Raw genomic sequence first — 144,179 nt, forward strand, 5'->3', positions numbered from 1 at the left:
TTACCAGATACTCAGACATCCCTTAGCCCAGTCAAGGTGACACACACAATTAAAAATCACAGATGATTAAAAAAATAACAGATGGGAAGAGTTAGAGTATAGGCATGCTAATAAAAGTTTAAGTAATAATGATTTTATCCAGTGTTTATCTTTTCAGGCTAAAAGTTGTATTTTAGAATACAAAATGGGAAGGGCAGTTAACTTTTGTTTGTGAATTTCCATCTCCCTACCATGGTAAAAATAATTTTAGCAAAACAACTTTAATGTTAATATTATAATAGACATGTAAGCACAACATTGCAGAATACAAAGATAATTTTTTTCTGCTTTCTTTTTTTAAGTGGGGCTTGGGAATTTTCATTTCACAGTCTCCTTGTTATCCAAGGCATTTTTAGAGGCCAGTCTTTCTAGTCATATTTGATAATGAGGAAGATGAACTAATTGACTTCCTCAAAGTCACATAACAACTTCATGGCATAGCTGAGACTAGACTCCTGGGATTCAGATTCTCAGGCCATCAGTCTCTCTACAACAAAACAGTGATGCTTAAATACTTTAGATGCATGTCACAAAAAAGGGGATTATTAGAATGAAAACACTGATTAGGACAAGATAATTTAATGGCATTTTATTTCCGATAAACCCTCCTCTCTTCAGTTTTAACTATTTGAAAAAATTGTGGGCATGTCAGAGGCATGTAAACTAGAGTAACTCCATCTTGAATAGCAGCTGGGTAAAATGAGGCTGAAACCTATTGGGCTGTATTCCCAGATGGTTAAGGCACTGTAAGCCACAGGATGACATAGGAGGTCAGCACAAAATACAGATCATAAAAACCTTGCTGATAAAACAGGTTGCAGAAAAGAAGCCGGACAAAACTCACCAAAACCAAGATGGCCACTGAGAGTGACCACTGGTCATCCTCACTGCTAAACTCCCACGAGGGCCATGCCAGTTTACAAATGCCATGGCAACGTCAGAAATTACCCTATATGGCCTAAAAGGGGGATGCGTATCAAGAAATAACCATAAAAATGGGCAACCAGCAGCCCTCTGGGCTGCTCTGTCTGTGGAATAGCCATTCTTCTATTCCTTTACTTTCCTAATAAACTTGCTTTCACTTTATTCTATGGGCTTGCCTTGAATTCTTTCTTGTGTGAGATCCAAGAACCCTCTCTTGGGGTCTAGATTCAGACCTCTTTCCTGTAACATCGTTCTGGTGACCAGTGAAGGGACTATAGTGAGGAAACCCCCGACCCAAAAGCTAACTTTGGGTAAGTGGTGGGGTCCTGTAATACTCAGTCATAGATTTCCACCTTAAAAACCAGGTTCACATGTGAGTAAGCAAGGAACTTTTACAACTTTAAAGTGTGACCTACCCAAAAGATCTTGCCTCTTAAGTATGAACTGCCAAGTTATTCTCTCCTCCTCCCAAAAGAAAAATCATTGTTAAATAGACTGACACACAACAACATGTAGAAATTAGAATACTTTATTATAAATATTTCCAGAATATAAACTGATTTTGTATCAAGATTATTTGAAACTTTAGAAACTTTATGTAACCTAAGATTATAATGTATTTCATTTTCCACTTTCCAGCCTAGAAAATACACTGCAAGTTAGATCTAATACAGGAGAAAAAAATTGCTTCATAGAGAAAAACCAATGAACATAAAATACGCAACTCAAAACTGCAACAAACCCAATCAAGAAACAGATTGTGCAAAGTCCATGAATCCTCCAATTTAAAATAAATAACTTCCCAAGAGAAAATAATTCTACCATCAAAGCAATTTGATGAATAAAAGCAGAGTCACTTTCATTAAAGGAAATTACACTATATGTCAAAAAAATGTAATAATGCTTTTAGAAAATGAGGAAAAGTAATTTCTGTGTTGGAGAGCAAGCATGCTAAACACTTTCTGTTCACTTGGCCTTTGTTAGAAGTTAACCTATTCACATAAGAAAAGTGGTATGAACATGGACATCATAAAACCAAGCTCTCACCTATTTTTTCAACTTAACTTTGGAAGAACCAACTTTGAAAGCTTCAAAATCCAAGAATAGACTGGTCCCAAAGCATTTCCTCCTCTGTCCTTTCTTGGCCTTGTTCCTTTTTCTTTTTTGTATGCTTACGTTCCTCTTTCTTAGAGACTACATCTCGGCTTTTTTTCTCCTTTCGATTCTTAAGCTTTTCTGTACTGACATGTACGGTTTCTATTTCCACCTCTGTCTTCTTTCTTTGGATGCTCTTGTGTTTGTCTAAATCAATTTCCTCACAACCTTTTTTTGTCTTATGCTTGGACCGCTCCTCCTCTGACTTTTCTCTGCCTTCCTCTGGGCGCCTTTTCCTCTTCTGATATATCTGTTTGTGACTGGCTTGATGAGTACTGATACTGTTATCTGAGGAGAAGTGCTTGTAAACTCTAGATTCTACACCATGTGAGCCACAAATATATTCTTGCTGATTAAAGTTCAGGGGTACTGGTTTTTCTGAGAAACAGTCCCTGGTGAACTGACAGTAGCTCAGAGAGTCTAGTCTCAATCTGCTGTCATAGGCTGGTAACCACTGAGGCAACGGATTTTCCACTGTTTGTGAAATATTGCATGATCTTGGGTAGGTCTGGATGGTTTCAGATGGGAGTCTCTGGTCAAACATTCTATATTTGGGTCTGGAATTAACCTCTTCTTTGTACCCACAGGTTTCCAAATAGTCCCCTCTCATCTTTCTGAAACAAGTCTTTGGCTCTAAGCCTCTGGCTTTCTGTACTTTAATATAATCTTCAAGTTCATCTTGAAAAGAGTCATATGTCTTCTTTGAATGCTTCATTAGGTTGACAAAATGGGATTTTCTGCAAAGAAGGGAGAAAATTCTTACCAGATTATCTTGTCCAGAGCATTTCCTTTGCTCTTTTTTTTTTTTTTTTTTTTTTTTTTCCGAGATGGAGTCTCGCTCTGTTGCCCAGACTGTAGTGCAGTGGGGGTGCTCTTGGGTCACTGCAACCTCCGCCTCCTGGGTTCAAGCGATTCTCCTGCCTCAGACTCCCGAGTAGCTGGGATTACAGGCGCATGCCACCACGTCCAGCTAATTTTTGTATTTTTAGTAGACACAGGGTTTCACCATGTTGACCAGGCTGGTCTCAAAGTGCTGGCCTCAAGCAATCCACCCACCTCGGCCTCCCAAACTGCTAGGATTACAGGCATGAGCCACTGCACCCAGCCTCCTTTGCTCTTGGTAAGAGCTTTGAAAAACAAAGCAGCTCAAACAAATTACAACTTATTTCAGCATAAAAGTTGAGTATCTTGACATTATATGCCAAAGGGTAGCATCAGGATGGTCAGATACCTCCCAGGTCATGTACCAGTAACTTTAACCTTCTCAGAAGTGAGAGGAAAAGGGCAGAAGGGAACTGATACACATGTTGCTGTCATAGGGACAAAATGTGAGACAAGCAGGGATGTGTGGATAGGAACCACACAACCACAGTGGGTGTCTTGGTATTAATGTTCAAATAATTTCTGAAGTTCTCATGAATTGGTTTCCTATATATTAGGTTTCTAAGACAAGTAAAAGAACCACAGATATAGAATTTGATTTTTAAAATCTTCAGTTTACTCAAGATAAAATAAACATACTCACCTGACGAGAGTACTGTAAGACTTAACAATAAAAGGATGTTTATAAAATGGATTGGGAATGCTGAAAATTGGAAATTCAGTTATACAATGAAAACTACTTTTAGGTATCAGGTATGAGGGAAGATGAAGGAACAGAGTTCTGTATCTTCTGTGTAGGCTTGGATTTCATTCCACTACTTCTGATTGGTGAAAAAAGCATTCTAGAATGTCTTCTGGTTTGTTCTCTGTTAAAGTACTGGTGAGAGGCATAAGGGAAGAAACAGGGTGAAAACTGAAAGGGGATAGGGCTGATGTGGAGAAAAGTTTCAGAAGAAACTTACAGTAGATACACCGTTTTTGTTTGCTTGATTCTTTTTTTGGGGGAGGGGCAGGACTGTTCCTGATTCTTTCCTTTCCTCACCTCAAATCCTGAATAAATACAAATACAGCAGAAAATGTACTTACTATGAAATTATAATGCCATATATATATATGTGTGTGTGTGTGTGTATATATATATTTGTGTGTGTGTGTGTGTGTGTGACGGAGTCTTGCCCTATCGCCCTGGCTGGAGTTCAATGGCACAATCTCGTCTCACTGCAACCTCCACCTCTGGGGTTCGAGTGATTCTCTTGCCTCAGCCTCCTGAGTAGCTGGGACTACAGGTGCGCACCACCACGCCTGGCTAATTTTTGTATTTTTAGTAGAGATGGGGTTTCACCATGTTGGCCAGGCTGGTCTCCAACTCCTGACCTCAGGTGATCTGCCGGCCTCGGCCTCCCAAAGTGCTGGGATTACAGGTGGGAGCCACTGTGTCCCACCTGCCCTTTATATTTTTGGTGATACAGTTTATCTCAAAAAATTAGGAGGGCATATATCCCATGTAGAACTGAATATTTCTTCAGCTCTCAGAAACAAGGCTTGTTTCTGCTAAAGGGAAGAAATGTTCAATTCTACATGGGATATACCCCCTCCTAATTTTTTGAGGCTAATGATCAGCCAGTTTTTCAAATTTGGAAATTTGAGGTTTAAAAGAAAATCTAAATGAAGCCTAGTTTGTCAAGTTAGAAAACATAGTTCCTGTTCAACTTAAATAGTATAAAAATTCTGACTAGAAAACTAATAAAAAATAATGTAACAAATACTTGCTTAAATATGGGCAAACAATTTTAACCTATACTTCAGAAAAGAATATATGCAAATAGCCAATAAGCACAAGAACAGATGTTTAAAAGCACTGGTCAGCAAGTAAATATGAATTAAAACCACAATGAGATACCACTATGCACTTAGTAGAATGACTAAAATGAAAAAGACTGACAGTACCAGTGCTGATAAGGATCTGGAACTCTCATACATTGTTGATAGGAATGTAAAATGGTACAACCACTTGAAAAACAGTTTGGCAATTTCTTAAGAAGTTAAACATACATTTACCATATGAATGCAGTTATTCTATTTCTAGGTATTTACTTAAAGGAAAAGGAGATACAGTCATGCACTGCATAACAATGTTTTGGTCAACAATGGACTAAATGAATATATGATGGTGGTCCCATAAAATTATAGTGGAGCTGAAAAATTCACAATAATGTGAATAATGCACAATGCATTATTCATGTGTCTGTAGTGACGCTGGTATAAACAAATCTACTATACTGCCATATAAAAGTATAGCATATACTATGTACAGTACGTAAGATTTGGTAACTATATTACTAGTTTATGATTTATTTACTATACTATATTTTAAATTGTTATTTTAGAGTATATTCTTTCTCCTTATTGAAAAAAAGTTAACTGTAAAACAGCTTCAAGTAGGTCCTTCAGAGGGTATTCCAGAAGATGGCACCATAGGAGATGACAGCTCCATGCATGTTACTGCCCCTGAAGACCCTCCAGTGGCACAAGATGTGGAGGTAGAAGACAGTGATGATGATCCTGACCCCTGTGTAGGCTTAGGCCAATGTGTGTGTTTGTGTCTCAGCTTTTCATAAAAAAGTTTACCAAGTGAAAAAAAAAATATATAGGGCCAGGTGTGGTGGTCCATGCTTGTAATCCCAGAACTTTGGGAGGCCAAGTGGGTGGATCACTTGAAGTCAGGAGTTCGAGACCAGCCTGGTCAATATTGTGAAACCCCGACTCTACTAAAAATACAAAAATTACCTGGGCATGGTGGCACATGCCTGTAATCCCAGCTCCTGGGGAGGCTGAGGCTGGAGAATCGCCTGAATCTAGGAGGCAGAGGTTGCAGTGAGCTGAGATCGTACCTCTGCCCTCCAGCTTGGGCAACAGAGTGAGACTCCATCTCAAAAAAATAAAAAAATTAAAAATTTAAGAATAGGAAAAGGCTAGGATAAAGATATAAAGAAATAAAATATTTTTGTGCAGCTGGACAATGTGTTTTAACCTAAGTGTGATTACAAAAAAGTCAAAAAGTTAAAAAAAATTAAAAGTTTATAAAGTGAAAAACTTACAGTAAGCTAGGGTTAATTTATTACTAAAACAAGAAAAATATTTAAAAAATAAATTTCGTGGGCTGGGTGTGGTGGCTCACACCTGTAATCCCAGCACTTTGGGAGGCTGAAGTAGGCAGATCACCTCAGGTTAGGAGTTTGAGACCAGCCTGGCCAACATGGTGAAACCCCATCTCTAGTAATAATACAAAAATTAGCTGGGTGTGGTGTGGGCACCTGTAATCCCAGCAACTTGGGAGGCTGAGGCAGGAGAATTGCTTGAACCTGGGAGGCAGAGGGTGCAGTGAGCCGAGATAGCGCCACTGCACTGTAGCCTGGATGACAGAGCGAGACTTTGTCTCTAAATAAATAAATAAATAAATAATTTAGTGTAGCCTAAGTGTACAGTATTTATAGTCTACAGCAGTGTATAGTAGTATCTTACGCCTTCCCATTAACTCACCACTCACTGACTCAGAACAACTTGCAGTCCTGCAAGCTCCTCCATTCATGGTAAATGCCCCATATCGGTGTACTATTTTTTTTAATCTTTCATATCATATTTTTACTGTTTCTTTTTGTTTAAATAGGTTTAGATACACAAACACTTACTGTTGTGCTACAACTGCCTACAGTACTCAGTATAGTAACATGCTGTACAGATTTGTAGCCTAGGAGCAACAGGCTATATCATATAGCCTAGGTGTGTAGTAAGTTATACCATCACTCTATGATGTTTGCACAATGAGAAAATCATGACACATTTCTCAGAATGTATCCTGGTCGTTAAGCGACACATGACTGTGTGCCTATACAAAGACCTGCACATGAATGTTCATATAGTTTTATTTGTGATAGCCCCTGAAAGAAAAGAAACTCAAATGTCAATCAACAGGGGAATGGATTAAATCAAACAGTGGTATAACGATACATGAAATACTATCAGTCATAAAAAGGAATAAACTATATTGATACACATGACGTGAGTGAATCTCAAAATAATGAAAATAATTATAATTCTTTTTTACTATTCAAAACAGTGACACACTAGGCATAGTGGCTCATGCCTGTAATCCCAGCACTTGGGGAGGCTGAAGTGGCAGAATTGCTTGAGTCCAGAAGTTCAAGACCAACCTGGCCAACACAGGGAGAACCCATTTCTAAAAATAAATAAATAAATAAATAAATAAATAAATAAATAAATAAAAAGTAATAGAGGGCTGACAAAAGAGTACATACGATATGATTCCATTTATATAAAACTCTAGAAAATGGAAACTCTAACAGTGGTTGCTTGGGGAGAGGTGGGAGGAAAAGATTCTAAAGGGGCGTTTTTTGGGGGATGATGGCTATGTCCATTATCTTGATTGTGGTGATCATTTCATGGCTATATACATGTGCCAAAACCTACCAAATTGTATACCTTAAATACATACAGTTTACTGTATGCTAACTATGCCTCAATAATGCTGTTTTTAAAAAGTCACTAATGGCCAGGCGCAGTGGCTCAGGCCTGTAATCCCAGCACTTTGGGAGGCTGACGCAGGCAGATCACCTGAGGTCAGGAGTTCGAGACCAGCCTGGCCAACATGGTGAAACCCCCATCTCTACTAAAAATACAAAAAATTAGCTGGGTGTGGTGGCACATGACTGTAGTCCCAACTACTCAGGAGCCTGAGGCAAGAGAATTGCTTGAACCCGGGAGGTGGAGGTTGCAGTGAGCCGAGATCGTGCCATTGTACTCCAGCCTGGGTGACAGAGAGAGACTCTCTCACAAAAAAAGAAAAGTCACTAATGAGATTTAAAAGATGTTGATAATTGTTGAAACTGGATGATGGATACATGAGGGTTCATTATACAATTTTCTCTATTTTTGAGTATATTTGAAAATTTTTGGTAATAAAAAGATTTTACTTTACATCTACTAGGAGGGCTATAGTCAAAAAAAGATAATAGAAAGTGTTAGCAAGAATGTGGAAAAATTGGAAACTTCATTCATTGTTTGTAGAAATGTAAAATGGTGCACCTACTTTGGAAAATAACTTAGCAGCAGTTTCATCAATTCCACTTAGCAATTCCACCCATATACAGCCAAAAGAATGAAAAACTACGTCTATGCAAGAAGTTGTACACAAATGTTCACAACAGCACTATTCATCACAACTAAAAAGTAGAAATAACCCAATGCCCATCAACCGATAAATGGATAAACAAAATGCGGTATATTCATATAACATTATTCAGCAGTAAAAAGGAATGAAGTACTGATATATGGTACAACACGAATGAAGCTTGAAGACATTATGCTATGTGAAAGAAGCCAGTTCCAAAGGACCACAGATGGCACAGAGATGAACAAAGAGGTGAATGGAACCTTACTTACCCTTACCAGGCTGAGAATTTGGTGGAGAAATCTGATCATATTCACTCAGTTTTTCAGCATGAACTTTCAAAGAGTGAGACTATACAATAACTGGTAAGCTAAAAACCATGATTCAGAAACTAAAAATCAATTTTTGTCCAATTCTCCACTCTCATTCATCTGAAACCAAACACAATCTTGTTACAAAGATTAAATAATTCAAAGTTTATAATTACATCAACATAGACCAATCATCTGAAAATTCACAAAATTTATCTTCATTTTATTAATTTGCTTCTTATAAATCTGAAAATAAAGCCTAACTTTTAAAAATGTTTAAACATACTTTATTTTTATAACAATATTTTTATATAGTTTTATTTTTAATTGACAAGTAATAATTGTATATATTTATGAAATACAATATGATAATTCAGTACCTATATATAATGTGGAATCATCAAATTTGGTGAATTAGCATAGCCATTACTTCAAATGTTTATCATTTCTTTGCAATGTGAACACCTAATCTCTTACAGCTACTTTAAAAAATATTAAAATAATAAATACATTTTGAATATACATGAACTATAGTCACCTTCTTGTGCAACAGAACACCAGAACTTATTCTTCTATCTTTTTTTTTTTTTTTTTTTTTTTTTTTTTTTTGAGACGGAGTCTTGCTCTGTCGCTCAGGCTGGAGTGCAGTGGCCGGATCTCAGCTCACTGCAAGCTCCGCCTCCCGGGTTTACGCCATTCTCCTGCCTCAGCCTCCCGAGTAGCTGGGACTACAGGCGCCCGCCATCTTACCCGGCTAGTTTTTTTTGTATTTTTTAGTAGAGACGGGGTTTCACCGTGTTAGCCAGGATGGTCTCGATCTCCTGACCTCGTGATCCGCCCGTCTCGGCCTCCCAAAGTGCTGGGATTACAGGCTTGAGCCACCGCGCCCGGCCTTATTCTCCTATCTAACTGTAACTTTGTACCCCTTGACAAATATCTTTCGTTTCTCTGTCCCCTCCCTCACCCTACCACCCAGCCTCTGGTAACCACCATTCTACTCTCTACTTCCCTAAGTTTTTAGATTCCACGTACAAGTGAGATCATACGGTATTTGTCTCTCTGTGCTTGTAAAGCCCTAATTTTTTGAGCATTTTTTTATACCCTGGAAAAATAAATAACATTTGTTTATTTAAGAAGAAATTACTCCAAATTTATTCTACCCTAGGTATATACCCCAAAGAACTATAAATTGAAAAATAGCACTTAAGAGTTTTAATATATTTGGTCTGAACTAAAAGTTTACGAATAGAGTTTCGCTTACTTTCAAATCAAAGTATGAGCTTCCGTAGATAATCCTATGATTAGAATTATTTCTAACATAAAGTTTTATGTTTCTGTTTGTGACAGAGACTACCAGTTGTCTCCCAATATATTTTTTACTTCTTCCTTAGTAACAAACCTTAGGAAATGTGTCTAGCTAAAAGACTACATGTTCTGGCCATTGTTAAAGCAACATGTAGTCATGTGAATAAATTCTGCTCAATAAGAAGAAAGCTGAAGTGCTGTGTAGGATTCTAGGAGGGATCCTCCCTTCTGCTGCTGAAATGAGGATGCCATGGTTAGAAATGAAACAGTCATCAAAGAACGTGAGGAAGTAAGTCAGGACCTTAGAATAAAAAGACAGAAAATGTCTAGGTCCTCTCTGATGATCATGGAACTATCCTAACAGCCTTGTACTGCCTAACTCCACACTTTTAAATGAGGCAAGGAGTAAACTGTTATGGGTTCAAGCCATAACAGAAAATAATCTCTGAATATATTTAAAGCCAACCATGTAAGAGTAACTAAAATGTAAATGTAGGGAAAAGGACACTAACATTTTCAGAACACAATTATGAATGATGTGTATTTTCTGTATTTTTCTACATTGAATATTACTTTATAATCCTTTAAAAGTTATTTTTAAAATTTCAATGAAACGCAAGTTATCACAGAGCCCTTTGACTATTTCTTAGACCTCTGGGCTCTGAAGACTGAGCCTAAAATATACTAGACTAGAATATAGTAGATTAAGAATTAGGGCAAGACAGAGATTGCCACTTCCATTTTTCAGGTTGAAGAAACATACTTAGAGAGGTCAAAGTGATTTGCTCAGCAATTAATGGTGGAGTCAAGGTTTGAATCCAAGTTCTCCCAATCCAAGGCTAAGACATGACTGTAATTATGGTACTTTAATCTCAACCACCACATATGAAATAAAATGCAGTTTCTGACATGATTATCAATGGGGAAAACTAGATGAGTTCTCTAAAAAAGCACAGCAGGCCTATGTTTCATTTCAGTAAATGTATCTACTACTTTTGGTATCCCAGATACCACAGATTAAAGAGATCTAGGAAAAATAAATAACATTTGTTTATTTAAGAAGAAAGAAAAGAAAGAAAGAAAGAAAGAAAATGAACTTCAGAGTTAGAAATGAGCTCCAGAGTAGCTCATCCAAGTCTCAGAGTGTGAGAAGAGTAGAATGGGAAAAGACTATTGTAATGTGGTATACAAAAGACTATTCTTTCTCCAGGATAGTATTATACAGCAAAGATGATACAAGTGAGTAGCTCTACCATATAAAAGGAAAGAACACTGGACAGGGAATCAGATCTCATTTATTGGCTTAGTCATGCCCATGACTAGCTAAAAACAATCACCACTCCCCTCCAGATCTCAGTTTCTTCTTCTATAAGCTAAGGAAGTACGATCATTAGACATTTTACTTTCCAATGCTAGCATTCTAAAATCCTGTGCCTTGAAAACAAGGCAAAGTCAAGGGTAAGACTGCTGCATATTGTGTTGTAACCTTTGATTACTATAAAGAAAGAATCTGGGGATCTACAATATCTCTTGACATATTAATATTTTCCTGCTCAAGCTTCATAATATCTTCCTTATATTTACCACAAGAACTGATACAGTGGCTTTCTGCATAAGGTAGAAGACAGAATGGAGAGAAGAAAAGAAAATGAGCTTCAGAGTTAGAAGGATCTGACTTTAAATCCTAATTCCCCAAATATAAGTCAGGAAGTTATTTCCCTTCTCTGAGTCAGTCATCAAAAGGACAATACTTTCCTTGTACAGATTAAATAAGATGACATATATGAAGTTTATCCACTACATTTAAAAAGTGACATTAGGACATATTCCTTCTATTTTCAACCTACCTCATAATGCAAAATCCTTTGTTATTTGAACTGTAACACTACTCCACAGACATCTTTTATAAAAGATATCTGTAAAAGTTCAGTCTTTGTTCATTCAGTGTGGTATCTATCAATAAAAGAGAGGTAAGACAGAAGATTATATTAAATCGTTAATGTAATATTTTTAATTTTCAACTACTATATTTCATATACCATCTCAAATCTTAATTTTCTGAGTGCTTGCAAAGCTACAGTAATAAATTTTGGCTCATTAGGATAAAAATTTTAATATGAATATTTTGTAAGACTCTAATATTTAATATGCTAACATATTTTTTAGTCTACAAAATACCATTCTGAAGGAAAAGTTACTGGAGCACCAGTATTGAAAGTCTGGGCTAAAAAATCCAGTCTTGGCATTTTATGTTTTAAAGCTAACAATCTCAAGAAATGCAGTCAATTTTAAGATAGCTAATGATTCCAGATGCATCACCAATGTCATTGAGAATCACATGGGGGAACCACAAACCATCTTTTTTTTTTTTTTTTTTTTTTTTTGAAACAGGGTCTGGCTCTGTCACCCAGGCCAGAGCGTGATTCGCCTATCTCAGCTTCCTGAGTAGCTGGGAGTACAGGTGCATGCCACTGTACCTGGCTAATGTTTTAAATTTTTTGTAGAGATGGGGTTTCACCATGTTGCCCAGGCTGGTCTCCAACTCCTGAGCTCAGGTGATCCAACCCACCTTGGCCTCCCAAAGTTCTGGGATTACGGGCATGAGCCACTGAGCCCGGCCAACAAATTATCTTAACCTGTGGTAGACAACCTTCTTCCACGGCTGGTACAAATACAACCACACAAATTTCACTAAATAGAGCTCAGACAAGCCCTTCAAAGCTACAGTCATATTCACATATTAGCTTCTACAACTTTTGCTAAAAGTGTTTCTCACTTAATAAATACTCTACGCCAAATTACTACATTTACACTTGGGGTCTATACTTCAATCTAAAGTTCCTAACAGCTAACATTTATTTTATAGAAGTTTACCAGTTTATACATAGGTTGCCAATCATATAACATCAAAATTGTACTTTCTACCTGGTAGTTTAAATGGATGAGTTAGAATCATATGTAATGTCATGGAGAAATGCCCATGATGTATTAACAGGAAAAACAATGTATAGAACTCTATCAATCAATTGTTCAATCATAAAATCCAATTTTAGTATAAACAACCCAACATATACAACCCCAACTTAAATATATACAAATGTATTTACTATAAGGAAAGAATAATGCAATTGGCCTCCAATCCATTCACTTCCTTTCCTGGAGAAGAGGGAAAAAGAGAAGGATGGTCGGCAACCGGACCTCAAGTAAAAAGCCTAATGGTATTTGCTTGGAGGAAGAGATCTTACCACTAAAATGCTCTTAGCAAGATGTCCCTGGCTAAAGATTACCTGTAGTAAATAAACCCAGACTCTATGAGGCATCTCTCTCTGAAAAATGCCACATAAGGTACACAACTCTCTAGGGTATAACATGGAGATGAGTCACAATTTAAACACCCCACTGTGTGAGGTGATCTTGTGAATCTTACTTAGAAACCTTACCTATTTATTCTGGGCCAGAGATACAAGTCCAAAGTGGGAAAACATGGTGTACTGGTCTGTTCTTACAATCAAAGACTGGGTAATTTATAAAGGAAAGAGGTTTAATTGACTCACAGTTTTGCATGGCTGGGGAGGCCTTAGGAAACTTACAGTCATGGTGGAAGGTGAAAGGGAAGCAAGCCACTTTCCTTTCAAGGTGGTAGGAAGGAGAAGTGCTGAGTGAAGCGAGAAAAGCCCCTTATAAAACCATCAGATCTCGGGAGAACTCACTATCATGATAACAACATGGGGGAAACTGCCTCCAATTCAATTACTTCCACCTGGTCTCTTCTTGACATGTGGGGATTATGGAGATTACAATTCAGTATGAGATTTGGGTGGGGACACAAAGCCTAACCATATCACATGGTCTGAGGAGCCATCTTTCATGTATTAGACACTGTGCTTCGGCTGAGTCTTCTGACTGCCTGTATCCTTGAAATAATTAGTAAACCTGATGAGTCTGATTTGACAGTCTGATCTTGTGTGTTAACTCAGTATCCACAGAAAAAAATCTGAAAAGATATATGCTAAATTTAATGCGGTTTGGGAAATGCGAAATTGGGTCAGAAAATGAGTAGGGGCAAACATTTAACATATTGCTCTTTGTACATATCTATATTAATTTGTGCAAAAAACATATATGACTCTCTACTTTTAAAAACTCCATAAATATTTAAGTTATACTGGGTGTCTTCAAACTAATCTTAATATTAGTGCCAATGTATGGATTAAAAAGATTTGCTTAAAAATATTATGTGCTCAAGATAATTATAAATCAGAAACATTTTAGAAAGGACTTGAAGAGTATTAAAAATGTATCTCAGGCTGGGTGTCATGGCTCATGCCTGTAATCCCAGCACTTTGGGAGGCAGAGGCGGGCAGATCACTTGAGCCCGGGAGTTTGAGACCAGACTGGCCAACATGGCAAAACCCTGTCTCTACTAAAAATACAAAAAATTAGCTGGGCATGTTGGCACATGCCTGTAATCCCAGCTTTTTGGGAGGCTGAAGTATGAGAATCTCTTGAACCCAGGAGGTGGAAGTTGCAATGAGCCAAGATTGCGCCACTGCGTTCCAGCCTGGGCGACAAAGTGAGACTGCCTCAAAAAAAAAAAAAAAAAAAAAAAAAAAAAAATCTATTACATATAATATCTAAATTATTTCTTAGTTGTTTTAAAATAAAGGACTTACTTACATTTGACTCTAAGGTCAGCAAGGTAAACAGGTTAATACAAAGGTTTTCAGAACTTCCTTTGATTCAGAATTAATGTACAAAAACTGACATGGTGATGTGATGGTGACTTTTCCATTAAAAATCTTGGTTTGGCGTAGTGCTTTGTACCTGTAGTACCAACACTTTGGGAGGCTGAGTTGGGGGGATTGCTTGAGGCAAGGAGTTTGAGACCAGCCTAGGCAACACATTGAGACCTCCAGCTCTACAAAAATAAATCTTTAATAAGAACAGGTAAATACTGTCTTTCGGTGATGACCATTTCAGTATACATGGAAAGTTTACTGAGTAGTTATTTAGAAGCTCAAGATATCTGAAAATAGAACAATAATTTCCTTCCTGGTTCAACCCTTAATACCAACCAGGCATTTCTAAAAGGCAATGTTGTAAGCTGAGGTAAGAAACTTGGGGTTACCTTTAACTCCTTTGCCAACTATGCTCTCATTTTTTATCTGTTAAATAGCAAAATATTCTGAAGCTCAAAATCTCAGCCATTTTTCTCCTGAGTCATGTCTGTTCTAGCTTTGTAATATTTTCAAAGCTATTCTTTCATTTTTCAATTCCTATAACATTATTTAGTTCAAATTCTCCATGCTTTTGGACTTTACTAAACTTTATCACTATTTATTGAGTTTGTCTTCAAGGTACTCTGGTGAGTACTGTGGGAAAGCACAGGAAAAAAGAGATGAACCTTATCGAATGCCTACTGTACGCCAAATAATAGATTATTATTTCAGTTTTCTACTTCTGCAAGAATTTCTCATAAAGCTCTGGATATTGGGATTTAAAGGAATTAAAATATGTTGCCACATGTGCTATTTGATAAAGGCAGATATTAAACTTTGGTTTATCTCATACCCTTTCCCTTACATACACATAGCTGTTCCACACATTGGGAATAAGTGAAAAGACAATTGTTAATATTAAGGACTTCATAATTTTGTAAAAACTGATAGGCAGAGAACTATGATGCAAGACAAAAATGTGTAAAGTGCTGTAAGACATAAGAAGGTATAATGTGTTCTTGGTGAGGGATTTGTGGAGAAGAATGGATTTTGAATGAACCCTTAAAGAGATGGGTAAAATTTAGAAAAAAAAAAAAAAAGTAAAGAAAGGGTATTCTGGAGGACAGAAGAGCATTAGAAAAGGCACTTCTGCTTTAGCTGAAACAAGATATGCATAAAGGTAGTGAAAGACAGTGCTAAAGGTGGAATGACGCTAAATCATAATATGCCTTATTTGGACATTTGGATTTAATTCTACAGTCAATAGGGGAAGAAAAAGAGACTCAACATGGGGATATTGTTAGGAAGCTGTTGCAGGCAAGAGATTATTGGGCTGCACCAAAAGAGTCGCAGAGCTAACAGAAAGGAAGGGAAGAATATGAGAGATATTCTAAAGCTGGAATCAAAGGAATTTGTGATAGCTGGGAAGAGCAGAGAGAAGAAAGAGAGTGGGGGCAGAGACAATTCTAAGTAAGGCCTTGATCCTGGGTAAAGTTATCTTTGACAAAGAAAGTAAGGAAGAGGAAAAAGAGTTGTTACTGTTGTTGTTATCCCCCAGAAGAAGGGAAGTAGGGAGTGAAACGAATAAGCATTAAGCATTCAAAAAGCAGTGAATTTGATTTTGGAACAAACCCAGATTCTATCAAATGTCTAGTATCTTTCACTTCTCTCCTTTCCTGTTGCATTCTTCTATGTGTTTAATTCCTCTATGTGAAGTTGGGTTTAAACAACTTGCAGATGTTTTATGTACCCTGAAATTCCTTACAAATTAAAATGGTTGGGCCCCTGAACTAATTGTGTACGTATCAAACTTCAGTACACGTGATGGGTAACAGGAACCACTAGAGGAAAGAAAGGTCGGTAGTGAACTCTAGGCATTTGTAGAAATCTTTCCTCAGAAAATTCTGACATCACCTCTCTTTCACTTGCATAGTGATTACTATATATTTACTCATTACAAAGGTTGCAGCATTATATAGTTTGAAGAACACAGACGGTGATTGTTGTGGAGTAAAGTGAAATTATCTCTTCCTCTAACCTGGACATTGTTTTCATCCTTACCATTTTATTTTAGCATTAGTTATTTTTTAAATAGTCATCATATTACTGGTTTCTAATGACCTTTACAATTGTTAAAATCTTGGAGGTAGCATCTCTCTCCCCCGATACTGGCTATCGTCTCCCATGTGATAGGGATGCTGACTGAATTATTTTTCTAAATGCAGGAATTAATACTTCATCTTGTTATGGGTTTAGACCATTATTCCTTTTTTTTTTTTTTCCAGACGGAGTCTCACTGTCTCCCAGGCTGGAGTGCAGTGGCGCAATCTTGGCTCACTGCAAGCTCTGCTTCGCAGGATCACGCCATTCTCCTGCCTCAGCCTCCTGAGGAGCTAGGACTACAGGCGCCCGCCACCACGCCCGGCTAATTTTTTGTATTTTTAGTAGAGATGGGGTTTCACTGTGTTAGCCAGGACGGTCTCGATCTCCTGACCTCGTGATCCACCCGCCTTGGTATCTCAAAGTGCTGGGATTATAGGCGTGAGCCACCACGTCCAACCTAGACCACTATTCCTAAATGAGGTTTCTTTCTTTTCCTTTGTTTATTTTCTTTCTCTCCCCACCCCTGCCCCGCTTCTCCTTCTTTCTTTAAAAAGTCAGAGTCCCCCAGGCTGGAGTGCAGAGGCATGAGCATAGCTCACTGCAGCCTTAACTCCGGGGCTCAAGTGATCCTCTCACCTCAGCCACCAGAATAGCTAGGACTATAGGCATGTGCTAGCATGCCCAGCTAATTTTAAATAATATTTTGTAGAAACGGGAATCTCATTATGTTGCCCAGGCTGGTCTTGATCGCCTGGCCTCAAGCGATCCTCCTTCGTTGGTCCGCTGGTCTCCCCAAGTGCTGAGATTACAGTTGTGAGCCACTGCAGCCACCTGAGAATTTTTAAAAATTCAAATGATCTTAATCTTGGTATTTGCTATGGCTCCCACACATACTTTTTATATGCATTCAGTCTATGACTTCATTCACATTACTGGTGAAAACTTTAAGCAGGACAAGGGCAAGATAATACCTATGGCATGCTACAAAGAATCTACTCTCTTCTTGCATCTAGGATGTATCTATTTATTAGCAATCTGTGGGTTTAATTAGAAAGATATTAAGAATTTGATATCATCTGAGTTTATTTCAAAATCAAATTCAGCATCTTTTTGAACACGATGCTTCTCCACTCTACTCCCTACTACTCTCCTTCTTATGGGTCTGATCTATTTGTACCACACTGAAGTCTTATTTTTCCATTTTGTTGATATTTGAAAGATATAGGAAATGCCCTTCTAAAATTGTAACCATCCTTTCTACAGCAATGGTTCTCAATCTCAATTATTTTGACCAAAACAGTCTATAGGCAGATAGGAGTAAACTCTTGTAGTCAGGAGGTCTAGGGATTACAGCTTAAAGAGATCAACCACACACACAGCAGAAGTATTTCAAGTTTCATGGTTTACTTTAACAACTCATGAACTTCTTGAACTCTAGTCTTAAAACTTCCATTTGATATAAAAAGTCATTATTTAATCTCTGAATAAATTATGCCAATTAAACTTCAAGTATCTTCCTGGCACAATCTTGTATCTCAGAAACCTCAGGGAATCTCATTATGCTCACTAAAGAAATATAGTCCTGCAACGTTCTTTTGATTTACCAGTAATCTTTCATAAAAGAAACGAGGCATGGCATGACTTGTTTTCAAGAAATCCATATTGCCTTTTAATGTTTATTTCAAAGTATCACATTCACAAGCCACCTATTAATAATCTGTTCTGTAACACTTTTACAGCATTGCCCTTATGATGTATCAGGTACTGTTCTAAGCACTTACACATAGTAACTTTTTTTTTTTTTTTTGAGACGAAGTTTCCCTCTTGTTGCCTAGGCTGGAGTGCAATGGTGCCATCTTGGCTCACTGCAACCTCCGCCTCCTGGGTTCAAGCGATTCTTCTGCCTCAGCCTCCCAAATAGCTGGGATTACAGGCATGTGCCAGCACGCCCGGATAATTTTTTTTTTTTTGTATTTAAGTAGAGATGGGGCTTCTCCATGTTGGTCAGGCTGCTCTCGAACTCCCGACCTCAGGTGATCCACCCGCCTCAGTCTCCCAAAGTACTGGGATTACAGGCGTGAGCCACCATGCCTGGCCTCACGGCAACTAATTTTATCCTCGTAAGAACTCTATGGGCTCAGTACACTTTCTATATTTTATAGAAGAGGAAACTGAGGCACAGAAAGGTTAAGAAACATATCCACAGTTGCAGTTAGTAAATGACAAGGCAGTCTGGTTCCATAATTTGTTACTGACTGTTGTGGCATGCTGCCTTTCTAACTGATGTAAAACTTTTCAGTCTACATTCTGGAATCCATTTCTCCTTAAAAAGCTGAAACATTTTCTGATCTCCAGGTTTTACATATCTCTCCATTAAAAAAATGAAAACCGGCTGGGCACACTGGCTAATGCCTGCAGTCTCAGCACTTTAGAGGACAACGTTGGGGGGATCACTTGAGTCCAGGAGTTTGAGACCAGCCTGGGCAATGTACCAAGACCCTGTCTCCACAAAAGAAAACAAAACAAAAATAAATAAAATCAAGCCACAGAGTATAGGATATTCTCAACTAACATATCAGACAAGGGACTTACATCTGGAAGATATAAAGACTTTTTATGACTCAATTATAAGACAAACTCAATTTAAAAAGGGCAAAAGGTCTGAACAGATACTTCAGAAAAGAATATATACTAATGACTAAGTAAATATGAATTAAACCACAATGAAGCGTCTGCTTTTAACTTGGACTAACATAACTTCTTCATGCAATAAACTGAAAAGAGCCATGCTGTCTAGTTAAAAATAAAAAATAAAAAAAATAATAATGAGATACCACCACACTCTCACTAGAACAATTAAAATTAAAGGACTAAGAATACCAAGTGTTGCTAAAGATGTTAAATAACTAGAACTTCCATACATTGCTGGCTAAAATGTAAAATGATACAACCGTTTTACAGAGGAGTTTGGTAATTTGTTTTTTTTTTTTTTTTTTTTTTTTTTTTTGAGATGGAGTAGCACTCTTGCTCATGCTAGAGTGCAGTGGCATGATCATAGCTCACTGCAGCCTTGGCCTCCTGTGCTCAAGTGATCCTTCCATCTCAACCTCCTGAGTAGCTGGACTACGGGTTCATGGCATCATGCCTGGATAATTTTTTTTTTTCTTTTTTTTTGTAGAGATGAGGTTTTGCCACGTTGCCCAGGCTGGTCTTTAACTCCTGGGCTCAAGCGATCTGGCCATCTTGGCCTCCCAAGGTGCTGGGTTTACTAGTGTGAGCCACCGTAAAAAATTATCAGCCACCTGGCTTAATTTTTTATAAAGTTAAATACATAGCTACCATATGACCTAGCCATTCTGCTCCTGTGTATCTGACATGAAAACATATCCATGCAGATTTGTATATGAATGTTCACAGCAGCTTTATTTGTAACAGCCAAAACCTGAAACAACTCTAATGTCCATCCACAGCTGAACAGATAAGCAAAATACAATTATTCAGACATAAAAAGGAACAAAACAGCCACACATACAACATGGATGAATCTCAAAACCATCATGCTGAGTGAAAGACAGACATGAAAGAGTATCTACTATATGATTCTATTTATAAAATGTTCTAGAAATGCAAACTAATCTCTAGTAATAGCAGCAGATCAATGGTTGCCCAGGGATAGAGATAGAGGGGGGAATGGATTGTAAAGGGGCATAAGTACTTTCAAAGTTGATGGAAATGTTTGGCATTTTGCTTATGATAGTGGTTTCATGGGAGCATACACCTGTCACAAATTCATTGAATTGTACTTTTTTTTTTTTTGAGACACTGTCTCACTCTGTCCCTCAGGCTGGAGTATAGTGGTGCAATCTTGGCTCACTGCAACCTCCGCCTCCTGGATTCAATTTTTGTGCCTAAGCCTCCCAAGTAGCTGGGATTACAGGCATGAACCACATACCTGACTAATTTTTGTATTTTTAGTAGAGACAGGGTTTCACCATGTTGGCCAGGCTGTCTCAAACTCCTGACTTCAGGTGACCCACCCACCTCGGCTTCCCAAAGTGCCAGGATTGCAGGCGTGAGCCATCGTGCCCGGCCTGAATTGTACACTTTATATATGTGGAGTTTATTATAAGTAAAATATACCTCAATAAAATAACTAAAGGAGTTTACACTTTTTTTGGAATAAGAAATAATTATACATTAAAATGATTTTGAAATGTTGGCTTTGTTTCCAGAAAGATCATCCACCCGACAAAAGGCTACGTCACCTCAGGCACTACTAAGAACTAATGCCTGTCATACTGTTACTTAGCTCCATTGCTCCTTTGAGTCAAATAGATATAGGAACACTGGAGTCAGTTCTGCCACTTATGAAGTTATGTAACCCTGGTCAAGCTTCTCAACCTCTCTGCCTTAGGTTCCTCACCTCTAAAATAGGGATATAACATATACCTCAAAAAGCTGTTGTGGTCCTTATAGAAATTAATACATGCAAAGCACTTAGAAGAGTGCAGGGAACAAGGTAAGTGTGGTATGGATGAAGTATTTGTATTGTTGTTCAGGATTTTGTCTATTTAAGTGACATAGTGAGATGTTCTCCCAATAAATTAATCTAGTAACTACAGAAAGACAAATAAGGTTATCCATAAACAGCGCAGAAGTATCTGAAAGAAGTACCTAATTCTTTATATTTCAAGTTAATTGATGTTTTAGAGGGACTGTGTTTATGGAAGTTGAAGGATGGGCATGATCCTTATTCTAATTGCTCTGATTTTGAACCAACTTTGTTTTTTTGACACATAGTCTCATTCTGTCACCCAGGTTGGAGTGCAGTGGTACAATCTTGACTCACAGCAGCCTCAACCTCCCAGGCTCAATTGATCCTCCTGCCTCAGCCTCCCCAGTAGCTGGGACTACAGGCATCTGCCACCACGCCCCACTTATTTTTTGTATTTTTTTGGCAGACATGAGGTCTTGCTTTATTGCCCAGGTTGGTCTCGAACCTCTGGGCTGAAGGAATCCACCTGCCTCAGCCTCCCAAAGCAGTGGGACTATGGGTGTGAGCCACCATGCCCAGCAAGGTCTTTATTTCAGTAAAAATATGTAAAACCACTGTGAAAGTTAAAGTAACAAAAACTGCACATCAACTACTGTATTAAATATGAAACACATAATATGAATTACTCCTAATTCAAAACTGTCTAAAAAGAGCTTCATATCTTAAATACAAGGAACTGTTCTACTTTTCTTAATTTGATTTACCAATCTGTTTCATTCTACCTACCTTTTAGAAACAGCAAAACCTGAATTTAACTTTTTAAACATCTTTCTCACAAAACGCAACTTGATGCTGAATTATTTATTTATTTAAAGAGACAAGGCCTTGCTATTTTGCCTAGGCTGGTCTCAAACTCCTGGGCTCAAGCGATCCTTCTGCCTCGGCCTCCCAAGTGCTGGGATTACAGGCATGAGCCACTGTGCCCTGCCTAATTTAACTCTTGCACCATATGAAATGTTTTTCAGACATCTCATGTTTGACGAATAAATCAATTGAATTTGAACAAAAAATGTAATAAAAATTTCCATGCCTCACAGCATGACCTGCTGTGATATGGCATTTAATCATAACAGCTTAATAGGTTTGTGGTTTTTTGAGACAGGGTCTCACTGTCTCCCAGGCTAGAGTGTGGTGGTGTGATCTCGGCTCACTGCAGCCTCTGCCTCCCAGGCTCAAGTGATCGTCCCACTTCAGCCTCCCGAGTAGCTGGGACAACAGGCACACACCACCACGCCTGGCTAACTGTATTTTTAGTAGAGCCGGGGTTTCACCATGTTGCCTAGGCTGGTATCAAACTCATAAACTCAAGTGATCTGCCGCCTTGGCCTCCCAAAGTGCTGGGATTACAGGTGTAAGCCACCATGTCTGGCCAGCATAACAGATTTTTAAATGGTTATTAAATATCTTTAATCTTTGAGGAAAAAATTTTATGAGCAAAATTAGGATGTTAATTTGGTTATATTTTAGGTGTCAGTAGCTTACTTCTTCTTCCCCTCTAATAAATACACTGTGGCTCTTACTTTTCAATCTAACTCACTAACATATATGAGGAGACATTTTCTATCTTTCCATTATTTGCACCTTCTTTCTGTCAGCAATGTTATTTTCAGTGTATTTTTTTATTTTTATTTTTTTTTTGAGATGGAGTTTCATTCTTGTTACCCAGGCTGGGGTGCAGTGGCGGGATCTCAGCTCACTGCAACCTCTACCTCCTGGGTTCAAGCAATTCTCTTGCCTCAGCCTCCCGAGTAGCTGGGATTACAGGCGTGCACTACCACGGCTGGCTAATTTTGTATTTTTAGTAGAGACAGGGTTTCACCATGATGGTCAGGCTAGTCTTGAACTCTTGACCTCAAGTGGTCCACCTGCCTTGGCCTCCCAAAGTGCTGGGATTACAGGTGTATTGGGCCCGGCCTCAATGTATTTTATTCAAGTTATCTAAAAGTATCTTATGTTTTATGACAAGGTCTATGAATGCAGTTTTGTTTTTTGATATAATAGTAAATAGTATTTTTTAAAAATCTGTTCCTAATAGCTTTTTGCTAGCATTTAGAAATACTATTGATTATATATATGGAACTTGTATTTTACTCCCCTGCTGAACTCAGTATTCTCATTGCCTTTTCCTAGATTCTATGGGGCTTTCTACATAGATGATCATATAATCTGCAAAGACAGTATTATTTATTGCCTATCTGTAAACCTTTTATTTTTCTTGCCTGAATGTACTGGCTAGGCGCTCTGCTACAATACTGAATAGAAGTGGTGAGAATGGACATCCTTGTTTTATGCCTGCTCTTAGGGAGTTCTGTAATCCAATACTATTCTAATCTTAGTAAAGACTAAGCAGAGCACAGCACTAAATTTTGGGATACTAGGCAACTGATTCTGTTATCTTTGCCAAAACATGTTGTTTGATTCTTTTTTTTTCCCCAGAGGTCAAATCCTATTTAAAGTGTTTTCAGAGAACTTAATTGGGGTAACGATGCAGCCCAATACCTGTCAACATCATGAATACCCTTTGCTATAACGCTAGTTGTTAATCTTGCTTTTTCAGGAGATGAGACTAGTCTGATCTACAGTTTGCCATGTTTTAGCTACTTTACATTAATACAACAATTACAAAAATAACTAAGGGTTTATTATGGCATATTCCCAATGACAAAATACAAATGAAGTAACAAAATCATTAATTGGGAGTACATGTTTAGTATCAAATTTATGTTTTTATTTAAAGTAAGTCTTTGAATGCCAATAATCATAAGTACTCTATAGCTAGCTAGCTCAGGGATCACGCTTTGTGAAATTAGTTTTATTTGGATCCAAGGCAGATATCCTACATCAAAGGCCATCAAACGTGCGCCATTCCTTCTAATGGGTTAATGTGAATAGGTTTGTAAGAGGGAAGCGTATCAATGCTCATGTCCTTGGGAAGCTGAAGTAGGTGGATCATTTGAGTCCAGAGTTCCAGACCAGCCTAGGCAACATGGTGAAACCCCGTCTCTACTAAAAATACAAAAAAACTAGCTGGGCATGCTGGCGCGTGCCTGTAGTCCCACCTACTTAGGAGGCTGAGGTGGGAGAATCACTTGAGCCTGGGGAAGTCAAGGCTGCAGTGAGATGAAATTGTGCCTCTGCACTCCAGCCTGGGCAATTGGAGTGAGATCCTGTCTCAAAAGAAAAACAAAAACAAAAAATGAGATCAACGCTTATGTCCTAACATATATGTGGTGAATACAGTAGGGGCAGTTCTTGGTCGTTTTAACATGCTTAGTCAGTATTTTCACTTACTGACACCTAATAAAGGCAGCAAGTCTGAAACTAACAAATAATCATTACTATTTCTCCAGGCACACTCTCTCATCATTCTTCCCAGCTGCCAACTTCAGATTTACATTAACATAATGTGCTCTGGTGTGCCTGTAACAAACATGTCATGTGCAGAGCACATATTTATGCAAAACAATGTACTACTCCTGGTATCTTAGGAGTCTGACTAATCCATATTTAAAACTGCATTTTCTCCAATTGCTCTTTATTTTTCTCCCTAATTTCATTAATAAAGGTTACTATTGATCCCTTTAAAAGGGCTGGCCTAATTCATCTGTATACCCTTAGTACCAAGTATAATATCTGGCACATAACAGGAGCTTAAAAATGTTTTCTGAATAAACTTAAGGGTTATTAGCTAGATTTTCTTTATGTCATTTAACTTGCATCTCTGCTTAATATCATGGAAACAAAGGAAAATATTTTTAGGCAATTGCTATGTAAATGAGTTAATTACTCAATAAGTAGCCAGAAATGTCCTTCACTCCAAAACCAAGTCAATTTTTTTTTTTTTCTTAAAAACAGGTAGAGCTGGGTACAGTGGCTCATACCTGTAATCCCAGCACTTTGGGAGGCTGAAGTAGGCGGACCACTTGAGGCCAAGAGTCCAAGACCGGCCCAGCCGACATGGTGAAACCCCGTCTCTACTAGCAAACACAAAAATTAGCTGGGCATGGTGGTGCATGCCTGTAATCCCAGCTATTTGGGAGGCTGATGCAAAAGAATCACTAGAACCAGGGAAGGAGAGGTTGCAGTGAGCTGAGATTGTACCACTGCACTCTAGCCTGGATGACAGACTCCGTCTCAAAAAAATAATAATAAAAACAGGTAGATAACCAAGAATTTTTGTTTGTTGCAGTTTTTACTATGATTACTCAGGAATATTATTATTTAGTGAAACTTTTTTTAACTGTCAAAAATATTTGAGAAACTTCACCAAATAAATTACAAAGTGTCCTGGAAAATCTTGACACCACAATAATACAGTCTGTGTATTTCTTTTAGCTATGGAAACATGGTGCTTTGGGTTTTTGTGATTAAATTTTCCATTTCCTATTTGTAACCTTATGCCTTCTATATCTTCCTTACTTGGTGGTGGTGGTGGTTTTTTTTTTTTTTTTTTTTTGAGACAGGGTCTTGCTCTGTCACCCGGGCTTAAGTATAGTGGTGTGATCACAGCTCACTGCAGCCTCAACCTCCTGGGCTCAAGCAGTCCTCCTACCTCAGCCTCCCAAGTAGCTGGGACTACAAGCATGCGCTGCCATGCCTGGCTAATTTTTACCTTTTTTTTTTTTGTAGACAGGGTCTCACTCTTTTGCCCAAGCTGGTTTCAAACTCCTGGGCTCGAGCAATCCTCTGGCCTTGACCTCTCAGTGTTGGGATCACAGTCGTAAACCACCATGCCCAACCTTTGCCAATTTTTAATCCTTACTGATATTCGCTCTTTATTAAGACCATTACAGAGGAGTTCCTTATAAGGGTGCCATAGGTATAGGTGAAAATGGATTAGCAGATGCTCTTCAAATCAGTTTTAGTGGTCCTATCAGAATTTTGAAAGTGAGAGTAGAATTTTAATAACTGGAAACATGACAATTCTTTGATATCTTTGGAGGAATCTGCTAACAAAGTCTTAAAAAAATTATAGCTAAGTGCAAGCAACCTTTTTTTCCATCTTGGCAATTATTTAAAACTCTTATAAATACCTAAAATAAAAAATATATTGAGTCCTAGCCACATTTTAGATAGTGTGACATATCAAATATTTGCCAATTGTTAAGTGGCAGTAACTGAAATTTTAATGAAGGATATTTACCGGAAGTAAAGTGACAATAGGTAATTTTTTAGGTAACAATTATATTGTTTTTTCAAATTCTAGTGAATAGTCTCAACCTTAACAGAGATTACTCTGAATGTCGTCTGAGATTACCTTTTGACTATCAGCCCTTATGGCTCAAAGTTTCATATGCTTTATGAATTACAATTTTAGTACCAGCCATGTCAAGCCATGGAAAGAATACCAACACAGATGTGTTTATTCAGTTCACAATTTTAAAGCTGTAAAAGACTTGAGTTTGGTTGGTGCAGGGTTCTTCAACCTTGACACTACTGGCATTATGAGTAGGATAATCCATTGTTGTGTGTGTGGGAACTGTCTTGTGCATTTTAGGATATTTGTGACATCTCTGGCCTATGCCAAGGAGATGCTGGTAGCACCTGTACTCTTGCTTACCATGTTCCTCATGGGTTTAGAAGATAATCCCAAATGTTGAAATCCCAAAAGACCAAAATCCCAGTCACAGGACAGTTGCATCATGTTAGCCCAGCTTTCATGCACTATTTCTGTATAACTGCCCATAATCTATTCCTGTAATACATTTTCTCATTTGCCATTTTTTTTCCAGTATCTTAAATTGTCAGACTTAAAAAAATAATAATTCAGCATGCTGTGTATTTCATCTTTGCATCATGTCCAATACTGGAAGTGTAAACTGCAGAGACTTTTAGAGAGTTTTAATTTGTCTTATGCATTTTTTTGCAAATGTGACTTCATGACAGTACATTATCAAAACAGACTGTATGTGTAAGCACTGTGCATGTACCTAAAAACGTTGAAACTTCCTCAACAAATTAAGAGATGAGAGATGTCTTTTGCGTATCTGCATTTGTGAAAGATAAAAATTTCTTCAGGTTTCAGCTCTTTGGGCAACTGTGTAAGTGAACAGTGACCCACTATAGGTTTTGATCTATCTCATCAAAAGACTTGTCACAGTATTTCAGATGACCAGTTATTAAGCTAGGTGCACACGACTACCAACCATTGAGACATGCTTTTATACATTTCCCTTTTTGATCTACTTCTTTATGAATACAGCTTATCTGCTCATAACTGTTATACGCATGTGACTGTTAGTATACTTGTTTGCAAAATGTTACCATTGCCTTTTATTGTGTCAAATGACCTATGAAGTGTTCCGTCATGTTTTTGTTTCTTAAATAAATCCCCCTTTAAAAATGTAAACGAACATATTTTAAAGAACTAAAAAAAGTACTTTTCCCAAATGTATAAATTATTTTCAATATTTTGGCCTTCTGTGATTGTGATTTTGGGGACTTAAACTTTAGGGATTTTCATCTTTCAGGATTTCAACATTCAGGATTGTGTCTTTTGGAATTATGATTGGCTCTTCTCCCTCTCTGCTCAGTGATGACAACCTAAAACGTGTCCACATTATCAGAGGTCTTGTGGGAGGGGGGGTACAATCATCCCTAGATGAGAGTCACTGGGCTAGTTCAATTCCCCCACCCACAGATGACAAAACTCAAATCCAGGAAGTAGGACTTACTCAGGGTCATTTAGTTGTAGGAGAAACTAGCACTAGAACCTGTAACTAGTCAGACTCCTATTCCAGTATTCTCATTTTACCACCTTGAAGTGGAACAGAAAGGTTACTGCTAGTATTGTGTGAACTGATATCTTTTAAAGTCTTTTGCACATATTTGAAGTAATTGCAAAATCAAAAACAAAAACACATGCTGAGTCTGGCAAAAAGCTTTTTCCATGAGAAGCTGTTTCCAAATCTTCCTGTGGTCTGGCCATGTGAGCCAAATTGAATTATAGTCTTTAAACTGCTCAGGCTTATTTATTAGTGAGAGGCAGGAAATTTGTTATAAAAGCAAAATAATCCAGGCTGACTGAAGACACTAAATCTAGTCTTCCAAAACTGCCTTCACTAAGAGAACTTAATAGTCTCAACATTTGGTTGCAATGACTAATCCCTATTTTTACTGAACAGAAAAAGTGCTTACAAAAATGTTTTAAGAAATTTGCAGTATTTTACTCCTCTGCTAGTTCTCCAAAGTCAATTGACACAAAGTCAATTGTGAAAATATTATGGGATAACACACAAAATATACCATGAAAAAGGATAAAGAAGAAATCAGTATTTTTATGGGGTTATATTTACAGGTGTCTCTCCTGGAAAAAGGAATCTAAATTATTCTACAATATTCTGGCTCCCATCATCTTTCACTCTGAAGACAAACAGCAACATAAGACAACACAGCAAATACTAAAAAATTTGATACTGAACATGGCTAAATGTTTCACTTATGTCTTCTGCAGTGGGATCAAGCACTATCAACTAAAATAATTCCCAAAACTGCTTTAAGCCTTATCTCATGGTTTGCAACCAGCAGGCTGTAGACATACAGAACTATTATAGTAAGAACTCAAACGTCTCTCAGATTAAGATGGATAAGAAATAGCCTTTTGTGTTAGGGGCAATGTGTTGGAGAACTGCAAAAACTCTCCCCATCCTTGGAGAGTTGACCAAAATTTAACATGGCCTCGAGAAGCCTAAGGCCACATCCATGAGGGCAATCCAGCCCTCTTTTGAGTTCCTGTTGGAAAAGCCAGGCTGCCAAAAAAATTTTACTGTTTGTTCTAACCAACACCTAATAACAACTCCCTGACTTCCCTTTTTAAAAGCATTTACTAAAAAGGGATCACAACTACGAATCCTCCTCCGTTCCTTTGAGATATGTTTGTACCTCTTACAACTCAGGAGTGTCTTCCTTAAGGACCTGGAAGCCAATGCTCTGAAATGTAACCAGGAAGGACTGGGCCTGACTCCCGGTCTCTGTGGGAGGATCATATTTTATCTTAGATAATTCCAAGATAGGAGACAGAGCTGGCCTACTTGCGTTTATGCAATGACTTTGTAATTTTTCACCTCCCTGACTCTACTTGAGCCCTCTCTTCCCACTCCCTACTTCTCCCTTTAAAACTCGCAGTCATCTCGGTGAAAACAGGAATGGAGCTCAGCCTTTCCCCCGTCAGTAGCTGCAGAATAAAATCCTTTTTCAGCGCTTTAATGTCCAGCTTCCTGTATCTCTGACATTAGTAGGTACACATTAAAACTCAGCTGGGCGCGATAGCTCGCACCCATAGTCCCAGCTACTCCGGAGGCTGAGGCAGAAGGATCCCTTGAGCCCAGGAGTTGGAGGCTGCAGCGAGCTATGATCGCGCCACTGCACTCCAGCCTGGGCACAGCGAGATCTCCGTCTCTAAATTAGAGGATTGAAAGCACCCACACATAAAACCCCAGATCACTATCAAGACGGGCCTATAAATCTTAGAAGCTTGTCTTACAGGGCCATATCCTCAAAAACTTAGGAAAACTCTCCAGTGAACCCCCACTAAACCTCATCCCCTCTTCTCTTCCCCCAAGGGCCCCGCTACTTCCTGCTTTCCCCGATTCCTAAATCCACCTCTCCCTAAGTGTCCTACTTTCCAGGATGCTGAACTTCACCAAACGGAAGCTTACCCTCTTCCACGTTTGGGCTTTTTTCTACTTATCCCTGTCCCCTCAATTTTCGAGTTTCCTCATCAACCCCACTTCCCTTTCCCTGACGCTCCGGGTCTAGATTTCCTCCTGGCCGCCCCTAGTTTCCCACTCCGACCTCGGCTTCCTCCGCAAGCCGAGCGCCCCTTCCCTCCGCACTTCACTCGGAAGCCCTGGCGCCCCTTTCCGGGAGCGGCGGCCGGTGGGGGGTGCGCGGGACTCGGGCCGCGCCCTAGTCGGCCATTTCGCACACTCGGGGCGCGCCCGGCGGGCTGGGCGCGCGAGGCCTGTCCTGGAGCGCAGGAGTTGAGGGGCTGAAGACCGGGCCGCCCCCGCCGCCGGGGCGGGAACTCACCTTCTCTGAGGCAGGGGCGGGCGTCTACAACTACTGTCCCCCGCCCCGCCAACGCCGCCAGCCAGGGGATAAGCCGCGGTGGAGGTGGCGGAGAGGCAGGAACAACCGCTGCCGCTGCCGCCGCCTCCGCCGCCGAGCAGGCGGGATGGGAGGAGGAGGCGGAGACCCGGCTTCCTGAGGGGAAGTCGCCGCCACTACCGGCTTATGACTGGACAGCGCAGACGCCATGGCGGCGAGGCGCGCTACTGCGCTTGCGCGGCGAGCCCAGCGCCCGGGAAGCCCATTGAGCCCCGCCTTGCTGTTTGCTTCGCCCACTGCGCCTGGCAGTTCCCGGCGCGGTTCTAACGTCTTGCTCGCGCGACTGGTTTTGATCCTGTCCCTCTGCCCTCCTTTTGGGGGCAAGGAAAAGTTCATGGGGCCGCTCGCCTTGGACGAATGAGTATAAAGCCAACTGAGTAGGGAAAAAAAAAAAGTCTGAAAATTTACAGTTCCACCCTCAAAGTATCTCAAAAGTACATGATCTGTTGCCTTATCGACCCCCAAATATAGGTTCGTGTACCAAATGGGCAGTAAGCCAAACACTGACACATTCAGTGCGTAGGAGCGGGGGAAGGTTTATTCCATTTGTCCAAAGTGAGATAGCGGGAGAAGTCTCTCAGATACTGACATGCCTTTGAACGTAACTGGGGCTTTTATGAGTAAGGTAAGAATACAGAGGGTGGGATCCCCCGTGATCAAAGTGTTTCCTCCCTAGGACTCTAGGTCTCATCTGCCCCATCAGATAATGCCCCATCTGGACCATCAAGGAGGTGTGTGTGACCAAAGAGTCATCGTTCTTTTGTTTGTGATAGGGTCTTGAGCTGTGGCCCAGGCTGGAGTGCAGTGGTACGATCACCGCTCACTGCAGCCTCGACCTCCTGGGCTCAAGTGATCCTCTCACCTCAGCCTCCCAAGTAGCTGGGACTGCAGGCACGCACATACACCTGGGTGATTTTCGTTCATTTTTTATAGAGATTGGGCAGGGGGTGGGCATGTCTCACTATATTGCCCGGGCTGGTCTCGAACTTCTGGGCTCCAGTGATCCACTCACCTCAGCCTCCCAAAGGGCTGGGATTACCGCTGTAAGCCGCCGTGCTAGGTCCATTGTTCTTTAAAAGAAAAACAAGTTCATCAATCTTGCTTGCAGCTCTGGGGTTAGGATATGAAGTTAATCAATTCCTAGTGACTACCCTTTACTGAAATGACTACGTGCAAGCAAGCATGCATGGAGGAAGAAGAGGACAAAGAAAAGGAAAATAAGTAAAACAAAACATTTTATGATCTATACAATAAAGCCTCAGTTATAATCTCTCTTTCCTTTATTATGTCCTAATTACACAGAGTAGATTAAGCACAATCCTTTGTCATGGTACACTGTCATCACTGGTCCATAAATGACCTTTTTCTCTCTCCCTCTTGCTCTTTCAGTATATACATCTACAATATATATTATACACAAAAATATATATGTATGTATATATCTCATCATCTCATCCCGTTTCCCAGAGAAATCACTAACCTGGTTTGTATTCATCATTTCTTTTCTCTATGTATTATCATACATAGGCATGGCTGAAACACATTTAGATTGTTTTTAAACTTTATAAGATTTACACCTTTGTAAGTATGCTGGGTGGGGGGTGGTTGTTCATTTCACTTAATATTTTGAATTTCGTCTAAGCTGTTGAAGACAGCTGTAATTTGTTTATTTCACTGCCAGACAGGACTCCACTGATTTTCCTGTTGATGGGCACATCTCCTGGTATACTGTGGAAGAGTTTTTTTTGGGTATTCTCTACTTTCCTGTCACATTGCCATTGCCTTATTTCACATTCGCATCATCTCTTGCTAGAAACATGCTAACATCTCCCTCTGACTTCACCTACTCCAGTCTACTCTCCATATTGCTGCCAAAGGGTTCTATCTAAAAGTCATTACTGGCTCCCCAGTGTCTGTTGGAAAAGGTCAAACTGAGTGCTATGAGGCTTCTGTGCACCTCCCTGATCTCATTATCTTTCCACTGCCCTTACATCCCCACCCTGCTATTACCTGTGATTCAGCAGCGTTAAACCTATACTGATTCCTGTAAATACCACACTATTGCAAAACTCAACTCGCAGTGCTGTACACACTTCTCCCTCTTTCTGGAATGCCCTCTGCTCCACTTCCTCGTGAATTCCTCTTTCCCTCAGAAATAAATACTATTCTAAATTCAGCATTTTTCATTTCCATGTATTTCTTTATAATTTTACTACACATGTATGTACCCCTAAGTAACATGAAATTTGCATTGCATGGTTTAAAACTTTACATAAGTGTTACTACACATACTGTTTATTCCTCTGCAATTTTTTTATGTGCCCTCTTTTATATTAACTCATGCTGATATGTGAGGTTCTTATTCACTTTCACGGTTCAATAATATTCCATTTTATGAATGCACCTCTACTTATCCTTTCTGCTAGACGTTTTTGATAGACACTGGGTTTGTTTCCTATTTTTGCTCCTCCAGTTGGTACTGCTTTAACGTTCTTGTGCAGTCTCCTTGTGCACCTGGATCAGAGTTTCTCCAGGTTTTATACTTTGGAGATGTTTTTCACAAGGAGGCCTCAGATATACTTCTGACTTCTGCGAACCTCCATTTTTTTCATCTTCAAAATGGCCACAATATCCACCTCAAAGGGTGCCGTGAAACTTGTGGTAACGTAAGCAAAAAACAATGTCACACATTGGAAGAGATGTTGCTATTAGAATAGCTTTCAAATGTATATGAAACACTGGGACATAAAACACAGTAGTCTGGTGCCAGAATGGTAAAGAGAAGTATACTACTTATGTATCTGTAGCTCCTGCAATAGTCGCCCAATTACAGTTGTTGCACATATCATGCTGTTTCTTGGCCTTCATGTCTCTGCACATGCTGCCATGTCCTTGGGTCTGAAGTGATCTCCTTCGGTTCTGAGGTTCTGGTCACCCTCCCTACTTCTCTTGTCTGTCTCTTCTCCAGAGCTTTCCCTGGTTCCTCAGAGCCCTGGATACCCTTCCCCTTAGCCTCCTATCTCTCACCAGCTTTACATGCTTTTCCATAATCTCCTTTAAAGGTCAATGTCTCGAAGACAGGGCTTACATTTTACACATTTTTATTTTATTTTATTTTATTTTATTTTATTTTATTTTATTTTATTTTATTTTATTTTATTTTATTTGAGACAGAGTGTCGCTCTGTTGCCAGGCTGGAGTTCAGTGGCGTGATCTCGGCTCACTGCAACCTCTGACTTCCTGGTTCAAGTAATTCTCTTGCCTCAGCCAAGTAGCTGGGATTACAGGCATGTACCACCATGCCTAGTTAATTTTTGTATTTTTAGTAGAGACAGGGTTTCACCATGTTGGCCAGGATCGTCTTGATCTCCTGACCTTGTGATCCACCTGCCTCGGCCTCCCGAAGTCTTGGGATTACAGACGTCAGCCACTGTGCCTATTTTACTTTATTTTTTGAGAGAGGGTCTTGCTCTGTCACCCAGGTTGGAGTGCAGGGGTATGATTGTGGCCAACTGCAGCCTCCTCCTGGGTTCAAGTCATCCCCCCACCTCAGCCTTTTGAGTAGCTGGGACTACAGGTGTGCCCCATCACACCCAGCTAAGTTTTATATTTTTTGTAGAGACGGGTCTCTTACTATGCGGACCAGGCTGGTCTCAAACTCCTGGACTAAAGTGATCCTCCTGCCTTGGCATCTCAAAGTGGTAGGATTACAGGTGTGAGCCACCATGCCCAGCCTTACTCATCTTTATACCTGGAGCAGTGAGCACAGTGCCTGATACACAGGCTGATAAATGCATGCGGGATGAATGAATCTAGGACTTCTGGGAGGAAAGGATTGCACAACTAAGGATTTCTTGGAGCCAGAGGGAGAAAGAGGGAAGCAAGCATGCTGTTTAAGTAAGAACACATGAACTAGAGAGTATGAAGTTTTGTCAAGGATGTAATTATGCAGGATATCATGGATAATCAAGGAGGGCACCTGCTCCTGTCACCCTGGAGTGTGAGTGGTAGGTGTGCACAAGAATTCTTCCTTGATCAGATCCCTCACACAGCATATGAAATGACTGAATGAATCAGTCGGTGAATGTACTTGAAAGCGGTGAGCTTCTCCCCAACTCTAGGCCTATTTAACATTGCCAGGTATTAAGCTATTATTAATCTAAGCATGGGTTGGCAAACATTTTGTGTAAAAGGTCGAATAGTAAATATTTTCAGCTTTGTGGTCCATATGTTGTCTGTTGCAAATATCCAATTCTGCTGTTGCAGTGTGAAAGCAGTCACAGAAAATATGCCAAAAAAAAAAAAAATGACTGCAGCTGTTTTCTAATACATTTTTATTTATGGTCATTGAAATCCGAATTTCATGTAGTTTTCATGCGTCACAAAATAGCCTTTTTTTTTTTTTTTTTTTTTTTTTTTGAGGTAGGGTCTCACTCTGTCACCCACGCTGAGTGCAGTGGCACAATTTCGGCTCACTGCAGCCTTGACCTCTGGGGCTCAAGTGATCTTTCCACATCGGCCTCCCGAGTAGCTGAGACCACAGTCATATATCAACATGCTTGGATAATTTTGTTTATTTTTTATAGAGATGAGGTCTCACTATGCTGCCCAAGCTGGTCTCAAACTCCTGGGCTCAAGCGATCCTCTTGCCTTGGCCTCCCAAAGTGTTGCTATTACAGGCATGAGCCACAGCACCTGGCCAAAATAGACTTTTGATTTTTTTTTTTTCCAACCATCAAAGAAGGTACAAACCATTCTTAGTTTGGAGGTAAAGGAACCTTGACTCTTGGTCTAATTGAACCTTAGCTCTGGGTACAAAAGAGGTCAAATCCAGGGATAAGGGCTGTCCTTTAACTAGTCTTCAGATGTAAAATCTTGCAGCTCCTTTGATTTGTCACTAGATGGTGATCATTGCAGGCATGTGGTTCAGCCGGTGGGTCTTTCAAGGAGATGACTGGAGCTCTTCCAGGTATGACAGGTTAACAGCTACAGTATTAATACAGACACACAAGCTAACCCAGTGATTCAAGACGTATCACAAACCACATGGATTTGATCGCCATCTACACTCCTTGACACTTATTTATACATATTCCCTGAATTGCAACATATAGGGGAAATGTACTCACTCTCTCAAGGCCTCTGAGGTTATTAGCTTGAAGGCTCAGAACAATAATACAGACTACAGTTAAAGATTTTGGGGCTGCAAAGTGGCATCTGGGAACAGATCCTACCCACAATGCAATTTAACAAGTAGAGCCCCTTCTTACATTAAGAGGATACTTGAAGCCATGCCTAGCCCTTTGATGATACACTGATAACTCTCCCAAAACAGCCCCTACTCCTGGCCTCTTCGTGTCCCTTTCTTCTACCCTTGAGCCATGTGATTAGGGACCCAGCATGACCCTTGCTTCGTAAATCCTGCATCAGTTGCCTCTCACATACTTTAGGGTGAGGGAGTGCTGGGTATCCACAAGAATGTTCTAGGCTTGTGTGTGTGTGTGTGTGTTGGGGAGGCGGGAGTTCAGCTGAAATAGAGACAGACAGAGCGACAGCCTGGACATCCTGTTCCACAGTGGTAATTTTTGTCATCCCCTTGTCTGAAATCTCCCAGGTCAGCCTCATTCCTGGACCAGGAGCTCTTTGGCTTGAGCTGTTTCATTCTTCTTCCTTTCTCACTACCCTTCTTCATTCATATACAAAAAAAGAAGGAGCCTGATGCTTACCAAAATCACTAAAGATGGAAAAAGTTGCCATCTTCCTGGAGTGGAGAAGGGCTCGTCTACAGAAACATGACTGTGAAGGTCTGTGAAGCTCAAGTCTACAATCCTAACCACTATATCACATTGTCACACAGTTAAGTCCACCCTGTCCCCTAGATTGATCTCTTAGGAGATGCAGAATGAATCTACTTTTTCCATATTTCAAGAGGTAAGACATCAACAACAGCTCTTGTGTGCTTCCTGAATCTTTCCTGAATCTTTTTTTTTTCCCCCTGAGGGAGTTTTGCTCTTTTTTCCAGGCTGAAGTGGTGTGATCTGCAACCTCCGCCCCCACCAGGTTCAAGTGATACTCCTGCCTCAGTCTCCCTAGTAGCTGGCATTGTAGGTGCCCACCACCATGCCCAGCTGATTTTTGTGTTTTAGTAGAGACAGGGTTTTGCCATGTTAGCCAGGCTGGCCTGGAACTTCTGACCTTGGATGACCCACCCGCTTTGGCCTCCCGAAATGCTAGGATTATAGGCGTGAGAGCCACCATGCCCGGCCTGCTTCCCGAATCTTTTCTTTTCTGCCCAGTCATCTCCACTAGGGCAATAATGATTCAGCCTCATTGTCTGGAGTGACATCTGAGGTTTGTTGTTTCACAGCCATGGAGATCAAGAATGTGGGCACACAAAGAGTGAGGTTAACAGCAGAAATTCAACAGGGAAATTAAAGAGAATAGCTCTCTGCTACAGAGAGGGGTCCCAGAAAAATGGGTTGCTGATCCACACTGAAATGAAGAGGGTTTTATAGATGAGCTAGTGGGGAGGTGGTGTCTGCTCTACATAGGGTGTGAAAAATGGGTTAGGACCAGGTGTGTCATCTGCACAGGACTTGAATCTCTGACAGCCCCCACCCCAATCTTTTATTATGCAGGTGGGTTCTCTGCCTGAGCTTCTCTATGTGGCCCATTTCTTTTTTACTGTACACATGCTAACAAAAAAGGGAAGGTAGAGCCCCATGTTGGACATGCCTGGCCCCCAGGTAGCCCTTTTCTATTGGCACAGCTGCCGGCATCCCCTGTGCAAGCTTCCAGCTTCCTTATCTATGTTTGCAGTTCGGTCTTCCAGGGTGCTCTTTGTTAGAAAAGAAATTATTTCTAGGGCTGCTTTTTGTTAGAAGGGAAGTTCTACTGAGGACTCTTTTGCCCTCACTATCTGCCTAAATGATTTTTTTTTTTTTTTTTTTTGAGACAAAGTCTTCCTCTGTCACCCAGGCTGGAGTGCAGTGGCATGATCTTGGCTCACTACAACCTCCACCTCCCAGGTTCAAGTGATTCTCATGCCTCAGTTTCCCAAGTAGCTGGGATTACAGCTGTGCACTCCCATGCCTGGTTAATTTTTGTATTTTTACTAGAGACGGGATTTTACCATGTTGGCCAGGCTGGTCTCGAACTCCTGATCTCAAGTGATCCAACCACCTTGGCCTCCCAAAGTGCTGGGGTTACAGGTGTGAGCCACTGTGCCCGGCCTAAATAATTTTTCTATCTCCCGCATCAGTAAGAAATCTTTTCAAAACTCTAGATGTGCTTTTTCTCATGACAAAGACCAGTAGTTCTCAATGGAGGCAAATCTACTACATAGAAAGCATTTTAGGAATGTGGGAAGAACTTTTGTTTGTCACAGTGATTGTGGGATGCTACAGGCATATTCGTGGCAGCACCAAAGTCATCAAAAAAGGGTTGGATCTCAGTGGGGGGAAAAAACAAACCAGGATGGGCTGTAGCAAAGGCAGATGGGCAACTTTTACACAGGATTTATATTGATATGTGGCATACTAGGGCCTTATGCCCTCTTCCCCACCACCAGTCTGGAAACTACCGTCAACATCCTCTGCATCCTTAATCCTGGCCAGAGATGTTAGATCCTCTGAGAAGCAGGGGACAGCCTGGTACAATGAGACTCTCTGCCCACCGTGCACAACCTCAAATATCTGTATGTGCTTTTCTGGTAGGCAAAAAGTCAGTTTATGATTGTCTGAGTCTGGTAATCCATTTTGTAAGTAATCGTAAAGTAGTTTTTGTAAAGTTTTAATATACACTGAATTTTCCAGCAATGCAACTTCTCGTTAACCAAAGGAAGATCATAGTTTATTTTATTTAGAACTCCCCTAAGAGTCATTCAGCATTTCGGAAAATTATGGTCACAGGCAACAATATGGTATTGTGTCCTCAAAATCAATCTGCATTTTTGCTCTGTCTATCATAGTGATTCCACTTACAGGTACAAACATCTAGCCATTTTATCTCATCTTCTAATATAGCTGTACCCAAGCATATGCATAGTGAGCACATTTACATATTTAATTTACAATAAATAGATATTACTACAAATTAACTTTGATTTTCTTTCACCTTTATTAGGTTAAACTAGTCATTTCTTTTTTAGGTATAAGAATGAATAAATTATACTATGTATGAATTTCACTTTAAAGTAAACATAATATTTACTATAATGAGACTAATATAATAAATATTTATTATTTATTATATTTATTTATTTATTTTTGCTGCTGTGATGAAACATGACAAATTTAGTGACTTAAAATAACATAAATTTATTATCTTATAGTTCTGGTGGTCAGAAGCCAGAAATGGACTTTATATAGCCAGAAATGGACTTTACATGACTGAAATTAAGGTCCACAGGGCTGTGTTCCCTCTGGAGGCTCTAGGGTGAGAATCTGTTCCCTTGCCTTTTCCAGTTTCTTGGTTCATGGCTGCTTCTTCCATCTTTAAAGTCAGCAACATAGCCCCTTCAAATATCTCTCTGACTCTGACCCTGTTGGTTGCATCGTTGCTTCTCCTCTGACCCCGGCCCTCCTGCCTTCCTCCTGTAAGGATCCTTGTGATTACATTGGTCCTACCAGGATAATCTAGGGTAATCTTCTCATCTCAAGATCCTTAACTTGATCACATTCACAAAGTTCCTTTTGCCATATAAGGTAACATATTCACAGGTCTAAGCATTAGAATCTGCACATCTTTGGGGCCTGTTATTCTGTCTACCACCCTTTCATAATATAATAGCCATCATTCTGATAAGATTGAGGCCCACAGGTATAATTAGAGCCCTGGGCTTCCTGTCTCCATGTGGTCTTGGGGAGGTAAATTTCTTCTTTGACCATGGCTTGGGCTGAACCTGCTCCAAGAATGCTGAGTCTAGGCAACAAGCTCATCTGAGCCAGGCTGAGCCCCTGGGCCCTGAGGGCAGACTAGTTGTTGCAAGACCTTGAGTTGGTAGGCAATGTGGATACAGGGTATTCACTGGGAGTCAACCTGGATTGAAAAAACCTTTTTTTTTTTTTTTTTTTTTTTGAGATGGAGTCTCGCTCTGTCGCCCAGACTGGAGTGCAGTGGCGCAATCTTGTCTCACTGCAACCTCCGCCTCCTGGGTTCAAGTGATTCTCCTGCCTCAGCCTCCTGAGTAGCTGGGACTACAGGCGTGTGCCACTATGCCCAGCTAATTTTTGTATTTTTAGTAGAGACAGAGTTTCACCGTGTTAGGCAGGATGGTTTTGATCTTTTGATCTCGTGATCTGCCCGCCTTGGCCTCCCAAAGTGCTGGGATTACAGTGAAAAAACCTTTTTAATATTTCCTCTCCTTTCCTCTCCTTTCCTGAAAACACCCTTCCCTTCCCTTCCCTTCCCTTCCCTTCCCTTCCCTGCCCTGCCCTGCCCTGCCCTGCCCTGCCCTTCCCTTCCCTTCCTTTTCCTTTTCCTTTATTTTATTTTATTTTTTTTTTTCCTGAGACAAGGTCTTGCTCTGTTACCCAGGCTGGAGTGCAGTGGTATGATCATAGCTCCCTGCAACCTCTGCCTCATGGGCTCAAGTGGTCCTCCTACCTCAGCCTCCTGAGTAGATGGGACTACAGGCATGCACCCACCACGCCTAGTTTATTTTTTGTATTTTTGGTAGAGATGGGATTTCACCATGTTGCCCAAGCTAGTCTCAACCCCTGGGCTCAAGTGATCCACCGACCTCGGCCTCCCAAAGTGCTGGGATTACAGGTGTGAGCCACTGAGCCCGGCCTTCTTTCCCTTTTTCTAACTCTCTGTTTTGTAGAATTGTTTTTCCCCTTGGAAGCATGCAGTGTTTACTTTTTGAGGCAACTAACTTTACATGTCTTAAGTTCTTTTGCTCTTCAGGGTACATCAGAAGCTGCAGAGACATTCTCTTGCTCTCATGGCTATGTATTCTTACCTAAAAATCAGGATATATAATCAGACAATGAACTTTCAACATGCTTCCAAGAGTTGAAGGTGTTTTCGGAGATTCAGTTGGTTGAAGACATGTTAAAATTTCTGGTACATCTTGATAGTTTAGGGAGGACAATGTGACAGAGTAAATAAAATAAAATAGCTATCACTTAATGAGTACTTTATGAAGTGCTCCGTGCTGTGTTATGTCCTTTATACATATTATCTAACTCTCACAATCCAGTGAGGTAGAAATTATCACCCTTGTTTCACAGGTTCCGTCTCAAGTGGTAGTAGCAGGCTCGGAATTCAAACCCAGATTCATCTGACTCCGAAACCATACACTCAGAAAGATCCAGGAAATGCCCCCGCCCACTGGCCCCCTGGGAAGTAGATGCATCCCAGGAACTAAAAATCTTACATGGAAGTCAAGCCAGAGCTCCAGATCTGCAAGTGTCTTTCTTTGAAACCTCAGTGAGAGCTGCCTGATAGCCAAGAACAGTGGCATTTAGTTCAATGGGGATTTTAGATTCGTCTTTCCAGTGTCCTCACTCCTGAGTAAGAAGAAGGACAGAGCACGTTGGTATTTTCCTGGCAGCAGACACATGTTAAAGGAAATTTGATAGAAAGATAGAGATGGGGGTTGCTATTTTTAAAGCCTGCCTTCTCTGTATCCAGCCTGCCTCCTGCATACCAGCATCACCAGCAGTGCTAAGAACAGCTGTGGGGTAGGGGTGCTGTGGGAGACCTAGGTGACACTGAAGAGGAAAAATGCCCCCTTGGAGCCTAAATAGTACTGTTACGTATATGCCAAGGGCTCAGTTCTCAGTTTAGCTTCTTCTTTTTTTTTTTTTTTTTTTTTTTTTTTTTTTTTTTTTTTGAGATGGAGTCTCACTCTGTCGCCCAGGCTGGGGTGCAATGGCGCAATCTCAGCTCACTGCAACCTCTGCCTCCTGGGTTCAAGCAATTCTCCTGCCTCAGCCTCCCAAGTAGCTGGGATTACAGGCACCTGCTACCACGCCCAGCTAATTTTGTATATTTAGTAGAGACGGGGTTTTACCATGTTGGTCAGGCTGGTCTCGAACTCCTGACCTCAGGTGATCCACCGGCCTCGGCCTCCCAAGGTGGGGATTACAGGCATGAGCAACCGTGCCCAGCCCTCAGTTTAGCTTCTGCTGCTTCCTGCAAACAGCCCACCCTTGGGAGAGAGACTGAAAAGGGTGGGGCAAGGGGCCCATCTCACTTGAGAAAGTGCAAGCCTGACAGCTGAAGGGTCCCAGAGCAGCAAATATCACCTTGTTTCTCTTGGACCACTCCAGTTGTCTGCTTTTGATTGACAGAGGCATCTGGCTGCTAAAAATACCCTCCTGACCAAATGCTCCCTACTCCAACTAAAGCCGAACAGGATTGTTGCAGTTCAGAACTTAGCATATACAGAGCTTCTGCTTGCAATGGAACCTCTCAAAACTTTTCAGGTCCTATCCCAGAACCATATTAAGCCATGGTCATTTTCTCTTCTGTTAGCTTTGCTGAGTGATGAATGAAACCCTTCCCAGTTCACTTGTTCTCGTGCCTGTCCCATTCCCACCTCCAGAAAAAGGAGCAGAGGGGGAGGTGAGGGCCCAGTGGCTGAGAGCGGGCAGGGAAGGGGAGGTGGCTTGTCCATTTATAGTCTTGCTCTTTGGGATGCTGAAGGTGCTGAAATAGCAATGACAAGAGACTTGGCTCAGTGTTAAATATCTGCTGCGCTGGCCTAACAGACTCTGAGATGACAATAGGGAGAATGGAGAATGTGGAGGTCTTCACTGCTGAGGGCAAAGGCAGGGGTCTGAAGGCCACCAAGGAGTTCTGGGCTGCAGATGTCATCTTTGCTGAGCGGGCTTATTCCGCAGTGGTTTTTGACAGGTATGAAATGCGGGGAGTTGCCTTCTCTCCTGTTGGTTTGGCTGGTGCCAAACTCTAAAATACTTTGCTCTCAAAAATCATCAGGGGAAGGGATAAAATTCATGTGCTCTTTTTTGAACAAAATGACACTTCTGAGAGCTAATTTTTCTGGCATAAATTTTTCTGCAAGGGGTCGTTGCCAGTGTGATTTGCTGTGGCTCCTAGAAGGATGGTGAAGGTGAGCAAAGGCTTCAGGGGCACCTTCTCCCAACATTGGGCAACTTGGCTGAGAGGGTGTGCTGGGAGTGGAAAGGTGGGTGTGGTGCTGTGGGAAACAATTTTCGACAGAAAGCTCTATATTTTTAGCTTTCTTTTTATTATAAATATATTACCAGATAAAGTAATTGCTGAGACTTAAAAAATAATAAACTGCTTGTATATTTATAATTATGAATAACGCAGGAATCCACTTATCCTTGAAAAATCAAAGTATCACCCAATCCCAGTCTCCTCTGTCTTTCCTCAGATATTACCTTTGCTATTATTTCAATGTATTTCCTTCTAGAATGTTCCTGTGCTATTACATGTATATATCTGCACTTATCAAAATGGATGGCTGTAGTTTGCTTTTCTTTCTTTCTTTCTTTCTTTCTTTTTTTCTTTCTTTCTTTCTTTCTTTTTTTTTTACAGAATGGTGTCATACTTCAGATGTCGTTTTAGAACTTGCTCTTTTCCTTAAACAACATGTTTTTGATGTCTATCCTTGCAGGAACTATAAATCTATAGATACTTCTTTTAAATTCCAAAGATCTATTTCCTTTATAGAGCTATACATATAGATTCATATGCTATATGAATCACCAATCTTAATTTTAAATATTTCACCCTATAAATATATGACATTTTATTTATCCATTCCCCTATTGAGAGACAATTGGTGGTTTTTAATTTTTCATAAAAAAAATGAAAATCCTCGATTGTGTCTACCTGTACATAGGTGTGATTGTTCTCTAGGCCATAGGACTAGAAGAGGAATTGCTAGGCCATAGGATGTGATGTTTTCAGTTTTACAGGCTCTTCAAACAGGCTCTATTAAATGTACATTCCCTCTTCCTCATGACATTGGCCACACTAGACTACCAAGCTTTTAAATTAGTAATAAATCTTAATTTTAAACAAACTTACATGGTGATCACATTAAAATGTCAATATTTTCTGAGATCAAGGTTGGGGTGACCTGCTTGACATCTATGTGGTTTGAGTCTGGTAACCTAGGCTTTGTGGTTGACTGGCTGCACTGACCACCCTGGGAAAGGGCACTGCTTCTCAGAGATAACTTGATTAGTATTCACATTCTCTTGTCTTCCTGCCCACTAAGACCTTCAGGGAAAAGGGTGTGAACTGGGGCATATGGCTTACCACCACCCGAGGAATATATGGGGCTGAGGTGACTTTTTCAGGGGGAGCTTGTCTTATTTCATTAATTGTGTGTGTGTGTGTATGTGTGTGTGTCAGGGGAGGGGTGAGTACAGTTAGGGAGCCAGCTGGATTCAGAGTGAAAACACAACCCAGAAACACAAGGACGGTCAACACTAATCCTGGTGCTGCCAGTAAGTTACTGCCTGGCCTTGTGAAGAACATCTCCATTTGCTGCCTCCAATTCCCCAAAGTCAATCTAGCCAATCAGTTCCATTTCAAGAAGATTAAAGTTGAATGGTGTTTCATTCCATTTTAAAAGCAAGGCATTGTCATTTTAGAAAATTTAGAAAGGTAAGATATCACACAATGATAACCACTCTTAACATGTCGAGTCTCTATTTTTGGTTTGTTTTAAAACATATTTCATTTGGCTGTAATATACTCATTATACAAGCCATTATGCTTTTTCATTTAATAATTTTGACATCTTCTGTGCTATTATACACTCTTCAGAGACAGTACTTGAGAGCTACATGTTCTTCTATTACCTGCTGATGACTGACCATTTGGATTGTTTCCATGTTTTTGTTATTATAAATAATTTGTCATTCATTTGAAGTAACAACTATAAAAACACTTCATGTACATTGAGGTTTTTTGTACAATAAAATGTAGTACATTTTATTATACTACATAAAATCATATTTTTTTACAGTAGTAATAAAAGTGGGATAAATGGTATAAATGACCTTTAAAATGATTGAAAAAAAAATCTAAAAGAGATAGTTTTTTTCAAAAAATGCTTTACCCAAACTTGTCACTGCACAGATGAGGGAGCTATGCTTTCTTTGGTTATACCAGAGAGAGTCCAAAGAGGCATTAAAGGAAAGTTTTATGCATTTTAGGCTCCAGGTGAGGCTCAGCCACCATAGATGAGAAACTTGATTGCAGAGGTGGAACTCAGTCACCCACAAAAGTCACTGTATAAAACTGGCTTATTCTAATCCATGTTATGGCAAGACAGGCTTTCCTAGTCTTCCACAGAAATGCGGAGAAAGATTATATTTTTAATTGAGCACTGCATTAAATGAAAATTAATTCTTTCAAACTGTGTATTATATATTCTAACATATATATTATATATTATATTGTATATATTCTAACATATATTATACAAAGCATAGCAATAGATCGACACCAAACCAACTTAACTAGAATATTCCAATATGTTACATCTTCTCTATCCTGTCCCATGCCTGCTCCAAAGGTAATTATCCTAGGTTTTGTGTCGTATATTCTACTGCCTTTTAAATAATAGTTTTGGCCGGGTGTGGTGGCTCATGCCTGTAATCCCACACTTTGGGAGACCCAGGCAGGCGGATCACCTGAAGTCAGGAGTTCAAGACTAGGCTCACCAATATGGTGAAACCCTGTCTCTACAAAAATAGAAAAATTAGCTGGGCATGATGGCAGGTGCCTGTAATCCCAGCTACTCAGAAGGCTGAGGCGAGAGAATCGCTTAAACCCAGGAGGCAGAGGTTGCAATGAGCCAAGATCGTGCCACTGCACTCCAGCCTGGGTGACAGAGCAAGACTACGTTTCAAAAAAAAAAAAAAAAAAAAAAAGTTATAGTTTAATCACAGTCACATATTTCTAAACGATATATAATTAGTTATGTTTTGTTTTTGATCTTTCAAACAAAGGTACAATATTATATGTGGTTTTATGTCACTTGCTTCTTTCACTCAAATGTTTATTATTCATCCGTATGGTTTTGTGAAACTAATAAAGTGAATAAACTTTGTGTGTGTCTGTGTACCAAATTTATTTTTCCATTCTCCTGTGAATGGTTGCTATGAACATTTTTGTTCCTATCTCTTGGAAAGCAGATACATGAGGTGTGTATCACAGGAGTGTAATTACTAAGCCAGTAATATATGTGTTCTTTGACTTTAAAATATAATGCCATACTGTGAAATGCTGGTTTGTAAACCTGAATTGTGTCTTTGCTAGAATGGGCTTAGTTTAGCATTAACAGTAACATTCCAGGCCCTTAAATTATGGTCCTTAGTCTGGTTAGGATCTCTTCACCTTTGATGGTTAGAAAAACAGGTACTCTTCTTGAAGGTAAGAGAACAAGAATAAAGCTGGGAAAATTCTTTCAGGCCTAGCTACTATGTAGCACTTGGATTAAGTGCTAGGCATGACTAATCAATCAGGCACATCTTCCTCCTGAATTCCAATTTGGCCTCAGAATCCCTTCCAGCAGGTCCTCCAGGGGGCTACTACCAATCAAGGAGAACTAGCATTTAAAAATGAAGTCTATTTGCCATCCCCTTAGGCATTGTGGTTGGGTGCTAGAAGGGAGTGAAGTACCTTTACCAAGGAGTTGCCTTTTTTTGACACACCATTTTATGGTAGTTGAGATACCGGGGGTGATGCATGAGTGGGTAAAATTGCTCTCTGCCCCTTTAACTCTTCACTTTGAGGTTTTCCAGTTCTCAGGAGGACAGTGAGTGGGAGCTCTGTGGTACCTTAGCCCAAGTGATCCTCCTAGCTTCTACATAGCATGGGGCCAAACTGGGAATTCGCAATGCTGATTTTTTTTATTGTTGTTAAGGAAGAAAATAATAATTCTCCGCAATCTTATCATTTGGGGGAAAAAAAAACCCAGCTATTAACATTCTGGTGTATATCCTCGTTGTTTTCTGATGCAAATATAATGCATGTATAATATTTTCTTGATTCTGGTGAGTTATAGGTGGGGTGGGGGTCCTGGAAGAAACACTACATTATTATTGTTATTATTTTTACTTTTTGAGATGAAATCTTGCTCTGTCACCCAGGCTGGAGTGTAGTGGTGAGATCTCGGCTCAGTGCAAACTCTGCCACCTGGGCTCAAGTGATTCTTCTGCCTCAGCCTTCCGAGTAGCTGGGACTGAAGGTGCACGCCACCACACCCAGCTAATTTTTGTATTTTTAGTAGAGACAGTGTTTCACCATGTTGCTCAGGCTGGTCTCCAACTCCCGGCATCAAGTGATCTGCCGGTTTTGGCTTCCCAAAGTGCTAGGATCACAGGTGTGAGCTACTGCGCCTGGCAGAAACACTACATTAAATGTATGCTTTGATTGTAAGACACAAAATATCCCTAAATTCTGGATATTAAAATATGGGAAAAGAAGTTTATTTCAGAATGGAGGGAAAATGGGACATACATAATATGCTATATTTATCAATTCCAGAATACATATTTTAACTTCTCTGAAATCATAATGTATCCTAAAATCTATGGCTCATTATGGTTTAATTGGTAGATTTTTTAAAATTTCTTAGTAATGAATAAAAATGGTGCATTTAATAATTTCAAGTTCAATGTAATTAAGTTGTATATACTTTTTCTCTCAAAAAAGCTGGATTATTTTGAAACCTGTTTTATTTACTTCATAAGATGTTGTGAACAACTTTCAAAACCATTAATATCCTTCTACACCATTTTAATGGCTGCATAGTATTCTTTTTGTTGACTTGTATATTAATTTAATTAGATGCCATATTTTTTTAAATTTTTATTTTAGATTTTGGGGGTACATGTGCAGGTTTGCTACATGGGCATATTGTGGGATGCTGAGGTTTGGGCTTCTAATAACCTGCTTGCCCAAGTAGTGAACATGGTACCCTATAGATAGCTTTTCAACTCTTGCCCCTCTCTCTTCCTCTCCCTTTTTGGAATCTCCAGTGTTTATTGTTCACATTTTTGTGTCCATATGTACCCAATGTTTATCTCTCACTTCAAAATGAAAACGTGTTATTTGGTTTTCTGTTTCTGTATTAATTTGCTTAGGAGAATGGCTTCCAGTTGCACCCATATTGCTGCAAAGGACATGATTTTGTTCTTTTTTAACGGCTGTGTAGTATTACAGGGTATATATGCACCATGTTTTCTTTATATAATCCAACATTGATAGGCACCTGGGTTGTTTCCATGTCGTTGCTACTGTGGATAGTGCTGTGATAAACATATGAGTGCACGTGTGTTTTTGGTAGAATGATTTATTTTCCTTCAGGTAGATATTCAGTAATGGGATTGCTGGGTCGAACGGTAATTCTAGTTTTAGTTTTTGGGGAACTCTCCAGGCTGCTTTCTACAAGGGCTGAACTAATTCGTAGATACTTTGTTTTGGATGTCAAGGGTCTGCTCTTTTTCCTAGTAGATCTTCCCATATATCTCTGATTATGTATTAAAGACAAATTCCTACAAGTACAAATTTTGAATTCAAAAGACATTTTTAAGGCTTTTGATATAGATTTCCAAATTACCTCACCAAAGGAGAACATACATTTTTCTACTAGCAGCACAGGAGTTGCCTCCTCATCCCAATACTGGCCAACACAGAAAACTATTTCACTTTTTCATGTTTGTCAATTAAATCTGTTAAAACTTATCTTAGTATTGTTTTAACTTGAATTTTTTATTATTAGAGAAGTGAAAGTTTTTTAACATTTATTCTTTCATGAATTGTTGTTTTCTTTTGATGCCCTCAATTTTTTTTTTTTTTTTTTTTTTTTGAGACAGAGTCTCTTTCTGTGGCCCAGGCTGGAGTGCAGTGGCATGATCTCGGCTCACTGCAAGCTCCGCCTCCCGGGTTCACACCATTCTCCTGCCTCAGCCTCCCGAGTAGCTGGGACTACAAGTGCCTGCACCATGCCAGGCTAATTTTTTTTTTATTTTTTAGTAGAGACGGGGTTTCACCGTGTTAGCCAGGATGGTCCGATCTCCTGACCTCATGATCCGCCTGCCTCGGCCTCCCAAAGTACTGGGATTACAGGTGTGAGCCACCGCACCCGGCTGATGCCCTCAATTTTTAAGTATATGCATAACTCATTTGTTTATTACTCCTTTATGTCTAGTTCTCCCCTCTGTTACCTAGCTCGATGCACACAACAGATGCTCAATAAATACTTGTGGAAAGAATCAGGGAGGGAAGGAAAGAGAGAGAAAGAGAGAGGGAAAGAACATGGGTTTCACCATGTTGCCCAGGCTGGTCTCAAACTACTGACCTCAAGAGATTTGCCTGCCTCAGCCTCCGAAAGTGCTGGGATTACAAGCATGAGCCCCTAGGCACCCAGCCTTTAGTTCCTTTTGCTGCTGTAACAAACTACTGTAACTTCAATGGCTGATAACAACACAAGTTTATTATCTTATAGTCCTGGAGGTTAGAAGTCTAAAAACAGGCTGATACTTCTGTTTCTTCGCTATCTCCATCTTCTTGAGGCTGCCCACATTCCTTGGCTCATGGCCCCCTTCCTGAATCTTTAAAGCCAGCACTGTAACATCTTGTTCCCCTCTGACCTCCTGCCTCCTCTGAAGGACCTTGCAATTACATTAGGCCCACCTAGGGAATTCGGGATACTGTCCTTGTCTCAAGGTCTTTAACTTAATCACACATGCAAAGTTCCTCTGCCATGTAATGTAACCTATTTACAGGCTCTGGGGATTAGGACATTGACAATTTTTGGGGGGCTATTATTTAGTCTACCCCAACCAATAAGAATTTTCTAGATTGATCCAATTCATCACAAAATATGCTAAGAAGGAGCAAGGACAGTTAGTGGATTTTTTTTAAGTTCTTTAAATAAAAACTTGAAGAGTCTCTAAATTATTCTGGTTACAAAGTTGAAAGTGTTCAGGAGATTATGTATATATAGTGTGTGTATAGGTAAAAAGATAGTGGGGAACATGAGAAACAGTTGAGTATTTGTAAAGAAATTACTGACAACCAGGCTTTTTTTGAAAATGGAACCAGTTATGAGCTTTCTTAGGTGCAGCAGAGCCGGTGGGGTTTAGTCAGTGTAATTCTGTGTGAGCCTGTGGCAATGGCAGGATTAGCCCTGGCAGACACACAAACACACATGTGGCCTTTAATCTGATAACAGCTGGTGGTTGGTTAGCGGGGGATAAATGATGCTATAAATGGAAATAATTTAATGAAAGGATTAGAGAAATTCCGGAACAATTAGTTCAGAAAATGAGTAAGTGTTAAAGTATTCAAGTGACAGCCTTAAATGTTTGCATTGGATGTTGAGAATAACCACAGTTGATTTAGAATTCTGCTTTTCATTTGGCACTTTCAGCTGCAGAGGCATGACATGTCGACATGTTACAGTCTGTCGTGAGCTGTATTGCTAAATATCGCTCAATAATTCTTAAATCCAGAAGCCTGAGAATGATTGCCTTTTAAAGATGGATTAGATCAAATGGCAGGTTGTCCCCATAATAATGCTATCTTTACCCACTCGCATCCGAGCATGTGTTCTGAACATGAATTGAGGGGTGTGCTTCAGCTAGGTCATGTAAATGTATACAGGTCTTTGTAGGGTATGTGAGCTGTGGCAGAGAAAATCTTGAGAGTTGGTGTTTTAATAAAAAAAAGGGATGTTAAAAATAAATTGGCAATGTCCAGGCTTGATCCAAGAAAACAGTACCTTCTAATTCTTTTTTTTTTTTTTTTTTTTTTAGATAGGGTCTCACTCTATTGCTCAGGCTGGAGTGTCATGGCACAGTCATTGCTCACTGCAGCCTTTACCTGCTGGGCTCAAGCCATCCTCCCACCTCAGCCTCTGGAGTAGCTGGGACTACAGGTGCCCACCACCATGGCTGGCTAATGTTTTATTTTTGTTTTTTGTAGAGACAGTGTTCTCTACTGGATACTATTTTGCCCAGGCTCATCTCAAACTCCTGGGCTCAAGTGATCCTCCTGCCTCAGCCTTCCAAAGTTCTGGGATTACAGGTGTGAGCCACTGCCCCTGGCCCCCACTGACTTCTTATGTCAAGGTATTTAAGAGTCAGTGCAAACATGAATCTCATGATCTCATCCAGTGGCTACCTTTGTCTCCTATATGTATACCCTGACATGGACACATTTGCCTCATATCAGTGCCTCTTTCTGGAAGACCTCTACCTTCTCTGAGTACAAACTCAGCCCATCTCTCGAGGTCAGAACAATGCCTCCTCATCTCGTAGGTGATTGCCTTTCTAGATTGCCTCCCCTACCTCCGTTGAAGTAGTCTCTCTTCCTCGAAACTTGCAGCAAGTTACTATGTTCGTGGAATGTTGTGGGTCCTGCCTTGTTTATACGTGTTTATGTCCCATCCCAGCCTAGGGACTGCTTGAAGGCAAGGTCGGTGTCTCCTTTATCTTTTAAGGCCCTCTATTACCTAGCTCAATGCACATAACAGATGCTCAATAAATACCTGCAGAAAGAGGCAGGGAGGGAAGGAAAAACAGAAGAAAAGAAGAAAAAAAGAAGGAATGAGAAAAAGAATTTAAAATATTGTGAAGTTATCTGGGTACCTGAGGGACGGGATGTTCTTTAAGACACCTACTCGCAGGCTGGGCGAGGTGGCTCATGCCTGTAATCCCAGCATTTTGGGAAGCTGAGGCAGGTGGATGGCTTGAGCTCAGGAGTTTGAGACCAGCCTGGGCAACAAAATGAGCCTCCGTCTCTACAAAAAAAATAAAATCAAGCTGAGCCTGGTGGCCTGCGCCTGTAGTCCCAGCTACTTGGGAGGCTAAGGTGGGAGGGTCGCTTGAGCCCAGGAGTTTGAGGCTGCAGTGAGCCATGATTATACCATTGCATTCCAGCCTGGAGGACAGAGAAAGACCCTGTCTCTTAAAAAAGAAAAAAAAAAAAAAAAAAAAAGACACTTCCCTCTAATTTTTGAGGAGAGACCTTCCGGCAGGCTGGGAGTTTATAAGCAGCCCTGAAAGACAGAACTGTTGAACTGTTGGTCCAGTCCTCTCTTGCTGAGTTTTTAGGGGGTTTGCCCACCATGCAGGCACCTTGTCTTTGCATGTATCTGTCCGTGAGCAACTATTTCCATACAAGGAGCTGAGCAGCAGCTGCCCTTCCAGCCCTCTTCACTCTGACAGATCACAGAGTCCAGCAGGGCTTTAGAGCAGAGTGAGAGGGGACCAGCTGCTGGAGCAGGCACATTCAAGGCTGCAGGCCAAGCAGGTGGGCTTTGTAGCTGCATCCGCCCTCTGTGTGCTGGGAGTAGCATCCGGCGTCAGGGACTCTTAAAAGAATAATATCTCTGTGAGGATAATGATCGTGGCTACTCTAAAGGTTGTTGTGAAGATTTTTTAAAAAAGGAATCACTAAAAACATCTCTTTGAAATGGCAAAGTGCTGTGTAAGTGGGAGTTGATACCTTTTGGTGTGAATACGACTATGAGACTGGGGAGAAACGAGACTTGCTGAAGGTCACCCAGCTAAGCCTGCCTGGGACAAATGCTCTTTCTCGGAATCCAAAAAGTGACTTTAGGACTTCATGTCATTTGGACGCTCTCCTGCACTGGGGCCAGTAAGATGGGGGAGGGATGGGCGTTTCTTTCTTTCTTTCTTTCTTTCTTTTGAGATGGAGTCTCACGTTGTTGCCCAGGCTGGAGTGCAGTGGCGCGATCTTGGTTCACTGCAAGCTCCGCCTCCCAGGTTCTCCTGCCATTCTCCTGCCTCAGCCTCCTTAGTAGCTGGGATTACAGGCGCCCACCACCATACCTGGCTAGTTTTTTGTATTTTTAGTAGAGACAGGGTTTCACTATGTTGGCCAGGCTGGTCTCGGACACCTGACCTCATAATCCGCCCTCCTCAGCCTCCCAAAATGCTAGGATTACAGGCATGAGCCACCGTGCCTGGCCAGGATGGGCATTTCTGTCAGGGGAGTGCCCTTGTCCCCATACGATGTTCTCCTATAGCTGGGCTGTCTTCCTTTCTGGCAGCTGCCTGGAATAAGCTGGCGCTGGGGATGAGAGGAACTCGGTGGGTGATCAACCTGGCCCAGCCCTGTCTGAGTGACAGGCAGGATGGGTGGCTTGGGCTGATGTCCACGGAGCACTTATCCAGTGCCAGGCTCTGCGCTGACCACCTTACACGTGTGATTTCTTTTAACCCTAAAATCACTATGAGAGTGGTGAGATTTCAGAACTTCTTTGTAATTTTCATCTTGCTTGAATTTTTAAAAATAGTATATTTCATTCAAAAGTACTGGTCAGTGGTCTAAAAGATAGCAAGATCTAGGTGTTGCTACTCCCATTTTCACATAAGGAAACAAAAGCTTGGAGAAGTCAGGGGACTTGCTCAAGGTTACACACCCAGTAGATACTGGAGTCAGGAGAAGAACCCAGCTCTGACCAACTCTAGGTTTGACCTTCCATAACACCCAACCCCATGCCAAAGAGGGGAGATGGAAACCAGAGGGAGAGGCTTAAAAAATTTTTGGACTAGATTTGAAATAAAACAAAACATTTCCCTTTCCTGTCTGCTTGACACATCTCGGTGTATCCCACCAGAAGGAGCAGGATTTGGGTTTTCTCTCATCTTGACATTCTTGCTACTCAAAGTTGAAGCATTAGTATTGCCTGGGAGCTTGTTAGAAATGCAGACTCCCAGCCCCCACCCCACATACTAAATCAGAACCTGAATTTTAACAAAATTGCTGGTGATGTGTGTGCACACTGAAGTTCCAGAAGTCCGACTCTGCATCCTCCTTCTCCCCAGCTCCAGTCTTGTGGCTAAGCCCTACCAGCAGCTGCGGGCATAGAGAGAAGGTCAGCTTCATCCCAAAGGAAGCCTACATTTAAGAAAGATAACTCAATGCTTCCCGGGTTTCTCCAGCTTTTAAAAATTGGCTCTAGGCCCTAGCAAAATTACAGAATGGGATATAAAATAGATCTGTGATCCTGAAGGAACTATTTGGTGGTTCATATTTGGAACCCACCCAAGTTCACTATGGGAAAAGAAATCATTGATCACATTTTCTTTTTATGAAAAGTATTTGAAGTTTATTACAGCAAAGAATCTCATGAGATAACATGAATTCTTTGATAGCAAAGAATTTCATGGACTTAACATGAATTGATCCAAAGCCTGATAAAATGATTATATAAGTATAATGTTCTTCCTGTCACCCAATCTTGGGTCTGAAGGCTGCTTTGCAGCACCTTAAGGTTCTGTCTCCTGGTCACGGTGGTTATTAGTGACTTTGAGAACATGAGGGTCATGTCACTGGAATTTATTCTTAGGAACATAACATAGCTACAGTTAATAGCAGATAGATTATTCTCTAATCAGGCCCTAGTAGAAGTGTATTAAGTTAGTTCATGGGAGCTTGGAGGCAAATGCCAGGGGAGACATATTCTTTCTCTTGGAGCCAGGCTAGGAAAACTTGCTGTAATAAACCTCACAAGCAGCATGGACTAAGTAAGGACAGGGTTGTGTGAGGGGTCCATTCCTGATGTCTACAATAAGGTCATTAGTAAGGGGTCTTTGCACAGAATTGAAAATAATCCCAACATTTTGGGAGGCTGAGGTGGTCAGGAGATCCAGACCAGCCTGACCAACATGGTGAAATCCCATCTCTACTAAAAAATACAAAAATTAGCAAGGCATGGTGGCGGGTGCCTGTAATCCCAGTTACTCGGGAGGCTGAGGCAGGAGAATCACTTGAACCCGGGAGGCAGAGATTGCAGTGAGCTGAGATTATGCCATTGCACTCCAGCCTGGGCTACAGAGCGAGACTCTGTCTCAAAACAAAAAACAATAAAAGTCAATCTTTTTTTTGTTTTCACCACGTACCAGCAATTCTAAACAACGTCAAGGATAAAATACTTCTCCTCACTCCAAAATCCGTAAGAGTCTAAGTTCTGAAAAACTGCTGTTGGGTAAACCTCATTTTAGCACATTTTAAAATGGCCTATCTTTTAATAAACATTGTATTCTGCCTGGAAGTTAATTCTGAGGACGTTCGGTTATACAGTCAGCCATGTGGACTCAACTACATGTGTTCATTGTGAAAGTAAATTCTTAAACTTCAGAGTTATTCCAGGTTGTGTTGGCCACAGTCTATGTCTCCAATCCTTGTGATACCGTATATTCCCACATTTTTAAGTAGATTAGAAATAAGCAGTGACTATAAAGATGAAGACTCAAAATTTGTTATTCTAAGTGTTCACCTAGGTGATTTTCATTTGTGTTTGAAATTTAAAACAATAAAACAGAATTGTGAAGAGTAATGTTTTTGTTTGGTAGGCACACATATTAGTGTATACATGAAATATGAATTTGTGAATATATGTATATGAATAAAAAGATGAGGATATTGTACTAGGCTATTCTAAAATGTCAATTTGGGTGTAAAATATGAGAGTAGTTCTGGTGTGGGGTTGCTCTCTGATGGGCGACCTTGGAACAGACAAGCATAAAGTTACGAGTGACAGGTTACAAGGGACAGACAGCATGATTGTGTTTGTGTCTAACTGTTCCCTCCCCAGACCACCTCCTGGCTCTCCTCCCATTCTCTCCTGAGCCTTGGGTTTGTATTCCTGGTACGAGCCTTGATGCCCCACAGGTGGACATCTGCTCCTCCTTCCTCGTTCCTAACCTAAGATATACTCTGAAATTTGCAGATGACTCAGAGATTAGCATAGCAATATAAAAGATGACAGAAGAAAATTCAGAATGACCTTGACGTTTTGGAATGCTACACTGAAAACCATCAGTTAGGAATAAATGTGAAGACTCCACTTCAAGTTTAAAAATTCAGTGTCACAAAGGAGCTTTTAGGCTGATGGATGTATTATTTACTTATTTATTATTTATTTTTATTTTTTATTTTATTTTTTTTCGAGATGGAGTCTCGCTCTGTTGCCCAGGCTGGAGTGCAGTGGTGCAATCTTGGCTCACTGCAAGTTCCGCCTCCCTGGTTCAAGCGAGTCTCCTGCCTCAGCCTTCCGAGTAGCTGGGACTATAGGCACGTGCCACCACACCCAACTAATTTTTGTATTTGTAGTAGGGACTGGATTTTGCGATGTTGGCCAGGCTAGTCTCAAACTCCTGACCTTAGATGATCCACCTGCCTTGGCCTCCCAAGGTGCTGGGATTACAGGTGTAAGCCACTGTGCCCGGCCTGGATATGTTTATTATCTTGATTGTGATGATGGTTTTGTCAGAACCTATCAAAGTGTTCTTTTTTTTTTTTTTTTTTAACACTTATTGTATGTCAATCATACCTCCAGAAAGACGTCTAGAAAATGCAATGCTGTGTAGACAAACAGAGTGGAAACTCTGGCTTGACTGCAGCACCTTTGAGAAAGCTTGGGAGGTTCTACTGACTATATTTGCAATTTGACCCCAATTTTTTTCTTTCTTTTTCTTTCTTTCTTTCTTTTTTTTTTTTTTTTTTTTTGAGGCAGAGTCTTGCTCTGTCACCCAGGCTGGATTGCTGCGGCACAATCTCAACTCACTGCAACCTCTGTCCCTGGGTTCAAGCAATTCTCCTGCTTCAGACTCCTAAGTAGCTGGGATTACAGGCATGTGCCACCATGACTAACTAATTTCTGTATTTTTAGTAGAGGCAGGGTTTTACCATGTTGGTCAGGCTGTTCTCAAACTCCTGACCTCAGGTGATCGGCTCGCCTCGGCTTCCCACAGTGCTGGGATTACAGGTGTGAGCCACTGTACCCGGCTGTTTGACCCTAAATGAATGTGAGGTTTTCACTAAAGAAACTAATGGAAGCACAATGTGGAGATCCAGCAAGTGTGCATGGTACCACATCTGAATAGTATACTCTGCTCTGGGCATCATAATTGTGAGGTGTTGACACCCAAGCTCTCACCTGTGTTTGGCCAGGAGACAAGATGTGGAGCCTTCTTGGAATCCAATTTACTTGGATTTTTCAGCAGTCCAGTTCCTGCTAATGAACTGCCAATGCCTGCCAGAAAATGCAATCCTGACTTGAGGCAGATGTAAGAAATTCATAGCTCTCCATCGGCAGGGGTTTGGAGCGTTCGCTAAGTGGCCAGGGTTCCCTGTGGGCCCCACGTGCTCTATTCTGCTGGGGCACTTATGATAAATGACCTTCTCAGGCAGGGTGCACCCTCTGTGGCCTAGTTATGACGGGCTGCGGAACCTGTGCAGTTCTCAGTATGCTAGTGTGATTCTTCTCCTCTTCGTTCACTAGGAAAGTTTAAGGGAAGGCAAGTTGAAGAGTGAGGAAGCTGTTCCTGTGAGGATAACCTTGAATCTGCTCTAACTTAGAAATAAACACTGACCTTTCATGCCCTCGAGTACTTCATGATTGTTAACAAATTAGTAGCAACGCACCTCCTAGTGGATGGGGATACAACGGTGTGTTGAGCTGGCCAGCCAGAGGCTGAAAACTGCCTGGACTTTAGGAAGCCCAGGATGTAGCATAGAGCAGTAACCTCTGCCGTGCCCTCAGCTGGCTCTGCACCTGTCTATCCCCTTCTAGATGCTATGCTGGGATCAGTGCTAGGGGTCAGGCTCAAGGGTCAGGCCTGGCCTTTGGGCTGGTCCGTGAGCCTGACCCCCTGACACTGGCCAGCACATGTTGCTTGATTTCTCAGCTAAACCCACCCTCTTTTGGCTACAGGGATTTCTGTAGATACATCAGAGGCCACTAGAAAGGTGCGAGAATTCTAGAAACCATGTACAAGGAATTGTTTAAAGATCTGGGAGTATTTAACTTGAAGGAGAGAAATGAATGGGAAGCAAGGCAGTGGTTTTCAAATTCTTGAAGAACTGATCTGACCAGGCTTGTTCCATTGGGCAAGGGCCCAGAAGGCCAAATTAGGGTACAGGAGTAGGTTTTCTGGGGAGGCAAATTCAAGCTTAACACAAGGAGGAAGTTTGCAACAATTAGGACTGGCCAACAATGAACTGACTGTTCTCAGAAATAGTGAACTCCTTTTCACTGTGGGAATTAGAATATTCATGGCCAGGGATGGACACAAAAGATTTCTGTGCTTCAATGTTCTGTGGAAGTTTCTCCCTCCAGGCTCTAGAATTCTGCGGTTTTAAAAGCTCCTGTGTTCTTATACTTTTGAGGTCCCTGTTTAGACTGTGGATTCCTACCTGAGTTTACCCATCCACTTGCTTCCCGGAAGCTCAGCACTTCCCTGCAGATCATTGAACTGGTTTTCATTATTTCTTTGCTTCAGTGGTTGGCATTTCTCTTCCTCACATTGCAGGAGCATGAGGTTGAGGCCCAGAGATTCTGTGCATCATACCAGATTTCCCTCACTCTGGATGTCAGGCTATGTCCTGAAATACATTTCCTATGGAGCCTATGCCCTTTTCTGTTTGAATGATGGGTTTAACATGGGGGACACAGGGCTCTCTAATGGGAACACTAAGAGGCTGGAAGCACTGGGTGAGGATCCTCATCTTCTCACAACTCTCTCCCTCACCCATCGAATGGGCTTGCATTTTCCTCCTCGTCACTTCCACCCTCGCTGTGAGCTGGGAGAGTATGTCAATGACAGTGAAATCAGTAACCCTGTCATTCTTACTGTTGCAAAACACACAGACTGTGACATATATCATAGTGTGTAGATATTCTTTTGCATACAATACTATGACACTCTTGTCCCATCATACTGTAGATCATTATGATTTGTTGTGCTTTGGGGAAGGGGACACTACCTTTCAACAATGAGAAAGACATGTCACCAAAATGCCCCCTCCAACACAGTGCCAATGACCTGTGACTTTGGGCGAGGGGATCATAAGGAATTCAAGTGTCTTCTCCAAAGAGTCTAGGACCCCCCTGTGCTCCCCGTCATAGTATTCACTACACTGCACGTTCAATTGTTTCTCTAGTAATTTGTGGTATTCCCAGTGCCTAACACACTTAGGTCATGAATTTACCCTTCCTGAATTGAAGGGCTTATATGCAGAGGATAAGAGTGTCCTCCACATGGGGGTCACTTAAAAATATTTGGTAGGCCAGGTGTGGGTGCTCACGTCTATAATCCCAGCACTTTGGGAGGCTGAGGTGGCTGGATAACTCATCAGGAGTTCGAGACCAGCCTGAATAATGTGGTGAAACCCTGTCTGTACTAAAAATACAAAAATTAGCCAGGTGTGGTGGCACGTACCTATAATCCCAGCTACTCGGGAGGCTGAGGCAGAAGAATCACTTGAACCTGGGAGGCGGAGGTTGCAGTGAGCCGAGGTTGCAGTGAGCTGAGATCGTGCCACTGCACTCCAGCCTGGGCAACAGAGCAAGACTCCGTCTCAAAAAAAAAAAAAATTAAAAAAAATTGCTAAAGGAATTGTTATAGCTGGGAAGGGCCTTTGGAAGCCCAGACTCCCCATTTTGGAAGATGGAAATCTGAAGTTTAGACAGATAAGGACCAGTCAGCTGAACCCAGTACCAGAATGCCGTGTTCCACTGGCTGCATGGTGCCCTTTCCACTGTGCTCCCAATCATGTGTCTTCTCTCTCCATTTCCAGCCTTGTTAATTTTGTGTGCCACACCTGCTTCAAGAGGCAGGAGAAGCTCCATCGCTGTGGGCAGTGCAAGTTTGCCCATTACTGTGACCGCACCTGCCAGAAAGATGCTTGGTTGAACCACAAGAATGAGTGTTCGGCCATCAAGAGATACGGGAAAGTACCCAATGAGAACATCAGGTAAGAGCTGGGCCCCATGGTGGTGCTTCAGATTTCCAAATGTCAGGCTGGAATGGCCTCTGTAACAGCATTCCCAGATCTAAGGAAGCCAAGCTGAGTGCAAGTCAGGAAAGAGCCTCAAAGACTGGATATGGTCACTTCTGTTCACTCCCTTAAGGTCTAACAGGGAGAACTGGCTGTTGACAGCAGTGATTCCAAACTGCAGCCACAGGCTGAAACTGGCTTGCAGACTCCTGCTGTAGGGCTCCCCAGTGTTTAGTTTATTTATGTATTTTGGATACAGGGTCTTGCTCTGTTGCCCAGGATGGAGTGCAGAGGCCCTGATCACAGCTCACTTGACCTCCTAGGCTCGAGTGATCCTCCCACCTCAGCCTCTCGACTAGCTGGGACCACTGGCATGCACCACCACACCTGGTTAATTTTTGTATTTTTTGTAGAGATGGTGTTTTGTCATGTTGCCTAGGGTAGCCTCGAACTCCTGAGATCAAGCGACCCACCCGTCTCAGCCTCCCAAAGTGCTGGTATTATAGCCGTGAGCCGCCATGCCCAGCCAAGGGACAAATGTTTTTAAATTGATCCACCAATGTTTAAAAATTGGGAAATTTCACATTTTAAAATTAGGATTTTTGACTTCTCTTGGAAAACAAAAACAAACAAAAAAACTGAAGATCTGGCAAAATAGGCTAGAGCTGAGTAGTATCTGCCACCTTTGAAAAAATACAGAGCTTTCTAAGTCACAGCAGCACCACTGCTCCCTGTGGTCATACACGTTACACCAGAGAGCGCATTTGAGTTTGCAACTAACGGCCTTTCCTGGTGGCCATCATCAGAAATCTCAAGGCCAGTAGCTCCAGTGCAAGAGATTCCCAAGTCCTGGAGGCTTGGTGCTGGGCTGCAGGGAGATGCTCAGGAAGCCAGCACTGCAGAGCAAAGAAGATGGAGATGGTGACTGGGAGCATTTTCACTGTGTGCGTAGGATGTGAAGTTAAGGTACAGAACGGAATTGTCATATCATGATGATTTTTAGGACCCTGCAGGATGAAATGGCTCAGTCAACCTCTCCATGCCCTTTAGCTCCATCTACTGAAATAATACATATGCTTCAAGACCTAAAGTAAATGGCACCTCCTGTGACAGTTATTGAGTTGAAATCTATCACGCATTGACCTCTATTCTCTGAGCTTCATAACCCTTTCCTCATTATTTGGAGGCAGCAGATCTTCCATGTGCTGAGTTGTATTTTCCCCAGTGCTGCCCTGGGCTCCCTGTGAAGACACTTCAGTTTCCAGGCACCTGGAGTCCCACGCGGGGCATTTCTCCAGAAATAACTCAGTGACTCAAACGGGAGAAATCGGGAAGATGAAAAAGGTTCTGGAAACAGATGGTTGGTGATGGTTGCACAGCAGTGTGAGTGTGCTTAATGCCACCAAACTGTATACTTTAAAATGGTTCAAATGGTTCAAAAAGAGGTGGGGGACAGAAAGGACCCTGAGGTGATGACACTGTTTAGTGTCTTGACTGTGCAGGTGGATACATGAAGCTACATAGGTGATAACATTGTATATAATGAAACACACATACACATTCATGAATATAAGCAAAATGGAAGAAATCTGAATAACAGAGGTGGGATAATATTCTGGCTGTGATGTTAGTTTTCCAAAATGTTACCATTAGAGAAAACTGGGCAAAATGTACAAGGGATCTCTTTGTATTGTTTTCCAACTGCCTGTAAATCTGCAATTATCTCAATTAAAATTTCAATTAAAAAAAAAAAAAAACAAAATGAGGAGAGGGCCTGTGCTTTGCCCAGCAGGTCTCTCCTCAGGAACAGGATCTGTCCTAGACCACCATCCCCCTCCCCAGGTGCCTGAAAAGTGAGCAGTCAGTGGGTGGCAGGAGCATTAAAGTGTCCCTGGGTTATAAACTTCACCACAGGCCACCTAATAGTTAACAAAGAGGCCTTTGGGGTGAAGTACACCCCTCTGTCTCATACTCAAGTCCCTGTGTCTCTACAGGTCTCCTCCTGTCCCACCTGGCCTCCTGCTCTTCCCCCAGAGCCCCGCTCCAGCCAGGCCAGGTCCTGCATGTGGCATGCCCGTGGCTGCCTCAAGGCCTCTGCTCACACTCTTTCCCCACCTAGATGGCCTTCTCCACTTTCACGCTACCCAGTCATTAAGAATATCAACACCGGCCGGGCTCAAGCCTGTAATCCCAGCACTTTGGGAGGCCGAGACCGGCGGATCACGAGGTCAGGAGATCGAGACCATCCTGGCTAACACGGTGAAACCCCGTCTCTACTAAAAAAATACAAAAAACTAGCTGGGTGAAGTTGCAGGCGCCTGTAGTCCCAGCTACTCGGGAGGCTGAGGCAGGAGAATGGCGTAAACCCGGGAGGCGGAGCTTGCAGTGAGCTGAGATCCGGCCACTGCACTCTAGCCTGGGCGACAGAGCGAGACACCGTCTCAAAAAAAAAAAAAAAAATATCAACATCTTCACATATAATGCAGACACTTATTACCTCACTTTGTCTTCTGAATACCTCTGGAGGTTAGCACAGCAGGGAATATTTTCCCTATTTTACTGGCCACCAGATAGATTCAGAGAGGTCAAGTGACTTGCCCAGGCTCACACAGTACGAAGTGGAAACAGGTCATTAGACTCCTGATGCAGGGCTCATCACAGCAGGCCACAATGTTAAGAGAGACCCAGGCTGCCGCACCTCTCTGTGTCCCTAGACCCCATGGGACCTGGCTCCTGCCCAAACCTCCACCTTTATTTGGTCTCCATTTCTTGCTCCCTGTGCTCCCGCCACCTCTACCTTCCTGCTGTTTCTCCATCAGACCAAGCTCATTCCTTCGTCAGGGCCTTTGTACTCACTGCTCTCTCCCGAAGTCCTCTTTCTCCAGTGTCACAGAGCCAGCTCCTCCACCCCTTCCAATTCCAGCTCAAATGTGCCTCCCCTGTGACACTTCCCTGGAAGACCTTAGCTTCCCCACCCCAGTCACTCTCTATCATGCCACCCTGTATTATTTTTTCTGCATAGCACTTTCTATGTACATTTCTATGTAAATGTGCTTGTTTACTTACCTCTCCCCAACTATATGAAACATCACGATAGAATAAATTCCATCTATCTAGTTTAAAACCATATCTTGGGCCCAACATTGTGCCTGGCATGCATGAGACACCCAGTAAATGTGTGTTGAATGAATGAATGCAGCTGTAGTGCCCCCCCGATGCTGCCCTTCCCACAGGCTGGCAGCGCGCATCATGTGGCGGGTGGAGAGAGAAGGCACCGGGCTCACGGAGGGCTGCCTGGTGTCTGTGGACGACTTGCAGAACCACGTGGAGCACTTTGGGGAGGAGGAGCAGAAGGAGCTGCGGGTGGACGTGGACACGTTCTTGCAGTACTGGCCGCCCCAGAGCCAGCAGTTCAGCATGCAGTACATCTCTCACATCTTCGGAGTGGTAGGCCCCCTGCATCCCTTCCCCACCCTCCCTGTCTGTCTCCTCTTTCCTTCCCTCCTCCTGCTTGGGGAGGGTGGGGCTTCTCAGAAGTGAACTACGAGGCGGAAGCCCTGTCCGCCCTGGGCCCTAATTTCTGTTTCCATAAAGGTCTCATCTAGCCCAGGCAGCCAGAGGCTCTGGAGAAACCACCTTCTGTTTACCACATGTAACAGAAACCCCTACTGCCCTTTCCATTTCAGAGCCCAGGGACAGGCTTCCAAATGACCCAACTAATAAAATCCAGAGATTCTAGAGTATGATTCCTCGTAAAGGAGGGGCCATGGTGACAGCTGGGATCGTCCAAATAAGAAGTTTCCAGAAACTGCCAGGCCAGAGTTGGGAGGGGAGGCCAAGAGGACTGAAAGAGGATAGGAGCTTGAAATGAAGACCCCTCATCCTGGACTCTGTCTTCTGGCCTTGTTTACTATGAGGCCAATCCTGATCTATCTGAATTGACATCCCACATACAAATCTTACTTATTTATCCATCTCTGGATGATAGATTTGGATGGTAATTTATCCTCTTACTTATCTGCACTTTTTATACTTTTTCCTCTCCACATTGAAAATAAAGACCCCCAATCACTATCCCTTCCTGCCCACCAGTCACTTTGGAAACCTTTTTCCAGGTCTGCCAGGCAGGATTGATGTGGAGCCTGGAGCAGTGGGGGCTGTGAGCCAGAGAGAGGGGAGTCAGGGTTTTGGGGTGGGAGCAACCAAGCCAGGTGAGGCCATAACAGTCCCGGAAGTGGGGGCGAGAGCCCAGTGGATGAGTCTCAGGTCCTGGCTGTGGGGATGGATGTGTTCCACCTGGTAGGCCAGGCCCTTTGTGTGGCGAAGGTGAGCAGGCTGAGGAGGGAGGAGGACAAACGGCACACTGACATCTCTCGAGTCTTCACCATATTGGGGGACAAAGGGAGAGAGATTGATTGAGTCTAAGGATTTGGCTCACACAATGGTGGAGGCTTGGTAAGTCCAAAATCTGCAAGGTAGGCCAGCAGGTTGGAGATCAGGGAAGAGTTATAGTTCAAGTGCATTCTGCTGGCAGAACTCCTTGCTCAGGGGAGATGAGTCTTTATTCCCTTGAGGTCTTCAACTGATTAGATGAGGCCCACCCACATTCTAGCGGGCACTCTGCTTTACTCAAACTCCACTAATTTAAATGTGAATCTCATCCAAAAACACCTTCACAGAAGCATATATTATAGTTTTTGACCAAATATCTGGGCACCACTGACCAGCCATGTTGGCACACAAAATTAACCACCACAGCTTCCCATGTATTATTTCACACAGTCTTTACAACACAAGGTAAGGTCCATGCTTTCAGCATTTCTATTTTATAGAACAGAAAACCTAGGTCCAGAGAGGTTACATGACCTCCAAAAGCCACATGATTAGCTTGTGCCCAGGGAAATTCCAGACGCAATCTGTATCTTTAGGAGCCAGAGCTTCTACCTTTTTTTTTTTTTTTTTTTTTTTTTTTTTTTTTTTTTTTTTTTGAGATGAGGGTCTTACTCTGTCACCCAGGCTGGAGTGCCGAGGTGCAATCATGGCTCATTGCAACCTCCATCTCCCAGGCTCAAGTGATCCTCCCGCCTACCAAGTAGCTGGGACCACAGACGCACACCACTATGCCTGGCTAATTTTTGTATTTTTTTGTAGGAGCCGGGTTTCACCATGTTGCCCAGGATGATCTTGCACTCCTGAGCTCAAGTGATCTGCCCATCTCGGCCTTCCAAAGTGCTGGGATTACAGGCGTAAGCTACCACGCCCCGTCTAAGCTTTTACTTTTAACAGTTATGTTCTATAGCCTTGGGGTGAATTGGTGTGTTGCGCAATCTTGGGCATCCCTAATAGGTCTGGGGACTAGGGCTAGAGGTCATATAATTACCAAAGGTTAGAGCTGAAAAGATCCTTGGAGCTCATCTAGTCCAATTTATTCAACCTATAGATGGGAAAACCAGGGCTCAAAGAAGAAAGAAGTTTGCTCCAAGTAGTACAGCTTGTTAGTGGTACTCACAGGCTTAACATCATGAACTTACTAAATGTCTGATGAGAATAAATGAAGAAAGTGACACTTCTCCATATCTATGACAAATATCCATGTGAGAGAATAAATGTCTACTGGGTTTCTGTTATATATAGCATGTATTCATAGATGTACTTACAGATGAAGTGGAAATTTGCATGCAGTTACTAATATATTCTAGGTTATATTTATTCTTATGCATTTTTCATACTGTGAGAGCAGATATTTGGAGTCTGTTTCTGTAAAGAACAATTTATTTTTAAGGAAAGGAAAATCACTTGGATGCCACATCAGTAGTAACCAACTTGATTTGCCTTGAATCTCAGAGATAAGTGTTAAATATGGCACTCACCAGATTTAAAAATTGTGAGCAGGGAATATAACAGTATTCACCAGACACAAAATAATCAAAAGAGATGTTAATTTTTTTTACGAACAGCTACAGGAGTTTAAACTAAGTAGGCAGAGGAAATAGAGGAAGGAAAAGCTCTTTCACACACACACACACACACACGCACGCACGTGTGCAAAGAAGGGTACAGAGAGAAAAACCAAGACAGAGACTGAGGAATACTCATATAAGACCCAGATACAGAAAAAGGAAAACATTTCCATCTTTGACTCTTTTAGAATACAGCCACAAAAAACTTTCAAGGTAGGGTTGCATTTTTGCAGATATGGGACTCTCCCATGGCCCTAATCTTCTGCGTCATTTGGAGTCACGCAGAGAACAGGGTACTAATTGTTCTGTGTCCAGACTCCCTAAGCATCTCCAGGGTGAGACTGGGTCTTCTGTTTTTTAAAATTGCTTTCAACAGCTAGAATAGTGTTCTGTCCATGTCTGTTGACTGACTCTTTCATCTTTTCCTCTGGGTAGATTAACTGCAACGGTTTTACTCTCAGTGATCAGAGAGGTCTGCAGGCTGTGGGCGTTGGCATCTTCCCCAACCTGGGCCTGGTGAACCATGACTGTTGGCCCAACTGCACTGTCATATTTAACAATGGCAAGTGAGTATGTCTTTATCTGGGGGGATGTGTGGTGGGGATGGGGAGACCTATGGTGTTTTGTCCACTTGACTTAAGCCAAAGTCAACCTACTAAACCTCAACTAGCATAGATTTTAAATGTATAGCACATAGAAATCTCATTCCAGAATAATTGTGAATGAGAGAAAGGCATCATGGAGGATATCAAAGAATTCAACCTGGGTCATTTCTGAGTGTGTATGTTTCTTGGGGCTGCCTAGATGTGTCAGATAAACCTTTAACTACTATTTTGAAACTTGAAGCCTAGGATTATCTGTCTAGAGGTCATTTAGTCAAGGTCTCAGCAGGAATCAGGAGGCACACTCAAAGGGGTTTACCCAAATACAATTGAATGAAGGGACAGTTTACAGAAGTGTGGACAGGGTTTAAGATACTAACAAGGGGCAGGGCCTGGTGGCTCATGTCTGTAATCCCAGCACTTTGGGAGGCCGAGTGGGGGTGGATCACTGGAGGTCAGGAGTTCAAGATCAGCCTGGGCAACATAGTGATACTCCCATATCTATAAAAAATAAATAAATACATAAATAAATACATTAGCCGGGCATGGTGGTGTGTGCCTGTAGTCCCAGCTACTCATGAAGATGAGGCAGGAGGATCACTTGACCCCAGGAGGTTGAGGCTGCAGTGAACTATAATCATGCCACTGCACTCCAGCTTGGGTGACAAAGTGAGACCTTGTCTCTAAAACTAAACCAAACCAAACCAAACTAAACTAAACCAAACTAAACCAAACCAAACAAAATAACAACAAAAAGAAACTAACAAGGAATGGTGAGGTGCCCAGGGACTAGCAACACATGAAACCATCACCACCTCTAGGCCTGGAAGGGCAGGTGAAGGAAGCACTGTTTCTGCAGCTAGTGAGAGCTGGACCTGGGCTAGAGGGCCCCCCAACAGCTCAGCTGTGGCTTACAACTGTGTCTAGAGAAACCAGCCAGCTGGCACCATGGCTCGGAAAAGAGGAAGTCAATGGACTAGATAGTCCAACCCCTCATTCCCCCAACCCTCTGCTCTCCTACCATTGGCCAAACCCCAACCTGAAGATGAGGGGTAAATAAGGGCACATGATGGATTTGGGGGTGGGGCACAAATGGAGAAGAATCAGTAGATGGAACGAGCCCCTGGTTGTCCATGGCTCAGGATGGGGAGATATAGGGGAATGAGGCTTGAGCAATATTAATTGCTTTTGCTCTTAGAGATGAGCTCTTATGACAGATACAAGCTGACTTTCAGTCATCAACAATGAGCAAGTTTCCCCCAAAAACTTCCTAGAAGCCAGACAATGGTGTCTGGTTCTCAGCTGAGAATCAGGCCTAAGCTTCAATATGCCAAGTACCCTGATTTCTCCTTTCCTTCCTATTTCTGAAACCAGGCTCTTAAGCAATTGAGAAAGTCACTTAAGATGGGAAAGTTTATTTTGGACTCAGATGATAATCTTTTCTCAGCATTTGTGTTTCCTTCCTGAAGCCTTTTGGGGTCACTGGCCTGGATCTCATGGAATCCTCCCTAGAGGGGCTGTTGACTGAGCTTGACCTGGATGGCAGAGAGGATCAAATTCAGCCATGTATGGGCCTGGGCTTTCTAGACGGCCCTCTTCTAAGGGGTGGTGACCCAAGGCTCCTCTTGTCATTGGGTATAACAACCACAGGAACCTAGGAACTCTTTCTTCTGTGTCTGCTCTGGCTTCCTTGCATCTACTAATTTCTAGCAGCCAAATTTTATCCAGGCTTCTTGGTTTTTGTGCAAGAGAAGGTGACTTTGCATTTCCTGTCTAGCCACCTGCCATAGTGGAAAGAATCCTAGACATGGGGTTAGGGGCCCAATTTGAACCCCAACAATTTTTATGTACTATCGATTTGACCTAACCAGCCTCCATGTGCACTTCAAACTCTTTCCAAGACCGACATCCAAAAAGACAATGTTTATTCATGCAGGATGCTTAATAGAATGATAATAACAGCGTTGCACATGTTTTTTTAGCACTCTGCTTTTACGTGCATTGTCTCATGACAGTCTCATTACAGGTGAGAACACTGAAACACAGGGAAGGGAAGGAACTCGTTCAGGTCAGGGTTGAGTACCTTTGAATCCAGAATGTCTTGTTCCAAATTCAGTGCACTTCCCACTCTACCAGGCTGTGTCTTGTCCAGTGAGTCCAGCTAGAAGGGGCTAGGGTAAAGGCTGTTGTGATGGCCAAAGCTTTGATAGTGTGACCCAGAATGCTGTGTACCCTTGCACTGGATCACACCTGATCAGCCAATGATAATGATTTCCATATGGGTGTCTGTTTTGTCTTTCAGTCATGAGGCAGTGAAATCCATGTTTCATACCCAGATGAGGTGGGTCAGTCCTTTCAAGCATCCCTGCTCCTCTGACCCGTCTCCCTCACTGCCTGGTTTGCTGGAGCCACCCATTCCCGAGACTCCTTGACTGCCATCTGTCCATAATATCCTTCTGCATCCCAATGTCTCGTCTTTGCTGAATGGTGTATTTTAATGCATTCAAATTAACCATTTTTTCCTTACCCACATACCACCTGCCTTGTCTTTGCTTTACTTTGCCTCCTTTCTTCCTCCCTTTCATACTTCACTTCCACTGCTCTTCCAACCTTGAAGCATGAACCCTTGTAGTCCACATCGTCTTAGCAAAAGCCTATCTTGTCTCCCTAAACTCTGCTTACCATGAAATGGGGACTGTCACTGACCTACTAAAGGACTGTCTGTTTATAAGCCCCGACTTCTCAGCCAGACTGGGCTCCAAAAAATAGCATCTATAACTGATATTTTTAATAAATGTTTATTCCCAGTATTCTGCTTACTGCTTCTGACCAACTACGAATGAGTAGTTTAGGTTAAATTTTACTTCTAACTTTTCTTCATGACAACCAAATGGCCCTAGATGGGTCTTTTCCTCAGGATGGGGTTGACAGCCCTTGAAGTGGTCTTTGGATTAAGAACAAAATGCTGTGTGGGAGTTTGGGCTTTGGGAATGCTGGGGTAGAAGTGGTTGGTGCATTTGAGTCTGTGTTGGTGTGCACTGCACGTGACTTTGGATGATTCACATCATCTCTTGGGCTTGGGTTCCACATCTGTAGAGAAAGGTCAAGAGGAGAGTGCTCTAGGGACCTTCCTAGTTCTAAGTTTCTGTAGCTCTGGACTCTGTCCCTAACCTCTGTGAGAAATACATAAATAGGCTGCTTACTTGTGGCTCAATTAGCTGAACTACAGAATTGCAGATTGTTGGATGAAGCTTGTCCAAGGAAGCTGGTTGGAGGGAGAGCCAGGGCTAAAATCCTCATCTCCTGCCTCCTGCAGTGCTTATTTCAGGCTGGTCTCCATTCCTCTCCCCCAGTCTCCAGTTTCAAGTAAGGTAAAATGAGGCATACATATATGCATCTTTTCATATTTAAGTCACATTAAGTTAATTTGGTTTTGAAAAATTTCTAATACCATTGAAATAATCGGAGATACCCTGAGACCATGCAAGAATGGGCACAATCATGATAGGAAGCAAAATTACTGGAAATTCTAGCCCAATTGGCCACTGATTCACTGTGGAATTAGAATATGTCACTATGGTGGGCTGCCTCTGTAAAAGGGACTCGTGGGGGCAGAACTGGTTACTTACCCAATAGAGTTAAATACTGGAGATCCTGGCTCAGGAGATGCTCACATGGAATTACTCACAAAGGACATTAGTAGAGTCCTAAAAATCAAGGACTTTGATGCATCTTAATTCCCGTGCATCGAAGACCCAGGAAGCAGCCTGAAAACAAGCAGGCAAGGCTACTATGTTGAGGGGAATTGTGAATGGTATGAAGTTCTAATCCTGGCTCTGTCCCCAAAGTGCTGTGGGACCTATCCCTCTTGTGTCACTATCCTCATTTGTGAAATGAGCATCCCTGCAGCTCAGACATACTAGGATTCTAAGCAGAACTGTGAGCAGAATCACCCGGCCTTCCTCTCCTACTGGCCTTTCATCACTACAGTAACCGCTGCTGCCGAAAATTGGGGTAAGGAACAAAGGAAAGGAGTGACAAATGGTGAGCAGGCACTTCAGTTTTGCAGACTCCACAGGAGTTGTTTTTATACACATTAACACATTAATAGGTATGTCAGTGTATCTCACTTTGGGAGAAGGATTTTTATCCATCAGTGGTCACCTCAGACGCCTGGACATGAACGTCACTACCATTCAGCAGTTGCTTCCTTGATTGTCATCTCAGAGCACAGGGAAGGGGCTGCCTTTGACTGGGACTCTTCTTGGGTGCTGGAGTCTTGCCCTTGCTTTTGCATGGTGTCTAACTGAGCCTTTCTGGGAGGTAAAAGAAATGGCCATGGATCTCTGTGCAGGCGCTCTCCCCAGCCCTCTGCATCCCGCCACTTGCTCTCTGGATGATAGCTTCCCACTAGGCTGGGAGGCCCCAGGATTCTGGGGAGATACAGGAGCACAGTTTAGGACCCAGCTTGCAGGGCCCACCACTTGTTTTCTGTAGCTGTCTGGCCTTGTGGTGGAGGATGCGTGGCTGAGAGATCCACAGGCTGACCTCTACCTGTTTGGCTCAGCTGGATGTCAGTTCTGCAGTGGGTTTTTACCTTCAACATCTTCAGTCCCTATCTCATTAGGTAAGGTGGGTAGTGCTATAGGTAACTGAGGGTCAGGTCTAGGCTGGAAGGGAACTGAAATGCCATCTGCCCTTGCTAACCACCTTCAACCAACAAGCCACATCTCCCAATAAACACAAAAGTGAACAATGCAGCGAGCTAACAGACCCAACCTTTGCTTATTTGCCTTCAATGATCTCCAGTGGGCTAAGTCTCCTTAGGTAATTTGGCCTGAACCATTGGACTGAAGGTCAAGAGGTGACTTCGAGTTAGACACCGAATGAGCCAAGGTTGTGGGTAACTGAATTTTTATGTTTCTGAGAGAGTAGTCCCCAAACTAACCAGAAAAGATTTTCGAGTTTTTTCTTGTTTGGAGTTTTTGCCTTATTATTTCTCCTTCTTTTATTACAGACAATCAGTAGCTAAAAGTAAAGGGAGACTTACATTCTGTCTGGTTTTATGACCAAGCCCAGCTCTCTACTAGGAGTCTATTGGAGCTGATTCCAGAGCAGTTAACTGAATGGAGTGGATCAGACTGTTCTAAGGAATAGAGTAGAACTATCCACAAAATCATCCTTTAGGTCACATTTCTCCTTTTGTGGAGCCAATGGGGGTTTCTGAGTGCCAGTGAAAGTCATTGTCTTTGAGATCCAACTCCACGAAGCCTTGGAGAGCATGGATCCCATTCCAGTAGGCCTGGATTCGAGTCACCTTTTCCTTTCACCCTGCTCCAGAATTGAGCTCCGGGCCCTGGGCAAGATCTCAGAAGGAGAGGAGCTGACTGTGTCCTACATTGACTTCCTCAACGTCAGTGAAGAACGCAAGAGGCAGCTGAAGAAGCAGTACTACTTTGACTGCACATGTGAACACTGCCAGAAAAAACTGAAGGACGACCTCTTCCTGGGGGTGAAAGACAACCCCAAGGTACATGCAGCCCTGCTGCTGAGGTGTTTGTGTCCATATTCTCCAGGAGCCAGTCACAGGTGGTTTCACAGTTAATCAGTGTGCCTTGCCCATGAGCTTCCTAGGGAGCAGCTGTCACCCTGGGGAGGAGGCAGGGTATGAGAGCAAAGCACCATGGGTAGGTCCCAGCTAAGTCCTGGCACTGCCACTTGCCAGGTGTTTGAGTTTGGGGAAGTCACCCAGTTTTCTCAACTGTAAAATAGGAATGATGGTCCCATTGCAAGAGGTTGTTATAAAGATTAAAGAAGATGTGATATGTATAAAAGGAGTGGCATACAGAGTAGACACTGGAAATTTTGGTTCCTCCTGTTGCTCCTTTATGAGTTGAGTGATGTTGAGAATTTAAGGTGCTGAGATCAGATGGGCAAAGATATTTGCCATCTGGTTATGAAAAAGATATTCCTAGTCCCATGGGGATGGGCAGTGTGGAGACAGGGCTATGTTTAGATTGGTCAACATCCTGAACTCCTGGGTAACTGTTGCTAGTTGATGGTCAGTCTGTTGAGCAACAGCAGAAGGCTTGCTGATGGGAGGTCAGGAGCCCACCTGAGCTGGGAGAGAGCGCTGAGCTGCCAGGTGTCAGAGTAGCCAGTTAAAGCAACAGAGCAGAAATGAGAGTGAAGTATTTAATCACTTACTGCAATAGTGTAAACAAGAAGCCAAAACTGAAGAACGCACGGACTCTTCTTGTCCATTTCCTCCAGGGAAGCTGTGCTCAGGGGGAGGATGAGGGGGATCAGCACAGCCATGGAGGCGTCTCACATGGCATTCTCTTTTATAAGGACACCAGTCATATGGGGTTAGGAGCCCACTCTACTCCAGTATGATCTCACCTTAACTAATTACATCTGCAATGACCCTATTGCCAAGTAAGATCTCATTCTGAGGTAGCTTCTGGGGCTAGACTTCAACATATGAATTTTGGGAGGATACAATTTTACCCCTAACACTGTGTATGCTACCATTTATGAACATTAAAAGGCATACACACACACACACACACACACACCCATGCACACCCGTGCCCATGCAAACATACTCGGTCTCCATACAGAAGTAGGAGGACCAGTGATGCCTGGGGTAAAGATATTGAGAGTCACCCCTCGCAGGAAGAGACAAAGCAGTTGGGGCCCAAGGATTAATGTTTTCTATAGGAACAACTTCTTTTCAGAGAAGCAAAGGTCTGTATTCTAGGAGATTTATATTGGATGTATGTGAGAGGCACTGAGCACTGCATCATGGGTGCTACAGAGAAGAATTTGTTATTGCACCCACCCTCACCCCAATCTTTCAGAACCTGCGGAAAGCATGTCTTATCTGTGAGCCAGCCAGCCTTCCTTCCTGGAGACTGGCCCTGAGTATTTGTTTCATAACTTGCTTCCACACTACTTAATTTTTATTATTATTATTATTAAGAGGCCAGACCCTCTTTTCTCTGTTCTAAAATAAAACAACCATGTGGTCATTTCTTTAGACTTTTTGATGTTTACCTGGCAGTTTCAATCGTTCAGAAGGCTATGTGTGGCCTTTAGTTCCCATCCCTTCACTTTAGATATGCTGTTACCAACTGGTGACAATACACACACGGCTTCAGTATGAATTGCAGAGTTGGCATTTCTGTTGATATAAAAGATTGATGATTTCAGCTTGAACCTACCTGAATTCAAGGCAAAAACTTTCTGTTGTATTTTATATCAAATTGAGTTTCTCTATTAAAACAACTCAAAATAAAAATAACTCACCTATACTAACGGAGCAGAAAAAAATTGAGTATATCTTTCTAAAAGCAAATGCTTCCTCAGGCATTTAAAAAAATCCATCATAATATAGTAGGAAGAATACTGGAAGAAGAATTATGAGGCCTGTGTACTAGTACTGGCTATGACTCTAAACACCTGGGCTTGGCCAAGTCTCTTCCTTCTGGGCCTCAGTTTCCTCATCTGTAAAATGGGGAGTTGGACTAACTTATTAACCATTTCCTCAAGCTGGACTGTCTACGATGTCATCACAGTCATTTCCTTTCTTTTCCCTATAACGCTGTATCCCAGACTGATAAGCCTCCATCAGTACACCATCCTCAAACCTTCAAATGCCATCAAAATCTTTCCTAGCTCCTCAATATATGCTTATGTAAACCTACGTAGAAATAAAAATCAAATATTTTTAAAATGGGAAAATAATAGCAAAATTTATGACATTTTTACTCAGTTATGTCTCTGGACTGTCTTTGTTTAGGCTGCTTAGGTTTTCTTTTGTAATCATTCTTTTTTAAAATTTATTTTATTTTTATTTATTTTTGAGATGAGGTTTCACTCTGTCACCCAGGCTGGAGTGCAGTAGTGTGATCTCAGCTCACCGCAGCCTCGACTTTCTGGGCTCCAGAGATTCTCCTGCCTTAGGCTCCTGAGTAGCTGGGACCATGGGTGCGTGCCACCACTGCTGGCTAATTTTTGTATTATTTGTAGAGACGGGGTTTCACCGTGTTGCCCAGGCTGGTCTCAAATTCCTGGCCTCAAGTGATCCGCCCGTCGCAGCCTCTTGAAGTGTCGGGATTACAGGCATGAGCCACAGTGCCTGGCGGGTTTTCCCCCTACCTCTCTCCAGCCTTTACTCATGATTTTCAAATAGGAATGTGCCAGGCCGGGCACGGTGGCTCACGCCTGCAATCCCAGAATTTTGGGAGGCGGAGGCAGGCAGATCACAAGGTCAGGAGTTTGATACCAGCCTGGACAATATGGTGAAACCCCATCTCTACTAAAAACACAAAAATTAGCCGAGCATGGTGGCCCACGCCTGTAATCCCAGCTACTCGGGAGGCTGAGGCAGAAGAATCACTTGAACCCGGAATGCGGAGGTTGCAGTAAGCTGAGATCGCACCACTGCATTCCAGCCTGGGCGACAGAGAAAGACTCCATCTCAAATAAATAAATAAATAAAATGAAAAAAATCAAATAGAAATGGGCCAATTTCTCCAGGCTTGGGAACCAACATCCTTCTTACCCCTTCTCCTCCTTCTTTGGCTCCTTTTCCTCTGGCTCCTCCCCTTTCCTCTGGCTCCTCCCCGTTCATCTAGCTCCTCCCCCTTTCCTATAGCTCCTCCCTTCTCCTCTGGCTCCTCCCCCAGCCCCTCAGATCGCCCAACCCTTGCTCCTTCTCCTCCGCCTCTGGGTCCTCCCTCCCTCTTCCTCCTTGTTTTCTGTAGAATTTGATGCTCCTGGAGACAGCAGCCTTTCACCACGGGGGTTCCTTAAATCCTGTGTGCAAATCAGAATGTTCCTGCCTTTATTGTGAAGAGTGGAGCCAAGTGGAACAACCCCGTTTCCTTTCTCAGAATAGATTTATCACATGTTGCACTTACTAATTAACAACCTTTCTGCCAGTTTGCTTTGGGGAATCTTGTAAGTTGCCTCTTTAAACAAAATTGACTCACTTCCAGAGCTTCAAGTGACACTCCTCCTTACATCATCAAACTGAGCAAGACTTTGATGAACACTTAACCACTTGGTATTCTCTTAATCTATCCTACGAGCTACTGATTACTCCAGAAGGTTCACTAAAAATTTTGAGATTTAAAGATAATAGAATTTACAGTAGATTAGATATCAGGGGTCATAAACTATACATGATTTTGTGAATCATACTTGGGTAATAAGCTATGGCTATAACTAGAAATGCGGGTTTGACAGATTAACGGCTCACCTCTGGTCCATCAGTCACAGAACTCTGCATAACCAGGCAAGACATGGGCTTAATTCCAATAGGCTTAGGAAAGCAGTCACACACTGAAATGACTTCTTTGGGACAAAGACATGATTTGAGTTAACAGAGGGCTGAACAGCATTCCGGGGCATAAGGTAGCAGCTGGTAGCAGCAGGAGATTTCAGCCAAAGCCAGAAATCTCAGTCAAATCAAAGGTCAAGGCAAAGGTTAAGCTAGGAGTGAGACCTGCAAGCAGAAGCTAGAGCACTGATGGGTGCATCCCTTATCAGAGTCAGGCCATGGAACAAATACAGGTAGACACAGAATAACTAACTCCAGGGAGGCCCAGATACAGAAGGATATGGAAATAAGGATAGCCAAAATTATAGGGATAGCCAAGAGCTATACAGAAGCCAAAGTGGGTGAGGTGGGCAGAAGAACAAATGTAGTACCCCTTTCCTTAGGATAGCCTGACCCTGAAGCAAGCTGTCCTGGCCAGAGGGCTCTCATACTGCAAGATGAAAACCCATGGCAGAACTGGTCCAGGACAGCTGGAAGAAGGAGGGAAGATGGTCTACAGAGAGGGATACGTTTTCATTGCAACAAATGCCCATTCTCTTGTTACTCTTTGGTAGTTTACTGAGGGTGACTTCACAAAACAATGTGAACCGCAAATCAAAAGGAAGCTGTTGAGTCTAATTCTTTATAGTGAAAAAATTGGACAACCAGAGAACTGGTTAAATAAATTATCCTAGCTTCATACAGTGGAAAACTTTACATTTATTAAAATGATATAGTTTCATATTGATATGGGAAAATGTCTGCAAATACTGAGTGAAAAATTGCTATAGACAGATATATGGTATAATTCCAGTTAGAAAACATAGTGAATCCTATTGGCACGTACATACACATATGCATGTGTGTGCACACATAGGACTGAAATTCAGTCAGTGCTTACTGATAAAGTCATTTAGACATACCCAATGTTTAATTTAATTTAATCTAATAATTTTATTTGATTTTTTTTTTGAGACAGGGTCTGGCTGTGTCACTCAGGCTGTAGTGCAGTGGTGTGATCTCGGCTCACTGCAACCTCTGCCTCCTGGGTTCAAGTGATTCTTTTGCCTCAGCCTCCCTAGTAGCTAGGACTACAGACGTGCACCAGTATACCTGGCTAATTTTTGTATTTTTAGTAGAGATGGGGTTTCACCGTATCGTGCAGGTTGGTATCAAACTCCTCATCTCAGGTGATCTGCCCACCTGGGCCTCCCAAAGTGCTGGGATTACAGGCGTGAGCCATCATGCTGGGCTGACATACCCATTGTTGATGGTCACTGTCTGTGCTTTGATTAGTCAGCGCTTTTTCTCTATCAGTCATTAAGTATTTTAAATATTATTTCTGTATGCATGCGTAGGAAAACGTTCCCCCAGATACTAACTGTAGTCATTAGGTGAGTTCTAGGGATTTCTACTTTTTTATTTTTTAACACACTTTTAAATATTGTTTTAATTTTCACAACTTGCATATGTCAATTTTACAGTCAGAATAAATAATAAAGTTATTTTCATTTTGGAAAAAAGTTATAAAAGATTTGCTTAAGCAAAAAAAAAAAATGTTTCAGAAAAGGACTTCTGATAGGAATAAGCATAGCATGTAAACTTCTTGTTTGGACTTTGAGAAATTTGGCTCTTTTTCTTTAAAATTATTATGTCCCTGTGGGAACTGGCTTCTTAATTATGGCACTTCCTTGCCTCAAATATCAAAACCTTGTTTTGTTTTGTTTTTGTAAGATCACTAGGCTGCTTAGGCAAATGTAGAATCCTAATGAGTCCAGATTTCACAGGAACAGCTGACAGATGTTCTCCTGATATCCTTTTGGCTAAGACAAGGAAATACAGGCTGGATGCTAAGACATTTGGAAGAGTTTGAATAATTATAATCACAAGGACCCTCCTTAATGAACTCGAAGACGAATTGGAGTACGATTTTTGGGTCAAGTCCTTGGGCTCTGTCTTTAGCCCTGTGCTGGCTAGTATTTAAATCAATGACTTGGATGAAAACAAAAATGCTAGGGTGTATCTGTGAAAATATGTGGTTGACTTGAAACAAAGAGGGACAGCAGCAAATATTTTGGGTGATAGAATCCAAAATACCAGAGAAAAAGCAATAGCGATCAATGTCAGGTCCTGCCCTGGGGTTCAAAGGGCCAGGAATTTGCACAGGCTGGAATGATTGGCTGACAGCAAGGGTCTGAGACTTGGCTTAATAGAAAACAGAAGTCAGAAATGTGATGAGGGAACTGGAATAGCTACAGGATCTTGGGTAGCGTTTACAGGAATAAGGCATTCAGAATGAGGAAGGCATTAACCTTGCACCACATTGAATGTCAAAGATGGCAACTACTCAAAGGTGGAACGGGTTGCCTCACGAAGGCATCTCTAGCACAGTGTGTCTCTTTCCCAGCCCTCTCAGGAAGTGGTGAAGGAGATGATACAATTCTCCAAGGATACATTGGAAAAGATAGACAAGGCTCGTTCGGAGGGTTTGTATCATGAGGTAAGAATTCACTTGTTACAGAGGATGGGGTTAGAGAGGAGGGTGGAAATGTTCTCTAGTAAGGGAGGGAAATGGGGTGGGAATGGGTGGACAGGGGGCTACCAAGCAGGTTGTTTTTCTAGATGTCCCTTGGTTGAGACCCTGACTCTTCTTGCCCATAAACCTTTAGCATCTCTTAGGGGTGTATTCTCAGTGACTGATTATTAACCCACTGAGACTGGGTCCGAGGGGAGCAAATGCAGACAGACACTTGGCCCTGGGGGATCTGTGATATCTAAACCTGGCATCAGAGATGGGGAAATGCAGATGGCAGTGGACATACTGGGAGTGAGTTGCATGCTTTCCCATAATTGAATGCATGTGCCAGCTACAGTTTTCTGTCTCTGCCAACTGAGCATTCATCCTTGGCTCTTGAAGCACCAGGGATTCTCAGCTGGCTCTACACTAGAATCACCTTTGAAAAATTCTGATGCTCAGGCCCCCACTCAGGACAATTTCACCAGAATCTCCGGGCATGGAACCCTGATAGCAAGATTTTTAAAGCTCTCAGGTGATTTCAATGTGTAACCAAAGGTGAGACCCACTGCCAGACACTGGCCTGCAAGGTATTTGCATTGAATTAACCTGGGCAGCTTGTTGGAAATACTGATTTCCATTCTTACACTCTAAGATGTGACTCATTCAATCTGCAGCAGAAAACAGGGACCATGAATTAGCATTTTTGTTCCCCAAGCTCGCTAAACAACTTGAATGTTAATGCCACTAAGGCATGTCAATGCGGGAGATTAATTTCTATTCATTTCTATTTATATTTCCCTTCTCCTCTTCCTCCTTCTTTACTAACTGGCTTATTGTACATTTCTAAGCCCTTACTGGTGTGGCCAACATAAGACACTCGTCTTGCCTGGAAGGAGTTCTGTCAGGTGGGGAGACAGTCACACAAACAAGGTGTTACTGTACAACATGGAAAATCTATGTCAGAGGCACGAGGTGGGAGCTGGAGTGAGCAGGAGGGCCCCACTGGCTCCATTGCGCTGGCTTCTCTCCTCTACATTTCTTCTCCTTCCCCATTCAGACTTGGCAGGGCTAGGTGTGGCTCTGGACACTGCCCCCATGGGTTTAAGAGAATTGTTTTCAGGATGAATTGATTGCCAGCCATCATCTTTCCACTCCCTGCTACGCCCCGCACCACCTCAGGTTGCCTCATGAACTCTGGGAAAGTCTCAGAGCAAAATTAGTTCTCACTGATTTTAAATGGAAGGAATTGTACGGCATTTCTCCCATGAGAGCTTCAAAGGAAGGAGAGGAGAACAATGAACACCTAAAATCTAGAGACCACTGGACTTTGTAGGGTAGGGCCTAAGCCTATGTCTACACAGGAGTCAATCAGAAAAGCCTGGTTCCAGGATGATTGTGGTCAGGTCCATCTTTTTCCTCACCAGAGCCAAGGCTGAATCCTTCTGGGGATGTTTTGCAGTTTCCCGGGAGCTCATGCATCTTGTACACTTCAGTAGGACATAATTATTCAAACCCACTGAGCCTAAGGACCACCCAGGAGCTTATACATAAAAACTACACATCCAGGGTTTCTCTCCCAGATATTTGGTCTCAATTGGTCTGGGGTAGGACTTGAACATCAGTGTTTTAAAAAATTTTTCCAAAGATTCCAAAGCCCAGTGAGTGGAGAATCACAGGAATGGTGGTGAAGCTGGAGCTCAACTGCTTGGTTTCAGTGCTTGATCCATTGCTCACCATCTGTGTGACTTTGGCAAAGTACTTACCCTCTCTGTGCTTCAGTTTCCTCATCTGGTAAAATGGGATTATTAGTAGTACTCATCTCAATGTGTTGTTATAATAGATATAAATTTATTTGTATATGTATATATGTATGTATGCATGTATGCGTGCATATATATATCTCGGTATCTGTAGAGAATTGGTTCTAGGACTGCCACAGATACTAAAATCTGCAGATGCTCAAGTCCCTTGTATAAAATAGTGTATTTTTGCATACAACCTAGGCACATCCTTCCATATACTTTAAAGCATCTCTAAATTACTTACAACACCTAATACAATGTAAATTCTATGTAAGTAGCTGTGATACTGTATTGATTTGTTTGTATTGTTTTTTGTTGTTGTATTGTTCTTTCTTTCTTTTAACATATTTTTGGCCAGGTATGGTGGCTCATGCCTGTAATCCTAGCACTTTGGGAGGCCGGGGTGGGCAGACTGCCTGAGCTCAGGAGTTTGAGACCAGCCTGGGCAACATGGTGAAACCCTGTCTCTACTAAGAACACAAAAATTAGTCGGGCATGGTGGTGGGCACCTGTAACCCCAGCTACTCAGGAGACTGAGGCAGGAGAATCGCTTGAACCTGGGATGTGGACGTTGCAGTGAGCCAAGATCAAGCCACTGCACTTCAGCCTGGGCAATGGAGTGAGACTCTTGTCTCTCTCTCTCTCTCTCTCTCTATGTGTGTGTGTGTATATATATATATGTGTATATATATATATATGGAACTTGTGCTTATACAGATCTGATTGTGCATTTATATGTGTGTGTATATGTATAGCTTTCATAGCTTCCCGCTACCTACTGATTTTGGAAACTCTGCACTGTGCTGCATCTGCCACGTTTCACACCATTACCCTTCCCATCCTTACCCCTTAGCCAATGGGACCACTTTGCAATTCATACCCCAAAACTGTGCTTTCCCACCTCTGTCAGCAATTGCCCCACTCTTAAAAAGAATGAATGTCTGACACCATCATGATGATCGCGTATGTGAATTAAGCATGTGCTCTTGTGCAATGGTAATGGGCAGGGCCTCTGTCTCACTCTAGGTTGTGAAATTATGCCGGGAGTGCCTGCAAAGGCAGGAGCCAGTGTTTGCTGACACCAACATCTACATGCTGCGGATACTGAGCATTGTTTCGGAGGTCCTTTCCTACCTCCAGGCTTTTGAGGAGGCCTCGGACTATGCCAGGAGGATGGTGGACGGCTATATGTAGGTGACGATTCTGGGTCTCAGGTAGTCTCCTGGAAGTGTGTCTGTTCTAGGGATGGCAAATAGATGGCATATATACTGCTGCCTCTCCCTCCTATACCCACAGCAGGCGTCACGAATCCATCACGGCTCTCTTTTTGACTGAGCCTTTTTATCATGGTGCGCCAGTGGTAATGACGAAACAATCAGAGTTTGTGCTTGAGATGAAACCTATTTGTCATCCCTGGTCTTTCCCAAATTCTCCAGCACATCTATCACTTGGGTGGCGTCTTCTGCTTTTGATTTCCTTCAGGCTAACCCCAGCTTGATTTTAAGTGATTGGACCCCGCCCTCCACCCCGTAATCAACACAGGCAATTCTGGGAGCTTTTATTTATTTATTTATTTATTTTTAAAAGAGCCATCAATCATCTTTGCTTAAAAATTGTAAAATTCAATTCCCTTGCCTTCCATCTGCCAATATCCTCTCTTGCTTTCTGTGTCCATGTTGTCATGCGAATTTGTGTTTCTGGCCAAATAAGTTGACCCAAGTTCATTTCTTTGAGAGGATGTTAGTCATAAACAAAACGTAGAACATTTTGTAGAAATGTTCTAAATGTAGAACAAGAAATGTAGAACAAAATGTAAAACAAGAAACTATACAACATGCTAAGGAAGCCCTGCAAAATGGTGCCAACCAGGTGAAAATACAATGCTGGCTCAAAAAGGACATTTAAATTCTTTTTTCTCCCTTGACCTTCCTACCACTTTCCAGGGAGAGGTCTGAGGTGCTCCTGAGAGCTGTGAGCTTCCTGTGCTCAAGCTCAGAGAGTACGATCCTGGCCCCTTTTTCTCACAAACACTTGGCTGGGCAGCCCAGGCCAGAGTTTCAGCTATCACAGCCTCACTGTGTAGAATGTTTGGCAACTCGTTCCATGTCTCTGTGCCTCAGTTTCCCCTTGGCGGCTACAGAAGACTCACAGTGCTGAGGGGAAGAGCAGATGGGCTTAATCAATGAGGGCACTTTATACATTATTAAATTAAGTGCAGATATAAGGATGACTGGTATAATGTATGATTATTTGCTATGCTCCCACAGGAAGCTCTACCACCCCAACAATGCCCAACTTGGCATGGCCGTGATGCGGGCAGGGCTGACCAACTGGCACGCTGGTAACATTGAGGTGGGGCATGGGATGATCTGCAAAGCCTATGCCATTCTCCTGGTGACACACGGACCCTCCCACCCCATCACCAAGGACTTAGAGGCAAGTAGCATCTTGGGGGCTGGTGTTCCCTTCCTGGCCTGAGGTTTCTGAGGATGAGAGTGTGAGTTCAGGTAAACTCTGCTTTAGAAAAGTCCACATACTCCCAGCTAGACCAAAGGGAACTCAGAAATGCTTTAGCCCACTACCCTTGGGTGTTAGACCATCCGCGTTACCATAAATGAATACCTGAGGTTGGGTAATTTATAAAGAAAAGAGGCTTGTGTTGGCTCATGGTTCTGCAGACTGCATAGGAAGTGTGGTGCTGGCATCTGCTTCTGGTGAGGGCCTCAGGAAGCTTCTAATCATGCCAGGAGGGAAAGGGAGTCAGTGTGTCACATGACGAGAGAGGGAGCAAGAGAGAGAGGCAGAGGTGCCAGGCTTTTTTAAACAAGCAGATCTGGTGTGAACTCAGAGCGAGAACTCACTCCTACCAAGTGGATGGCACTAAGCAATTCATGAGAGATCTGCTCCCATGACTCGAGCATGTCCGCCAGGCCCCACCTCCAACACTGGGTGTCACATTTCAGTGTGAGATTTGGAAGGGACAAATATCCAAACCATATCACCTTGCTTCACACATGAGGAAATTGAGGCTCAGGGAAGGAAGGCAATCTGTCCATAGTCACACAGCGAGTTAATGGCAAAGCTGAGACTTGAAACCTGAGTCTGTTGAATCTTAACACCCCAAGCTTGGACTGAGGAAATGCAAACAACGGTGTGTGTGTGTGTGTGTGTGTGTGTGGGTGGGTGGGTGTGTTCACGTGCACGCGCAGCCATTTATATTAGAAAGTATCCTGTGTGACATGGAGTATAGTTAGGGATCACAGGCTCTGGAATCACACCTCCAGGTTGAGTTCCAGCTTCACTGCTTTCTGGTTGTGTGATTTTGCAAATATTGAATGTATAGCTGTCAATCTCCTCATCAGTAAAACGGGGAAAGGATAGGGTTGTGATGAGTGTTCATGAGTTAATATGTGAAATGCACTTAGTGCCTGGCAAATGGTGCTGCTGGTGTCCTTGTTGCTTTGAGAGGCTGGTTTATTTGAGAGTGACAGGGCTGTCCTCAGACAGTACAGTCTAGGGAAAGTGGACAGACTTTGGTGTTATAAAATGTAGGATGACTATGACATTTAGGACTGGCGTGGTCTCAGGTATGGATGTCCTTTTACTATTCAGATCCCAAGTTTCCTCATTTATAAAATGGAAATAATATACTAGCCCCTCAAAATTGGCAGGAGGACCAAGTGAGGGGCAGAAAAGCAGGGTAACTAGCTTTATGTCTAGGGTACTGAGCCTGTCAAAGGCAGAGCCTTTGCTGATTTTACTCACGGCTGTGAGCCTCTGAATGCCTGGCCCTTGAGCAATATTTCTTGAATGGACATGTGGGAGGATGAGGGCTCTTCTGTGTGTCACACACTGTAATCTTCCCAACCCACAGTAAGGTACAAAAAGGGGGAGAAAACTGATGGCTGAAGCAATTACTTCACTTGCGTGAGGTCCCACACTAGTATCTGCAGGGGCCAGGGTTCAAATCCAGGTCCCCACTGGGCAGTTCCTGAGAACAAACACTCTTTTCTGAGAATGGTTCCTTCAGCTACTCTCCCAGTGTTCTGACTCCCTCTCCCTGACAATGGACACACTGCCAGGATGTTAGGCCCTCGATGAATGAGTGTGTGTGTGTGTGTATGTGTGTGTGTGTTCTGAGGGGATAGAGTTGAATCTCCGTGGCTGGAAGTAATTTATCCCAAGGTATATCAGAGACCAGCATGTCCTAGGGTCTTGCCATCACTGTTTACGGTATATCTGTGTCCCACAGGCCATGCGAGTGCAGACGGAGATGGAGCTACGCATGTTCCGTCAGAATGAATTCATGTACTACAAGATGCGCGAGGCTGCCCTGAACAATCAGCCTATGCAGGTCATGGCTGAGCCCAGCAATGAGCCAGCCCCAGCTCTGTTCCACAAGAAGCAATGAGGACTGCCCAGTGGAGGGGGGACAATGTGGCTGGGGAGCTAGGGAGAGACTCTGGAGGTGGTGGGTCTCTGGGGACACCCCTGATGAGGAAGTTGAGGTAATGCTTAACCTTATTGCTGTGAGAATTTACTGCCCTGTGTTTCCCAGTGCCATTTTGGCTCAATTCAAGTCTATTCAATTCAAGTTAACTCTATCTCAGCCCAGACCAACTCCTCCTACAAATATTATTGGATGATAGGCCCTAGAACCCAATAAAGGAGCTCCAAATGTCATTGGGTGGGGAAGCAAAATGTAGAGAAACATTTAAAGCACACTGTAATAATAAATGCAATTGTAAACTATATGGAGGAGGGTGCAGAGGAGGGAATGTGTCTGGTGTGTGATGTGTGTGTGTGCAGTGGGGGTATCACAGAAAGTATGACATCTGAGTTGAGGGTGGCAGGTGCCTGGAGTCTCAGGTGGCTGCTTATCCATCTGTGCAGGTGTATCTGGGGCTGCTGGTCTCCCCTGTGGTCTGCAACAGGCATGATTGGCTGAGCAGGATATGTGATGCTGTGTGGTTGGTGTGGAGTTATGAAGAAGGGGCTGTGTTCGGGTCACTTAGGCTCTACTCAGAGACCTGAAACCACTTCAGAATGGTGCATATGTGGAAAGAGCTGGCTGGGGGCCTTGCCCAAACCACCTGAGGTCTTAATTTAAAGTCTGGGGGAAAAAAGTCTGGGTTCCAACTAGAATTCTAGAAATATTTCTAGAACACACAGAGAGGGAATAACTCCCTCCATCACCCTTACCTTGTGGTTCCCTGTGATTTTAGATAATGTCTGATATTTTTCTTGCTATTTACCTAGTAGGATTTAAAAAATCGAAGTGAAGCTGAGAGAGAATCTTGGAAACACACATACCTGTTGATCATGGGCCCTGCAGAATTGGCCCTTGGGGGCTTTATTTGGTTACATGTGCCTGGGTGGTCTTTACCAGCTTAGACTCTATCATGGGACCTCATGAAGCTCCATTCTCGATACTGAATAATTATTACTTCCCTTGCTGAGTTTCTTTTTCTGTCATGCCCTTGGGGCTTCTGCTCTTCTCACCAGAAAGAACATTTGAATCTGGATTCTTGTACACCTGGGTCTTTTCAGAGGTGTGGTCAATTTATTCTGATCTCCGGGAAGGCTGTTGTGATTTCCTTTTAAGAAATGAGGATCTTGAAAATCAACCAATCCCAAGATTAGCTTGTTATCCTGTTACTTTCTGAGACCCCAAATTTCTCACCAATGTTTTGGGAGATCCTGGAACAGATCCCTTCAGTTGGGGGTATCATCAAGACTTTTTCTACACAACCCAGGGCTACCACTGACCTCCAAGCTCTACCCCACATCTTGAAGTCCATTGATCCCACCAGGTCCCATGTTTGTTATCTATGCCTAAATATTAGCTTCTCCATCCTCACCACATGATGACCCACTGTGCCCCTCTGAACACTGCCTAGTGGCTGAAAACTCTGCAAATGGGCCACATTTTTGCAAAATACTTGTATCTGACACTTAGGTCTCCTTTGAAGATTTTCCTTTCTAGAAGGTTTTACAAGAAGTCTTTTACTTTACTGATAGTCTTTCAAGCCCCCACACCACAGGCTTAGGGATGGCACTAACATTATCCCAGGGATCTAACTGGCATATTCAAATTATCACTCTTTACCTTCATATAAAATGTCTCCCCCAAACCTTTTCCCCTTCGTTGTCATTGTCATCTGCTAAGCCACTGGTCATTTCCCCATATTCATTCATAGTCTTTTTCCATCCTATCTTTCTTTTTTTTTTTTTTTTATTTATTTTTTTATTTTTTTATTTTTTTATTTTTTTTATCCATCCTATCTTTCTAATATTTGTTGTCTTTAACAAACTGTGCTCTGTGTCTGTGCTCCTACTTCCCTCTCAGACCATTGGAATGTGAGTTCTTCTCCCACTCGGAATGTCCTCTGGATCCCTTCCCCTCCTTTGACCCCCAGACTTTGCTCCATCTATTATTGCTTCTCCATCCTAGATCCTTGACATTTCTCACCCCACTGGCCTTCTCAAGTGCAATCAATAAAAATGCTGAGAACTCTTGGATCGTAATCTTCATGACTGAGTTTATTTAGTTGTGTAATTATTATCTGCCTTTCTTCACTTTGCATTTCTTCTTGAATCCATTGCAGATTGGCTTCCACTCCCACTCCTCCACTAAAAGTGCTCTTACCAAGATCGAATCTAATGGGCACTTTTTAAGTTCCTATGTGATTTGGCCTTTCTGTGTCAATCATCACTCCCAGCCCTTGATTTTGGTGACCTACTTCCTTGTGATGATCTTCTGATGTGGTTTCTCAGGTTCCTTCACTGGTCCTTTTTCTTTCCCTGCCCCTGATATATTGACGTTTCCTGGAGTTGGTTTTGTTCTTGATTCATTCTCATCTCATTCTGCACACACTCCCTGCATAAACTCAGGCAGGTCCCTCATTTAATGACTACCTGAAGGCTGATGATTCTCAAATCTGTATTCCCTGATCTTGCATTTGAGTTCCAGCCCCACTTATCCTCTTGGATGTTCTGCAGGCCCAGCAAACTCGTCATGTCCAAAGTGAAACTTTTTCTGTTTCCTGTCTCCTCTCCCGTGATCTGTTCTTCCTTAGAACACCACCCAAGAACGTCACCTCCTCCATCAGATTGTGAGCTCCTGGCGGGCAAGAGCTGTGTCCTCCTATTCATCTTCCTATCCCCAGAACCTTGCCTGGAACGTGGTAGGTGCTCAGTAAATGTGTGTTGAATAAATGAATGAATGAATGAATGAATGAAGAAATGAATGAATTTGCTTACTTCACTGCAAAAGAACCATGAAACTGTATTTTGAGTTTTTATGTTGTAGCAGTCAGCAAATCCTATTAAACACTTTGTGTTTCCAAGCAATAAGTGTGGCTTCTTTCTTTCTGACAATCTTTTTAGAGCAGCACTGTCTAATGGAATTTTCTGTGATGATGGAAATGTTGTCCAATACAGTACAGTAGCTACTAGCAACTTGTGACTATTGAGCACTGGAGTATGATTGAATAACAGAATTTTAAATGTTATTTAATTTCAACTAATTTATACTTAGCTAGCCAATGTGGCTAGTGGCTACCATATTAGATTGTGCAATTTTAGAGAAATACTTCAGTGTCATTTCTAAGAACATGGACACTAAGAAAAACCATTCAAGTTTGCCTTTATCCCAGCTTTCCTAATCTTATCTGCACTAGTTATTTCACCCATGCCTCAGTTTCCTGACTTCTGCCTACTGCATAAGTTTGCTGTGAGGACTAACTTTTTAAAGTGTAAAGCCCTGAGAACCCAGTCCATCATATGTGCTTAGTGACTATTATTAGCTATTATTACACTTTGAGCATTCCAACCTTGCTTCTCCTGGCGTGTCCCTTCTCCCAGTTAGAAGATGAAGGTGGAGGGTAGAGGCAAGCAGTGGTGTGATGGAACTAGCTCTTATCGGCTTGGGAGAGCCGGCAGGGCACATCTCTTCCCAACTCTGCATTCACCAATATCACACTGATAACTTAAAATTGGCCATGGTGGGAATATTTAAACCATAGTAATGGCCTAACTTAGGAACACATTAATTCGCAGTTTTGTCAGTCTGTAAAGGAGCTTCACTACATGGGAGTAGCAAAACAGATTGTAGAAAGACCACTAAAGAAGTCTTCACTTAAACTGGGGTGAAATCTGCATCCTGAAACCTCTATTCCTTAAGGCCATGCCAAACAAGTCTAAGACCTCTGATTACCCTTTAGATGAAGCCGTCTGCCCACGGCACCATGGATATATTGATAAATACATGTATTAAAGGGCAGACATAGCCATTGCTTGGGTGAGTCACAGAGTACACTTCTCTAAAGGGTACCAAAGGGAAAAATATAGTTGGGGGCACATAGCAGAGAAAATAGCAACATTTCTTCTTATTATTTTTTTTGAGACAGGGTCTCCCTTTATCACCTAGGCTGGAGTGCAGTGGAGCAATCATGGCTCACTGCAGTCTCGACCTCCTAGGCTCAAATGATTCTCCCACCTCAGCCTGCCAAGCAGCTGCGACCACAGGGTGTGCACTACCACCCCTGGCTAATTTATTTATTTATTTATTTATTTATTTATTTATTTATTTATTTTGTAAAGTCAAGGTTTCACTATGTTGCCCAGGCTGGTCTCAATCTCCTAAGCTCAACCGATTCACCTGCCTGGGCCTCCCAAGGTGCTAGGATGACAGGTGTGAGCCACTGCACCTGGCCAAGAATAACAATATTTCTGAGGGCAGTTGGAGGTCCAAGCTTCTGGACCAAGGCATGCACAGTTGTGGATAATATCCAGTGCATGAAAGTAAATCGCCCTTCTAGAAGCATCCTGCCCCTCTTGGCCCAGCATTAATTACATTCACAACCCAGTCTCACCTGGGCCAGGAGGACTCCTCTCTCTTAGAGAAGTACAATCGGCAGCAGCACGGCTGTAAGCCACGGTACCGTTCTGCTCACTCTGGCAGAAACTCAGTCCTCATTTCCCAGTCCTGGCCTCCCCAGCTCACGAAGCTTGGTCTGAGAACAATCTGGCCCAAGCACAATGCTACAGTTCCCCAGATGTCTTTAGGAGTTGTGTTTATTTCCTATGGCTGCTGGAACAAATTACCACACACATTTTGTAGCTTAAAACAAAACAGATTTATTATCTTTCAGTTCTAGAGGTCAGAAGTCTAAAATGGGTGTCGCGGGGCTAACACCAAGGCACCAGCCAGCAGGGCTGTGTTCCTTCTGAAGGCTCCAGGAGAGCAAGCGTCTTCCTCTAAAATGCCCACATTCCTTGGCAGTGGCCCCCAACCAGCAATCACATCACTCTGACTCCCCTTCTGTCATCACGTCTCCTTTGCCCCTCTTGCCTTTCTCTTTTACTGATAAGGACCCTTGTGGTTCCATTGGATCCACTAGGATCATCCAGAATAATCTCCCCATCTCAAGGTCCTTACCTTAATCACATCTACAAAATCCCCTTTGCCATGTAAGGTAACACATAAACAGTACTGGGAATTAGGACATGGACATCTTTTGGGGGACTTCCCTCTGCTTACCACAGCAGTTTTGCTATCGAGTCCTCAGACCCGCCCTGCATCCACAGTTGCAAGCCTCTGAGCAGAAGACCTGGGACCTGAATCCTGCAGTCCAGGCTGCTGGAGAATGAATATTCCTTTCTATACAGCTCTTTGATGGCCATGTCCAGTTTGCCTTCTTTCTCTTCCCTGTTCACCAAGGCAGGGTTTTAAAATTCTCTCTTTGTAGATCACAGCCCTTTCTCACTGCTTCCCTTCTGCTCACCTGTGCTGGGCAGGTGTGGAGTCCTTTTACAGACCTAGCACCTTTCCGGGAATGGCCAAGAGCTGGGACAGTGCAGGGGACTAAAATTTGAAGCAGCAGATAGAATTCTAGACATGTGGCTTGTGTCAGTCAGTGGCACTTATATTTGGCCTTGGTGGACACTTTCCAGCCCTTTCTCTAGGGACACTGCCCTGCACCAGGAGGCTCTGAGGAGGCGGTTCAGGACAGGCTGGTGCGGGATGAAGCCTGAACCTGTCACAGCACAGCATTTTCTGACACACAGTGATGGCCCATGAGTCAATGGAGTGCCGGTAGAGATTTAAAACAATGTGAAGAAGAGCGCTGATCTGTAGCATTTGCTGATTTCCCTGGTGTAAACACTCCCGCGAAGGCCGATGTCAAATGCCAAGCTGTATGCTGAATCGGGACCTGGGACTAGGTGGCTCCAACCATACTGCTTGTGACTCAAGCCAGGCAATTGGACCCTTGTTGGGCAACCATTTCCCTTCTGAATTGGAGGAGGAGGAGTCCTTGCTGTTCTCTAGGAAAGCAAGCTCTCAGTTTGTGACCATGGAGGTGCTGACAATCATACTCTCTGCCATGTGGAGATGCCCAGGAGACCACAGCTAGTATTGAGGGAGAAATACTGAGTTGTTATTCAGCTTTGGATCCATCTGTCCTTTCTAGTTCTATGAGCTAGTGAACCATGTTCCCCCTGCCCCTTTTTCATTTTTGGCCTAACCCATTTGGGTGGTTTATTTCACTTGCAACTAAAGGAGTTCCCATCGTGCTAGTTTTTCTCCATTTCTCCCACAAGCCTTCTCCATTCTTCTCTGCCCTGCTTTGTATCAGAAAGGCTGACTTCCTCTTTCTCATTTAACCAATAAGAAGCACCAGCAGGAGACTGGAATGCAGAAGGACACCCCCTACAACTGACCAGCCAGGGGCAGTTGTGGTCCTACAGCTCTAGGTCTCCCTGGGCTCCGGTAACACTGTCCCCTGCATTGTCTCTTCAGGTCTACAGGTGGTGGTGGCTTCCTGCAGCTGCTGGCTGGGTGCCTCAGCTACCTAATGGGTTCCATTTACTCGAACCCCATCTTTGTAAATAGTCCTTTTGTTACCAGTGGCAAATCCGAATAGGTCCACAGCAGTGTGATTCTCGCTTCCCGAGAGGAAAACATTGGTCTGAGGGGCGCAAGTTAGAGTGAAAGACAAGCAAGTTTTAGAGCAGGAACGAAAGGTAATACACTTGGAAGAGGGCCAAGCGGGGGACTTGAGAGATCCAAGTGCCCTGTTTGACCCTTGATCTGGGGTTTTATATGTTGGCACGCTCCTGGGGTTTTGCGTCTCTCCTCCCTTGATTTTTGCTTGGGGCAGGTTGTCCGCATGCGCAGTGGCCTGCCAGCACTTGGGCGGGGCTGCATGCGCAGTGCGATTACTGGAGTTGCGCACACGCTCATCTGAGGTGTTTTTTTCCTTACTAGTTGAGGGTTCTTAGAGGAAGGTCATGTATCAGTTAAGCTCTGCCATTTTGCCTCTTAATGTACATGCTTGAACCCACTTGCCCAAATCCTGAGCTCTTATTGAGAAGCTGCTGACCACCATCTTCAGGGATTTTCTATGTATTGGGAGATTGCCTTTCCCTGGCGCTGGCTGTGACCAATTATTATTTTAGAGAGACAGTGTAACAACTACCTAAGCATCACCTGATGATTGCCTGACATTCGTTGGTGGTGGGGGGGCCCTCTCCTGCCCTGCTCATGTCTACCTAGCTACCTGCTCCAACACTTTCACTACATTCTCACAGTGTGCCTTAGTTCCTGCTGATACATCTTGACTGATACGTCTTGCTAACACACATCCCACATCTAGTAACCAGAGCCCATCGATTCTAATTCCTAAATATGCTTAAACCTTTTGCTATGTTCCGTTCTCATGGGCACTGCTTTGGTTGAGGCCCCCAGCATCTCTTGCCGGACTATTGGCACAGCCTCTGAATTGTCTCTCTCTACTCAGCTTTGGTTCTTTTCATTGGTCCTTGACACTGTGGCCAGAATTATTTTTTGACAAAGCATTTAGTATCATGTTACTCTTACAGCTTAAAATCCCTCAATGATTCTCTGCTGTCTTCAGGATCAAATTCAAACTCCTTGCTAGAGTCAAAGCATACTCATGGTAGAGATTCTGTTCCTTCTCTGTCTCCTCTTCTGCCAAGTCCCATTTATACTACATCTCCCTGTGAAGCAAGTATCCTTGGATGCTTTCATACCTCCTCTGAGATGATTTTTCTAGGCACCACCCCCACCTGGTCTGCAGCAGGGGCTGGAGCTAGTACCTACCTGCATCACAGTGGATGACACTGTCACTCTTATGGTCCCACTGACAGTGAGTCTCCCAGAGATCACTGTGTCCTCAAGGCTTAGCATTGCCTAGCCCTGCTTTGATTGAAAGAGGCTGGGCTATGTGAAGAAGAAGCATTTAATTCCATGTCTCCACGTTTTTCTAGTAAGACATGCTACAAATTCATGGGGTGGTCAACATGCCTCTAGTGTATACAGAAAAAGTGCTCTGAAGATAAAGCATGGACTGAGTTAGGCAGCACCCCCGCCCCTTCCCCTGCCCACCAATCACTGTGCTTACTCTTAATGGCAGTCAGTTAAAAATAAAGAAAAAAAAAGGCTACTTTTGTGTGGATATAGACACCCAAACTGGCTCTTTGCAAATCAATGGTCTGTCACGGGAAACAGCACTTTCTGTTGGTGGGATGCCCACAGGACAGGCAAAGAGGAGGCGTGGAGGGGCCAGAAGTGTGGGAGGGGTCAAGGTAAAAATAGCCCACACCATCAACAGCTGTTTATTCCATTTATTTAAGCAGGCTTCCGGCCCAAAGTTCTCTGGGCACCTGCACGAAATCTAAATTCAACATCTGAAATTAATTCTCCTTTTTCAGGAAAAAGCACAAACAGTTCCCTCAAAAACCCAGAGATATTCTCAGGGGAAGAACCCCTTTAGCGGGGAGACTGGGAATTTTGTCAGATCCCTGGAAGCTTTGCTGAGAAGACCTTGTCTGCACTACTTTCTTCTCCCGTGGCTCCAGAGTCAAAGCACCACAGTGCCACTGTCTGTCAGCCTGGTGGGCCAGAGCAAACCTCTTTTCCTCCCTGAGCCTCTGCATCTGCTGTCGGAGGTTCACTTCCCTGGGCACGACAGTTTCCGCTCACGATCTCACTATCAAACCCGACTGACATCTGCTGAGGAATCTGAGGATGGAAAGAATGACATGTTTTATTTGGATGGCATTTGGCTTGCATCATTTCATGGGCTCCTCACAAAAGCCACGAGGGAAGGGATTGTCTTGCCCATTTTACAGGAGAGAAAGCTGAGGTCCACAATTATAGAATAGTTAACTAGAACCATGTCTTCATGCCCAATATTTTTACTTTGTCATCTGCCTTTTTTATTGCTCGTTAAAAATAATAGTTTCACAAAACGAGTTGTTAGCAGAAGATTCAAACAATATAAATAATGCAAAAAGCTCTCGACCTCCCACCAGTCTGTTCCCATAGGTAGGGAGGTACAACAGTGGCTTCACTAGGTTTTATCTGGTGTTCTGGATAATACTGTTCAACCATTCGATTTTTTTCCATACGTTCACATACATAGATGTATATACATACTTTTCTTTCATGTTTTAACAACATTCGAATGATAGTATACTGTCAATATTAGTTTTAAAATTTAGTTTTTAAAAGAAGTGCTTTGTCTTAGAGATGTTTCTATGTCAGTACATACAGGTCTACTTCATTCATTTACTCTATTGTAGGTTATGTCAGAGTATGGCTGTACCACAGTTGATTGAACCCTGTTTTTACTGAGGAGCATTTGTTTCCAGTTTTTGGAGACTGCATCCTTTATACACTTCTTGTGCGTGTGTGTAAACCCTTCTTTAGGGAGACACAACAGTGGCTTCACTAGGTTTTAGGGACTTCACATTGAAAATATTAATGGATGCTGTCAAAGGTGCTCCATATGGGGTTCACCATATATATATACACACATACATATATATTAATTTTAATTTTTTTAAAATTTTTTGAGACAGAGCCTTGCTCTGTCGCCAAGGCTGGAGTGCAATGGTGCAGTCTTGGCTCACTGCAACCTCCACCTCCCGGGTTCCAGCAATTCTCCTACCTCAGCCTCCCAAGTAGCTGGGATTACAAGTGCCTGCCACCATGCCCGGCTAATTTTGGTATTTTCAGTAGAGATGGGGTTTCACCATATTGGCCAGGCTGGTCTCTTGACCAGGCTGGCCTAGAACTCCTGTCCTCAAGTGATCTGCCTGCCTCGGCCTCCCAAAGTGCTGGGGTTACAGACATGAGCCACCGCTCCCAGTCCACCACTTTATATTTTTACCACCAAAGGCAGAGCTCATCACATCCTTATAAACCCTAGGTGTTATCAACCTTTTAACTTTTTACTAGTTTGATTTTTTTAATGGTACCTCATTTTGTATCCCTCCTCCCTGGTTACTACAAGACTAAACATATTTTGTATTGTGAGATGTCTATTAATGTCCTCAACCCACCTTTCCATTGACTTGTTAATTTTCTTATTGATCTGGGGGATATTTTTATGTTCTGTCTATTAACCTTTGTTATGTAAGCCACGCCTTTTTTTAAAACTGTATTCATGGTGCCTTTTTTAGACAAAACTTAAAATTTTTGAGGTAGTCAAATTTATTAATCTTTTCCTAGAAGGTTTTTGAATAAAAAATCTGGTATAAAAAAGTCTTCTATAATTGGAAGCTATCTATAGTCATATCTATCTTTAACATTTCATATTTATTTAGCTTGTTATTTATTTATTTTTATTATTTGTTTGAGATAGAATCTCGCTCTGTCTCCTAGGCTGGAGTACAGTGGTGCCATCTTGGCTCACTACAACCTCCACCTCCTGGGTTCAAGCAATTCTCCTGCCTCAGCCTTCCGAGTAGCTAGGATTACAGGTACCTGCCATCATGCCTGGCTAATTTTTTGTATTTTTAGTAGAGACAGGGTATCATTATGTTGGTCAGGCTGGTCTCAAACTCCTGACCTCAAGTGATTCGCCTGCCTTGGCCTCCCAAAGTGCTGGGATTACAGGCGTGAGCCACTGCGCCCAGCCTATTTAGCTTTTTAGTTCATCTGGAGTTTACTCTTGTGAATGGCATATCATAGTGTGCTACTGTTTTCTTGCTTCCTGTAACTCCTGACTCTGACTTCTTACTGAAGTAATATCATTCTCTAAAGGCAGACTGAAACTCTTTCCTTCAATCTGCCTTAGTTCTCCAAACAATGGATCTGTTTTTTCCCTAAGGCTCCACTCCAGGTGAGAGGAGGAGAGCAAATGTATGGAGAAAATAATAGTGCAAGGCAGGAGGAACTGCGTTGCAAAGACTGGTCCAGAGAAAATGGCAGAGAGGGAAAGCGTACTTTCAGCGGAGCAGTTTGGGAAGCCATCTCAAAGCAGGTGGTGCTTGAATTGTGAGGGGAATGGGAGGTTTTTTAGTTTGATTAGCATGTATATTACAGGCTAAAAGAGGTTGGACAGGCTATGATTGCAGGGGTTGGCATCCTACAGTTCACAGGCCAAATCTGGCTGCTACCTGTTTCCATACAGGGTACAAACTAATAATGGTTTAAATGGTAGAAAAAATTAAAAGAAAAGTAATAGTTTATGATGTACAAGTTATATGAGATTCAAATTTCAGTGCTGATAGAGTTTTGTTGGAACACAGCCACATTATTTGGCTGTGGCTGCTTTCGCACTGCAGTGGCAGAATTAAGTACTTTTGTGACAGAGACCAAATGGCCCGCAGAGCTGAGAAAATGTATTCTCTGGATCTTTACAGAAAAAGTTTGCTGACCCATGATATAGGGACTTGGATGCCAGGTTTAGGAGTGTGGCTCTTATGTGCTGGGCAATGAGGTAGGACACGTTATGGTTGGTGGTACGTTTAAGAAGGAGGATGCTGTTGTGGTCTGGAGATCTGCAGGTGAGAGTGGGGCAGGGAGGTGCTACAGGTAGCCTGGGAAACAGTCCAAGTAACAAGTAATAGTTTCAACTCTAGAAGTGGGAAGAGAAGAGGGGGAATGTGAACGATTCAGTCATTCGTCAAGGCTTACTGCGGTCTGCATACAGTTCTGGGTGCCGAAAGGTCTTATGAAGGTAGAAATGGCAGCTCTGAGGGATATGAGTACTATTATTAGTTTGCTAGGACTGCCATTGTACCACAAACTGGGAGGCTTAAACAATAGAAATGTATTATCTCACAATTCTGGAGGCCGTTAACCTAAGATCAAGGTGACGGCAGGGCCATGCCCCCTCTGAAGGAGTCAGGGAAGGATCTGGTCCAGGACTGTCTCTCAGTTCCAAACAGTTCCTTGATTTGTGGCAGCATAGCTCTAGTCTACACATGGACACCCCCCATGTGCACGTCTCTGTGTCCAAATTTCCCCCTTTTATAAGGACGCCAGACATAGTGGATTAGGGGCCCACCCTACTTCAGTATGACATCATAATTAGTTACATTTGCAATGACCTTATTTCCAAATGAGGTCACATTCCAAGATACTGGGGATCTAGGACTTCAACATATAAATTTTGGGGGAATGCAATTCAACCCCTAACAGTTTGGCACAAAGTGGTATTGAAGGGACTCCTCCCCTTCCCCTACCTTCTGCCCCTGCCCATAGCATGGAGGGAACTTCCACTGAGCCTCCTCTGTCCACTTCTGGTACCTCTCACTAAGCCCCTTGCTCAGCCTCCCACAGGAGGAAAGGTTTATTTGGCGGGTCAGTGCCGACCTTTCTGCACCTGTCTGCTGGTGGGCTGGTACTGTGGCTGTGCTTGTGGGTATAGCTCTCCTTTTCTGCCCAGTCTTCCTGCTCCCTTGAGAGAGCCACCTCAAGGCCAGCCCACTGCACATCCTCTGGCTCCAGCTCCTTGCCCACGTGCCTGACTGGGAAAGGGCATTCCAGGGCCTTCCTGCAGCTCTAGCCACACCTGGCTTTCCTGGCAGAGACACCTGAGTGGGCAGCATGGGTTTTGTGTTCAGGGAATTACTCTTCGGATTTGACCTGGTAGTGTGGATCACGTGGATTATCAACATTTATGAAAATATATTTATGAGAATATGGTGAGCAATAGCACCATCAATGAAAAGGCATTGAGAAGAAAAGACAGTTTTTTTTTAAAACAAAGTTCACTTTATTACGTTAATTTTACATACTAAGATAATATGAAATGCAGACTTGTTTAAATTCTCTTGCTGATTCTCTTGAAGACAACGTCACCCAATGTCATGGTCTGAAAGCCAGAAAAGAAATTACGAAGTGTTCATCTGATGTTGTATTGTAAAAAACAAAATTAAGCTTAAAAAACAGCACCAAATATGTTGGCATATGAAACAATTCAAAAATTCATCTGGTTTCCTGTAGGACCAGAGGAAGGGTTGGCAATGTTTTCCAAAATCCTATGCTAAGTCTTTATCACTTCTCCTCCTCACCTGGAAAGTCCTCCTGCCTTTGACTCAATTCTTTTCTACATCAATGACTGTTACAGCAAGACCATCCAAACCAGCCCAATCCAATCTCTCAAAGTTTCATTGAGTACCTACTATGCACCAAATACATGTTGAGCACCAAGGATACATGCACATGGACACAACTGGGTGCACAGCCTGGAAGTAGTACATAATTGTACCCCTGGAGCTGTGAAACTCATAAAAACAGTGGATGCATCAGCTTTTGAGTTTTTAAGGATGTTTCCTCCACCCCTGCTAGTTCTCTTGAATAAGACTGCTGGAATGACATACCATGTCATCAGGGTGAAAAGGAGCCCCTTAGCTTCAGCAGCAATGCAATGGTTGTTGCTTGATGGGTTCAAGCCCTGGATTTACCATTTATTAGCTGATGACTTGGATAGGTCAACCTGTCTATTGAATCCCTCATCCAGCCTCCCTTGAAGGAGACAGGAGGATTAGGTGAGATGGAGTCTATCAAAGGGCGTTGGCCAGGACTTACTGCAGGATGGCTCATCTCCTGCTCCCCTGCCCTCCTGGGAATGTGCTGGGGTAGAGGGGGAAACTGCAGATCGGGTGGGTAATGCTCACACTCTCTCTAGTTTAAGAATTTTTCCGGCCAGGCGCAGTGGCTCACGCCTGTAATCCCAGCACTTTGGGAGGCCGAGGCAGGCGTATCACGAGGTCAGGAGATCGAGACCATCCTGGCTAACACGGTGAAACCCCGTCTCTGCTAAAAATACAAAAAATTAGCTGGGTGTGGTGGTGGGCACCTGTAGTCCCAGCTACTTGGGAGGCTGAGACAGGAGAATGGCGTGAACTCGGGAGGCGGAGCTTGCAGTGAGCCGAGATGGCGCCACTGCACTCCAGCCTGGGCGATGAGCAAGACTCCATCTCAAAAAAATAAAAAAAGAAAAGAAAAAAGAACTTTTCCATTTGAACAGAGTGATGACAGCCTCCTGAGGCAGTGTTCTGTTGTATGTGACTCCCTAAAGCATATACTGGGGGCAAAGAAGAGTCAGGGGGACATACCTGCAGGAGAAGCACTGCACTATTCCTCCCCTACCCCCAAATAGGGTATAGGATGTGGCTGGCAGCTAGGCATCAAGGCTGACTGCATAACCAGACTGTGCCAGGCTTGTCAGGTGCCATAATATCACCATGAATGGGATTCTGTTTATAAACGCTAAATGGGCAAAGGCATTTATGAAGCACTGTGGGCATGCAGGGCAGGTGGAGGCCTCTGTGGCTGCTTGGTTAGTGCTAAGCAGAAAGGATTAGTGATAATGTGTGTAAACTGCCTGGGACATTGTGGATCTGCAGTAAGTGCTGGCCAGTACTGACCACAGGAAAGAAGTTTAGGGGTTGGAGGGTGGAGGGGTGGCATTAGGGTATGTGAACCACTCCCCAGGTTTCACCTCCCCTCTCCCCTCAAGTACGGGGAGCCACAGGCTCAGAGCACCACCAACTTACACTGGTGATTATGTCGCCGTTGAGTTCGGTCACAGACTTGATGTTTTTCAAAGTTGTCACCAGTTTATTGTTACCTTCCAACTGAACCACTGTCTGCAGGGAATAGAGAGATGGCCTGTGAGGAAAGGGTGGTGGGGGGCAAGAGCCTTGCTAATGAATTTGCTTCTTCTGCACAGGTCTAAGCTCATAACAACTGAAATGTTCTGGTTCCTATGATTCCAAGCCTGCAGTTCTCTGGCTCCAAATAGAAGTGAGGTGCATTTAAGAACTAAATAAAGTGAACAGGCAACATACAGAATGGGAGAAAATTTTTGCAATCTACTTATCTGACAAAGGGCTAATATCCAGAACCTGCAAAGAACTCAAACAAATTTACAAGAAAAAATAAAACAACCCCATCAAAAACTGGGCAAAGGATATGAACAGACATTTCTCAAAAGAAGACATTCATACAGCCAACAAACACATGAAAAAATGCTCGTCATCACTGGCCATCAGAGAAATGCAAATCAAAATCACAGTGAGATAACATCTCACACCAGTTAGAATGGCAATCATTAAAAAGTCAGGAAACAACAGGTGCTGGAGAGGATGTGGAGAAATAGGAACACTTTTACACTGTTGGTGGCATTGTAAACTATTTCAACCATTGTGGAAAACAGTGTGGCGATTCCTCAAGGATCTAGAACTAGACATACCATATGACCCAGCCATCCCATTACTGGGTATATACCCAAAGGATTCTAAATCATGCTGCTATAAAGACACATGCACATGTATGTTTATTGCAGCACTATTCACAATAGCAAAGACTTGGAATCAACCCAAATGTCCATCAGTGACAGACTGGATTAAGAAAATGTGGGACATATACACCATGGAATATTATGCAGCCATAAAAAAGGATGAGTTTGTGTCCTTTGTAGGGACATGGATGCAACTGGAAACCATCATTCTCAGCAAACTATCACAAGAACAGAAAGCCAAACACTGCATGTTCTCACTCATGCAGTGAGTTTTGTGGGAATTGAACAATGAGATCACTTGGACATGGGAAGGGGAACATCACCCACCAGGGCCTATTGTGGGGAGGGGGGAGGGGCGAGGGGTGTCATTGGGAGTTATATCTGATGTAAATGATGAGTTGATGGGTGCTGACGAGTTGATGGGTGCAGTACACCAACATGGCACATGTATACATATGTAACAAACCTGCACGTTGTGCACATGTACCCTAGAACTTAAAGTATTAAAAAAAAAAAAAAAAGGCCGGGCATGGTGGCTCAAGCCTGTAATCCCAGCACTTTGGGAGGCCAAGACGGGCGGATTATGAGGTCAGGAGATCAAGACCATCCTGGCTAACCCGGTGAAACCCCGTCTCTACTAAAAAATACAAAAAACTAGCCGGGCAAGGTGGCGAGCGCCTGTAGTCCCAGCTACTCGGGAGGCTGAGGCAGGAGAATGGCGTAAACCCGGGAGGCGGAGCTTGCAGTGAGCTGAGATCCGGCCACTGCACTCCAGCCTGGGTGACAGAGCCAGACTCCGTCTCAAAAAAAAAAAAAAAAAAAAAGAACTACAGAAAATGTCAGGACCTCTTTTGTCAGTATTTTAATTCATGGCATATGATCTAGAAATGAGCATGGAACACCTAAGTGGCCCCAAATACAAATGCTAAAATCAAATCAAGTAAAATCTCAATTCTCCCAAGCTAATGGAGGGAGGTAGTGGCAAAATTCAAAATATTGACCAGTAGAGAATACATCTTTTGCTTTGGTATGTTTTCTTCTTCTTCTTTTTTTTTTTTTTTTTTTCATTGAAATGAAGTCTTGTATGTTGCCCAGGCTGGTCTTGAACTCCTAGGCTCAAGCAATCCTCCCACTTCAGCCTCCCAAAGTGCTGGGATTGTAGGCATGAGCCACCTGCCCAACCAGGTATGTATTATTCTTCCCAGAACGTTAACATTTCTTTTTCTGGCCTCCTTCCAAGCCCTTATACATCCCGGAAGAGATGACAGGAACCCAGCAGGGAGCCGAAGACCCTGGACAGTGTTAAACATTTTGCCTCCAAAAAGAAAATTTGGAAAAGGCCCATAGTTAAATCCCTTGACCATGAGCACATCAAGAATATTTTCCTCCTAAAATCATCCTGACCTGTAATGTTCTAATTGGAGAGGCAGAAATAGAGTGACCAGAAGAGATAAAAAGACAAACATTCCCAGCCCAATGAACACAGCTGTCTGTGAGGAGGAGAGAAGAGGGCTGCTAAAGCATGGAGTGTTTCAGAGGGAGGAGGAGACAGGCACCCCCATTGCCGGGATCCCCCTGCCACCATCTGCCACTCACACAGCCCACACCCCACACCCCAGCTGTCATTGCACACCTTGAGTTGTGCCTAGCAGAAGTGATGCTGCCCTGCCCACTGCCTTCAGTCTAGGGGGGTTGACTGTTCTTATTTTACAGTTTAGGAGGGTTGATTGTTCTTTATTTTACAGATGGGGTGGCTTAAGCCAGGGACTTCGTGACCACCCCTGAAGGCGGGGTCTGAGCACCTGTCTAGGGCCCTGGTATTCTGGTATTGCCAGCACCTCCTTCAATAAGTCTCTCCCTATCCTTCAAGAAGTATCTCCCAGCTCTAGGTTCAGTGAAGGCCAGTTGACTTTGGGTTCAGTTAAGGGTTTTTCACAAACTCCCACTTGCCCCACTCCTGGGCCCTGCTTAGAGGACTCTTAGTGCCAGGAGTACTGGGCCTGGGAGAACCTGAGACTTAGAATCCTGCTCTATGCCTGGTTCCCCCATATCCTCCATATGGGAAAGCTCAGACTTTGGGGGCTGGAACATCCCCCAGACAATCCCTGGGAAGAGGAGAGCAGCTTCCCTATAAGATTCTTCCCTAAGAGCTGCCTTTGTCTCTCTGCTTCTCCCACAGTGGAGGTGCGTTCAGAAATGGTATCTGTGGGTGGAATTGTGAGGTTAGAGCCTTGAGGAATGAGGCCCCAGGGCCAGATTCCAAGGAAAGTTCTGACGGCAGAGGGGATGCCCTCCTACCTTGACTTTCTCCCCTGACATTGTCTCCAGCTCACTTTCCTCTCCCACGGTGAACTCGTTTTGGATCACTTTGGACCCGGTGGTGATGGTGAACTTGAAGTGCTTCCCGTTCTGCACGATTTCCGTCACACTCTTGATATCCTTCCCCTTCTGGATGAGCTCTTCCGGCAAACCTGGTGGAAACCATCTGAGGTTTAGAGATGGGCAAAAGTGGGAGTTTCATGACTGTGGTAGGCAGATGAGAGAAACGTTATGGCATGGAGGGGCAGAGGAGGGCACTGTGTCTCCCAAGGGGCCACAGAAACTCACTGGGGACTTGTGAGCAGCATGGGCTGTGGCCTCAGGAAGGAAAGGACAGTGGCCTGGCCTGGCCTGCTGCTATCTTGCCAGTCAATTTATAAAAAGGACCCTCCTCTGGCCTGAAGAACTATTCCTCTTGTGAGCACCCTGGTTCTTGCTCACTCTCTTTCCTCATTCCCTCCTCCTTTGATGACTTTGCTCTTGGAGTGGGAGCATTTCATTCCCCATACCCTGGATGACCAGAGAGTTGATCTTCCAAGCTAGGTCCCTCCTGGGATTGACAGGGGAGCTATCAATAATCATGCCAGGCCAACACACCCAAAGCAGCACTGTGCCAGGCAAGCCTGTGTCCACCTCTGCAGTCAAGGCTCTAGAGGAAGACATGCCAGCAATCCCTTGCCCTGGCATGGAGCTTTACCAATGTTAGAACTTGTCCACGCTGTTATACAAATTGAGGTTCACAAACATTATGTGGGTGGACAGTGAGCACAGAGGGTCCTGTTGCACGAGGGAGAGATGCGAGACACGGAGGTAGTATGAATTGCTGGCAGAAGATCCCTCTCCGGCAGCGCTGAAGGTCCTCCTCTCCCTGCCCCTGCTGTCTTCGGCACCCTTCTCATTCTTGGCATCCTCCCTTGCCATGCTACACCCTTTGCTTATAGGGCTCCCTCTGCCTGGAGCATGCTCCCTGCCCCCAGTCCCCTAGACACCTGTCTTCCAAGGCTCAGCCTGATCCTTCTCTTTACCTCCACTGAGCCATCCCTCCGTGCCCTCCGTGAGCCACATCCTCCTGTACGTGACCCTGGGAGGCACAGGGGTTAAAGCAGGGTCTCTGAGAATGAGTGCCTGCTTCCAGTCCTAACTTAAACACTTCCTACTTGCATGACCTTGCTTGTGATTACTAAATCTTTCTAGGCTTCAATTACATCAACTGTAAAGTGGGAAAATAACGGTACCCAGCTTAGTTTTATGGTGAGGAATAGATGGGGCATTGCATATTCCATGGTCAGCACAGTTGCGTGGCACAGTGAGTGCTCCATACACCTTAGGGAATGCCTTATTACCTTTATTTCTTCTCTTCTTTTCCCCGATAAGATAATGCCTTATTACCTTTATTATCTGTCTCCTTGATATCTATCCAGCACAGTGCTCAGTGTGTGATCGGCCTTGAATCACTATTTGTTTGAATAATGAATAAATGCAGGAACAGGATCACACAACAAAGTGCCAACGACATGGTCATCAATCCAGACCACACCCTAGTTCAGTGCTCTTTCCACTTGCCTATGGGATGGCCTTGTGCAGTGAGGACTCGCTGCAAATAACTCCAGAAGTCGGTAAAATGCCCCCTAGTTTGTGTATATAGCCTGAATCTCTCCCCCCATCTCAACGTTTGGACCCTAAATAGCCACTGCTGGTAGGGCCAGACCCTCACTGATGTGACCCACAGCTTTGCCTTTCAGAGCAGCACTCACCCATTGCCTTCATGAAGGCTTCAAAGTTTTCCTGGCTCTGCAGTTGGTACTTGCCGGAGAAACTCATGCTGGCGATAGAGCTCCCTCTTCACAACTGACCTGCAGCTCTGCCGACCAGACTGTCCACTGTAGGCTGTTTTATAGGGGGCTCCCTTCCTTTCGAATAGCGGCCGGAGGTCAGCAGCTGTTGATTCCTTTATGGCCAGGTTCAAACATTAACTCCCGAGAGCAATGGTCAATGATAAAGAACAGGATGGGCACAGCAAAGGTTTGCTGCAATTCAGCAAACATTAATGAATATCAGTCAAGCAGGAAGCCCTATGGCCCTGGGAGCCTTTAAGTGACTCTCCACACCCCATGAAATGTGTGTGTATATGCATGTATGTGTATATATGCACACATGTGTATATATATAGATGTGTGCACATGTGTTTGTACATCGGTGTTTATATATAATACATGTATTATGTACATAAAGATGTGTGAATGTGCATATATGTAATAATACACATATACACATTATATACATAAGTGTTTATATGTGTCTGTACACATATACATACACGTGTGTGTGTGCATGCGTACACACACAGAAAAATTCCAGAGAATTCCTTTGAACTCAAAACCTCACCTTATTTACATAACCTTATGATCTCTTCTCATCCCCTTATTACACAAACTTAATTTGTAGAGTTGTCATCAGCTGCTAGTGCTATTTTGAATCCTGGGAATTCCTCCTTCATGATTACAGTCTCCTCCACAGGTCTTTTTGAGGTGTTAAAGCAGTCCTTGCTAAATGGCAGGTGTAAAACATTGGAACCAGGTGTGCAGAATTGAGACACATTTTATTAGGCAGAGACAAGGCAGGAGAAAGTGCCACCTGCTGACTTGCTCCAGCCCTGCTGAGAAGACAGGACAAGGGATCTGGGGTTATGTGTAGGAAACTGGTCTCGTAGGGTTATGTATACAACACTGGCCTTGGGGAGATGGCCCAACAGGGCTTCCAGTGGCCTTGGGATGTGCCAGTTTGTTGTGAAGCACAGAGAGGCGTGGTGCCCAGTGGGTGCACATGTCCCAGTTTCTGCCTCTGAGGCAGTTCTCGGCAAGTACCCCCCTCACCCCCAGATTCTCTCCCTTCTTTGTCTGGACTTTGGCGTCAACCTTTTCACCCGCAGCTTCCGGCCTTCGTCCTGTGGTCCTTCTCTACTCTGTGGTTAGACAGATCATCCGGAAGCATAGGCTGGGTTGGGCCACTGCTCCAGGCATGAGCCTCGGTGGTTCCCATCACTTCAGAGGCCACAGGTCCTGGATGGCCTGGTGTCACGTGCCACGTCACGATGGCCACCCCCAATAACACTTCCATTTCCCTATTATGAGTTCTAATTTTTGGCTTGGAAAATGACTCCCATTGCCTAAACTTCTAGCAGGGCTGCCAGCCTTCAAAAGGCAACTCCAGTCTACCATTCCATCCTTTTTTCTTCCTTCTCCCTAGGTCACAGATCCAACCACAGGGCCAAGTGGACACATCAGGGGCGTCCATGCTACTCTCTATGCCCTCTGTGGTCTCCAGCATTTGGACATGTTGATCCGGCAAAGCACTTCAGAAGTTCTCTCCTCCACCCACAGTCCCAGTGGCAGGGTCCTCGTATGGCATCCCTGACAGGCGGTATTAAGGTGTACCCCGCCACAGAGAGGTCTCCACCTTTGGAGCAGTGTGGGCAGAGAGCGCTCACTAGTGGAGTGTCCTGCCATGTAGATTCTGGCACCAGCAGACCTTTCCCTCCAGCACAGAGGGGTGCTCTGGCCCTCCCTGCTTGGCCCTCCTCTGACAGTGTCTAGGACACAGTGTCTAGGTGCCTCCCAGGCCAGGAACTGGGGCTGTCCCTGCAGCAAGCGAAGTGGGCCTGCATGCTGAGAACTTACGGCTTTTTATAATCACCACGACTACCTGAGCAGCGGGCAGGAAGGGGCAAGGTGGCTCAAAGAAGGATGGGCACACCCACAGTCCTTCTCTCATCTTGCTCTGAGCTATGATTACGCATCTTTTAACATGTCTCATTGTACTGAAGGGGCCCTGGTCTCCAGGTGGGATGCTGATATTTCATTTTTGTATATGTAAGGAAGTAAAAAAATCCATTTTCTCAAGAACTGGCATGAGAATTCCTCGCGCGCGCATGCGCGTGCGTGTGTGTGTGTGTGTGTGTGTGTGTGTGTATAAATGACTGCCTGGGAGACAGAGTGTGTGAGACCCCAGACCTCAGACCTGTGTGTCAGTGACAGCCAAGCTGGTGAAGAGAAGGGCAGCTCCCTCATGCAGAAGACCAGGAGAGGCTGGGTGTGTCTTCCTGTCCCTCTCCCAGACTGCAGAAAGAAGAGAGAGGAATGTGGCAGGCAGGCAGGAGAGGCGCCACCAAGAGGGCGTGGGGTGATGGGTCACTGAGATATCCCCACTGACCGCAAGGCAAGAAGAGCTCCAGGATGGCACTGGCTTTGAAGCTGCTCATTTGCTGCAGTGAATCCCCATCCATCCTTCTTTAATTTCCACTTCAACTATTTCAAAAGTTTCAGTAAAATCTAGTGCCTGAATCAACATGTGAGCAAGTGGAAAATGACGCAGGGCTGAGCTGTATTTCTGGATGGATGTGATGGGGCTGAGATGGCACACGCAGAAGCAGTGCCAGAAAGTGCAGTGTCTGTGGGGCTGCATTCCCTACAAGGTTCCCCAGGTCCCTAGAAATCCTAGGAAGAGGTTTGGAGGAATTCAAGCTCATTGTGTTTAGATCCCATCTGGGTTACATGTGACACCTAAAGCCTGGGCCAATAGCTGGCGTATGTCTGTCTAATGAGCATGTGAAGTTTCAGCCCAGGGCTAAATTCAGGTCTATACCTGAGACCCTATTCACCACCTACCTAAAGAGCTCTTCTAGCACTTGTCAAGGAAGGAACACATAAACACTTGCTTAGATGGGGAACTTAGGAGTTTGCAGCCTAAAATCAATGAAATAATCACCGAGGCAAATGACCATGATAGAGTCACTACGATGCCCACCTCCCATCCCACCCATCAGCTGCTTCGTTTGGGAGAATCTGCTGCAAGTGCCCATGTTCTCTCATGCCCCCAGCTGCCTGCCTGGCATCCTACTCAGATAAAGGGATATCTGGCTTATACATCCACAACTAGGCCCTCTCCCCCTGATCGCAAATGTCAAGTATCATGCCCCACACTGCTGCTTTCTGGGGTCGACAGAGGGGAGTGGGAAGGAGCATCATGAAAGTTTCTCCATAGAGCAAGTCAGCTTCAACCCTGGAGGCCTCAGGGGAAGTATGGACCAGATGCACCTTTCCTGGTGTCTGAGGAACAGCAGGACCCGTGAGCTGTCTCCTTGTGGACCCCTCTGCCTCGCGCTGCACTTCCTTCCTACTCTGTCCAGGCAACGCCTGCAGACTCAGAACAGCATTGGGAATGCAGCTGACCCAGAGGTTGGTTCAGGGCCTGGCACAACCAGTGAAGCCTTGACAGTTTCCCTGGCAGATGGGCAGCCTGACAAGTAAATCGAGCTGATCAACGCCGGGCCAGGACTCCCTCTCTCCCCTAGGTCTGAGATACGGCTATTCTTAGGCAACCCCCAATGACTTCCTTTTGTCATTTGTGTGTGTGTGTGTGTGTGTGTGTGTGTGTGTGTGTGTGAATCTTGAGAGCACAGAGATTAGTAGCCATTTCAAAATTTAATACTCATGAGTTTTCCATAAACTTAGAAGAGGGTAATGACATCTTCCACCCACTAGCTGAGCAAACACAAGAAGAGATAAGCTTAATTGCAATGACAAAGTTCAAGTGGCTTTCAAGAAATAAAAAAAGAGACTCCCATTCTGTGGGCACAGTTTTGGAGTGACCAAAGACTATGGCCCCACTCACTCCACACTAGACATCCCCTCTTCTCACATCCCTACTCAGATGGGCAGCGTGCAGGTGTGGGAAAGGAGGGGAGTCATCTCTTGGTGGCCAGGATATGATAGGTGTTCATTTTAGAACAAGCACCTTTGACCTTAGTGCCTGCAGTGCCAGCCTGCCCATTTCCTGGGTGTTTGAACATAGGAGGTGGCCTGAGAAGCCCATAATTCTGATACAGGCAGGGCTGCAGAGAAAGGACTTGGGTTTGGGCCCAGCTCTTCTTTATACCTGATGTGGAGCCTTGCTGAGCCTCTACTTGCTTATCTGTTAAATGGTCATAACATTTTTTGCCTCATGAAATAGTTGTGTAAACTAATCACAACCACAATGAGATACTATCGCCATCAGTCAGAACGGCTACCATTAAAAGTAAAAAAATAACATGCTGGCGAGGTTGCAGAGAAAAGGAACACTTACAGACCACTGGTGGGAGTGTGAATTAATTCAGCCATTGTGGAAAGCAGTGTGGTGATTCCTCAAAGAACTTAAAACAGAATTACCATTTGACCCATCAATCCCACTACTGGGTGTATACCCAAAGGAAAATAAATTGTTCTACCATAAGGACGCATGCATGAGTATGTTTATTGCAGCACTATTCACAAGAGCAAAGACATGGAATCAACCTAATGCCCACCAACAGTACACTGAATAAAGAAAGCGTGGTATATATACACTATGGAATACTGCGCAGTCATAAAAAAGAATGAGATCATGTCCTCTGCAGCAACGTGGATGGAGCTGGAGGCCATATCCTAAGCAAACGAACACAGGAACAGAAAATTAAATACTCTGTGTTCTCCCTTATAAGTGGGAGCTAAACAATGAGAACACAGGATACTAGTAGGAGAACAACAGACACTGGGGCGTAGTTGAGGGTGAGGGTGAGAAGAGGGAGAGGATCAGAAAAAATATCTATTGGGTCCTATGCTTACTACTTGGGTGATGAAATTATCTGTACACCAAACCCCTGCTACATGCATTTTACCTAAATAACAAACCTGCACATGTACCCCTGCCTTTAAATAAAAGTTAAAAACATTTTTAAAAACTTTTAAGTGGTTATTGTAAAAATAAAAAAAAATTTAAAAAGAATTGTATAAACTGTCAAGTCCTTCAGAAATGCGACACTCATATGACAGGGGATCGGAGCACTTTGCATTTGCATCTGTCAGATGTCCCATAGGTATGACCAGAGAGGACCAATTTTTCAATCTCCTGGCTTGGGGACGAGCTTCCTTCCCATCTCTCTGGGCCAGTGCGTAGTGCCTCCATTCCCCGGTTTCCTGATGGTGCAGCTGTCTCTTGTGCAGTGCCAAGGCTTCATCTCCTGCTCCAGATGGCAACAAAACCCAAGCTCCTGGCCATCTGAGTCATTTTCAATTCTGGCAACCACCTCAGGTGCCCCAGACTCAGCTCACTGCTTACTGCTCTGACTTTTAGCTCCTTCTGTGTTCCTAGAATCTGGGGTTTTCCTTTTTTCTTGTGACCTCAGCTGAAAAATTATTATACTTCAACCTGGACACTGTAGCCATGCTGCAGGAAGAGTTTGCATTAGCTTCATTGGCCATGTCATTGGTCCTGAAAGTCTTATGTTTTCACCATGTGCTGTTTTCAGTCCTTTTGGTAGAATTTCAGGATGTACTACCTTCAACAAAAAACTATTTAAGGATATTTCTAGGACTTGTTTTATATGCACCGATTTTGTCTCTTCAATCATGGTAAGTTCCTTAAATAATTCCCCTGTAACAACTGTAGAGTATTTAGAATGAGACCTGCTCTAATGAACCATTCAATATCCTTAGCATTTCTAGAGGCTCCCCTGCTATAAGAACCCACGGCGAGGAGCAAAAATAAAAATGTACTAAACAAAAATTGTGGGTGGTGGTATGCACTGTCAAAAGAATTATACTACACAGAAAAGTGTATTGAATGAACAATCTTTTCCTTCACATGATAACTTGTTAGGAATGCCCTTGTTGTATGACATGAGGCCTTCCCATGATATACCTTAGGACCCCTACTAAGCCCTCCTTTTCATGGTAGAGGGTAGAGCCCATGGATGGCATGGCAGGCAGTGGCGATCATGTGTCAGCTGACATAATCAAGACAGAACCCAGAACTTACCTGCAAACCTGGTTCATTAGGTTCCTATTTTGGCCGTAAAAGCTAATACCATTTATTTGTCCCATGCCCCTTGCCCCTGAGGGTTGAATGTCCAATTGGCGGTTTAATGTCAGCCTGACACTTTAAAGAGAAATATCTCCAAGCAATCCTGGACCCATTTATCACCCCTATCCTGCAACCCTGCATCTTCTCTGCTTTCAAGCCAGGGGTAATCAACCCTTCACAGCCACGGTGGCACTGCCCTGGCCTCCTTCAAAACTCAGAGCATTGGTTCCTCTCCATGAAGCCCTCCTGAGGTCTCTGCCTTCCCTGCACCCCTAGACCAACATCCCCAAAGCAATCTCTATTCTCTTCTAATATATTAATAATGATAACAGCTTTCATTAATTGAACACTTAGTGCTTTCTCTGTACTATCTCATCAAATTCTCAAAATAATACTGTAAGACAAGCAATACGTTCCCATTTTTCAGTTGAGAAAACTAAGGTATAAAAAGGTCAGAAACTGCCTCCATTTGCCCAAATAGGAAGTTGCCAAGTAGAAACACACATCCAGCCTGCTGGACTCCAAAGCTTGTGTTTTTGACTTTTATTATTTTCATAGTATAATTTTTAAAGATATAGTTTGGCTACCCTCCTAAAAATTCTTCTAAACTGGAGCTTAGCACTACACTTTCCATGGAGTATATGACTAGAAAATGTTGACAGGACAATAGTCTAGGCACCACTGACCCCTTGAGTCATTGATGGGTTACTGTTGGTTCAGAATGTCTTGTTATTCCAGAACAAAGAGCCTGACACTCCATGTGCATGAAGAGAGATCTCAAGAACTTAAAGATCCTGGGGAGGCTGCTGGACTCTTGTGTTTATCAGAGGTGTGGTGTAAAGCATATATACTGAATCCCAATTCTTCAAAGCAAGGATTTACAGTTCTTCCAATACTGTATTTACTGGAATATCCCATCTGGGCCATGCTGTAAATATATATCTTGTGTTTCATCATAATCACACGCATCATCCTTTTCCCTCCCCTTGGGTTTCTTTCTTCCTTCAGATCCCACAAGACATCAGATGACTTATCCACTGCTTAATTATTCACCCATCATGCATCCTCTGACCTATTATGTGAGATTTGTGCTGGGCTAACATTTTGAATGTATGAAAAATTTGCTATCTAGTAGGAAACATAAAGGGAGTTAAAGCTGCCTTTTGAATAGGATGAAGTTTGAATAAAACTGCAAAATCTAGAGAGTGTTTGAATTAAGAGCAAGAAGAAATTTTCTGGTCAGGGAAGAAGTCAAGATGCTTTCACGAAGAGAGAGTGAAGCCTGCAAAAGCATAAAAAATGCTGCAGAAGCAAGGCCTTGATTCAGGGCAGGATAGAGAGGAGCATGGGAGAGTCTGAGTGGGGAGATGGAAGTGGGAGCTGGAGAGGGGACCACACTAGCTAGTGAGAGGGAGGTGGACTGGACCATGCGTTCCCAGAGTGGGCATATATCAGCACTTGAGATGGTTTTAGACAGTACATGGATAAATATTTTTAATATTAATAATTAAGCATTTAGTTTAATATGTATTAGAAAAATATAGACCAACTTATGATCTCATGGATATTATTGCTTAGAATAAGGTCAAGTATTTTTAGGTAATCATTGAGAGAAAAATAGCGCATAAAATAGTACAAGAGCATGTCAGTCAGAGTCCAATATGGAAGACTGATATTAACCTAGGCATTTCAAATGAGGGAATTTAATACATGAGACTGGTTACCAAGAGTAGAAAGAGCTGGAAGAGCAGAGGAAGAAGGATTCAAAGCTGCTAATGCCTGGGCTGGAACCCAGGTATCTACAACTCCTTCTACAGTGTCAGAGATTGCTGGTGCCTTCAGTTCCGGATTCAATAAAGTGGCGCCAACTCCACCAGGGTTTGAACCATGGAAAAGGTGCTTTCTCTGCTCGCACTGCTGGGAGAGACCCACTGCATGGCTGCAGCCACAACAGCAACCACTAGAATTTCCAGCAAAGCTGCAGAAGGAATTGTCTCTTACTTCCGTCTTCTAATTCCCACTGAGCAGGTGATTGGCACATTCTAGTCCTAACGGAGACACAGCTAGCAAAGAAGTCTGGAAAACATAATGTGTAGATACCATGCTTCCCAAATACAGAACAGAGTGATGAAGTGAGGGTAAGGAGCAGGTAAACAACTGGCACAAGGACATACAAAGATATGACAAAAACTAAAATAGTGGATCTGATATGCTAGTGGCAAAATTTTGGATTTGCTGCACTAGGTAATGAAAAGTCAGCAAAAGTTCTTAAGCCGAAGAGTGACATGGTCAGATCTGTGATTTTTGAAGATTACTTCCAAGGCAGCAGGAAAGATGGGATGAGGGGAGACCTGGAGGTAGAGAAATGGATTAGGAAACTCTAGCAAAAGTTATGGCAAGAGAGGATGAGGACCTGAATTTGGGAGTAGGCAGGAGGGTATGAATTGGAGGGACATTCTGTAATTGTAACAGGGAGCATTTGGCGGTCCATCATAGTTGGGCATAAGGGAAGAGGAGAAGCTGAAGACACCCCTGGAAGCCCAGCTTGGGTGACCATGGGGATGTTAACGGCACCCACTGAGGAGAGCGATGTAGGGAGAAAAGTCATCCTTGCCTGTCCTCTTGCCCCCTTCTCCTAGATGGAAGCATTTCTCTTCACTCTGAACTGTCCTGCTCTAGATCACCGGGCCTCTTATTTTTTAGACCACTGTATCTTACAACCTCACCTAGGTTATGCCTTCCTTTCCTCTGGACGCTCAAGTGCTCGGTGGCAGGGTACAGGGATTCATTTTGTCTCCCCTGCTGGTCTTTCCTGGTCTTTGGCACAGACATGATCAATACATGTCTGGTGAATGAAGCAATGACTGTCATATTGGGACAATGGCCATTTGGGCATTTGCACGCTATGCCTCCCCTTCTCCTCCAGTTCCAGTAGATCGTCTGTCCATTGCCAGGTGTCCTTAAAATCCTGAGAGCAAAACCCAACATCTGTGTCGATAGCTCAACAGAAATAACTAAAGCCAAATGAAAGTTGTTTAGTAGAATTCATTCAGGCTGTTGATCCCAGCACCAGGCTCCTCTTACCCAGTGGGGTTCCCTGGTTTCTGAAGCTCAGGACAAAATATACAAAGTATGGGCTCAGTAAAAATGTATTAAGCTAAAGTGAATCAGTCTCTGCTTGAAAATGTGGCATCTTCTCGTTTAAACAATTGTTTTAAGGGTCTATGACCTGGAATAACCAAGAAGTTTGAGCTTATTTGGATTCATGAAGAAATAGGTTGGGGGGCAGATAACCAAAATATCTATCATGCTTTTTCATTTGTTTGTTTTTTAGAGATGGGGTCTTGCTCTGTTACCCAGGCTGGCTGGTAGCAGTTTGGATTACAGATCAATTACCTAGATTATGGACCATCTGTGATTTGAATAGCTACCATATAGCCATTACCGAGAATGAATGAGTTCTGTTGGTAATGACGTGGAAATATTTTCCAAAATGTACTGTTTTCCAAATATTTTCCCAAAAGGTACTGTTAAGGTAACAAAAGGTAGTTACAGAAAAATATGTAGAATGACTTTATTTCAATTAAAAACCCAGTAACCAAAATTACATATGCCATACACCCATACACATCCACAAAGTCTGGAAGGGCACATTGCAGACTGAACAGTGGTTACCTCTGAAGAGAGTGGGAAGGGAAGGGGAATATAAAGGTACGTTTTACTTGTTTTATTTGATTTTTTCACAATACCTTCACATATTTCCTATATGATTAATTTTTTTTTTAAATGAGGCAGTCATTGCTTTGTGAGAAATATTCCGTCCACTTTCTCCCTCTTCCTGAGAAGGATGAGTGCTGGTTCCCACCTGTAGAGATGAGAAAAGCCTCCGCCCAGTCTCCTTCCAGACCTGGACCACAGTTGCTTGTCTCACCAGGACTCAGAGGCACACTGCTGTAGTGTCACCGCATTTCTCCAGCCAGTCCTTGGCTGTTACAGTCACACACACAGCTAATACTTGCTGAAGGCTCACTGCTATTAGGCACACTATATGAATTTTCCCATTTACAGTACATTATAATTCATTTTAGAGATGAGCACTCTGGGGCACAGAGAAGTAAGGGAACTTAGCCAAGGTCTCTCAGGGCAGAAACAGAGGAGGCAGGATTCAAACCCACAGAGTCCAGCTCCAGAGCATGGGCCCATCCCTACCAATCACATTGATGCAAGATAAGAAGTCAGACTCCATCCGATTTCCCAGGTGGATTATGATCCATGAGGATCCACACTCACCAAACTCATAGGAAACTTGTATGGAGACCAGGGCAGATGGATCCATTCATGTCAAAGCTGCTCTGATCTTCTCTTTGTTAGTACTGGACCTAGGAGTGATCCCACTTAGAAGAAACCACCGTAAATCGTTCATCAAGATGCTTCCCATAAATGTGACAAACATCTGGGACTGCCTCACATAAATGGTACCTCGCCAAATGCTCTGTATAGTTTTTGATCTGCCAGGATCTCAGAGTGGAAGCTTTCATAACTGAGCTTTCCTGCAGCATGGCCAATAGGCACAGAGGTACTGAAGGCTCCATTCGGTCTGAGGTTGAAGGGAAAATCTTGAGGTTCCCTGAATTATTATCTCCCCCTTTGTGCCTCAAACTCTGGTTGAACTATAAATTTAAAATATTAGAAAATTTGATTAAGAAGTAAAGTTTTCAGAAAGCACAAAAAGCAAATTTTCTATTGCTTACTTTCAGTCTATGGATCTATTACTAGGAGGATTCCAACTTTTAGGAAATATTAATCATAATATTAAGTCAAGGGTGCAATGATAAAGTTGGACAGGGAGGTTTTGGGTTTGTAATGACATTTCTTTTTCTATTTTCTTCTGCTTATTACTTGTGTAAGTTTCTCGAGGGCAGGGACTGTTTTTATTTGTATCTCTGGAGCTTAGAAAAGTTGCTGAGATTAGAAGGCACTGAGAATGTGCTTATTGAATGCCTGAATGACAGATAAGAATAAAACAAATATCTCCAGTTTCATCTACAGGTGCTTCTTGGCAGGATCTTTGATTACAAATAAAAACAAATGCCTTGCACAGAGTGAAGATGAGAGAATAATTAGAGGTCTATGAGATAGAGCCAGGACTCTATTTAGCAATATTCTTATAAGCATCTCATAGAAACTCTAAAGCCCACTGCCCTAGATGGGAAGTGGCCCAGGGAAATTGCCTGGGAAGTACAAGATTGCATGATGCAGGCAGAGCTCACAAAATGCACATTGTCCATTGAGAGTAGGAGTGAGACAGATCACCCCATCTGCTGATAGGTGTGTGTATGTGGGACAGATTAAATCACAGACTCAACTTTGACCCCCAATTCCTCTTTGACCAAACCTTTTGACAGTTAGGTTAAATTTCAACTAATATTATTTGACTAAACTGCTCCCTTATAACTTTCGGGACTGGAGGCTGTCAGCCTTCCTTGGATGTTTTTACTCAAAGTAGCTCTGATGGAAATCGTTTTCCAAAGTCAGAGCAAAGTGAAATCCTAGTGTTTTGGGAAGGGGAAGGATTAGCCATGATAATTGGGATTCAAACCTTTATTTACAGAGATATGTGGGACAAATGGGACCATTCAGGGGTTGCAAACAATTCACTTGACTCCTTTTCCAAATAAGCCAAAGTGGACAAACTTCTGACCCTGGTTTTGTTTATAGTTTTGGTTAATATCAGTTGGAAGGCTGATTCAAAGAGACTTCGAATTCCTGAAGACTGTAGTAAAATGATGAACCCTTATCCTACGCAGCACAGTTCACCAAGACTTACTCATTTCCAACTGCCTATTTGGTAGACACAACGTATACACTGACTTGCGTTTTACCAGAAAGAAAACTGAGACTCAGAGAGTGAAAGTGTCTTGCCTGAGGCCACACAGCCAGGAAACAGCAGAGAAGGCAGGTCTTCTGAGAGTAATCCTGAACTGTCTCCACCACATTGGAGATGCCTCCCTTTCATATCTTTATCCTAAATACAAGGCAACTACTGACCCAGGAATGTTTCTGCACATATCTATTAATGCAGCAGACACTTTTGTTGCTTCCTAACATCCAACCCTACCCATCTTCCTTGCTAACAAAACACAATCTTTTTCATATACCAGCAGTGTATGAGGACTCTAATTTTTCCATGTTTGCCAACTGCTGTTATAACTCCATCTTTAGTATAGCCATTCTAGTGGGTATAAAGTGGTATTGCATTGTAGTTTTGATTTATGTTTCTCCCATGACTAACGCTCTTGAGCATTTATTGGCCAGTTATGTATCTCCTTTGGGGAAAAGTCTACTGAAATTCTTTGCCCATTTAAAAGTTATTTGTCTTTTAGTTGTTGAGTTGTGAGAGATCGTTATATATTCTGCACACAAGTTCCTTATCAGATATAAAATTTGCAAATATTCCCTCTCATTTTGTGAGTTGTAATGGTGTTCTTTGAAGCAAAAAAAAAAAAAAAAAAAAACCAAAAAATTTTAATTTGGATTAAATTTAATTCATCGTTTTTCTTTTATTACTTGTGCTTTTGATGTTGTATCTAGATACCACTGCCTAAACCTATAGACCATAAACTTTAAAAGTGTTCATTGATAATAGTCAGGTTGAAATCTATCATCTTGCTGTTTATTTACTATTTGTCCCATTTAATGTATTATTTATTTTCTTTGTCTTCTTGTGGTTTATTAGATATGAAATATTTATTATTTTTGTGATTCCTTTAGGGTTTAAAGTACACATCTTAACTTATCACATGCTATCTTTAAGTGGTATTATGTCTTTTCAGATATAGTACAAGAACCTTACAGTAGTTTTCTTTCCTCTTTTCCCTCCCTCCCTCCCTCCCTCCCTCGCTCTTTCTTTTTCTTTTCTTTCTCTCTTTCTCTTTCTTTCTTTCTTTCTCTCTCTCTTTCTCTCTTCCTCCCTTCCTCTCTCCCTCTCTCCTTCCTTCCTTCCTTCCTCCTTTCCTTCCTTCCTTCTTTCCTTTCTCTTTCTTTCTTTTCTTCCTTCTTTCTTTCTTTCTTTCTTTCTTTCTTTCTTTTTCTTTCTTTCTTTCTCTTTCTTTCTTCCTCTCTCTCTCTGCCTCACAGTAGTTTTCCCCCTTCCTCCCTTCCTCTCTCCCTCCCTTCCTCTCTCCCTCCCTCCCTCTCTTCCTTCCTTCCTTCCTTCCTTTCTTTCTTTCTTTCTTTCTTTCTTTCTTTCTTTCTTTCTTTCTTTCTTTCTTTCTTTCTTTCTTTCTCTCTTTCTTTCTTTCTTTCTTTCTTTCTTTCTTTCTTTCTTTCCTTTCTCTTGCTCTGTCACACAGGCTGGAGATCAGCAGCATGATATCAGCTCACTGCAGCCTCCACCTCCTGGGTTCAAGTGATTCTCCTGCCTCAGCCTCCTGAGTAGCTGGGATTACAGACACCTGCCATCATGCCCAGCTAATTTTTGTATTTTTAGTAGAGACAGGGCTTCACCATGTTGGCCAGAACTCCTGACCTCAGTTGATCCACCTGCCTTGGCCTCCCAAAGTGCTGGGATTACAGGCATGAGCCACTGCGCCCAGCCCTTACAGTAGTAGACTTTAATTTCTTCCCTCTAGAACTCTGTGCTACTGTTATCATGAATCGTACCTTTAGGTATGTTATAAACTTCAGACTACATTGTTATTATTTAGGTTTAAATGATTGATTATCTTTTAAACAGATTTAAATAATAATAAAAATTTCATCACATAGTTACTATTTCCTTTGGTATTCATTCCTTTGTGTGGACCCAGACTTCCATTTGGTATCATTTTCTTTCTTCTTATAAGACTTTAATATTTCTTGTAGTGTGGGTCTGGTGGTTATAAATTCTTTCAGCTTGTTTGTCTGAAACAGTCTTTATTTTGCCTTCATTTGTGAAAGGTAGTTCTACTGATAGAGAATTCTAGGTTGACCGAGTTTTTTTTCATTCACTGCTTTAAAGATGTTGCTTCACTCTGTACTTGTGTTGTTTTCTGTGAGAAGTCTGCTATAATTCTTATCTTTATTCTTCTAGGTAACATGCCTTTTCTTTCGGTTGTGTTAAATATTTTTCTCTTTATCATTGACTTTGAACAATTTGATTATGATGAGCTGTGGTATAGTTTTTAATGTTTCTTGTGCTTGGGCTTTGTTGAGCTTCTTGGATCTACATGTTAACGGTTTTGGTTATTATTTCTTCAGATATTTTTTCCCATACCTCTTTCTCTCTCCTCTCCTCCGTGGGCTCCAATCAGACTTCTGTTAGGCTACCTGAAGTCTTATAGCTCACTGCCTCATAGCTTAGTAGAGAAGGCAGGAAAGTAAGTTGGCTCTTCCAAGTGAATGTATCATATGTTGAACAAGATAAATGTCCAAGGGGCTATAGGCACAGAGATAATGGGCACATGACTTGCCTGAAGAAAAACTGATGGGATAAGTCAGAGAAAACTTCACAGAGGCAGCTCTGTTTATTTTTAAAATTCTATTTGTCTCTGTGTTTGTCATTTGGTATAGTATTTACTACTGTGTCCTCAAGTTCACTAATCTTTTCTTTTATAATATCTAACATTCTTTTTTTTTTTTTTTTCTTGAGACAGGTCTTGCTCTGTCGCCCAGACTGGAGTGCAGTGGTGCAATCATAGGTCACTGCAGCCTTGAATTCCTGGGCTCCAGTGATCCTCCCACCTCAGCCACCTGAGTAGCTGAGACTACAGACGTGTGCCACCAAACCTGGGTAATTTTAAAATTTTTCTGTAGAAACGGGGTCTTGCGATGTTGTCCAGGCTGGTTTTGAACTCCTGGCCTCAGGCAATTCTCCTGCCTTGGCCTCCCAAAGTGCTGGAATTATAGGCATGAGCTACCATGCTTGGTTGCTAATATTCTTTTAATACTGTCCAGTGTATTTTTCATCTTAGACATTCAGACATTGCAGTTTTCATCTCTAAACATTCAATGTGGTTCTGTTTGTTTGGTTTTTAGATATTTTTTATCTTCACTTAACATGGTAAACATATAGAATACAAGAATAATAACTGCTTCAATATCCTTGTTTTCTATTTTTAGCATATTCATAAATTTTGAAAGGGTACAATTGATTGAATTTTCTACTTTTTATGGCTATTTTTTCCTGTTTCTTTACATGCTTGGTAATTTTTTATTGGATGCCATATGTTGTAAATTTTACTATGTTGAGTAGAGGATAGTTTTGTATTCCCATAAATATTCTGGGTCTTTTGCTCTGAGATGCAGTTTAGTTACTTTGAAATACTTTGATCTTTTTAAGTCTTGCTTTTAAGATTTGATAGGCAGGACTGGAACAGTGGTCTCGCCTAGTAGTAAGACAAGACCTTTCAGCATAATGTGTTCAATGTCCATAAATCATGAGGTTTTTCATTTGTGCTGGTAGAAACAGGCACTATTCCTGGCCCTATGTGAGTGCCAGATACTGTTACCCTCTCATCGTTTTGGTTGGTTCTTTCCTTAGCCTTGGATAATTTCCTTGCTGATCAGTTGTCTGGGGACTACTTGAAGATCTGCAGATCTCTGGAGTTCTTACCTGTGCAGCTGTCTCCTCTCCAGTACTCTTTTCTGCAAACTCTTGCTGACTTGGTCTTCCTGAACTCTTAGCTCTATCTCCTCAACTCAAGGAATTCACCACAATTTGACTTGGTTTTGCCTAACTGTGCCATAGCCTAGAAGCTGTCTCAAAGCAATAAGCTGGGGCAATTATAAGATTCTCATAACTTATTTCTAGGTTTTCAGAGATCAGTTTCCTTCACTGTATGATGTCTAGTGTCTTGGAAACTATTTTATGTAGTTTGTTTGTTTTTTGGTTATGTCATGCAGAATGATTAATCTTGGCCGGAAACAGGGGTTAAATTTTTTTTAAATAATCATATTATCTTCTAATCTTAGCTTTTTCCTTCCAATCCTTCTATGTATCATTTCATTTTCTTGCCTTATAGTCTTGGCTAAGACTGCCAGAACTGTCATAACAATAATGGTAATAGTGGATTATCTTGTATTATTCCAAATTATAAAGTTTTCTTGTGTTTTTACCTATGGTGGTTGGTGTAGGTTTTAGCCAATCAATTTCACTTGCTTCCTTATTTTTCATTTGAGTCCAAGGGATCTCCTTAGCACAAATGTATGCCAAGCATTGTACTTTAGGTGCTGGGTGTAGAAAGAGGTAGGTGATAGAATCTTTGAGGAAGGGAGCTCAGAGTTTAATAGGGAAGGCAGAAAACAAGTCAGCTTTTTCAAATGCAGTGTCTTTGATGCTAAGCAAGATTGGTCCAGGTTAGTATGGGCACAGAGATAAAGGGCATATGACTTGCCTGAAAGAAAGAGGGTGGGAGAAGTCAGGGAGGACTTCACAGAAATGGTAATACTTAGGCCTAATATTGAAGGATAAATAGGAGTTCAACAGTCTGACCAAAGGGGAATGGAACTATGGGCAGAAGGAAAAGCATATACCAAGCAGAAACATGTGAAAGCAAATATTCAATGTGACTACAGAAGTGAGTGCTTGAGGAAATAATGGGAATGAAGTCAGGTCTTGACGGTTTTTGGATAATTTTTAACTTTTATTCTGGAGGGTAATTCCTTTCTGAGTTGATCTGTGAATCATCTCTGTTGAAACATAGGGCATATAACCCTGGAATGTATATTGCCTATTCTCATTGTTTTATGGTTTTTTGTATCAAACAGACGAAGTGATTAAAAAAAAAGTCTAGCAGAATAAGAAGATCTGGGCAAGGTGTAGTGAAGAGGGGCATTTTAGCAATCCTGCTTTATACCCCAGGGTCTCCGGTTTTTAAAATTCATAAACCAATAACATTTCCAAAAGAATTTTGGTTGCAAATATGTTAAAATATAAAAATAATAATTACTATAGATGATCACATCATAACATAAACAACAAAAAAGGCAAGAAAGGCATCATCTGAGCCTGGTTGACAACCTGATTCTGATTTGTTCTGTAACCCAGTCACGATGTAATAGTTGTGTTTTCAGGTTGGGAATGAAAAGATAGAACAACAGACTGATAACAAAATTAATACATGTGGCAGGTAAGTCTTCTTATGTGTGCCTCATGGTCAAACCAGGTCCTCCCTACTTCTCCACTCCCATGTAGACAGCCTCCCACTCTAGGCTGGAAGGAATGGTGAACAGAGGTCAGGAGCCTGGTGCCAGCATGTATGTCCCAGTGGGGTGGCTCACAACTTTAGTGACCCTGAGCCTACTTTTCCTATCTAAAAACTTGGCCTTTTCCTATCTAAAACCATTGACCATCTGGCCATGAGCCACATATCATAATAGTCTTATTTAGATTGGGAAGCAGCAATCTAATCAGTGGCTCTTTTGATTAGACCTGGATAGTATGAAGTCAACACTCAATCCCAGAAGCTTCCAGTGACCCTAGATAACGGGCAGAGCTGTACCATGGCTCACCTCTGGGTGAAAGGTCTCTTCAGTCTTGACAAAGTTGACTAAGGACCTTTAAATCTATGACCACACAGATTGCCTCACCCCTTCCCAGTAAATGTGAACTCTCCCAGCCCAGTTTTTCATTTATGTGTCCATGGATGGAATGAAGAATTAGCACCGCAGCCATTATCAAAATCATTACTATAAGAAATTTTGTACTTCTCTAGAAAGGCCATTTATTCTAGAATCTGAAGGAGAAGGGTAGAACTCAGGCCACTTCCTCAGGCTGATCCTTTTATCTTTCTTGATAGTCAGTTTCTGATAAATTCAACCCTTTTGAGATATTCTGCTTTTTTTATTGCCCTGGATGTCCTTGGTCATTCAGCACACCCAGGATGCTTAGCTACCATTATCTTGGTGAAGCTGGGGTAGATTTTTGTCCTGTTTGTGTCTGCCAAGTTAGTGACCAGCTCTTCGTCCCTGTAAAAGGCAGAATGAAGTGCTGGTTCAATGTATGTCAGGAGGCCACCCACAGGCTGGGATTCTAAACCTGCTGTCTAAAGCGAGTTGTGTCCTCTCCCCAGCCAGGTTGCCCACAGCACCCAGAATCCAGATCATCCATGAATGTCAAAGTTGACCGATCTTTGAGGACATTTATTCTAAGAAATTATAACTAAGAGACTTTAGGAGTCTAGAGAGCCCAGAAACACCTGAATTATGTGTAAAATTTCAGATTACATTTTTCTGATAAGGCTTTCAATAGATTCTCAAACTTAACCTCCCCAAAAGTTCAAGAAGCCTTGACTTAACACAATCCCTTGTTAACTAATGAGCAAACAGAGAAGTGAAGTAATCTGCACAAGTCACACAGGTAGGAAGGAGTGGAGCTGGAAGAGAACTTGGGGTCTGCTACATTCCACTCTCTACTCCCACTTGGAATCTAGAGCAGAATTCCCCAAAGTGGTCCACTCAGTTCCTATACAAGTTAAACATTCAGACATCTGGGTCCATCACAGACCTACTGAGTCAGAGTGTCTCAGGACAGGGCCTAGGTGTTTAGCAAGCTCCCCTAGTGTTTTGGGGACACACTAAAGTTTGGCAATCCAGGACCCTTCCCCAAATTAAAAAACACACAAAAAAGATAAAGTAATAAGATGGCTGTAACCAGTTTCAACTCTTTTAGCTACTTTCTCCACATTTCTAAATGACATGTTTTTATAAGCTTTCTTTCCTCCTCTTCCCCATTTTCCTCCCCATTTTCCTTTTAGCTTGAGATATTATCACCTGATTTATTATCATGGAAATTAAGGATCATGAGACTGATTTGGTTTTCAGGTGCCCACCTGGGCACACCCCTATCATCTCCATTTTCAGGGAATGCTCCAGCAGCACAACTGACCCCACTTCACCTGTCATAGCAGGTTCAATCTCTGCTTATCTGGGAAAGCACTGGAGAGCCGCTCTATGACCCATATTCCTAGCTGCCTTCCGCAGCTTCCCTGATCCCACAACACACTTAGCAGTCATTAACAAACCTCAATAGGAACATGCAGGTAAGGGAGGGGATCTTTGCATTCTCCTGATTTGCAAGGTCCACCTGCAACCTCTCTGCTACCTTTCTCCTATGTCCAGTGTTTTCATTCCCCTACCTGCACACTTTTCACTGTATATCATCTTCCCAGTTCATCAGTGTTGATAAAATACTCCATAATTTTTCATTGGTTGTTCTTTCATTTATGTTCACTTTTTTAAAAAAGGGTAATTCCTCTGCTAAGGACTCAGTAGTGTAATATTCTTTGTTTTCACCACTTAGGATGGGATGGTTCACATTCTCACCACAGACATCTGCAATCCTAGCTACAGGAGAGCCCCTTGGCCCTCGCGGCCCTGAGTGTAGTATAGAAAGCTGCCTAGTGTCCCAGAGAAGGAATTTACCCTGGGTCACATCCTTCTCCTAGGACCCAAATGCTGCAACGTGGCACAATTTTGAGAGTGGAGTCAACACCACACAACGTCCTGCCCTGGGATACATATCCACTCAGAGAGCTGCAGCATTACAACCCTGGCTGGACCCAGCAATGCAGCCGTGTTCCTAGTGCCTAAGCCCCTGCAGTGGCCTACACCCCAGGGAACAGAGAGCTCAGCACCTCAGTGAGGCTGCTCCTAGGACATAGGGAGCCAAAACATATGCTTCACAGAGTTTGAGAGTCACCTGCTTGGGACCACTGCCACTGACCATAGTCCCACTCCCTCCAGAGAAGGGGCTGCTGTGTACCTGTATGAGCCATCTGGGGACCCAAAACCCAGCCTGACTGGGCCACCAGTGCCATCACAGGTGCTCATGCATGCTGCATGGGGGCCTGAGGACTGGCTGTCTGCCCAGACCACCACAGCCACTGCATATATCTGCACTTGTTGGCCAGGGGCCAAAGGACTGGCCTTCCTGTCAGTGCAGGACCACCACTGCCATTGCAGACACCTGCATATGCTGCCCAGGAGGCTGAGGACTGGGCTTCCTGGACTTCTACCACCACTGCTCACACTCTTACATACCACCTGGGGGCCCAAAGGTTGGCCTGCCTGGCCTGCTGCCACAATCATGCCATCATCACTTTGGACACTCATGTATGCTAACCAGGGTCCCAAGAACTAGCTCGCCCTAACTGTTGCTGTCATTTCAATTGCCTGACATGCTTCCTGGGGGCCCAAATACTGGCCCACTCATCTCACTGCTATTGCCAACTGTGCGCCCTGCCCAGGGGCCCAAGGACCAGACTGATCAGGGTTTGCCACCACAACAGATGGTGCTCAGCCATACCACCCAGGGGCCTAAGAACTGGCCTGCCTGGCACCTCAGTTCCCAGGAAAGCCTCACCACAGCCTCTACAAACAATAGTAGCCTAAGCCACTGAGAAACTCAACGATACCACTGACATTGATTATAGCCAAATAAATCATGCAGAGTACATTATAGTGCCTACCCAGAACCATAGCAAAAGTATCCTACCCAACCAACACTATGGATATATCTATAGGAAAAAGACTTTCACTATGGAGGTTACTTCAAAAATTGGAAGAATCAACTATTACACCGGATGCGCAAATATCAACATAAGGATACAAGAAACATGAAGAAGCAAGGAAACATGACATGTGAAACACACACACACACACACACACACTTCCTGTAATTCTTCAGTAACAGGCTCCAAAGAAAAGAAAATATATGAAATGCCTGAAAAAGGAATTCAAAATAATGATCTTAAGGATACTCAGTGAGATACAAGAGAGCACAGATAGATAATACAAACAAGTAAGAAAACTATTCTATGATTTGAATGGAAAATTTTAAAAAGAAGTAGAAATCATAAAAAAAGAAACCTGAATCCTAAAATCCTGAAACTGAAGAATTTAATGAATGAAAAAAATATATAATACAGCTTCAACAATTGACCAGATCAAGAAGAAAAATGAATTTCTGAATTTGAAGACAGATCTGAAATAACCTAGTCAGACCAAAAAAGAAAAAAAATAAATTAGAAAGAGTAAAGAAACCTAGATAACATATAGAACACCATCAACAGAACAAACATTCAAATTTGGAAGTTCCATAAGAAGAATACATAGGGAAAAACATAGAAAATCTATTTAAGGAAATAATAGCTAAAAATTTCCCAAGTAATGGAAGAGATATAAACATTAAGATACAGGAAGCTCAAACGTACTGAAATAGATTCACCCCAAAAAGATCTTCCCTGAGGCACATCACAGCCAAACTGTGAAAAGTCACAGATATAGAGAGAAGTCTAAAAACAGCAAGAGAAAAATGTCAAGTCACATATAAGGACATTTCTATTAGACTAACAGCATATTTCTTATCAGTAACATTATAAGTCAGGAGAGAATTGGGATAATATATTCAAAGTATTGGAAGAAAAAAAAGTGACAGCCAAGAATACTATATACAACAAAGCTATCCTTCAGAAATAGAAGAGAAAAAAATTTTTTTCCAGAAAAGCAAAACCTAAAGGAATTCATCACGACTAGACTGGCCCTACAAGAAATATTAAGGAAGTCCTGCATTTGGAAGTGAAAAAACAATGTCTACCACCATGAAAACACACAAAAGTACAAAACTCACTGATAGATACACAAATGAGAAAAAGAAAGGAATCAAACATCACTGCAGAAAACCACCAAATTGCAAAAATAAATAGTAAAGGAGAAAGAAAGGAACAAAGGATATACAAAACAATTAGAAATCAATGAACAAAATGACAGGAGTAATTTATCACTTATCAATATAATGTTTAATGTAAATGGTTTAAATTCCCCAACTGAAACATAAAGACTGATGGAATGAATAAATTAAAAAAAGACCAAACTTTATGCTTCCTACAAGAACTCACTCCACCTAGTTTCAGACACACATAAACTGAAAGTGAAGAGATGGAAAAAGATATTCCATGCAAACAGAAACCAAAATTGTCCAGAAGTAGCTATACTTATATCAGATAAAGCAGTTTTTAAGTAAAAATTTAAAAAGACAAAGAAGGTCATTATATAATGGTAAAGGGATCAGTTGCATAAGAGGATATAACAATTGCAAATATATATGCACCCAACATTGGAGCACCCAGATATATAAAGCAAATATAATTAGAGCTAAAGAAAGAGACAGACCCCAACACAAAAGTAGTTAGGGACTTCGACACCCCATTTTCAGCATTGGACAGATCACCTGGACATAAAATGAACAAAGAAATATCCAACTTAAATTCCACAATAGACCAAATGGACCTAATAGACATTTACAGAACATTTTACACATCAGCTGAAGAATAGACATTCTTCTCATGAGCACATGGAACATTTTCTGGAATACACCACATATTTGGCCACAAAACAAATCTCAACAAATAAAGAAGCAAAATCATATCAAATATTGTCTCAGACCAAAATGGTATTAAACTAGAAATCAATAACAAGAGAAACTCTGGATACTGTACAAATACAAGGAAGCTAAATAATGTGCTCCTGAATGATTATGTGTCAACGAAAATATTAAGGAAGTCAAAAGATTATTTGAAACAAGTTAAAATGAAAGCACAACACATCAAAATCTATGGGATACAGGAAAAGCAATACCAAGAGGGAAGTTTATAGCAATAAACACTTAATCAAAACAGAAAAAAGACTAAATAAATGACTTAACAATCTACCTCAAGGAACTAGAAAAGCAAAAACAGACCAAACTCAAAATTAGCAGAAGGGAAGAACATAATAAAAAATCAGAGAAGAACAAAATGAAATAGAGACTAAAACAATAATCAAAAAGATCAATGAAATGAAAAATTGGTTTTTGAAAAGATAAACAAAGTTGACAAGCTATTAGAGTAACCAAGAAAAAAAGAGAGAAGAACCAAATAAATAAAACCAGAAACAAAGAGAATACATTACAACTGATAACACAGAAATTAAAAGGGTCATTAGAGACTTGTATGAACTATATGCCAACAAATCCCCACCTAGAGGAAATGAATGGATTTTGGGACACCTATAACCTACCAAGATTGAACCAGGAAGAAACAGAAAACTTGAATAGGCCAGTCATGAGTAACACTGAACCAGCACTTAAAAAAAAAATCTCCCCAAAAAGAAAAGCCCAGGACTAGCTGACTTTACTACTGAATTCTACTAACATTTTAAAGAACAAGAATTATTTTCAAACTCTTCAAAAAAGTTAAGGAGAAGAAAATTCTTCCTAACCCATTCTGTGAGGCCATTACCTTGTCATCAAAATCAAACAAGTATACAACAAACAAACAAACAAAAACTGTAGGCCAGTTTCACTAATGAAAAATTAATATAGCTGATGCAAAAATCCTCAACAAAATACTAGCAAACTAAATCTAACAACACATCAAAAAGATAATATGTCATGACCAAGTGGAATTTATCTCAGGAATACAAAGATGGTTCAACATACAGAAATCAATAAGTGTGATACATCTCACCAACAGAATGAAGGACAAAAAACACATGATCATGTCAGTAGATGCAGAAAAAGCATTTGATAAAACGTAATATTTCTTCATGATAAAATCTCTCAACAAATTAGGAATAGAAGGAACACACTTCAACACAATAAAGACCATACATGAGAAGCCCACTGGTAATATCATACTGAATGATGGAGGCCCACTTTCATCAGTGTTATTAGATGTCATACAGCAATTAGGCAAGAGACGAAATAAAAGGTTTCCAAACTGGAAAAAAGGAAGTCAAATTATCCCTCTTTGTAGATGATATAGCATATATAGGAAAACCTAAAGACTTCATCAAGGAACTCTGAGCTGATAAACAAATTCAGTAATGTTGCAGGATACAAAATCACCATACAAAAATCAGTAGAAATTTTATACACCAAAAACAAGTTGGCTGAAAAAGATATCAAGAAAATAATCCCATTTGCAATTTCTAAAAAATCTCCACAGGTGTAAATTTAACCAAGAAGGTGAAAGATCTCTACAATGAAAATTAAAAACTGATGAAAGAAATTAAAGAGAACAGACAAAAATGGAATGATATTCCATGCTCATGCATTGGAAGAATTAATGTTGCTAAAATGACCATACTGCCCAAAGCAATCTACAGATTTAATGCAATCCCTATCAAAATACCAATGGCATTCTTTACATAAATAGAAAAAACAATCTTAAAATTCCTATGGAACTAAAAAAGACACTGAATAGCCAAAGCAATTCTTAGCAAAAATAAAAAAGCCGGAAGCATCACAGTACCTGACTTCGAAATATATTACAGACCTATAGTAATCAAAACAGCATGGTATTGGTATAAAAAGACACATAGACCGGTGGAACAGAATAAGGAGCCTAGAGACAAATCCACATATTTATATCTGATTCTCAACAAAAGCACGAAGAACATACATTGGGAAAGGACATCTTCTTCAATAAATGTTGCTGGGAAAACTGGATATCCATATGCAGAAGAATGAAACTTCATCTGTGTCTCACCATCTTCAAAAATTAACTCAAAAAAATTAAAGGCTTAAATGCAAAACCCAAAACTATAAAACCACTGGAAGAAATCATAAAGGAAACACTTCAGGATATAGGTCTAGGCAAAAACTTTATAGCTAAGACCTTGAAAGCATGGACAACTAAAACAAAAATAGACAAATGGGACTATATCAAACTGAAAAGTTTCCATACAGCAAAGGAAACAAACAAGAGTGAAGAGACAACCTGGAGAATGGGAGAAAATATTTGCAAACTACTCCTCTGAAAAGGCATTAATATCCAGAATATACAAGGAACCCAAACAATTCAACAGCCAAAAGCCCAAATAATCTGATTTTAAAATGGGCAAGTGATCTGGATAAACATTTCTCACAAGAAAACCAAATTACCAACAAATATATGAAAAAATGCTCAACATCACTAATGTCAGGGAAATGCAAATCAAAAACACAAGGAGCTATCATCTCACTCCAGTAAGAATGACTATCATCAAAAAGACAAACAAAAACAAACAAACAAACACTGGTGAAGATGTGAAGAAAAAGAAACTCTTATACCCTGTTAGTGGCAATGTAAACTAACATAGCCATTATGGAGAACAGTGTGGAGGTTCCTCAAAAAACTAAAAATGGAACTACCATAACATTTAGCAATAATATCCAGTATTTACCCAAAGGAAAGGAAACGAATACGTCAAGGAGATACCTATACCTCCATGTTCATTGCAACATTATTCACAACAGCCAAAAAATGGAATCATCCAAAGTGTCTATCGACATATGAATGGATAAAGAAAATGTGGTATATGTACACAGTGGAATACTAGTCAGCCATAAAAAAATGAAATCCTGTCATTTGCAGCCACATGGATGATCCCGGAGGACCTTATGTTAATGGAAATAATTTGGGCACAGAAAGATAAACATCACATGTTCTCACTCATATCTGGGAGCTGAAAAAATTGAGCTTATAAAAGTAGAGAGTAGAACTGTGATTATAAGTGCTGAGTAGAGTAGTAGAGAGAGGAAGATAGGGAGAGATTGGTTATACATACAAAGTTATAGCTCTATGGGAGGAATAAGTTACAGTATTTTGTAGCACTGTAGAGTGAATATGATTAATAATAATTTAGGGTATATTTTCAAAAAGCTAGAAGAGAAAATTCCAAATGTTTACAACATAAATAATACGTGTTTGAGATGATGGATATGCTAATTACTCTGATTTTATCCTTACGTAGTGTATACATGTATTGAAGTATTCTGTATCCCATAAATATGTACAATCATTACACATCAACTAGAAATAAAAGAAAAAAGAAAAAGAAAAGAAAAAAGAACATTTGTGATTCATGAAAGGAGGTAAAAATAGCAACACTAATAGGACTTTGGAAGAAGTTGATGGCAACTCTCATGAATGACGTTGAGGGGTTCAAGATTTCAGTGGGGAAAGTAACTGCAGATGTGAAAATTAGCAAGAGAACGAGAATGAGAAGTGGAGCCTGAAGATGTGACAGAATTGCTGCAATCTCATGCTAAAACTTGAACAGATGAAGAGCTACTTCTTACGGATCAGCAAAGAGGGTGGTTTCTTGAAATGGAATCTACTCTTTGTGAAGATGCTGTAAACATTGTCAAAATGACAACAAAGGATTTAGAACAGACATAAGTTTAGTTGATAAATTAGCAGCAGGGTTTAAGAGAATTGACTCCAATTTTGAAAGAAGTTCTATTGTGGGTAAAATGCTATCAAACAGCATCCCATGCTACAGATAATTTTTTTTTTTTTTTTTTTTTTTTTTTTTTGTGAAAGGAAGAGCCAATGGGTGCAGCATACTTCATTGTTGTCTTATTTTAAGAAATTGCTGCAGCCACCCCAACCTGCAGCAACCATCACCTTCGTCAGTTAGCAGCCATCCTCATTAAGGCAAGACCCTCCACCAGCAAAAATGTTACAACTTGCTGAAGGCCCAGAAAACCACTAAAATTTTTGGCAATAAAGTATTTTTATTTATCTATCCATTTTTATGTTTATTGCGAGACAGGGTCTTGCTATGTTGCCCAACCTAGACAGGAACTCCTGGTCTCAAGGGATCCTCCTGCTTTAGTCTACTATGTAGCTGGAGCCACAGGCACATGCCACCACACCTGGCTTTAGCAATTAAGTATTTTTATTTTTTAAATTTTAAAAAATTCTTTATTTCCATAGGTTATTAGTGAACAGGTGATGTTTTGTTGCATGAGTAAGTTCTTTAATGGTGATTTGAGAGATTTTGGTGTACCTGTCACCCAAGCAGTATACACTGAACCCAATTTGTAGTCTTCCTCTTTTTTTTTTTTTTTAGATAAGAGTTTCACTTTTGTTGCCCAGGTTGGAGTGCAATGGTGTGATCTTGTCTCACCATAACCTCCGCCTCCCAGGTTCAAGCAGTTCTCCTGCCTCAGCCTCCTAAGTAGTTGGGATTACAGGCATGTGCCACCACACCCAGCTAATTTTGTATTTTTAGTAGAGACGGGGTTTCTCCATGTTGGTCATGCTGGTCTTAAACTCCTGACCTCAGGTGATCTGCCCGCCTTGGCCTCCCGAAGTGCTGGGATTGCAGGCGTGAGCCACTGCACTTGGCCCCCAATTTGTAATCTTTTATCCCTCACCTACTTCCCACCCTTTCCCTCTGAGTCCCCAAAATCCATTGTGTCATTATTTATGCCTTTACATCCTCATAGCTTAGCTCCCACTTATGAGTGAGAACATGTTTGATTTTCCATTCCTGAGTTACTTCACTAAGAGTAATAATCTCCAATCTCTTCCAGGTTGCTGCAAATGCTACTAATTCATTCCTTTTTATGTTTGAGTAGTATTCCATCAGATACATATGTACATATATATCATATATATACACATATATACATATATACATATTGTGTGTGTGTGTGTATATATATATATATCATAGTTTCTTTATTCACTTGTTGATTGATGGGCGTTTGGGTTGGTTCCATATTTTTGTAATTGTGAATTGTGCTGCTATAAACATGTGTGTGGAAGTATCTTTTTCATATGACTTATTTTCCTCTAGGTAGAAATCCAGTAGTGTGATTGCTGGATCAAATGGTAGTTCTGTTAGTTCTTTAAGGAATCTTCACACTGTTTTCCATAGTTATTGTACTAGTTTACATTCCCACCAGCAGCGTAGAAGTGTTCCCTGTTCACCACATCCATGACAACATCTATTATTTTTTGATTTTTAAATTATGGCCATTCTGGCAGGAGCAAGGTAATATTGCATTGTGGTTTTGATCTGCATTTCCCTGATCATTAGTGATGTTGAGCAATTTTTGATATGTTTGTTGGACATTTGTGTATCTTCTTTTGAGAATTTTCTATTCATATCCTTAGCCATGACCACTTTTTGTTGGGATTTTTTTTTCTCCTTGTTAATTTGTTTGAGTTGTAGATTCTGGATAGTAGTCCTTTGTCAGATGTATAGATTGTGAAGATTTTCTCCCACTCTGTGGGTTGTCTGTTTACTCTTCTAACTCTTCCTTTTGCTGTGCAAAAGCTCTTTAGTGTAATTAAGTTCCAGCTATTTATCTCTGTTTTTATTGCATTTGCTTTTGGGTTCTTGGTCATGAAAGCCTTGCCTAAGCCAATATCTAGAAGGGTTTTTCCAATGATATCTTCTAGAATTTTTATAATTTCAGGTCTTAGATTTAAGTCTTTGATCTATCTTGAGTTTTTTGTATAAGGTGAGAGATGAGGATCCAGTTTCATTCTCCTACACGTGGCTAGCCAATTATCCCAGCACCATTTGTTGAAAAGGGTGTCCTTTCCCCACTTTATGTTTTTGTTTGCTCTGTAGAAGATCAGTTGGCTATAAGTATTTGAGCTTATTTCTGGGTTTTCTATTCTGTTCCATTGGTCTATGTGCCTGTTTTTATACTAGTACCATGCTGTTTTGGTGACTATGACCTTATAATATAGCTTGAAATCAGGTAATGTGATGCCTCCAGATTTGTTCTTTTTGCTTAGTCTTGCTGTGGCTATGAGGGCTCTTTTTTATGTTCCATATGAATTTTAGGATTGTTTTTTCTAGTTCTATGAAGAATGATGGTGGTATTTTGATGGGAATTGTGTTGAATTTGTAGACTGTTTTGGCAATATTGTCATTTTCACAATATTGATTCTACCCATCCATGAGCATGTGATGTGTTTCCATTTGTTTGTGTCATCTGTGATTTCTTTCATTTGTTTGTATCATCTATGATTTCTTTCAGCAGTGTTTTGTTGTTTTCCTTGTAGAGGTCTTTTACATCTTTGGTTAGGTATATTCCTAAGCATTTCTTTTTTTTTTTTTTTTTTTTTTGGTAGCTATTGTAAGAGGGGTTGAGTTATTGATTTGATTCTCAGCTTGGTTGCTGTTGGTGTATAAGAGAACTACTGATTTGTGTACATTAGCAATTAAGTATTTTTAAATTAAGGTATGTACATTGCTTTTTAGATGTAATGCTATTCTACACTTAATAGACTACAAGATAGTGTCAACATAGCTTTTATATGTACCTGGAAACAAAAAAATTTATATGACTTGCTGATTTCACTTATTGTGGTGGTCTAGAACCAAACCTGCCGTATCTCCAAGGTATGCCTGTACTGGAAAAGGAGCCAGGTGACCTTGAAGATGAGCCTCAACTCTATTTGTTGCATCTGTAAAATGTGGGGGAAGGCCCAACCTATCTTCTGATTCTAACATGTTACAAACATTTTAGACAATTGCTGCTTTCCGATCATCATCTACTTAACAGAGAAGCTGAGGGAACAGGAAAAAGTGATAAAGTCACTGCTACTTGGAGATCAAGGAAAACAATTTAAATATAACATCATTAATGTGGGTACACAACTGGTAGTTAACCAAGAGGTAGCAGGGACATAGTAAGGAAAGATAATTCTCATAGAAAAAATTCCAATGCTGATAATTTTCTGGAAAAATATTTATTGTTTCTTTTCCTCCTCCTCCTCTTCCTCCTCCTTTTTCTTTTCTTTCTTTCTTTTTTTTTTTTTTATTTTTTTTTTTAGCAATAATTTCCAATCTGCTATGGCTATAGCAGCCTATATAATACCTTAGTATTTTCTTGTTTTTTTTTTTGTTTTGTTTTTTGTTTTTTGTTTTTTTTTTTTGAGACAGGTCACACTCTGTTGCCCAGGCTGGAGTGCAGTAGTGTGATCACAGCTCACTGCAGATCCAACCACCTGGGTCACAATCTCCTGAGTAGCTGGGACTACAGACCCATGGTGCCATGCCAGGTTAATTTTTGTGTTTGATGTAGAGACGGAGTTTCACCATGTTGCCGAGGCTGGTCTCGAACTCCTGGCCTCAAGGGATCTGCCTGCCTCAGTCTCCCAAAGAGCTGAGATTACAGGTGTGAGCCTGTACAGTTTAACGAATTAAAGAAAAGTTTCTTTGTAAACCATGCAATTCTATTGCCACTCCTAAGGATTTCCTCCTCCCTCCGAACCAAAATCAGACCTAAGGCTGATTTGTAATAAAACCCCGGTTTCAAGCACTTTTGACCAAGTACTGCCATCTAGTGGCAGTGAGTGTAACCAGCTTGGGTTTTTTTGCTGGCACAAGGAACCAGAAAGTTTGATCTTAGGGTGCCAGTACCACGTAGGAAAGAAGGCTGTCAAACACCGCATCAGCCACCTTTCTGCCTGGTGCAGGTGGATAAACAGAAACTCTCTTTAGTTCCACCTATGACTGCAAACAAAGTCACCAAGGCTAGTTCAGAGGTCACCTCCTCCGAGAAGCCTTCATTGAGTCTCTCACAGGCCCCTCTACTCTCTGTGCTGTGCCAAGGCCTGTGCTTGCTTCCCTTAGAGCACTTCTCAGCTGGGCTATGTATGTCCCTCTGTCTGTCCCAGACTATGGACTTCTGGAGGGCAGAGATCTTGTTTCACGCTTTCTTTTATGTGCCTAGAGCCTGGCATATAAATAATATATACAAAATTACACATTATACATATATTTAATTATACAATTTGTGGAATAAAAACGAGTGAATGACAGAGTAAATGTCCGTTACTTTCATGTCAGTTCCAAAAGAATGAGACATCTGCTTCTCTTAAATCATTTTGTAGACGTGGCAGATGCTGCAAAGCTTTGCCTAGAGGATTCTGCAGGAAGAGAGAGCTTCTTCCCCAACTGCTGGGAACTGCTGGCAGAAGGTCCTCAGCTGTAACCTTCGTTGGAAATTGTGTCAGTTGAAGAAACAGCCTCGCCCAAGGCCAGCGCTCCTCCTGGGACAGCCGCATCCAATACCTGACTAGTGTGGGAGTATGAGGGTCCACAGTTAGAGATTCACCTCTGATTCCTGAAGATGCTGTGATGTTCCTAAGGTCTGCCCTCAGAGGCTTAGTGTGTCTTCCTCGTGTTTCCTTCCCCAGGCCCTGACTCATTCACTCCATCTCTGCATCTGCAGAAACACGCCCCTCCCATGGCCCAGGACACACTTCTCGTGTCCCTGCTCCTTCTGCACTCAGGCAAGCTCAGCCGAGTACTTTGGTTTAATTGGCAATGTTGCCCATGTTTTCAACTGTTCCTTTTGCCTCTGTATCCCTTTGTGTCCTGCATTGTTTCCTGGGTCTCCAGGGCCTGCCTTCCTTTCCCCTTCCCTTGACAAATAAACACCAAACTTTGTCTTGTGGAGTCTCACATTGTGAGAGATATAGAGTCCACGAGTTCTGAGTCTCCCCGACAGTGTTCGAACAAATGCTGCTATCTTCACTTCTCAGACAGTAATTGTACCGAGGAGAGCGCTTCTAGACCAGAACCCAGTGAACTTTTTCATAAAGGGCCACACAGTAAACATTTTAGACTTTGCGGGCTACGTGGTCTAGGTTGCCACTATACAATACTGTACTATTGGAGTACAGAAACAACCATAGGCAATACTCAAATAGTTCCAGTATAACTTTATTTACAAATCAGGCAGTAGGCAGGATTTGGCCCATGAATCATAGTTTGCTGATGCTGTTCTAGGCAGTCAACATCTACTTCCAGGCCAGGCTTGATCTATGGCTGTCTTGCCTGACTTGCGTGTTCTCTGTCTTCCAATGAGTCTCGGCCTCGTGTAGTCTCAGGCTTGTTCTTCATGACCCAGAACTGTGTCATCCAGATGTCCTGTGTAGTACCTGGGTCAACCTGAAGCTCACCTAAAGTTTTCCAGTCACCTGAAGTAATAAATTCTATGCTGACCTCACCCTATTTTATGGTGAAAAGAAACCAAAGACTTTCTCCAGTGTCTGGTGGTGATAAGCCTACGCAGAAGAATTATGCCCAAGGAGAGGGCTGTTTTAGACAAAGTGCTTAGGGAAATCCTTTCTAAGCAGGAGAACTTTGAACAGAAACCTGGCTGCATTAAGAGGGAAGACCTCTAGGGGAAGCCCTTTCCAGGCAGGAGGGCAAGTGAGTGCAAAGATGTGAGGTGGCAATGTGTCTGTCACGTGGAGGAACAGTCGGGTGCCGTGTGGCTTGAGCAGAGTGAGCAAAGGGTAGACTGTAGAGGATTAAGTTCGATTTTAATCCTACACTTCCAACTACCTGTGAAAATGAGCTTTCCAAAAACACATGTGCTGTAGCCCTGGTTATTTCCTGAAATATCAATCCCGGCCTGTTGTTATGAACAATGCCAAACTCTGTATTAAGAACTCATGACTTGCCCAGGCGCGGTGGCTCACGCCTGTAATCCCAGCACTTTGGGAGGCTGAGGTGGGTGGATCACGAGGTCAGGAGATCGAGACCATCCTGGCTAACATGGTGAAACCCTGTCTCTACTAAAAACACAAAAAAATTAGCCAGGCGTGCTGGCGGGCGCCTGTAGTCCCAGCTACTGGGGAGACTGAGGCAGGAGAATGGCGTGAACCCACAAGGCGGAGCTTGCAGTGAGCTGAGATCGCGCCACTGCACTCCAGCCTGGGCGACAGAGTGAGAGTGAAGAACTCATGACTTCACTAGCACATTTATGAGCTTCTGTGTTGGAAGTTTTTAGGTATCTGAACAAAGGCCGTTTGCAAACACTGTACTGCAAACATCATATTGACATCACTCTTCCTCATCATCCATAAGAAAGTATCTGTATAAAAGGCTCCTTCTCTACCATGCCCACAATCCATTCGCTATTTCTTTAGCCACCTTTATTCAAGACAGCTTGTTAGTTCATCACTCTTCATTATGATGAACAAATGCATAAGTTTTCTAAATATATTCACAGACCACTGGATCAGAATCACCTGGGGCACTTGTTAAAAATAAAGTTTCTGGGGTCCCTCTCACTGATCATGTAAATCAGAATCTCGTGGTCGAGCCTACGAATCAGCATTTTAAATAAGCTTCCTAGGTACTTGCTACTCAAAGTGTGATCCTCACACCAGCAGCATGAGTCCCTGCGAACTTGTTAGGAATGCAGAATCTGGCCTGGTGCGGTGGCTCATTCCTGTAGTCCCAGCACTTTGGGAGGCTGAGGTGGGTGGATCACCTGAGATCAGGAGTTCAAGACCAGCCTGGCAAACATGGTGAAACCTGTCTCTACTAAAAATATAAAAACTAGCCAGGCGTGGTGATGGGCGCCTGTAATCCCAGCTGCTCGGGAGGCAGGGGCAGGAGAATTGCTTGAACGCAGGAGACGGAGGTTGCAGTGAGCCAACACGGTGCCACTGCACTCCAGCCTCAGTGTCAGAGTGAGACTCCGTCTCAAAAAAAGGAAAAAAAAAAAGAAAAGAAAAGAAAAGAAAAAAAGAAATGCAGAATCTCGGGCCCCATGCCAGGTCTAGTGAATCAGAATCCACATTTAACAAAATTCTCAGGTGTTGCCTTTGCCTATTAAAGTTTGAGAAAAACAGGCCTAGACGTTTCTTCTTACATCCTGGAGTGTGAGAACCACTGATTGAATGCTATTAAACGGAGACAGCAGACTTTTTCAGAATAGGGCCCACACTGAGATTTGGGTCCCAGGAAATGGTTGCTTGGCTTGCCCAGTAGAAAAGGAACTTATGCAGTCTGCAGGTTCCCTTTCTGCATGTGAGACCGCTTCAATCTACAAAGATTTTCTAGTTTTCAATGTATCCAACTGCAGAAGTGTGCCTCCCTTCTGAAGCTTGCAATGTCCTTGCTGACAATTGTTTTCTAGGAGTGTTTATCATGGCCACCGGTTGTGGAATTTCATATTGGTATCAAATCCACTTTTGCAGGCTGGCTCTGTGCTGAGTTGTTAGTGAAATTCAGGTGGCTGGCAGTTCATGCAAGTCAATGTTGTTTTCTATGTATTTTATTCATTCATTCAACAAGCATACAGTGAGTGTTGCTAGTTACTGTTCTAGGTGCGGAGGAGAGTGTTGAATACAAAAAATAAGGTTCCCACTCTCACAGAGCTTCCATTAGAACAGAGAGGGGGGAAAAGCTAACAAGCAAATGAATCTGATAGCAATAGTGGTATGAGGGCAATAAATCAACAGTACAATAGAATGACTGTGGGCAGATGGGCTCTTCGGATGCTCTAAGGCCATTCTGAAGTTAAAAAACTATTACCTCACTCCTAGAAAAGAGAGGTGGTCATCACATCTATCAAAACCAACATTGATTAAGAGCTCAAGTGGCTGGTATGTGGCCCAAGGGCTGTAGGCACAGTGGTGAATGGAGTAGGCTTCTACTCTCAGGCAGTTGATGTTCCAGCAGGAGTTGGGCTGGGGTGGGCAATAAACAAAACAAAATATAAGGAAGGCATCTTCAGGCTGCAGTAAGTGGAATAAGGAAAGTAAGAACGGTGATCTCATAGAGAGAAACAGGGAAGGGAGAATGATCAGGAAATGTTCATTGAGAAGGTGATGTTAGTGCCGATACCTCAGTCGTGAGAAAGAGCCTGTCACGGAAGACCCTAGGGAGCAGCATTTAATTAGAAGGAACAGTAATGCCCAAAGATGTGAAAAAGCTTGGCTTATTTTAGAAAGGAAGAAAGCTAAGTACTACTCGAGCATCACAGTGGGTGAGGGTTGGAGTGTTTCAAGGTGAGACTAGGGAAATCACTCAGGGACACACGGGCTCAGAACTGAACGGTGGAATGGCGATGTGAATTGTGGAGACTTTAATCACTGGTGTGCTGGGACCAGTTCTGCTGCTGGAAGAATGTACTGTGATGTGGAAGGGCAGAGACAACGGGTGGTAGTGGTGGGTAGGAGGTGGAGGTGGTGGGAAGTGGACCATACATTCTGGGGATAGAACCCATGGGGCTTGCTGATTGATTGAACATGGGTGTTACGGGGAAGGGAAAAATCAAGAATGCCTGCTTGAGGGCCTCAGCAGCTGAGCCAATGACAGTGCTGCTTACAGAGTGGGAAAATAGGGAGAATGCAGAGTTCTGTGTAGGGCATGTTGCACTAAAGATGACACGAGCACTTCATTTCGTACTCTAGCTTTGTAATCATTGTTTATGCCCCTTACACTTCTTTCTTTTTTGCTTCGCTTCTGTCCTGTCAGTTTCTGATAGAAGAAATGTAGCAGTTAGGATACTGTTTGGCTCCTTGCAAGAGAAAATAAGGTTTAGGCAAGCAAGTACAAGGCTTGTTCAGTTGCTCAAGGAAGCCACCAAGGTCTCAGCCCCTTCTATCTTTCTGCTCTCTTATCATTAATTTGTGGCTTTCCTCTTCATGGTACAAGGTGGCAGGCAGCTGTGCCTCCAGGCATTGGAAGAAAATTCTCCATGAATATTTCATAGTTTTTCACGGTTCAGGCTTTCTGAACAGAGGAGGTGTTTGGATTGCCATGGCCTTAGAAACTGGAGACAGTGTCTCCCTAAAGGTATAGAAGTCCTGAGAGATTTGGAGAGTTAAATTCCTCTCTTTCTCCATCTTGGAGACATTTCTTACAATCCAGGATGATCAACCAAGTGATGCCTTCCTCTTCTCCCTTGGAGGATATTTCTTTAATGAGTAATTCTCCCTGGAGGGAAGGATGAGCAGATGTACCAGTGGCCTCTGAAACCCCTAATTTGGGGATGTAAACTCTGCTTTCACCTAATTCTATTTAATAGGGATAAATGGGTAGACATGTCTTTCCTATCTGCTTGAACAAAAGTACCTCTGAATTTAGCACAAATGCTTTCAGGCATACAGAGCAATGCTTAGCACGGGCCAAGGGAAGGAAAAAGGCATGACTGGAAAACCAGTACCCAGTTCTTATAACAAACATCTCTTATAAACACACACTGCTCAGATGGTGAAAGAACAGCACCAGAAGTAAAAATAACTACAGAACTATTTGTACCCTTCTCAAATGTATTCTGCTGGTTTCTCAAAAGCTATTGAGTAAAACTAGATATCAGAATACTAAAAGGCATCTCTCATTTGTGTTAATTCTGCAGCATTCACTGCTATTTAATAAATCCAGCAATGGAAGAATGTATTTGGAACAGTAGGAATGAGTACATAATATTAATACATATGAGAAGCTCTCAGCAACAGAAGAGGCTTTGTTCTCTGAGTTTTTAGAAATCATTTCTAAAGTTGTTTACTTATTAATTAAATCATGCCTGAATCAGGCTTTCTCTGGTCGTTTTATTCTCTCAGTGGCAGCAAACGTGCTCCTTCCCAGGACTCAGTCTGCCCTGCAGGCCTTAAAAGCCTTCCTCTCTGGGCACCCTGACTCCTAGTCAATCAGTTTTTATATTTTTTTGCAGATTTCAAATACAATATAATTCACATAGCACAAAATCCACCTCTTTAAAGTGTACAATCCCATGATTTTTAGTAAATTCATACAAATTTGTACATCCATTCCCACTCTCTAATTCCAGAAATTTTAATCACCCCTAAAAGAAACTTTGGAATCATTAGCAGTCACTCCCCATTTCTCTCTTGCCCAGCCCCTGGCAACCACTAATCTATTTTCTAAGTCTCTACAGACGTAAGTAAATCTATATGCCCAGAACAAGTTTCTGGGTGTTACCTATAAATAGAACCACACAATATGCAGCCTTTTGTGTCAGGCTTGTTTCACCTGCATAATGTTTTCGAGGTTCATTCATGTCATAGCATGTATCAGTATTTCATTCCTTTTATGGCTGAATAATTTTCTACAGTTGGATAGATCACATACATTTATCCATTTTTCAGTTCATGGACATTTGGGTTGTTTCCACATTTTGGTTATTATGAATAGTGTTGCTATGAACATTCTTACGCTATATTTTGCATGAACCTATGTTTTCCATTCTCTTGGGTACGTACCTAATAATGGAATTGCTTGGTCGCATTTTGAGAAACTGCCAAATTGTTTTTCCAAAGTGGCTGCAGCAGTTTACATCCTCACCAGTAATGTATGAGGGTTCCAATTTCTCCACATCCTTGACACTTGCTATCTTTTTTGATTCTAGCCATCCTAGTGGGTGACAAGCGGTATCTCATTGTGGTTTTGATTTGCATTTACCTAATGACAAATGATGTTAAGCATCTTTTGATGTGCTTATTGGCCATTTGTCTATCTTCTTCAGAGAAATGTCCATTTATGTTCTTTGCCCATTTAAGACTTAGATATTTTTATTACTGAGTTGTAAGAGCTTTCTATATATTCTGGATACTAGATTCTTATCAGGTATACGATTTGCAAATATTTTCTCCCACTTTGTAGGTTGTCTTTCACTTTCTTAATACAGTCCTTTGATGCACAAGAGTTTTAATTTTGACGAAGTTCAATTTATCTGTTTTCTCTTTTGTTGCATGTGCTTCTGGTGTCATATTTAGGAAACTGTTGCCTCACCCAAGGGCATAATGATTTAAGCCTATGTTTAATTTTAAGACGTTTATAGTTTTAGCTCTTATACTTAGGTCTTTGATTTTGAGCTAATTTCTGCACACGGTGTGAGGCAGGGGTCCAAACTCACTCATTTGTGTATGGATGTCCAGTTATCCAATTATAATTTATTTAAGATTATTCATTCCCCATTGAGTAGTCTTGACATCCTTGTCAAAAATCAATTGATCATATAGGTATGGATTTATTTCTAGATTCTCAGTTCTATCCCATTGATCTGTTTGTCTATCCTTATGCCAGTACCAGGCCATCTTGATTAACATAGATTTGTACTAGGATTTAAAATTAGGAAGTGTAAGTCCTCCAACTTTGTTTTTCTTTTTCAAGATTATATTGGCTACTCTGGGTTCCTTGCACCTCTAAATGAATTTTAGGATCATTTCTGCAAAAAAGGCAGTTGGAATTATGCCAGTCAGGTTTTGCTTGACAATTTGGGGCTATTTTTTTGGCACTCTTGTTACTGAGTCAGGAACTCAAGACGTGAGGGTGACTCAGGGTACTTAAACTTAAATATTACCCCGTTTCCTCAAACCACCACCACACATACTTGGCAAAATGATGGATCATCAATTTAGGAGTTCAAAAATGCTCTGAGAGAACAGCTTGTCCTGATTTGGAATGTCATCTTCTCTCTCTTCTGCCCTGCTGTCTTTGCCCAGCTTGGACACCAGAAGCAGCCTAACTTCTGTCCTCTGCCCTGCACAAAGGCTGGAGGACTTTTAGCAGGTTGCTTTCTTCTCCAGAAGTCCAGGCCCTAACCTAATCCTTAGCAAGGGCTCTGGTCCCTAACTCCTACATCCAGTGCATGGCAACAAAGGTAGATTCTCCTGTACAGCTTTGGATAAGCCTCTCTAAAGATAGCTCTTCCTGGGTCACACAGAAGAAACAGCACTGCATCGACCCCAGGGCTCTGCTTCAGCATTGGCTGGAAGATCGTTGGCTTCAATGTTATAGACAGCTAAGCACTCTAATCAATAAAGGTTGAAAAGAAAAGAAAAAACAGGTGGTTTCTAATCCTATAAAAACTAAATGTTGATACCGTGTAGAAGTTCCCGAGAACTCCGCATCCCTACTGCTGCTTGGCGATTCAGAATTCCGTCTTCCTCATGGGCCACGCGGATGTTTCCGTTCTCTGTGGCTGTCCTATTCTTTATGTTTCAGGCAAAGATTCCTAATGAACCCTGTTGTTCCCGGAGCATTTTGCTCCTCTCTTTTCTGGGGAGTCAAACTACAATTCAGAGAACAGTTTCTGGCCGCTCCTCCTGCCCATAGAATCGCAAAGGCCTGCAGGCCTGTGTAACTGTGGCAGAGAGCTTGTGGGAGAGGTCCGTGGAAGGTGCATCTGTCCTCATGCAGACTCTACTGGTTGAGTCTGTAACATACGCTGTAACACACACAAGTGCTGTAACACACGCTGCTGAATCTTATTTTTGCCATGGGCCTCAGTTTCCCTGGCCTCTGAGTGTTTAAGTACATCTGATAGAGGGGATGAAAATCCTTTGGGGGTCCCTGCCTGGCCTATACCCATCTCTCTTGGAATGTCCCCTCTGACCCCTGTGTGAACTCTGTGACAAGTCCTCAGCCCCAGCTTGGGACAAGAAGGCCAATCCCATTAGCTGAGCAGTGACCAGTCTCTCTCTCCCTCTCTCTTTCCAGAATCTGAGACCCACCCAGACTAGGGTCAGTCCATGGTAGCTGCATGCACCTGTGTGGATATGTCAAGAGGCACCATGTATGGGCCGAATTTTGGAGAACAGGTAAGTTGAGTAAGCAGAAACCACAAGTGTAGGAGGATGTCAGAGATAGGAGGAAGAAATAGGCAGAAACAGACAACATGAGAGGGTCGCTGGAGGCCCAGATGGGACTGCCAGAGTGACCTGGCCCACTCAGGACTAAACCTTTGCCTGAACCTCTCTGGTCTACCTCCTCTAATTTTGCTTCAGTGGGTGGCCCCAGGAGCTGAATGTGAATCCAGGGGCATCTGGGCATATCTAGAGGGCGTTTTTGTTGTTGTTGCTGTTTTGTTTTTCCTTCAAGTTCTTGCCTTTTTTGTTCCTCTTAAAAAATGAATGGGGGTGACGGGCTTTTATCCTAGAATAGACCTATGCTTCATAAAAAGTGTTTCTCAAAAAATATAAAGAATTTTCATACCCCCCAAAACCACTGAAATTTTTTAATAAAGAATTTTCGGAAGCCGGGCGCGGTGGCTCACGCCTGTAATCCCAGCACTTTGGGAGGCTGAGACAGGCGGATCACGAGGTGAGGAGATCGAGACCATCCTGGCGAACACGGTGAAACCCCGTCTCTACTAAAAATACAAAAAATTAGCCGGGCGCGTCGGCGGGCGCCTGTAGTCCAGCTACTCAGGAGGCTGAGGCAGGAGAATGGCGTGAACCTGGGAGGCGGAGCTTGCAGTGAGCCCAGATCGCGCCACTGCACTCCTGCCTGGGCGACAGAGCGAGACTCCGTCTCAAAAAAAAAAAAAAAAAAAAAAAAGAATTTTCGGAGTTGAGCCGATGTCACCAATCTGGTGGGTTCTGAAATCCTAACATACTAACCGCAGGTTGAGAACCAAGGCTCTCATGCTCTCCAGCTCTCTGATGCTGCAGATGAGAGACAAGAATCCTAAAGGAACGCAGGGCCTTTCTTCCTCGCACCTTGGTGTCCATTTTCTAAACTGAAAAATGAGGTTTGGTGGGACTCACAGTCCTGCAACGAAGATTCCGAGGCTGAATGTGAATAAAGCATTTACTAAAGCGCCTTAAAAAACGCGCCGCGGGAGGGGCACAGGGCTTCTCCCTGATGATACTTCCGATTCCGCACCGCCGCCCGCGCGTCTCCTCCGCGCTCCGCCCTCCGCTCCCCGCCCCACCCCCAGGTCCTTCCCTCCCCGGAGCTGAGAACCGTAGCTCCGGCCCCGGCCGGAAGTCCCACCCTACCGCCGGGGACGCGGAGTCAGGAGTGCTCACGTTCTCAGCCTGGGCATCCCCGCTGCGCTCCGCTCCCCGCACCGGTAACGCGCGCCAACCTTGCCGCCCACCCGGGGTCGTAGCGGGCGAGATTTCCGAGCTCCGGACGCTCTTGCGGCTCTGCTCAGCCCTGACTCCAGCAGGCCCGCGTCGGTCGCCCGGCCGGTTTCTGGGACCTTTGGTTCCGGCGCTCGGACTTGGGGGAACTTGGGAGGGTGGTAGTGGGGTTTCTGATGCTTTGCGTTTTCTGCGGGGTTTGGGCAGTCAATGGAGAAACCCGGAACAGAAGTCCGTGGTGTTTTCAGGGGCAGGGAGTGGAACCTCAGGCGCCTGCGAGCCCCCTGAGGGTTTAGGCGGCCCTCCTTGGCGGGATGACTGGCACCGGTAGGCTGAGAGAGCCCGGGACCTGCCTCCACCCCTAGGGGTGCCGTCGGACCCCGTCTCCGCCCTGCCCCACCGCATCTCACAAAACCCCTCCACCTCCCTGAGGAGCGCCCATCTACCCACCTCTCGTCCCCAGCCTTCGGGCCGCTCCTATTTTCCATATTGTTTTTTTATCCTGGTTATCGGTCAGAGTTTTTCTGACCTTCTCTACTGTGGAATAGGGTCCAGAGGAGTCGTGAGGGAAAATTATTAGAATATAAAATCCCAGGAGTCACGTAGTCCGGCTCTGCGTCCCATGCTTGGAGGCCTCACAGAGCAGCCCAACAAACAGTGCTTGGTTTTCTTCTTCAGCTTCACCACCTCCTGTGGTTGCTGTTTCCGCCTCTGGCTTACATTGAACCCAGCCATGTGTATTT

General features: G+C 42.5%; 4 protein-coding genes across 12 annotated transcripts in view; 2 read left to right on the plus strand and 2 right to left on the minus strand.

The window, feature by feature from the left end:
* Positions 1–1,474: 1,474 nt before the first annotated feature.
* KRCC1 (lysine rich coiled-coil 1) lies at positions 1,475–30,368 on the minus strand. Its single transcript, XM_008008493.3, has 4 exons — positions 30,211–30,368; positions 11,652–11,757; positions 8,461–8,619; positions 1,475–2,855 (listed from the first exon to the last, which is right to left on the minus strand). Exon 4 carries the CDS (start codon positions 2,831–2,833, stop codon positions 2,054–2,056), a length of 780 nt encoding a protein of 259 aa, XP_008006684.2. The 5' UTR covers positions 2,834–2,855; positions 8,461–8,619; positions 11,652–11,757; positions 30,211–30,368; the 3' UTR covers positions 1,475–2,053.
* Positions 30,369–42,006: 11,638 nt separating this feature from the next.
* On the plus strand, positions 42,007–85,400 carry SMYD1 (SET and MYND domain containing 1). Of its 2 annotated transcripts, XM_008008495.3 has the most exons (10): positions 42,007–42,153; positions 58,867–59,043; positions 62,301–62,514; positions 65,463–65,593; positions 67,932–67,970; positions 70,970–71,159; positions 77,365–77,457; positions 80,304–80,467; positions 81,545–81,713; positions 83,530–85,400. In XM_008008495.3, exons 1-10 carry the CDS (start codon positions 42,017–42,019, stop codon positions 83,686–83,688), a joined length of 1,473 nt encoding a protein of 490 aa, XP_008006686.1. In that variant the 5' UTR covers positions 42,007–42,016; the 3' UTR covers positions 83,689–85,400. The 2 variants fall into 2 exon arrangements, with proteins under 2 accessions (XP_008006686.1, XP_072879434.1); XM_073023333.1 differs by lacking the exon at positions 67,932–67,970.
* A 10,814-nt stretch (positions 85,401–96,214) lies between these two features.
* On the minus strand, positions 96,215–103,250 carry FABP1 (fatty acid binding protein 1). Its single transcript, XM_008008488.3, has 4 exons — positions 102,919–103,250; positions 101,144–101,316; positions 98,100–98,192; positions 96,215–96,412 (listed from the first exon to the last, which is right to left on the minus strand). The coding sequence occupies exons 1-4, from the start codon at positions 102,983–102,985 to the stop codon at positions 96,362–96,364; spliced, it is 384 nt and encodes a 127-aa protein (XP_008006679.1). The 5' UTR covers positions 102,986–103,250; the 3' UTR covers positions 96,215–96,361.
* Positions 103,251–143,307: 40,057 nt separating this feature from the next.
* THNSL2 (threonine synthase like 2) overlaps positions 143,308–144,179 on the plus strand; it is a 16,324-nt gene continuing 15,452 nt past the window's right edge. For 3 of the 8 annotated variants that reach the window (XM_008008484.3, XM_008008479.3, XM_073023148.1), the window contains exon 1: positions 143,308–143,423. The gene's annotated coding sequence lies outside the window, so the exon portion shown is untranslated. The other 5 variants (XR_012095397.1, XM_008008482.3, XM_008008481.3 and 2 more) reach the window with 4 other exon arrangements.

The sequence above is a fragment of the Chlorocebus sabaeus genome, chromosome 14 (assembly GCF_047675955.1).
Source record: "Chlorocebus sabaeus isolate Y175 chromosome 14, mChlSab1.0.hap1, whole genome shotgun sequence".
NCBI lineage: Eukaryota > Metazoa > Chordata > Mammalia > Primates > Cercopithecidae > Chlorocebus > Chlorocebus sabaeus.

Coding starts and splice junctions, on each gene's coding strand:
- KRCC1 (XM_008008493.3), bottom strand. CDS start 2,833: ATGAAGCATTCAAAGAAGACATATGACTCTTTTCAAGATGAACTTGAA.
- SMYD1 (XM_008008495.3), top strand. CDS start 42,017: ATGACAATAGGGAGAATGGAGAATGTGGAGGTCTTCACTGCTGAGGGC. Junction 42,154..58,866: donor TCCGCAGTGGTTTTTGACAG/GTATGAAATGCG, acceptor CTCCATTTCCAG/CCTTGTTAATTTTGTGTGCC. Junction 59,044..62,300: donor GTACCCAATGAGAACATCAG/GTAAGAGCTGGG, acceptor CCCTTCCCACAG/GCTGGCAGCGCGCATCATGT.
- FABP1 (XM_008008488.3), bottom strand. CDS start 102,985: ATGAGTTTCTCCGGCAAGTACCAACTGCAGAGCCAGGAAAACTTTGAA. Junction 98,193..101,143: donor TGTCAGGGGAGAAAGTCAAG/GTAGGAGGGCAT, acceptor TATTCCCTGCAG/ACAGTGGTTCAGTTGGAAGG. Junction 96,413..98,099: donor ACGGCGACATAATCACCAGT/GTAAGTTGGTGG, acceptor TCTGGCTTTCAG/ACCATGACATTGGGTGACGT.